The sequence below is a fragment of the Schistocerca americana genome, chromosome X (genome assembly GCF_021461395.2).
Source record: "Schistocerca americana isolate TAMUIC-IGC-003095 chromosome X, iqSchAmer2.1, whole genome shotgun sequence".
NCBI lineage: Eukaryota > Metazoa > Arthropoda > Insecta > Orthoptera > Acrididae > Schistocerca > Schistocerca americana.
Genome location: NC_060130.1, coordinates 853,788,157 through 853,932,335, shown reverse-complemented (window position 1 = coordinate 853,932,335; position 144,179 = coordinate 853,788,157).

Genomic DNA, 144,179 nt, shown 5'->3' with positions numbered 1-144,179 from the left:
TGTGAGTTTCAAAAGTGCTATTTCTAGGGTAACCTATGCCCGATTTCAGTGAGATCAATAGACAAAACGCAGTTTGTTGTAATCATTATAGTGTAATGTTGTGTATTTATAGCTTGTCCAAATTAGTACAGAAAGGGAAAATATTAGTTCAGTAGATTTTTCTGGTTCTAGAATTTACCATATAATGCAGTATTACTACGTGTTGTTATGCTTGTACGTACATCCACTTGTACAAGGAAAAAACTTACTTAATGCCTAATTAGGCTGGCGACCGCATTATTAACAATTGGTAGCATCTGCTGTGTGTGTTTCTTGCCCGTCCTAACGTGTAGTGGCACTTTAGACTTGCTTGACGTATCATTGTTGTTACTGAGTGGGTGTAAGTCTGATTTTGCCTCCATTCAGGTACACGCGGTCAACATATTTACTAAAATCCTTTCTTATAAGGTGAAGCCCGTCAACTTATCATAGTACAGGCTTTAAAGAGTTAACGTACGCCCGAGCGGAGAACGTTACAAAGCCTGCAACTGATTGCTGTCTGATGATACTCTCGCTGTGGTGCACACAGCAGAAATGGCAAGGCTCACACAACTGGACTAGAGAGAAAAGGGGGAGGAAGAGGATGGGTGAAGTTTACTTCCCGCCATTATTCTGCCACACAATTGGCGTAGGTGAATGAGAAGAGGGTGACCTTGATTTTGGGAACAGAACCCGCACAGTGGATGAGTGATCTTCATTTTCCTGCCATTTCATGACACAATATCCCAAGAGGTGTGACATGAGTCAGTTGAATATACTACATGCAACTGACCGAGAGGTGTGTGTGGTGTATCAGGTTACACTGTGACCTTGAATTTAGTGCTTGAACATGTTGTGAACCACTGTTGTAGTCTCAGGCAGTTTCGTGAAATAAAAATGGCGGAAAAATGAAGTTTTGCCGTGTACCATGTGGGTTCTGGTCTCAAAATCAAGATCAGCCCTCCACCCCCGAAATTGAGCTAGGGCAGGGGTGGCCAAGATTTCGGCTGACGGGCTATGCCCAGGCTCGAGTAACAAACCGCTCAGCCTCGCTTCACATTCCCCCTACCGCCACGCCACGCTGTCTGAGCCCGAGGAGGCGTAAGAGGGGAAAAGAGCAAATGAACCGCATTTAAATGTCAGTACAGTTGTACCGCATATGATTTGGTTTTATGTTTCACATTTCTCAACAACATAGGTCGCAAACAAAACGAGTTCCCAATGTTAAAAAATTAGTTATTTTCGACGCACTGCAGACATATAATATAATTTTTATCTGGTACAAACTGTCAGCATACGGACAGATGCCGATGATTTCTCAGACTTTCGCACTCAAGTTGCCATGTAATAGTGCTTCATTTATTTTCATAATCGAAAAAAGGTCTTTCACATAAATATGTCGATCGAAAAGTTATTGGACTTCTGCAATCTAATAATGGAGACTTGGAAAATCTACCTGAGAAAAGAAATGTAGACATCATGGACAGTTTTCACGCAAAAAGATTTGTCATTAAAACTGGAATAACCTTGCAGGTCAATCATTTACATCTGCACAAGCACAGGGGCACTTTCAACTGAAAGGGCAAGCGGTCTTCAAAACAGCTCGAAAACAGATATAAGAATGACACTGTCCTCAAAACCTTCATAAAACTATCGTAATTCTAGCAAGGTCTTCAAGTACTTTATAGATGATTCTTTAGTAGTATATTATGTATGTCCTTGCTCCTATGACTGCATGTAATGCTCATAAAATAAATTTGAGAGGTTTTTCGTTATTTTAGGAGCAGGTTACTTTCGAGCAGTTTTTATGAGTGTGACTTCAGAAATTTTACTATTCATACCACCAGTTTCGTCAAGAGCTCCTTGCCTAGAAATTTAGCACATTGTACTTTTTGATGTACAGTACAATGAATCGCGTCTGGGGATCGTCTTAATTTTTTGCCCTTTCATTGTCATCTAAAAGTTTAAATTCTTTCTGCTTGGTACTATTATGTCGTTCCGTAGTAAATAATCAATACCTATTGCTAATGCGAATTGAAAATTCTCATGCCTCTCTTGTGTCATTCTCATTCATTTTATAGGATTGTGATGGCAGATCGCTAGATTGCCTCTTTTTGTGCAAACAGTCACTGGACATGTGAAAGCCCTTTATACCAGTAACAAATAGCGAGGTTTAAACAGCGCTGACATCATGATTCTGCCGAAGTCAGAGAGTTGTGCTGACTACGAAATGCCGCACCGCAATGCTAAATGAAATGTCACACTGTTCCAAGTACTTTCGAGGAGCTCTGACAAAGCCAAGTGACAGGCCAGGCCTTGGCTTGCACGTGGCTCACACAGGCTCCACGCATGAAGTTCGGCACTCCAGGCCAGCCCTGATCTAGGCCACTTGTACTATTAAAAAATGCTGGAAATCAAGGAACGTAGGATGACAGAGAAGATAGGAAAACATGTTTCACCTCCCTTTTCGCTGTAGTCCAGTTGTGCGATTGTAGACATTTGAGCTCTGCGCATCGTAGTGAGAGGATCAACTGCAGCTGAACTGGCAATTTTATTTAGTAGCACTGAGGTCGTTTTTTTTCGTAAATAATAACAGATATATAGAGCCTAATAAATTAATTTCTGGTTTATTAAGAATATGTACATAAAATATTTTTTCAACAACTTTCGAGAAGTACATTTATTTTTTTTATTTTTTTGGCGTTTTTATTTTTGAAGAATAGAAAACTTCTGCATATGTTGAAAGAATTTTTATACATTATAAACAGCAAATTTTTATTTTTACAGAGATACGTTGACCAGAAAAGTTGTATACATATATACTCAAAGATACTATGTTTTAAACTAATGCTGCCAAAAACATATCTCCATACCACATCTCCAATGGCAGTCTTAAAAAAAATTACAGTGATGGTTCTTGTCTGGTACAGTTTTTTACATAATTACATTATTTTTATATGATTACCATTCTTTTACACCAGTGTTTCAATACAGAAGCTTTTATTATTTACATAGGAAACGATACGTATATTAAATAATAATAATAACAGTGATGACGAGAAACAGGTGAAACACACACACAATATATATATATATATATATATATATATATATATATATATACAACTATTTACATATTGACAAGTGGGTCTTATTATCCTGCATACACTCATGCACGCATCCATTACTTATATAAAAAGGTGAATCCGCTCTCTTTCTGTCAGCTGAGTGAACAGTATGAGGACAAAGGGCATCGATTCCATTACAACAAATGAAGCGTCTGTCATTATGGCGTGTGAGACCGACTTTCAGCTGTGATACAGTGTGTGCCACATGGTACCATGATCGAATGCTTACTTGTTGCACCATAAGCAGAAGTTGAGGCTGGCTGCTGTCTACACCACTGAGCAGGGATCATTCGTGAAAGACATTGAGACTGCGATGATGGACACCACTAGCCCGCCTTTGGATGGTACCTGTGTCTGTGTGGTTGGTGTACATTTTTCATCTGAGACCCAGAAACTCCCAACACTTGTGTAAAGTCTGGTATACTCCCCTAAATTGAAGATATTGAATTCCTGAGAAACATTCACCACATGCCATACTTCACATCCATTATGGCATAGCCTCTAGGTTTACTAGTGAATGTGGGTATGTCAGGCAATGTGGCTTCATTCAGTCTCTCCATCAAATCCAGATACTGGACTGGGAAGACACCCTCCCGTCTCACAAGTTGAAGCTTCGAGATGTGCACCTTTAGTCATGTGCATACCCTCCTGATGCATTGTTTCAGCAATTTCCTGAAGTGTTGCGTCCATAAATCGGATCGAATCCAGAAAGCTGATCGTAATTCTCGGCCGACGTGATTCGCTAGTTTACAACACTTTCAGCGAGGATAATAACCATATAATTTCTCAAGCTGAAATCAGCTAAATGCTCAATAATGAAATGAACCTCATACCCATTCAAATTGTGGAAGACATTGGGTACGTGTTGTGACAGTTGCCGCTTCAAGTTGCATGCATTACGTGCTGTGCCACGGTAACTTTCCCGTTAGATGACAGTGATCTCTACATGGAGTTTCTGCTTTCCTGTCCAACGACAACCCACAAATTTGACAGTGAAAGGCTTTCTTGTATAATTCATCATTCTCTTGTGATTTAGTCATGGGAATTTTGCTGTGATAAATCTCATCAACACTCGTTGCAAGCTTTTCAGCCTCAGAGAGCAACTATCTTCCAGGATTATCCCCAATGTATGAATCAAAATCATGTAGACTGGAACCATATGAGCATATAGCCCGGTATGCACCCACATATGTTACATGTCATTCTGTGAAGATATGGAAGATAGTGGGGTCAGCTTCATAATGTGTCACATGAGCTAGGAAGCACTCGAAATCCACATATACTACAAAGGGACGATGTTCCTGGTAGTGTGCATTCTTAAACTTTAGGAACTTGTTTGCTTCAATAGGCATTTCCACAAGTATCATTACATACATAGAGCAGTCAGTCAGAGACTTTGATAAATGCTCATTCAAATTAAACAAGTTGAGACACCTATGACAAAATTTTCACACACTTTCTTTTTTTACTCAGTTGGAAGGAAAGTAGATGGGACATGTTTTTGATCCATATATAGAGTTCCTTCTCCACCTCGGAGAATAACAACAGATCTACATGTTTGGGGCAATAACTGGCAACATTGGAAAATCAGAGGGCGTCTGACGACTTTATGTTATACATCTTTTTCGTTCCGCACACTGTGCTCCTCTTTCAGGAAGTATGATGACATTCAAATTATAATTCTGCTACACCTTAGATGTATGGTATGTTCTTGTAAGCTCTATATGATTCTTGTAATTGCTCTTGGAAGCCAGACGCGACCACAAAAAGCAAAATTCATCTTCATCTGGATTCTGGAAATTAATACATATGTGTTTTTTAGCAATATCCTCTGGAAGTGGGATAAAGCAGGACCCCCATTTACTGGGTTATAAACGTGGGAGTGAATGTCGACGTGAATTTCACAGCTGTGGGAGGAGATGATGAGACCATAATCTCTCAGGTATGTGTGTGTAGGCAGTAGCCGGAAGTTGGCAAGTGTCAGCCTTGACTAGCTCCGGCCAGCAGAGCTGTTATCTCCTTGTGCATTAGCAGGAGCAAGAAAGGGCGCCCATTCTCGACCTCTCTCTCTTGCTCTCATCTATCAAATCCAAGTGACATTTCTTACCTTTGGAATGGGTCGGCATATTCTACGTGGGCGGTGGCAGCGCGTGATAGCTACAAATTTCAGCTGGTTGTCTGTAATTGAGAGTGCAGCAGCTTCTGCTGTGCGTAGCTAGATATCTCTACAGCGGTCTGTGACAAGGCAGCTACAGATCTTTATAAATCGCATGAAGGATAGGATGGTATAGGGGAAATAAAACAAATTTGCAGGATATTATTTTTATATTATATATTTATACAGAGTGATAATCATCTTAACAGTTAAAAATTTTAATTGTTTAGTGTTTTACAATATTCCGCAAATAAATTCTCTTTGTATCGTATTCAGCCTTGTAAGGGCAACAAAATACACAGGTATTCCATCTGTAAAGTCCGCTTCTGCATATGTTATGCTTATGGGGGCAACAGTTGCATAATTTGGTACCGCATAAACATAGGCACTTATACACTGTTCTAACTCACTCATAGGTACAGTATATTCATCCAGATAGCCATAGAATATGGTTCTGACATGTGGCTGTCAGCGACTCAACTGTTTGTCGCAATTACTGACACACTGTAAAAGTCGCACAAGTTCACAACACTTGAATGTTTAATGTAAACGGACATGTCTCCAGAAGATAATTCCATCACTGCTTCTCCGTACATATCGATAATGGTATCTTCCTGCCAAACATATGAACGTTGATAAGTTTATGATATGGACCATAATCAGTTGCCATCTTCCTCTCAGTGTGCTCTACCATGCTGCATTGACAATCCAACTCATACCGTATATACTGCACTTGTTGAACATTCTCAGTTTCAATTGATGCATGAAAATCTCTATTTGGTACTAAGCCTACATGGAAACATTTTGATCCAATGCCAGTCACGTCTTAAGTATTGGCAAAGAGCAGTATCCTGGAACCACTTGGCAGCAGCTCAGTGGATTGAGGAAACTGACAGCTACCGCTGCTGGGGAGTATGCGCTGACTGCATTTCCTGGCTCCATAATTCGGATATGTGCTGCTGTGGTGGTACAGACAACAGAAACTCGAACACAACTGTGTCTTGGTGCAACATTTCAACTAGTGGTGATTCCCAATCCACTGGATCGGTTGCCTGTTGCACTGCTGGAAAAATCGTAAGTAAAAACACTTAGGATATATTAATACATGGATAATGTGGAGAGAGATGGGCAGACAGTCTTCTTATTCTTTTTATACTCTCTGCAGTTGGTGGCTGATAGCTGCAGGTACTTCTTGATGATGATCCTTTCACTAAAGCGTACAGACCTTGAACAACGAGACTCATACTATTGGAAAGTAATAAAAAGGGGGAGGTGAAAAGGAAACTTCTTTCCTGCTATATATATAATATGCCTAGAGGGAAATGGGGGAAGTAGAGGAGGAGAGTGATATTGATTTTGGGTTCATAACCTGAACTGTGCATGGGTAGCCTTCATTTTCTCATCAATTTTGTGTCACACAGTTGTCTGAGAGGCGTGGGCGGAAGGTTATCTCGACATGTGACGTATCAGGCTACGTGGTGCCTTGAGTATACCACACGATATTGCCCAACAAGTGTGGGCAGAGTATCATGTTCCATCGCGACGCTGAATTTCGAGATTGAACCCGCCATGATCCACTACTGGTTTCAGCCTTTAACTGAAGAAAGCTGTTTACCGCAGTGTTGAAAAGAAAGATAATTTCTACTCTTTTAGTAAGTAGAGTGTGTTAAAATACGCTGTAATGAGCTGATATACCATACGCTATCAACTAAGTGACTGGATATTTCCTCGCAACAATACGACGATACACTTTTTTTGGTGTCCTACATTCGGCAAAGACGTAAGCTTCCACATTCACGCGAGAATAAAGAGGACGAAGAGCGTGAAGAAGTGGAGGACGAATATGACGATAAAGATGATGCATCGCCAGTGAGGAAACGCCCCAGATCACAAAAGCCGGCACCAGCACCTACTGCAAGGATGGTCTATACTAGATATTTACCTGAAATGTCGTCTCAGATGTTGGTTGTCCGGATATAAGGATTTCGCATTTGTGGAGTGTGTTAAATGCAAAATACATTCTTCTATCACAGAAAAAATTATTGTTTTTTGCAGTTGCATAAAAGAATAGCAGAATGTACCATGTACGTTAGGACTTTGCAAAGTAATTTACGGATATAGTCCCACTAAGATGATTACGCAACAAGAGTGACGCATTTTCAGAAGAGTGTACATGTACTGGGTAAAATATTTTTTACTCCAGCCTTTGATCACAAAATCACTTCTTTTGACGATGACCGGTTTCAGTCCGTAATCGCCATCCTCAGATCTTTTCTACGCCATGTCCTAAAGTGATAAGGCCATAATAGGACACGGTGCAGAAAAGATCTGAGGATGGTCATTACGGACTGAAACCGGTCATCATCAAAAGAGTTGATTTTGTGATCAAAGACTAGAATAAAAAACGTCTGACAGTATTGGATCACTGCTCGTATACGCGACTGTGTCGCAGCTGGTGAAACATGTACTGGGTGTTGTGCAGACAGCTCTGCTGCGGTATGAGCTACAGGTGCATCACAGTACGAGAGTGAGATGCGGGTGGCAACTGGAAATGTACTCAAAAGTGGAAGTACGTCGACAGTACGATTGTTGCGGAGAAAACATCTAAATTGCACACAGATTCCCGTAAAATTCTGGCACTATGTAGACCAGGTGCAATATCGTATTCAGCCATAATGAAATGGTGGCAATAATTTGACCGAGACCAAACAAACGTGGGAGATGCTGATCGGGAAGGAAGGCCACCACAATGTACACTGACCACACATGACGATATACAGGCAACCCAAGAACTGATTCGCAGAAATCGCACATTTTTTGACGACGAAGATATTCACACAGCTTTCCTGTAACAGCCAAGGAACGGATTTCTCTCATCGAAGAATTTAAAAATAATGAAGCGATATTTGGCATTATTGACCAAGAGACCCCCATATGGGATTGTTCGGCCGCCTGATGCAAGTCTTTCTATCTGACGCCATTTCTGTGACTTGAGTGTCGATGAAGATTACATGAAATTATTATAACAGAGACACTCAGTCCACGAGTTAGGAAAATCTTCGGCCGATCTAGGAATCGAATCCAGGACCCCGTTGTCTAGACGCGGCTACACCTACCACTAGAGAATGAGTTGTGGACTTGAACGATTGGTGGAACGTTCCAACTTTGTTTACGGAGACTCGGTGAATGTATTGGAAAATAGTTATGTATCTGTATCACTTCGAAGAGTAGTGCAGCATTCAATAGAAGTTATTTGGCACCCCATTACAAAGTGTAAATTGCATTTTGAAGTTCCCTCGTATGAAAAATTTTCTGATTGTATTTTCAGGTACAGTAATAAAATAACCTTTTGTATAAATTACATAAATGTATTTATGTATTTCAGTTGTTTGTTTATAAATAAAATCCATCGAAGGAATCCTTGAGAACACGTCGTTACTAGTACAAAAAACGTATTTCAGTCCTGATGTAGCGTATGTGCTACTTGAATTAATACTTCGCTGAATCATAAGAATTTTTTAAATTTAATATTTTATTCTCATTTTGTCCCAGCACAATGCAATGAGAATCAATATAAAGTTCTCATTCACAAAACCTACGCTCAGGACTGTGAAGATCGAAGTTTGGGTCCTGCACTACACATAACTTCGTCTGGCTTTGCAGTGGGTGCTCTGCTGAAAATTAAAGCAAATTGCAGCTTAGTACCGATTTTGAACAACTCCACTTTAGTGAAAGAGGCATCAGAGACGGTATTGTCCACTGTTCTTGTAGCCCTGCCATTGCCAACAACAGAAACATGGCTCGTAATGATGAAAGAATTGATGAACCTTGCATCATATAAGGTGAGCCAGAACTCCGCCCACAAACTTTCCGACTGGTATCAATAGAAGAGATGTGTTTCACAGAAGCGAAAATGAACAAGTGCTCAAAGCTCTCAAGATATGCATAGTAGAGCCCATTTCTACTAGATATTTTTTTCTTGTTTTCATCACACTACCGCCTCTCCATGGAGAGCTGCATCAAACCAGTCTTTGGACTGAAGACCACAACAACAACCGCCTCTGAAAGTTCGTTAGTGGAGTCCTGGTTCACCCTCTATATTTTGATAGGAATAGCCTTTACAAATGGGAGACGTTACGGTATCTTCTTCTGTCCAGCGTTTTATGGCGTTCTCACAGTAAGTGGATCTTGAGTATCCGAAGACTCTTCACGATTTTCATTTAGGTTTGCCCTTATGTCCAGAAAAAATATCAGTACCATCGGATAGAAAGAAAGGTAAGAAATTATTTTCTACCTCTTATGATCAGAAAAACTATGTTATTCACAACAGAAACCTGAAACAATGTTTACAACATAAATTCTTTTTAACAGAGTTTCGTCGAATTTCTTCATTAACCAAGCTCCCTGTATGAAGCAATATACTGACATTAATGAACAAAAATGCATGAGTGCAAGCCGTGATTACTAGAAGCAGTTTCCTGAACTGGTGAATAACGGAGTGTTTGGAAAAACTGTGCAGAATTTGCAAACGATACGGGGCGTAAGACTAGCGACATTCTGGGATGTTTGATACGGATCTGCTTCATTGACTACCAAACCAAATTTTCAAAGACTTTTTATTTTTAACTAAAACTTAGTAGCACTGAATTTAGGAAGCTTAATTTAGTCTTTGATAACCCTGTTGCTGCTTTGGATATTAGAAAATCTTTCTCACTGACTTTCATTAGAGATGTACATCAAACAAACATACAACTGCGAGGAATAAAAGAATGATGTCCATAAACGTTCGATAGTTTGCCTTTCCCTATGAATGAAAGATACAGTATTCCACTGGCAAATAAAAAAGAGCTTGGATTAGCGAAAGATGAATTGAATGGTGAACTTATTATAGAATTTGTCAATCTGTGAACAAAAATGTATGTACACGAGACCGAGTCTGCACACATTTTGTGCAAACCAAAGGGTGTAAAACAATTTGCCGTTATTAGGTTAACCAACGATGATAACAGGAAATGTGTGTTGGATTCAGAAGTTAAATTGACTGTGTAGTATACAGGGTGTTACAAAAAGGTACGGCCAAACTTTCAGGAAACATTCCTCACACACAAATAAAGAAAAGATGTTATGTGGACATGTGCCCGGAAACGCTTAATTTCCATGTTAGAGCTCATTTTAGTTTCGTCAGTATGTACTGCTGAATGGAGGACGTTATCATGACTTCATACGGGATACTCTACCTGTGCTGCTAGAATATGTGCCTTTACAATTACGACACAACATGTGGTTCATGCACGATGGAGCTCCTGCACATTTCAGTCGAAGTGTTCGTACGCTTCTCAACAACAGATTCGGTGACCGATGGATTGGTAGAGGCGGACCGATTCCATGGCCTCCATGCTCTCCTGACCTCAACACTCTTGACTTTCATTTATGGGGGCATTTGAAAGCTCTTGTCTACGCAACCCCGGTACCAAATGTAGAAACTCTTCGTGCTCGTATTGTGGACGGCTGTGATACAATACGCCATTCTCCAGGGCTGCATCAGCGCATCAGGGATTCCATGCGACGGAGGGTGGATGCATGTATCCTCGCTAACGGAGGACATTTTGAACATTTCCTGTAACAAAGTGTTTGAAGTCACTCTGGTACGTTCTGTTGCTGTGTGTTTCCATTCCATGATTAATGTGATTTGAAGAGAAGTAATAAAATGAGCTCTAACATGGAAAGTAAGCGTTTCCGGACACATGTCCACATAACATATTTTCTTTCTTTGTGTGTGAGGATTGGCCGTACCTTTTTGTAACACCCTGTATAATTCAATCGAAGCACCATGTTGTTTCTACTATTAAACAACACAAAGTAGATTTGTTTGCTAGGCTGATAAACGTTTTAAACTTCGGGATTAGGTGAAGATATTTGCATGGGAACACTACCACCCGAAAAATGATATTGATTATGATGATAATGATTATCATGATGACTGAATTAATTATAAACAACGTAAATACATGTAAAATATAAAAAAAAACGTTAAATGTGTTTGTGCGTGTGTGTGTCTATGTGTGTGAAAATGTAAATTTAAATGTAAATTACAACTTGAGGTCACTACAACCTTTGTAACTGATGTGAATACACACACTCATATGGAAATACTGCTTTCTGATTGACTAGGTTTCACTTGCAGTTGTCAGGGAATTATATTATCCTTGTATTAAATTCATCTGAATGCAGGTATGAGGAAATCTTTTTGATAAATAGAAAATATACATAACTTAGTTTGTTCACACTTGTTTGTGATCTAGAAACGTCTATTGTAATTGCTCAGATAGTGACTGTGTGAAAAAATGCAAAAATATTGTGCAATTTAAAGTCTTAATATCCCTTGTCATAGATTTAGTGTATGTAAATGCGCACAGTCAACCAAGTGTGTATCTAAATTTCTTTGGAACTGTTATATATTTATATCGTTATGTCGTTTATTACAAAAAAAGACTTGGTTGACTGATCTCATTTACGTACACCACAGGGTGAGTGACTAACTATTGCCACCAAGAATAGTTCCGAAAGTATGATAGGAGCTGAAAAGTTTGTTGGACAAAAGTTGCATGGGAAAATATGGGCCATAATACGACATTGCTTTTTTGTTGCTAGGAGGGTCGCTTCAGAGGTATGAAGGTCTAATTTGTTTTTTTTAAATGGGATGCTATAGTTTGGTACTTATCTTCTGATAGCGGCTATCGAGACGAATCCAATGATGTGTAACAGTAAGGTCTTTGAAGGTCACAAAGGTGGCATGAACGTCCATTTACAGAAGGTGTTCGAAGTGATGACCATTGGAATCAATGCAGTACTGCAATCTTCTTATCATGGATCGAGTGGTATTCCTTATCACTTCAGCACTTATCGATGACATGCTCTGGCAATTCTCTCTCGCATATCTTCAGGTGTAGTTGGAACATCTTTATAAACAATGTCTTTTACGAATTCCCACAAAAAAAAATCCAGAGGCGTCAAGTCGGACGAACGAGCCGGCCACGGTTTGGGAATGGTCTCTGCAGTTCATTTGTAGCCATCAGCGAAAAATGTGCCGGACAGCCATCGTGTTGTTATCACATTCTGTTTCTTGTTCCTAAAGGTATTTATTCCAATAACAGACCTAATGTTTCTTGCAGGAATGTGATGTACTTTCTACCATTAAGATTTCCTTCGATGAAATAGGGACCTATAATCTTGTCCTCTAGTATCCCACACTATATATTCACCGACCACCGTTTTAGGTGTGCACCTTGCCGCAGCCAAAGTGGATTTTCAGTTGCCCAATAATGCATCTTATGCAAATTAACATATCTATGGTTCGTGAATGTAGACTCGTCAGTAAATAAAATCAAATTAATAAATGTGTTATCCCTCTGAATTTGAAGTTGAGCCCATCGGCAGAATTTAATGCGCCGCATACAAAACGTACCAGCTTATTCTTGGTGGAGACTGAAGTGGTAATGATGATATTTGTGGCGATGCAGAAGACGAACAACACTACTTCGGCTCATTCCAGATTCCCTTGCGATTTGAAGCGAACTAACACAAGGATCTCGAACCACAGTGGCAAGAGTACCAATTTCCGTTTCCTCGTTAGTAACTTTCCTTTGCCGGATATGTTTCCGATGCGTTAAAGATCCAGTTGTTCTCAATTTATCATACACATATTTAAACGTATGACGTGTAGGGTGAGTACGTTGAGGATATCTTTCAGCGTATAAGTCTCTAGCTCTCACTGAATTGCGTTGGCATTCTCCATAAATGAGAAGCATATCGACTTGTTCTTCGAAGGAATACGTCATTCGCATTTGCTTGATTCGACGATACTAGTCTTACCGTCCCTGTTAGTGTTGTATTCCGAAACCGTGGAATGGTGTTTACATGTCAATGGCACGTTAGACGGATACGCCGTATTCGGCGAGTAATTACTGTTTGCACGATATATGAGAAAGCATTGTCAGAGCATGTGCTTCGATAAGTACCGAAGTGATAATGAATACCACTCAATCCATGATAAGAAGATTGCAGCACTGCGTTGATACCAGTGGTCATCACTCCGAACACCTTCTGTAAATGGACGTTCATGCCACCGTTTTGACCTTCGTCGACCTTCAAAGACCTTACTGTTACACATCATTGGATTCATCTCGATAGCCGATACCAGAAAATAAGTACCAAACTATAGCATCCCATTTAAAAAAAAAAAAAAAAAAAACTTTGACCTTCATATCTCTGACGCGACCCCACCTAGCAACAAAAAACCAACGTTATATTATGGCCCCCGTTGTCCCATGCAACATTTGTCCTACAAACTTTTCAGCTGCTACCATACTTTTGGAGTTATTCTAGGTGGTAATAGTTAGTGACTCACGCTGTTTATATGGGAAAAAGTCGCAAAACCAAAAAAAGAAAAACATTAATGCAGAGTACTGAAATTCTGGAAATACATTTGTCTAGGTGACATGTTTAAGCAATAAACATTGCAAGATCGCAGCTTAATGTAAGCACGAGATAAGCCATTGCAGATGTGAAATGCTGGTACATCAATACCCGGTGTAGCTGCCAGCATATTGAATGCAACCATGCAAACATCCAAGAATTGTGTTGTACAGGTGTCAGATGCCGGGTGTAGGATGGAGTTTCATGGCTCTTGCACTTTTCCAGTCAATGGTTAATGTCGATTGTGGGAGACGCTGTAGATGTCACCCAATAATGTCCCATATGTTCTCGGTTGGAGGAAAATCTGGCGATCGAACAAGCCAAGGAAACATTTCTACACTCTGTAGAGCATGTTGGGTTACAGCAGCGGTATCTGGGCGAGCGTCATCCTGTTGGAACACACCTCCTGGAATGCTGTTCATGAATGGCGATACAAGAGGTCGAACCACCAGTTGGACATACAAATTTGGAGTCAGAGTGCGTGGGATAACATCGAGAGTGCTCCTGCTGTCATACAAATCTAACACCAGACCATAACTTCAGAACTAGGTCCAGTGTGTCTAGCATGTAGACAGGTTGGTTGCAGACTCTCAGCTGGCCTATACCTGCCATCACTGCCACAGAGGCAGAATCAGCCTCCATCAGAAAACACAATGCACCTCCAGCCCACCCTCCAATTAATTCTCGCGCGACACCACTGAAGTCACCGATGGCGATGTTTTGGGGACAGTGGAATGCATACAACATTGCGTCTGGCTTGGAACAGTCCTTGAAGTAACCGATTTGTAACAGTTCTTTGTCACTGTGGTGCCAACTGCTGCTCAAATTGCTGCAGCAGATGCAGTGCGATGCACCAGAGCCTTACATCCAACACGATAGTCTTCCCTCTTGGTGGTGCACGTGGCCGTCTGGAGCGACCGTACATTCTAGTGACCACAACTGCCATCTATCATGTACAGAGGCCACATTCCCGCCAAGTCTCTGCAGTACCGCAGAAGGAATATCCTGCTTATTGTAGCCCTATTACACACCCTCATTCAAACTCAGTGAGGTGTTGATAACGGTGTCTTTGTCGCCTTAAAGCTATTCCTGACTAACATCATCACATCACGTGATATCTCAAAGGTAACTAACGCTCTAGACTGTTAGAGCGTGTGTTTAAACAAACCTGATTTGCATCCACATAGTGGCACTACTAGCACAATTCTACGTGACTAGCACGAAATTTGAACAGATATCATCATTCAGATGTAGAAACACGCCACCAAATTCCGTTTATGTCGCACTACTCCTTCTCGGTGTCGCGATTTTTTCTCCGTCCGTGTATATATTCATACAGAGTGAATCACCTAAAACTTTCACCGCAAATAATTCGCAAATGAAAAGTGCTATTAATGTGCGGTTTTCACAGAATGGATTGGTAGTCAGGGGCTCGTATTGATAGCGAATAAACAGATTATAGTATAAAAATACTTAGAAAGTGTATTTTTGTGCAAAACATACACTTTTAAATGAAACAATATCTACTGACATTAAAAAACTAAAAGTAGGGTAAACTGGAATTGGGACGGTGGGGTGGGGAGGGGGGGGGGTTTATTGCAGTATTCTAGTACAGTCGTTTACGATATATCGTAGTTTGAAAATTTTTCGAACTGATACTCGTTTATGCCATTCAACCTGCGTAGTTGCCATGTACGGTGATTTTATGTTTGCTTACAATTTGCTTGTGTGTTCCTTGGGTGTACTGGGACTTGCTCGTCAGTTAGTGTGTGACATTCCAAGCAGTAGGTCATGGTTGGACGATGGGATTTACCGATGCAGGAAAAGCCGACATGCTCATGGTGAATGGAGAGTGTAGGAAGTATGCAGTTTGTTCATGTACGGTATGCGGCAAAATGGTTCTGAACACTACGGGACTCAACTTCTGAGGTCATTAGTCCCCTAGAACTTTTTTTTTCTTTATTCAACATTAATATTTATACAAAAGAACCCACTACCTTAGTGATTAGTGGGTCATAACTGATCTACATATTAGATGTTCAGCAGCTATTTCTGTTTATTATTATTATTATATTATGCTATGTTAATTATTGTAAGCTACAGACAGAATACTAGAAGATAATAGGCAGACTACAGCTAAATTCTACTTACTAATTGTTAATATCTTCCTACTAGTTAATTCCTAACTGCCTGCAGCGTTACAGGTGTGTCAGCATTGATATAAACCTACTGCTTTAGGCCCTGCTCATCGAGCTAATCCCGATGAGCGTGCCCCTGACACTGGGTTGGCCAAGACTGTTTGTCGCTGCAGGTTCCTAACTTAATATCTATATCTAAAGCTACAACTACTACTAACCTACGTCAATTCCGGTGCTTTGGTCTCCATTGGTGTACCCTGATCCTCCTAGTCCTGCACGTGGCGGATTGCAACTAAGAAGTCGACCTGTCCACGTACAGGCGGTATAGGATGAGGGTAATTGGTCACATTCGGTAAATGTCACTAATCGTGAACGACCCTCATGTATCTCGTAATGGGACACATTTGGTATATGTCTTAATCATGAAAGTCAGTCAGGTATGCCGCCAATACTTTTCGTGACACCTCGTCTGCCAGTTTGTTTAAAGTGTCGAAAGTTCCTTCGTGTCTTAATAGGTCATATGTGTTATTGTGTGGAAGTTGTTGTCTTAGTGTCATTGCTACATCATCGAAAAGGGGGCACTCGTAAACCACATGGTCGGGAGTGCCCTCCGAAGTACCACAGTCACACTCGGGTGTAGCCTTTTTCCCAAACCGACACAAGTATGTCGGGTAGGGCCCATGACCAGTGAGAAAGTGTATTAGACCCCGCGTTGGCTCAAAGTACTTCTTTTACATCTGGCAAGAACCCAAAGGTTCTTCTGCCAGTTTCTTCTGTTTCCCAAGACCGTTGCCATAGGTCCTCGCCCCTTCTACGTATTTCTCTCTTATCTATTACCAGTATTCCCATGATGTTCTCTGTTTTCGCGTTGTTCCCCTTCTTGACCCAGTACCAAGCTGCTTGTTCACGAATTTTGATGTCTAAAGGACAGAGCCCCATTATTATTAAGAGTGCACTTCCTGGAGAAGTTCTATACGCCTCTATGGATCTTAGAAGCATGTTTCTTTGTACTCTTCTCACTGCCATGGCAGGCACCACCCTTGTGAGCCTATGTGCCCAGACTCCCGATCCGTAACCCACTACTGATGTTAATATGCTATTATGATACAACTTGATTAGGTGTGGTGGAAGATGAAATCGTTTATGATCTATTGAGGTAAGATTGTTTAATAATTGCAATGCTTTTTGGGATACGGACTCAATGTGCCTTCCAAAGTTCCACCTTTCATCGATGATGACCCCCAGGTAGCGAGTCTCTTGTCGTCTTATTACTGGTGAGCCTCCGATTCTAACTGTAGGGTTCCTCGCCAGCTGTCCCTTCAGTAATAAGTACGTCGATTTGGTCGGTGAGATCGTCATCTTGGTATTTGTGCACCACAGTTGTAATTTGGTCATCGCTCTGTCTATTTTTGGTTCGATGTCCTCGCGGCTTCGGCCGCCGACCAGCAAGAGGAGGTCATCCGCGTAGGCTATCACCTCTAGCACTTCTTCACTCTGTTCCAAACTGTCTAAAAGCGGTTCCATATGGATGTCCCAGAACAGGGGACCTAGTACGGAGCCCTGGGTACATCCCTTAGTTATGGATTTTCCTACTCTGCCGCTAGGGGATGATAGCCAGACCTCCCGCCCTTCACAATAGCTCCTCAGGCAACCATATAGCGACCCTGGACACTCCTTCTCCCGCAAGCAGGAGAAGAGCGAAGGCCACCACAGGTTGTCAAAGGCGCCACTGATGTCAACCATGATGCCAACAACGTACTTGTATGGGGTAGAGTCGCAGACCTCAGCCGCCAGAGCGATCGCATCAGTTGCCGATCGCCCCGGCCTGAAGCCGAACTGCCTGCCACTCATCCCACACAGCACTCGGTGTGCAGTCAGTCTGTCAGCTAGCAGTTTTTCGAATAATTTCCAGAGGATATTCAATAGGCAAATCGGCCTATAAGACTTAACATCCGCTGGGTCCTTGTTGGGTCCCTTTTTGATTATGACAACGTTTGCCTCTTTCCAGATTTTCGGGAATTTTTCCTGTCTTAGGTATTCATTATATAACTGGGTTAGTGGTGCCACCAGTTGAGGTGCCAGGAACTGCACCACCTCCGCCACAATGCCGTCTGGGCCGGGGGCTTTTCCTGTTTTCAGTGCTTTAATGTGGCCAGCCACCTCCTCTTCAGAGAAGGGGTAGACTGCCCTGTTGTTAGCAACTCTATCCAGATCTTGATTTCGTAACTGGGACTGTCCCTCCGTGTCGCTGGCCTCATCGTCGTCAGGGAGCAGGGACCGGAGAAGAACCTCGGCAGTCTCCTGCCAGGACTCTGTCATCCCATCCCCGCGCCTGACCGTTGATAGCATCATTGGGGACCGGATCTTTTCCCTCACTAGTTTGTAGGGTATTCCCCATGGATCCAGGGCCAGCTGGGCCAGCACAAATCTTTCCCAACTACGTAGTCTGACTTCTTTTAGTTCTTTTTAGAATTTGTCTTTTGCCTCCCGGTATAGCTGTAACCATCGTTGTTTTTCCCACCAGACGACACTGCGCTGGTAGTGCCTCCTCAGCCTTCTGACAGACTGACGCAATTCCTGAAGTTCAGCTGACCATGGTGACGGGGAGGCTGCCATGGCTCTCCTTCTGGTTGGAACAGCTGCCTTGACCGCTCTGGTTACTGCGCCTACCAGTTCTTCGGCCCGCTTGTCTATGTCCAGGTCCTGTTGTGCATCACCTTCTGGCAATGGAGGAATGTCGCACTCTCTCGCTAGTTTCTCCCAGTCAGCTCTCTTGAAATTCAGTTGCAACTGCCACCCTGCGGCCCAGTGACAACCTCCATTTCCTAAGCTGAACATTATAAGATTATGGTCGCTTATTGTCGCGTTCTCTTTGACTTCCCAATTCTGAATGATGTTGGCAGAATTTGGTGTAACTAGCGTTACATCTATATTGGTGCCGCGCCCCCCTCCCGCTGCGTAAGTGGGGGGGGGGGGGGGGGTTGCCAGGTCTATTTGCAACCACAAGTTGTAGAGCCATAATCATTTCTTCTACTTTTTCACCATTTTCATCTCTTGTGCCACTGTACCACAGGGGGCATTTTGCATTTATATCTGCTGTTATAACCAGTTTGCGACCTCGCAACGCCGTGGCTACTCTGGTCAGGTGATCCAGATGTTGTTCGATGTTATCCCCGTATTGAAAGTACATGTTTATAAAGGTTATAATTCCCATGGGAGCCTGTACCTCCACGACGTTGTAGTGACTGGTAGAAAACTGTGCAAGTGTTGTTACTCGTAGAGACTGGTTTGTAATGACAATTGCCGCTTTGGGGGCTTCCCCACTACTAGCTATCTGCCACGTAGCGGCTGCAAATGAGAGTTTTCCAGCTTGAGAGTACGGCTCCTGCAAGCAGAGTACGTCAAGCCTCTTCTCCTCCACCTCTCTTCGGAGCTCCTGCATCACAAGTCTGCTGTTATGCGTGTTCAGCTGTCCAACAGTTAATTTTGTCATTATGGGAAGTAAGTGTGCATTCTATCGTCAGGCCAAGTCTTGCTCCAATCAAAAGCGATTCGACCATGAGCTAGGACTGATTGAGTGTAGATGTCATTTAAGTCAAATTTCTCCCCACGTCTGTCAAACACTTTCTTAAGTAAGTCTCACAGGGCCCCGAAGTCGGTGGGAAGGTTCACTGACTTTAATTGTATTCTGTCCACAGCCTCCATTACTGAGAAGGTGACCTTTCTTCCGTCCTCGTGTCCTACCCGGACCACATGTCGTAAGGCAGTGGTCAGGATAGCCGGCTGCTCCAATCTTGCCAGTTGCATTCTGAATTCTATATTGGGATACACCCTAATCGGATCTATAGGCGGTAGCCTGATTACTGGGGTATCTGCCTCAGTTGGGTTGGTGCTGGTGCTAGTAACTGTACTTTCTTGGAGAGGTTGTTTGGTTTGTACAGCTTCGTGTGTAGGGGCCAGGGAGGCCGCCACCACTACAGGATGCTTCTGCCGTTGAAGGTTGTTGTTCGGCCTTTCTCCCCGGTTTAGGGAAGGGGGAGCTGTGTTTCTGTCCGGAGAATCAGTTCGTATGCATCTGTCCACCATAAAGGGATCTGTTTGAATTTCCTTCTCGACTGTCATGATGTTTGAGGTGCCCGAAAGCGACCTTAGAAATTCCTTAAATTTATTAGCCCTCACAGCATCCCTCCTTCTTTTACTCGGGGACTTGTGTCTGAGCATCCTGTTAGCTGCACTCTGCTCAGCCATAGTCAATTCTTGAGATCAGGCGTTGTTCAAGCATCCGGTAAGTGGGGCAGTTCCGTCCCGTGGCACCACAGGATTTCTTCCCCCGATTTTTACACGGAATGCAGACCCCTGTTGTTTTACATTCCTTGCGGTTGTGACCACTCTCACCGCACCTGGAGCAAGCCGACCCCCTGGTGCAGTGCCTCAGAATGTGGTCCAGGTCGCCACAGTTATGGCAGCGAGGTACCACGATGTAGTCCCTGGTGTTAATGGCATGAAAGCCTACATATAGTCTGCCCATTGATCTTATTCTTTTCCACAATTGCGCAGAGACCTCGGCCACGCGGTGTACCACATCACGATCTCGAGGTCCTGCTTTAAATTTCAGCTTAAAAGAGTTTTTGAATTCTTGCTCATTGATATCATCGAAATTTTGTGATCTGACTGTCTCATGTAGCTCCTCATTGGTCATAACCGTGGGTACATCATATAATATTATTAAAGGGTTTCTTTTTCTGGGTGGTTCACACTTAGAACTAGTTAAACCTCACTAACCTAAGGACATCAGACACACCCATGCCCGAGGCAGGATTCGAACCTGCGACCGTAGCGGCCTCGCGGTTCCAGACTGTAGCGCCTAGAACCGCACGGCCACTTCGGCCGGCGTGTATGCGGCAAGATATCCCAATAGACATCAACCATTTCGGCAGTTATTTATCAGTCTCTTTCACGAGTTATGTGAATGTTGTAATACACCATCTAGACAATGCAACAGAAGGAAACAAGTCACGTCAGAGATAGGGATATTAATGTTTTTGCTGCTATTGTTAACGTCGCGCAATCGCACGAGGAAGTGGCATGCGACAGGCAAGAGCCCATCGACATAGGTTCCATCGCTATCACATCTCTCTCTATAAAGAGCTGCTTGGAAGCGATTATGAGAATCATGTTAACTTCTGTGCGTGGGCATTGAAACGGGATACTCCAGACGTATCATGTATCTTGTTTAGCGACGAAGCCACATTTACCAATCATGGGCCGGCCGGAGTGGACTTGCGGTTCTAGGCGCTACAGTCTGGAGCCGAGCGACCGCTACGGTCGCAGGTTCGAATCCTGCCTCGGGCATGGATGTGTGTGATGCCCTTAGGTTAGTTAGGTTTAATTAATTCTAAGTTCTAGGGGACTGATGACCTCAGAAGTTAAGTCCCATAGTGCTCAGAGCCATTTGAACCATCAGCTCATATGCCCATTTTTCATCGACGGAACACTAAACGTACACAAATTCCGCAGCCTCCTAACAGACCATCTTCCACGGATGCTAGAAGACGTTCCTCTGCAGACTAGGAGGAATCTGTGGTACCAACATAATGACTGTCCATCCCATAGTGCACTAAGTGCTACGGCATATCTTCACGAATTGTTTCCTAATCTTTGGTCTGGAGGGAAAGGACCTGTACCTTGGCCGGCCCGCTCCCCGGATTTGACTTCTGTGGAGTTTTTTCTGTGGGGAAAGCTGAAAGATGCTGTTTACAGGACATACCAATTACACCCGATGATATGCGGCGACGTATTACTGCACCGTGCTCGGATATCTCTCTGAAATGCTAGCACGTGTTCAGCAGTCGTTCCATACCGGACCAAAACCGTGTATTGCCGCTATCGGTGTTCATTTGGAACACAACCTGTGATCTCTGTAGGTCCATCATGGAGAGGGGACATCGGCTGGTTAAGTAATTGCCAATGTCAATTAAATTTTCCAACAGTTGTGGAACTTAAGATGTTATTTTATATTATTTTCAAGGCTACTAGTTTCAGTATTTCACTATGCAATCTTCAGGCCCCTGAATAATAAAAGAGTATACATGTGATGTATGTCAGGGTGTACAATGGAAGCTTACAGAAAGTGACGGGTAATCATAAAAGCGCTTAAAGGTACAAAATGAAGGTAGTGGCGTTAAACCAAATCTCTGTGTACATCCATCACAATATGTGTACATATTTGTTAGTGGCGTTAAACCAAATCTCTGTGTAGATGTTCCCACATCTATAAGAATTATATAGGATTTTATATTAAAAAAATCTTTGTTTCAACGGAGCTCCTGACGTGCCGTCCTATATGTATATACAGGGTGGTCCATTGATAGTGACCGGGCCAAATATCTCACGAAATAAGCATCAAACGAAAAAATTACAAAGAACGAAACTCGTCTAGCTTGAAGGGGGAAACCAGATGGCGCTATGATTGGCGCTCTAGATGGCACTGCCATAGGTCAAACGGATATTAACTGCGTTTTTTTTAAATAGGACCCCCATTTTACTACATATTCGTGTAGTACATAAAGAAATATGAATGTTTTAGTTGGACCACTTTTTTCGCTTTGTGACAAATGGCGCTGTAATAGTCGCAAATGTATAAGTATGTGGTATCACGCAACATTCCGCCAGTGCGGATGGTATTTGCTTCGTGATACATTTCCCGTGTTAAAATGGACCGTTTACCAATTGCGGAAAAGGTAGATATCGTGTTGATGTATGGCTCTTGTGATCAAAATGCCGAACGGGCGTGTGCTATGTATGCTGGTCGGTATCCTCGACGACATCATCCAAGTGTCCCGACCGTTCGCCGGATAGTTACGTTACTTAAGGAAACAGGAAGTGTTAAGCCACATGTGAAACGTCAACCACGACCTGCAACAATGATGATGCCCAAGTAGGTGTTTTAGCTGCTGTCGCGGCTAATCCGCACATCAGTAGCAGACAAATTGCGCGGGAATCGGGAATCTCAAAAACGTCGGTGTTGAGAATGCTACATCAACATCGATTGCACCCGTACCATATTTCTATGCACCAGGAATTGCATGGCGACGACTTTGAACGTCGTCTACAGTTCTGCTACTGGGCACAAGAGAAATTACGGGCCGATGACAGATTTTTTGCATGCGTTCTATTTAGCGACGAAGCGTCATTCACCAACAGCGGTAACGTAAACCGGCATAATATGCACTATTGGGCAACGAAAAATCCACGATGGCTGCGACAAGTGGAACATCAGCGACCTGGGCGGGTTAGTGTATGGTGCGGCATTATGGGAGGAAGGATAATTGGTCCCCATTTTGTCGATGGCAATCTAAATGGTGCAATGTATGCTGATTTCCTATGTAATGTTCTACAGATGTTACTACAAGATGTTTCACTGCATGACAGAATGGCGATGTACTTCCTACATGATGGATGTCCGGCACATAGCCCGCGTGCGATTGAAGCGGTATTGAATAGCGTATTTCATGACAGGTGGATTGGTCGTCGAAACTCCATACCGTGGCCAGCACTTTCACCGGATCTGACGTCCCCGGATTTCTTTCTGTGGAGAAAGTTGAAGGATATTTGCTATCGTGATCTACCGACAACGCCTGACAACATGCGTCAGCGCATTGTCACTGCATGTGCGAACATAACGGAAGGCGAGCTACTCGCTGTTGAGAGGAATGTCGTTACACGTATTGCCAAATGCATTGAGGTTGAAGGACATCATTTTGAGCATCTATTGCATTAATGTGGTATTTACAGGTAATCACGCTGTAACAGCATGAGTTCTCATAAATGGTAAGTTCACAAAGGTACATGTATCACATTGGAACAATCGAAATAAAATGTTAAAACGTACGTACATTCTGTATTTTAATTTAAAAAACCTACCTGTTACCAACTGCTCGTCTAAAATGTGAGCCACATGTTTGTGACTATTACAGCGAAATCTATCACAAAGCGAAAAACGTGGTCCAACTAAAACATTCATATTTCTTTGCGTACTGCACGAATATGTAATAAAAAATGGGGGTTCCTATTTTTAAAAGCGCTGTTGATATCCGTTTGACCTATGGCAGCGCCATCTAGCGGGCCAACCATAGCGCCATCTGGTTTCCCCCTTCAAGCTAGACAAGTTTCGTTCTTTGTAGTTTTTTCGTTTGACGCTTATTTCGTGAGATATTTGGCCCGGTCACGATCAATGGACCACCCTGTGTATTGGAGGATGCAGAGTCGTCATCATTTACGACCGAAGACTGAAGCCGTGCTCGGGATGCAGGAAAAAAGCCACGTCCGGTCCGAATGTCTGCAGAAGAAGTTAGCACAGCTGCCCGCTGCAGACCCGATCCCTCCCCCGATGCCGACGTCCCTACGCGTGACATGTGTGGCAGCACTCAAGAACGATGTCGGCACATTACCGCCTCTGATGGTCTCTAGCGACGCTCCGCAGGTGATTGAGGTACTATAGAGGAAAGAAGAGACTCCCACCCCCACTACAGATCCCACTCCTCCCTAGAAAGCTCTGTCGACGGACGATGAAAACGTAGATGGAGGCATAAATGTGGACGCGATGATAGTGCCCTCGGCAGCGTTCGTGCCAGACCGTCAGACCCCCTGACGTTGTCTGACACAGAAGCCGAAGAAACGCAAGAGGACACGGAGGACACCATCCGATGACTGTGTGACACTATCGCAGACAGATGATGTTTCACTTTATCCAGACGCTAATTGGCTAATAGAAGCCGTTTAAACTGCTAACACTTGATGGTGCGTCCTACCCATCCCTGTGGTCAGATGATGACTACGACTGAACTTGTGCCGGCGCCCGAGGCCTCGGTGAAATGGACGAAGACACGTGCAAGGACACTGAAGAAGATGTCGAACCACCACATCCATCTGTTGTAATGATTGGCCCTGCGCCTGCAATCCAGCAGCAGGCCCACCAGATTGGTTCTATCACTCTCAACACCATCGGTTCGACAGTGAAGCTGTAATACTCGTAGCTGCGTGATATGCTGCAACTTTTAGATGTGGACCTTGCACTCATGCAAGAAGTTCATTTGGAGACCTTTCCGGACTTCTACGATTATTCTTCGTACATTATACCTGCTGATGATTCCAGTAGCGGTAGGGCCATACTGGTGAGAGATGGCGTAGAGGTTGACTAGGTGACCTATTTGCCATCGGCCAAAAGGCTGGCGATATCCACACAAGGGACACGGATTGTAAACATCTTTGCCTCTTCTGGCATGGACAAGAGACACTCCCGTCCGTGTTTCTATTCGAAGGAGATCACGCCTCTCTTCTTGGTATGCTATGACAGCGACTTTAACAGAGCGCTCCACCCGAATGATCGGTAGCCCAATTACACTGCATGCCCTGAATTCTGTCTGTTAGTGCACGAATTACGTCTTCTGGACGCATGGGAAATGGTGCATGGCGACCGCCCAGGATATACACACACCACCGGCCACTCTACGATTAGCAGCTATCGCATTTATATCTCTTCCGGTGTAGCGGAAGCGACGATGGATTATAGCACTACATCTGCACTATCTCCCTCCGTCGTCAGAAGGTATGATGGAGTTACAGACGCTGGAAAATGAATGAAGTGCACCTTCAGGAACCGAAATATCGTCGACTCATAGCAGACAAATGGACTGCCGGTGAAGACCGACTGCTGAGATATCCCTCCACGATAAAATGGTGGCTCTAATGCGCCACCCGGCACTACGGCGCGCGATGATGCAATATGGTAGAGAACAGTCCGTTTGGTATCGCCACACGACGGAATATTACTTTACGCTCTTCCGAGAACTAATGGCAAGACCACCGTCCCTTGACCAATTGGCAGAGATTCGTTCCAGCAAGGCGGAGACCATGTCACACACGCTACGTTGTCTCTAAGGTGTTGTGTTGCGTTGTAAAGATCTGATTGGCGGTGAACCTCTGTCTATGCACCACGACAACAGGAACGGCGAGCGATGATCCACGTTCTTCACATGCCAGATTGTCGCCTTTTGACTGCACAGGCATAAATTGTGAATGTATTCGTTGACCACTACCGACAGTTTTACCGTGAGGAGAATTACTATGGCGATGCTTCTGCTGAAGTGTCGCAATCGATATCACGTATCCTCGATAGCCCAGCAGCAGAATCCCTTATAATGCCAATTACTCACGCAGCCATCGAGCACGCATTAGCAACAAGTGACCTGCTTCTGACGGTATCCTCTTGTAGTTTTAGTGGGCCATTCAAGATTTGATGATTCTTAGATGGACTTCGACGCATCACCAAGTGATAACACCTACAGTCCCATTGCCTCCGTTCTTTGTTGAAGCCCTGATTATCCCGATACCCAAGCCAGCAGGAGGACGAGGGACTGAGCATTACCACCTGCTGATCTTGCTCAACAGCGGCTTTAAGATCTTCAGAAGGCTCCTGGCAGCGTGCCTTAAGAGCATCTTGCCTCAAGTACTTTCTACAGAACAAACGTCCATGGGAAGAACTAATAATATTCAGCTGGAGCTTAGTGACAATCAGGATGTTATAGCCCTTTCAGCAGCTTGTCACCTTTGAGGTTTCCTCATCACAGTGGACTTTTACCATGCTTTTAACATGGGCGGCCATGATTTCTATGGCTTCCCACCCGCTTCAGCCTTTATCTGTCTCATCCTGCGACTTCTGCGTAGTGGATCATCCAAAATGTTGGTTAATGGACATGTTGCAGATACTTTGTCAATTTTGCGATTTGTTCGTCACGGTTACCCACTCTCGGTGATCTTACATGCCGCTCTGTAACCACTTATCTGTGGATTGAAACATTGTCTGTGGGGCACACACTTCATTGCAGGGCACATGCAAAAGACCTAGTCTTCCTGCCCCGATCGGGCAACGAAATTCGGCACTGGAATGGATCGTGCGATACAGCACAGCAATAGGAAACATGGAAAAGTCTGTGGCGATGAACATTGGTAGAGGCCTCCTGGAGGGCACTGTAGCGCACCTGCAGTCGATGATGGACGCTCTTAAATGCATTGGCGTTCTTTTCAAAACAAAAACAAAAAATGGTTCAAATGGCTCTGAACACTATGGGACTTAACATCTGAAGTCATCAGCCCCCTAGACTCAGAACTACTTAAACCTAACTAACCGAAGGACATCACACACATCCACGCCCGAAGCAGTATTCGATCCTGCTATCGTAGCAGCAGCGCGGATCCAGACTGAAGCTCCTACAACCGCTCGGCCACAACGGCCGGCCGTTCCTTTCAATTGCGATGTCCGCCTCACAGTGGCGATTAACTATCGTCGCCTTCTACAAGCAGCCCAAATGGGTGTCAGGAGGAACTTGTTACCAGCATTGGTTATGATCCAACGAGTAACCCTTATCAACACCCGCATAGCATTCACAATAGTGTCGGAAGTTCCATGCGGCTTTTCGCGGATGATGCTGTAGTATACAGAGAAGTTGAGGTATTAGAAAATTGCAGCGAAATGCAGGAAGATCTGCAGCGGATAGGCACTTGGTGCAGGGAGTGGCAACTGACCCTTAACATAGACAAATGTAATGTATTGCGAATACATAGAAAGAAGGATCCTTTATTGTATGATTATATGATAGCGGAACAAACACTTGTAGCAGTTACTTCTGTAAAATATCTGGGAGTATGCGTACGGAACGATTTGAAGTGGAATGATAATATAAAATTAATTGTTGGTAAGGCGGGTGCCAGGTTGAGATTCATTGGGAGAGTCCTTAGAAAATGTAGCCCATCAACAAAGGAGGTGGCTTATAAAACACTCGTTCGACCTATACTTGAGAATTGCTCATCAGTGTGGGATCCGTACCAGGTCGGGTTGACAGAGGAGATAGAGAAGATCAAAAGAAGAGCGGCGTATTTCGTCACAGGGTTATTTGGTAAGCGTGATAGCGTTACGGAGATGTTTAGCAAACTCAAGTGGCAGACTCTGCAAGAGAGGCGCTCTGCATCGCGGTGTAGCTTGCTGTCCAAGTTTCGAGAGGGTGCGTTTCTGGATGAGGTATCGAATATATTGCTTCCCCCTACTTATACCTCCCGAGGAGATCACGAATGTAAAATTAGAGAGATTCGAGCGCGCACGGAGGCTTTCCGTCAGTCGTTCTTCCCGCGAACCATACGCGACTGGAACAGGAAAGCGAGGTAATGACAGTGGCACACAAAGTGCCCTCCGCCACACACCGTTGGGTGGCTTGCGGAGTGTAAATGTAGATGTAGATGTAAATGTAGATGTAGATATCGCATCTGGGTTATATTTTGCCGAGGACGGCCGTGATGGCACAACGACTACTGGCAACGTTCGATTATTTCGTCAGTGGAGGACATATCCTCAAGACCCGGTACGATACTCCCACTCTCTCAATATGCGACAATGGGTTGAGGCTTGTCAGTGTCCATAAAAGGGCAGTAGCACTGTATGTCAGCGCAATGGTTAATCTGTGAACGCATCGGTGCAGTGATGTCACTAGTCTTCTGATTGAAACATTGACTCCTGCATCATGCCTTCAGCCCACTGCCACTGCATGCCAAGACTTTCTCCATTAATATAGTTACATGTACTTATGCTCACTTCCCCAGCACTAGAGCACGAACGGCGAAGGCCATTTGTCATCTAATGCTTAGGAACCATGCGCAGAATGTGATTGTGGGTCGCTGTTCCACTGCTCTATGTCCCGTCGTGTGGCACGCCATCCACCATGGCTGTCTTGGTGTAGTGGTGCGCGCTTCCTGGTACCTTAAGTTACTTGTGTTAGAAGCAATAATTGTCAATCGACATAATCGATTATATTCTTCCAGTGTACAGCATGATGCATTACCTTTGTTCCTCCTAAAATTGTACTTGGGGACAATTTAGATTTATTTATTTATTCCTCCAGTAAAGATCTGGTGACTTGTTATATAGCAGGTCGCACACTGTGTGATTTTACATGTTATATCATACACATCCAATTTTATTACTAGCACATTTTTCATTTTTGAGAATTTTAAAAAAAAGATAAAATTAACAAGTAATATATTTATAGTACAAATGTATAGACACAATTTTGTTTAAACTTGTTGGTAACTTAGATGATAATAATAAATAAGATACATAAAATGTTGGGGACGTATTTTTCATTAAAATTAAAAGTGTATTTAATGGAAGAAACAGGAGATGGCAATCTGACTAAGAGATGATGTAACAGCTCTTCCCTTTATATCTCCTCTGTGCGTGGTTACTTCTGTTACGTATGTTGTCTTCACTGCGGTAATACTTAATTCATAATGTATTGATTAATTAGGTTACAATGTGTTTCCTAACTTAAGGTAAGAGTGGAGATTGGGATCTGGTTTAAAACGTCACAGTCAACCGCATCAGGTGCCAGGACTTGGTAAAACTTCGAGCCAATCACACATGATGCAGCGATAGAAAATCGAATTTTCACTTCTTGAGATAGTGTTACATGCTATAAAATGGTATAACAATCAACCACATAGAGAGTTACATTTTCAGACTGATTCGATTTAGTGTTGGAGGACCTTCGCTCACTTTTGTTGGATTTGTACTTTTACTTCGTCTTCACTTCCTGAGTGAAATAGCATCCGATTCAGTGTATGTGTTTGTATCTGTGTCATTTTCTATGTGCTATGTGTTCAGGTGTACCATTCTCACCACAGGCACAAGTGTGGGTCTGTTTTCGGCGATGCACAGGATACGGGCCGTGACCCGTGAGAAAGTGCACTATACCGCGTGTTGGATTTATGTACTTCAAGTTCATCCACTCTCGGATACTGGGGAAGAAAGAGCAGACTCGTCTTCCCATATCAGTTGTGTCTCATTCTGTCTGCCATGTATCAATTCTCTACTTGTTTAATATCCGTTTATCAGTCATACAGTATCTTGTCCAGTTATTTCTCTTATTTTGTCGCGTCTTTTCCTCTTCAGCCAGTAGGCCGCTGCTTTGTGGTGAACTGTAGTATCTATAGGGAAAACTGCCACACACACTGCCCCAGTCGAGGTCGTGCCGTAAGCTCGCGAGATTCTGAGTGTGTGTGAAATCTTATGGGACGTAACTGCTAAGGTCATCAGTCCCTAAGCTTACACACTACTTAACCGAAATTATCCTAAGGACAAACACACACACCCATGCCCGACGGAGGAGTCAAGCCTCCGCCGGGATCAGCCGCACAGGCCATGACTGCAGCGCCGAGATTCTGAGTAGAACACTCCTTTGGCCGCGACTCACAATGGTTTTATGTGTACCTATACATAATCGTGCCCAAGCACTAGCCGCAAAACAAGTTATTGACTCAAAGAGTACTGTGTAAGATGTCCTGATTGTCTGTAGGGGCAATTCTGTATCTTATAGTGCTAGGTGTTGCAAGTTTATGTATTAGATTCGTCGCTCTGTTAATTGTTAATCTGGCATGTTCATCAAAGTGTAGATGTTTATCAATATAGATGTCGAGGTATCTTGTCATAGCTTTCCTTTTTATATACATGTTGTTTAACTTTATAACTGGCTGTCTTTTCAGTGTGCCTTTTCGAAGTAGGTAAAAAGTTTTGTTAGTTGCTACTGTGAGTTTGTTGTTTGTTCATCATTCATCGACGAACGCGAGGAGCCGCGTAGCTTAACTCTCTAATTGGGACCTGGAGTTTGCACATGCCTTGACTATAAGGTCACCTACGCACGCGACCATCCCGTTTGCAATGTCGTTGTGTTCTAATGCATCGATGGCAATGTCCCAGAAAATCGGTCCGCATGTGGATCCTTCCGTACAGTCTCTTGTTGGCCTCTTTATAACCTTTTGGCGACCAGTCTTCCATCCTGCCTTCTATCCCGCTTTTACAATAATCTCTAAGGCTATTGTATAGAGACAGCGGAATATTCATCACTCTAAGTTTTGCAAACAGCGCCAGCCACCAAAGATTGCTAAAAGCACCAATTATGTCAATTATGATTGCTACTGTGTATTTATCATGTACTGTCTGTGTCATTTCTGTGGCCCTGTTTACTGCGTCGTCGATGGATTTGCGTCATCAAAAACGAAACTGATCTAGGCAAAGCCGAAGAGCTGCCGGAGTGACTGAAGTCTGTCACACAGCAGTCCCTATATCTTTGCCAGAATGTTAGTGAGGCATATTGATCTGTAAGTCTTAGGGTCAGTTGGGTCTTTGTCCTCTGCTTTCTTGATTATAACTGCATTTGCCGTTTTCTTTGTGTTTGGTATTCGTCCTTCTAATAGTTTTGCTATTTGGGGAGCAAAATAACTGATGATGGTCGAAGTAGAGAGGATATAAAATGTAGGCTGGCAATGGCAAGGAAAGCGTTTCTGAAGAAGAGAAATTTGTTAACATCCAGTATAGATTTAAGTGTCAGGAAGTCATTTCTGAAAGTATTCGTATGGAGTGTAGCCATGTATGGAAGTGAAACATGGACGATAAATAGTTTGGACAAGAAGAGAATAGAAGCTTTCGAAATGTGGTGCTACAGAAGAATGCCGAAGATTAGATGGGTAGATCACATAACTAATGGGGAAGTATTGAATAGGATTGGGGAGAAGAGAAGTTTGTGGCACAACTTGACCAGAAGAAGGGATCGGTTGGTAGGACATGTTCTGAGGCATCAAGGGATCACCAATTTAGTATTGGAGGGCAGCGTGGAGGGTAAAAAGCATAGAGGGAGACCAAGAGATGAATACACTAAGCAGATTCAGAAGGATGTAGGCTGCAGTAGGTACTGGGAGATGAAAAAGCTTGCACAGGATAGAGTAGCATGGAGAGCTGCATCAAACCAGTCTCAGGACTGAAGACCACAACAACAACAATAGGGCATCATCCAGTAAGTCTGTCAGGTATGGTACCATAAGTGGAGCAGCTTGTTTGGTGGTTTCGGGCCAGGGCCAGGAGCCTTTTTATTCTTTATTTTCCGAATTGCCAATGCAACTTCCTCGCGAGGAAAGAGGATGGTGATACCTTCGTTTCCGCATTTGCCATAAAGTAGTCTGCGAAGGACGGTGTGAAGCTGGTTGTCCTGAATGTGGTCATCGTCGGAAGTTGGCTCAAAAATGGCTCTGAGCACTATGCGACTTAACTTCTGAGGTCATCAGTCGCCTAGAACTTAGAACTAATTAAACCTAACTAACCTAAGGGCATCACACACATCCATGCCCGAGGCAGGACTCGAACCTGCGACCGTAGCGGCCACTCGGCTCCAGACTGTAGCGCCTAGAACCGCACGGCCACTCCGGCCGGCGAAGTAGTTTATTGAGGAGATACTGTGCTGCGCTTCTCCACCTTCTTGTGGTTTTACCATCTGGTTCTTTCAATGCTGATAATACTATAGGGGTCTTGATACGTTCAGTCTGCAGTTTAAATGGCTCCCCCCTGATGTTGTCCTGTAAGTTTGTCCTAACATACGTGCCCAGGGGTCTATCCTTGTCTTTTGTAGTTCGTCTTTGTATCGTGTTTTAGCGTCGCGATAATGTCGAAGTCTAATTTCTCTATTCTGTGCTGTCTTTTAGTTTTGGTATTATCGTCGTTTATAGGGAGCGTCTTTTCTTAGTCTTGTTAATAGTGCTGACCATGGTGTTCTTTGGGTGTGTCACGTGCTGCAGATGTTGCTGTAACTTGCGCTCTCTGTAAGACGTCTGTAAGAACATGAGCAGAGTAATCTATGCTTCCTTGGACGACTCTTCAATCACGTGTCGTAGTTTTTGCAAGTTTGCTTTGCGTAGCAGCAACCTTGAGTGTTGTGATGTGTCTATGTCTGTGTCTGTGTTTGTTTTAGTGGATATAACTACTGCGTTATGATCACTGCGTATTTTTTTATCGAGCACCTGCCAGTTCGCTACCTGTATTAACGATGCGGTGTTTGCCAGAGAAATGTCTATGTTGCTGCCTACTCCTCTATTTCCATGGTAAGCTGACGGTTGACCTGATTTGTTTAAAACAAAAAGATTACATTCGTTTATACTGTAGACTATTATTTGTCCTATGGCGTCCGTTCTGTCAGAGTACCAGAGGCATGACCTGGCCTTTATGTCTTTTAATATAAGCAGTCGTCTGCCATTTGCAAATCGTGTAACTTCTTTCATAACTTCAGCAAAAGCCTCTATATCAAATGTGTACTGGGCGTAGATCGACGAGATGATCCATGTTTCCCTTCCTGAAGTTATTTCTGATGTAACCGTATGTTGTGCGCAATTTTGCGTTATTTGTTTTACTGTAATGGTAGTGTTTACAACAACGATTGCAGTCTAGTCCTTGTTAGAGCCTGTAATTTGCATGTACTGCCCCGGAAGGCCTGGAATTCTTCCACCTCGCGTGTACGGTTCTTGTAGACACAATATGTCCGCGCATTACCTCGTTCACCAGCCTGCAATGTTCTGGGTCTACCGTCGTGCTTCCCATACAGTTTAGCTGAAAGACATTCGCTATGGAAATTCAGTAAAAACAAAGAACTTCGGACCGCTCTGGGTGTAATCGAGGTCCATGCGCCTTTACCAGGTCCTTGTAGACATTGTCAAGGTTAAGGTCTTCATTACTTCGTTCACATGATTTACGTAAAAGATTACAGAGTTAGTAGGTTTTCAGTTCGTAGTACTATTCTGTCTGTTTTTTCAGTCGTGGGGCAGCATATAGTGTCGCCCAATGGATGATTTAGTCTTATTACCAGTCTCAGTGCAGTTTGAAAAACTGCTACTGCACGCTGCCACGCTTTTGTTTCGGTTGCTGGCGATTTGTGTTTGCTTGTGCGAGGTGGGATGCTGGTGTTCAAATCTGTGTTTTGTTGAGAGGACGTCTGTACTTTTCCGTTGTTGATATCTGCATTTATATCCCTACCAAGATGTCGAAGAGTGTTGTCGCACAGCATTTGCTTTGGTGTATGCTGACATTGCTGGTGACATACTCCGCTTGTTCTACTTGTCTTTTGTAGAGTTATTTGTAAGTAGGGCATTCTAAACCCCCAGCTTTGTTACATTTTCTTTTTCTGTTCTTGCAAGGAACACAGCCAACAGTTGTTTCTTCATGACATTCGAATTTTTTATGACCAGGTTTCGCACATTTACCGCAAATAGCTTCCCTGTCACATCTTTTTGATGAATAGTCAAAATCCCAACAGCTGAGGTACATTTGTACTTACACATAGTCCCTATTGCGCAAAGATTAAGGTTTTATGTACGTCCTATCCTTCTTTATTAACAGTAATTTGACCCTTGGTGTCACCTCTAGAATGTTATTTACTGCTCTTTTCCTTTTCAGGCATGTTTTGAATTGTATTTGGACTTCTTCTTGAGGTTCCTCTTTGGTGATGTAGTCGCTGGGATTGAGTTCAAACAGTTCTTCTACAAACTCTTGATCTGTGGGTGTTGTTGGAACGTTGTGTACTGCCAGTGGTAGTCTTAGTTTTTTGGGTTCTTCGCATCGAATGTCCTTTTAGTCTGATGTTTTTTCAATAATATTCCTCTTGTCTGCTTGTGTCTCAGTTTCAAGAATTACTGTGTTTTCTGTATTCCTTACTGCTTTGCGTATTACTCTATTTAGTCTTGGGTTTATTGCTTTCGTTAAGGTTTCCCTTAAGGCTTTAGCATCCTGGTTGTTCTTTGATTTTAAAAAGAGGACAGTTGCCTGTTTAAGTTTTGCTATTTCGATTTGTCCTTCAACCCTGGCTTTCGGCTTGGCGACAGACCACCTGCTGGGTCTGCAGCGGAAGTCAGAGGTGTTCGCTTCGTTTCAGTGCATAATTTTTGATTTTCTTCCTTTAGGGCTGAGATCTACATTTACAAACGTTGAATTTTGTCTGCTGTATCAGAGGCATTTGCCATCACTAATTTTCTACGCAATCTTTCGTTTTCAGTTCTCAGTTCATCATTTTGCCTACGATATCTGATTTGATCGAGTGCTAATGCCCACATTTTGTCCATAACTGGTGCAGTAACAATGGGAGACACCCTTTTCTTCTTTAGTTCTGCTTGAAATTCTGTGAGAATTTCGTCCACAGCTGCTATCATTCTTTATTCCATGGTTGTACGTCTGGGTGTTACATCCCCTGTTGAGGTTGTTCGGCTGGTTGCTCCTTGCTCCCGCATTGTGTTGTCCTTCTCCGTTTCCTACTGATGTTACTGTAATGTGTAATTTCGGCGTCTGGCCGCTTTCATCGGTGTTTGATGCAGCCGTTTCCAACTTGGTCCACGATGTATGCTCCAGCATCCGCGTGTTTGCGCGGACTTGGAGCTTAACCTAGTGGGAAGGCCCTATGAACGTGCTCAAAATCTTTCACAAAGTGAGGCAGAAGGAGCCCACACCGGACGGTACTTGGTAGCCAATACTCGGCTCCTGATATGTGTGTCTATCTAATGTAATTGAAAAACGGTTTTAGTCCTGGGAAACACTATTAACTCGGCTTTCGTGTTCATTTAGTGTGCCAAGTGTCAGAGAAGCGCGGGGAAATAGAGCCACGCGCCAGTTGAAAATACCTGCAGCCAGCTTTCCGCAGACTGCGTCCGACGCTGCGGCCGCTGCTGCCTGGGACGCATGACGCAATGAACAGCTGTAGCTCGTGCAGTCAGCCCGCCGCAAGCCGCGTTGTCAGCACCTTTCGGGTCCGAAGTCGCCGCAGCCCGTTGCACGCCGCGCCGTCAGCAGAGGGCGCCACGCGTCGCCACCGCCAGAGGACAACTGCCTCCCGCTCCGCCGGCGAAACTTGCCACAAAGCTCGCAAGAATACATTCACTATCACGGAGGAACCTCTCACGGCCAAACTACAGTCCCGAACTAGTCTCTGCTGCGTCACGTGACCGATTGTACCTTGGCCGCGGGCATGGATGTGTGTGATGTTGCGGCGGCGCGGTTCTTTCTGTCCCTTTACGACGAACCTGCACCTACCTGTGAACATTGTCTCAGCAGATCATCAGTAGGAAAGCAGAGTGAAACCTACTGTACTTCAGCGTGAACCAGGCTGCAATTTAAGTCACTAATCTGCGTTTCGGGAGAAAGTTTTCACACAAATGAAAGGTTGGAAGTTTTGTCCTCAAATAATATTGTCCGCAGATCGTGGTCATGCGGTAGCGTAACTCGCTTCCCGCGCCCGGGTTCACGGGTTCGATTCCCGGCGGGGTCAGGGATTTTCTCTGCCTCGTGATGACTGGGTGTTGTGTGCTGTCCTTAGGTTAGTTAGGTTTAAGCAGTTCTAAGTTCTAGGGGACTGATGACCATAGATGTTAAGTCCCATAGTGCTCAGAGCCAAATAATATATTCTGAAACTTAGGTGAACAAGTATCACTGCCAAGCCCGTGTTAGTCTTAACACAGTCACTCACAATCTCTTTCACTCACGTTAGCAAGTTTATGGTGTTGCATTTCCCGAAAACGTAATAGCTACAAAAATACTGATTGTTTTTGATTGAGAATGCTCGCCAAATATTAAGTCTGTCGGTACCTAAAGCAGCCATAGTTTTTAGTAACCGACCTGCTCAATACGCCAAGCGGAATATATGTCTTTTTTCGTCACAAAATTCACTTAAAATTTCCGAAATTTCTACACGCCCATCGGAATAATTATGGCGTCACTTTACCACACTTTTGATGTATGAAACACTGCTAGATCGGGCAACTTATCGTTTCCATCGGAACTACTACTACACACGTCCGATTTGTTTCATGGCTAGGCTTCGACTCTTCTCTAGAATGCTCTAAGTCTTCTCTACCAGCAGAGAAAGGCGCGCGAAGAATATTACTTTACCATTAGTCAGTTTACTCAACAGCCAATAGCAAAATAACATTCTCCCGCGTAAGTCCGCGCTTTTCATCAATAACCAATCGCAAAATAGTAAACCTAACGACTGCACTTTTTACCGACGTAATTATCTAATATGCTGAAGTTTTGTTTATGCATAAAGTTATTTACTATTTTCATTTATACCTGAATTAACTTTCCCTTTACCATAAACTTTACAAATCTGTTCTACAAAAATCCCCTTTGTTCATATCCATACTTCTTCGAAATGTTCCCACACTAAATCCTACTACATAACTCGTTAAACAATAATCTTCATAGTAACCTTAAACCACACTCACGCATCATTCATACTGCTAAAACACATTTATAAAATTTTACCTACACAAAAAAACATAATAACACTTTATGGAAATACTAGAACAGCTTATGAAAACATTCTATTACTTCAGTGCACTCTAGTGGGCACAATCGAAACTAAAATCACAGTCCCCTATCCAATATTGTCCTCCATCGGCTGATACATAAACTACGTGCGCGTCCAGTCTCGCGTCACCATCCACATTTCACCCTCCACAGGAGATAGACATCACCAAAGACCGCAGGCTAAAGGACTCATTGCGTGCCCAAGCCTAACTGAATCTGTAATAAATAAAGTGTTTTCCTTTTATCCTTACATCCCATCCTAGAAGAATAACTCATCAAGGATTATCTCTTCAGTCCACACTACACACTATATTAATATAAAAAAAAGCGTCACCATCTGTCACTATCCAGCTCTGAGACACATCTCCCACTTAACCGCCTCCAAGGCAGGATCGTTATACGGCGCTACGCCTCAATGTCCTTAGGTTAGTTAGGTTTAAGTAGTTCTAAGTTTTAGGGGACTGTTGACCTCAGATGTTAAGTCCCATAGTGCTCAGAGTCATTTGAACCATTTGATTGCACCTTTAGCTATCAGTGCAGAAGCTTGCACTGCACTCCGACCACTTCTTCTCACCACAAATGCGAAAATAAGCGGAGCGCTCAACGAAAACGTCCACTCGTCACAACACTAGAGTCCCGAGATGCGTAAATGCTTAATCTGAGGGTGCGTGTGTATATGTAAAATGACGTTGCACTACTTGATACAAATACTGCACTGTTTTTTATTGCTGACGCACAGGGTGACAATTATTGTACTATATGAAATAAAATCGTCGTAACTTCTGACCGGTTTGCGTTAGGACGTTCAAACTGCACAGTTGGCCGCGGGGCATGATGGGAATTAGTATGCTCATGCGCACGCGCCTTGTTGTCGCAGGCCATTTGCACGTGAAAATGTCACAGTACAACGTGCCTGGGCGTATGGCGTTTGTGAAGGTCTACTGTGCGAGCAATAACAGCCCAAATAGGGCTCAAAAGAAGTTTGCGACCGAGTTCGAGCGGAAAACAACTGCCCAACAATGAAAAAATTTGTTTCACAAGTTTGGGAGAAATGTTGTCTTCGTGATGACAGTGTTGGCAATGTCGGTCAACCAAAAGGGTGAAAACGACTGAAAACATCGAGAAGACACTCACAGTGTTTCAAGCCAGCCCCATTAACTGCCTGTTTAGTACGCCACGAGTGCTGAGGCATGAAAGCAGTGGTGGGACTACTCACTTGACTGTTCACAGCTCTGTTTGGGACACCAATCTGTCGTTGCACTTTTTTGCATTGTTGGTGCATTTTTACAGACTTTGAAAGAACATTGCAACATTTTACAAACAACATAGAAGTGGCAAATAATTAATGTGAGAGACAAATGTGACTAACCTATGGAGGAACAGTCGAATTCGCCGGCCGGAGTGGCCGAGCGGTTCTAGGCGCTATAGTCTGGAACCGCGCGACCACTACGGTCGCAAGTTCTAATCCTGCCTCGGGGATGGATGTGTGTGATGTCCTTAGGTTAGTTAGGTTTAAGTAGTTCTGAATTCTAGGGGACTGATGACCTCAGAAGTTAAGTCCCATAGTGCTCAGAGCCATTTGAACCATTTTTGAACAGTCGAATTCTGTACGTTCTACCAGTTCAGCCATCTGTTGACGAATACAAGCAACAGGAGCATAAAAGCAACAGTTGAATTTATTTCGCGTTTTTGAAGTTTTCAGGACAGTATTTAAGCGAAAGTCATGTTCAGCAACTATGTACTACTATCTCAGTTACAATGGATAAGCATACGTTAATTTTTAACTATTTATGGTATTAATATCATATATTCATTCTGATATTCCATAGTGAAGGAAACATAACTTCCATTAAATTTACCGATGAAACTGTTGGGCCAGTCCATAAAACATTTTTTCCAGTCAGTAATGAAAATATTGTTGACAAAATTTTCGTTATTATACGCAAGTCAGTTGCTTTTTTAAGTGTGTCACTTTTTTGATAAATAATTCAGGCCGTTCAGATACTTATGAGCACAGCTCAGATGGTGCTACGTTTTAACGGGCCCTTTCATTGTAATGGTGGCTAAAATATCATGCTCTGATTAGAGTGGTGGAGAGGGAGGTGGTATATTATGAAGTGTGAATAATTATATCTATAAATACACTTGAACATGGTACAAAAAAATCACTTAATGTTGTTCATTTTGTATGTACATCTGTGTGTTTAAATGTGTGAGTGAGCACGTGTAAGCACGTGCAGGCGCACGTTTACTCGTGCATGGTGTGTGTGTGTGTGTGTGTGTGTGTGTGTGTGTGTGTGTGTGTGTGAGAGTGTGTGTAAATTTACCAGCCACCGCCATCGTTTCCTTAGACTTTTAAGATTCCTCCACCCTGATGATGTCATCTAAAAAAAGACGTGGCTTGTGACCTCACAATGATGATGTCGTACATAAGGGGATGTGCCTCATGTCGTCATCTCAAGATCAATGACCTAGGTCAATGTCAATGATCTAGGTCAAAGTCGGTGGCCTAGTTCACGTTACGTCACAAATATAGTACCTTGCCATACTAATGTTGTAATATGTGCTTTTGCATTAAGTTTCTCATATTGGCCATAGTTCCTAGTATGCTTCGTACTTCTAACTGACTGAATTTTTATTTTGCTAATTAAGGGCTGCCCTTTTCCGGATTTCCGAGTCCGATGGACATATCCCAGAGTTACCAACAATGAATCATTTGGTGCAGTATAGCAGGGGCACGTTAATTTTAGTAGCACGCCTCGTTGAACTCTTTTAACTAATGAAGTTGGCCTTCCAAGCTACCGTCTATGACACCAAACACTCGCACCATTTCTTACCGGTGATAATAATTTAGATAGGTGGTAGGCTCTGACTGTTTTCAAGGGAAGTGGAAATTGCTTCTTCTGCCTGCCTCCTCTATACGATGTGCAAAGTTACGACGTTCGTCCAGGAATACCGCTTGATATCTCTTTACTATGCTTCTTCTAATCGTTTAATTTTAGCTTAATATTTATAGCTAGATTCCTTTTCCGCAGGAGGTACGTAGTTTTGTAAGGTGCTGGTAAGTATTTGACACTTTGACGTCATCCTTCAAGGTCATGAAGCGCTCTATTACATTTGTCTTCTATAATTTTTCTAGAATCGCCGCTTACAGCGAACAACATATCATCTGCAAATGCTTCCGGTCCGCTTACGTTACCGCTGTCAAGTAACTTCTCTAGTATGGGCTCCAAAGCTGCAAACTCTGGACCACACACTGATTTCTGCAGACAGCCTTTTGCTATTGTCTTCTTCGCTTCCTTTCCTTATCATAGTAAAGATGCATGTCTGCCACGGCAATAGTCTCTCAGGCTGTTGCGCAGGGTCTCTGGAGACTCCAGCTCTCTGAGGCGACCAAATAAAGGCGACCACCGCAGTTAACCGAAAGATCCAGTAGTATCTCTCATCATCGTTAGGACGTACGTAGAATGAGTATCTGTCACTAGCGAGATTGCCGTGTTTATTGCATCTTATGTTGATCAGTAGAATTTAGGTAACACTGGACCCTTGCCTGGGCCTTTACTTAAAACGCTAAAAAACAAATTTTAAAAATTGGCGAATATCTTAGTATCCAACACTTGTTCTAAGACAAGGGAAACATGGAAATTGAAAATACGCAAACCATTTGTCCCACTTACCAACCGTTTTTTAGATACATTTCTTCAGCCATCTGTGTATCATTACTGCAATTATTGCTACATGGAGTACTAATGAATATGGCATTAGGTAATAAAATAGTGAGATGGAGTCGCATGACATATATACTATATAGTAATACCTAGTTCAAGATACAATACACACATGAAATCCACAAACATTGGAATTACTTCCTTAATGTAAGGCGCGTTTGGTTTTAATTTCTTGGTTGTAGATTTGCATTTGGCCTGAGAATATGGCATGTCAAGCTGAAGTGTCGAGCAACAGTCGGCCAACATTGATGCACGCCATCGAACCTGAGACCGTGACCCCATCACTTAGATGTCCTGCTGGAAAAGTTCACCATGTTCGTCACTGGCTGAACATAGGTTTTCGGTCAGGATGTGAGTCGAGGATATGAATTGTGAGTGACATGTTGACACTCAGCTGTCTGCACTTCTTCACAACATTTACATAGGTTGCAAATTTATAATTTCCAGGGAAATTACATGTTTAAAGTCGGCGGTAGCCATAAAACGTCGTAGTAAATGCTGTCTCTGAAAATTAATTTGAACAATTACCTCAGGAACCCACCCGAAGTGTAAATGGTTGCGACGACATACTTTTAGTAACAAATAGTCTCGTCCAAATAGGGAGCATTATGACGGATACAGGGATAAGCAATCACAATATCGTTGTAGCGCGACTAAATACTGCAATACCCAAACCCACCAAACATAAACTAAAAATATATAAAGCTTGTTTGCGTGGCTATCCTCCGAGAAAGCACAGAAATACTTGTTTTGTAAATAAAACCGCCTTTTCTTGCTGCAACTTAATTTATTTCTCCCAGACGCGCTTCGGCTTTTTCTTGCTCTAAGGCGTCGTCAGTGGCGTCTATAACGATGCAGTTTTGTTATTTTTAGATTATCAAACAGTTCATGTCGCATTTTCTTTTTTGGGCGCTGGGTGAACTGTTTTTAATCTTTACATTGATGTATTTAATTACTAGATCGTTACACTTGCATTTGTTTTTGAGCTGGTGCTTTATGGTTTTATGGGCGTTCAGATGAAGTCTTCTGAAATTCTGGTATAGACCACATGGAAATGCACGGCTTGGCGTGAATAACAAGTTTGTTTGTGTGGCAATCCTCCGCAGCAAGCACAGAAATACTTGTTTGTAAATGAAATCAGCTTTTCTTGTTGCAACTTACCAGAAATTCAGAAGACTTCATCTGAACATCCATAAAACCACACAACACATAAAATTCAAAAACATATGCAAATGCAACGATCTTGTACCTAAATATATTAATGTTAAGATAAAAAGCAGAACGCGACGTGAACTGTTTGATAATCTAAAAATAACAAATCTGTATTGTTATAGATCCCACTAAAGATGCCTTAGAGCATGAAAAAGGAGAAACGCATCTGGAAAAAATAATGAAGCAGCTTAAATCACTAAATAAAGCAAGTCCTCCGGTCCACATTGTATAGCGATTAGATTCCTTTTACAAAATGCTGATGTAATGAAATGAAATGAGAGTATCGCATCTTTGGTCGGGAGGCCTCATTGGGGGAAGTTCGGCCGCCAAGTGCAAGCCTTATTTCAGTCGACGCCCCACTGGGCGACTTGCGCGCCGATGATGAGAATGAAATGATGATGAGGACAACACAACACCCAGTCCCCAAGCGGAGAAAATCTCCAATCCGGCCGGGAATTGAACCCGGGCCCGACCGCATGGGAGGCGAGCACGTTACCACCCAGGTATGCAGGCAGACGCTGATGTAATAATTCCGTACTTAACAATCATACACAGCCGCTTGCTCCACTAAAGATCCGTACCTAAGGACTGGAAAGTTGCACAGGTCAAACCAATATCCCGGCAAAGAAGTAAGAGCAAACCGATAAATAATAGTCCCGTACCACTTATGTCTATTTCCAGTAGGATTTTGGAACGTATATCATGTTGTGACATTATGAACTACCTCAAGGACAACGATCTGTTGACACACAGTCAAAACGGATTCAGAAATTGTACGTGGAAAGTGCAACTAGCTCTTTATTCTAACGAAGTAATGAGTGTAATCGAGAGCACATCTCAAATTGATTCCATATTTCCAGATTTCCAAAAGGCTTTTGATACGGTTCATCACAATCGGCTTCTAATAAGACTGCATGGTTTTGGAGCGTCATCTCAGTTGAGCGACTGGATTTGTAATTTCGTCGGAAAGATTACAGTTCGTAGCAAGTGAGGGAACGTCATCGAATAAAACAGAAGTGATATCTGGCGGTACCTCTACTTTTCCTAATCCACATAAACGATTGAGGAGACAATCTGATCAGCCCTCTTAGACTGATTGCGCAGGATGCTGTCATTTACCGTCTAGTAAAATCATCAAAAGATCGAAACCAATTGTGAAATGATTTGGACAAGTGGCAGTTGACTCTGAATAAGGGAAAGCGTGAGGTCATCCACATAAGTACGAAAAGAAAGCCATTAAATTTAGGTTACACGATCAATCAAATAAAAGTAAAGGCTGTCATTTCAACAAATACCTAGGAATTACAATCACGAACATCTTAAATTGGAACGATTACATTGATAATGCTGTGGGGAAGGCAAACCAAAAACTGCGTTTTATTGCCAGAACATTTAGATGATGCAACAGGTCTATTAAAGACACTGCCTACACTACGGTTGTCCGTCCCCTGCTGTGCAGTATGGGATCCTTAAGAAATTGGATTGACGGAGGACATCAAAGTTCAAAGAAGAGGAGCTCGTTTTGTATTATCGAGAAATAGGGGAGAGAGTGTAACGGATGTGATACGCGAGTTGGGGTGGCTATCATTTCTTTGCGGCAAGATGTTTTCACGAAATTTCAATTCGCATCGTTCTCCTCGGAATGCGACAATATTCTGTTGACATCCATTTACAAAGGTAGAAATGGTCACTGTCATAAAACAACAAAAAATAGAGCTCCATCGCAAAGTTAATGTTCCTTTTACCGCGCGCTGTTGTTACACAGTGAAATTGTAGAGAAATAGTGTCAAAGTGATTCGACGAACCCACTGCCACGCACTAAAGTGTGAATTGGACAACAGTCATGTAGATGTAGATGTAGAAACTGACTAAAACATTTATGAATGCCACCCATGCATTTCTTTCAGTAACACTCAGTAGCCGGCCGAAGTGGCGGTGCGGTTCTAGGCGCTGCAGTCTGGAACCGCGAGACCGCTACGGTCGCAGGTTCGAATCCTGCCTCGGGCATGGATGTGTGTGATGTCCTTAGGTTAGTTAGGTTTAACTAGTTCAAAGTTCTAGGGGACTAATGACCTCAGACGTTGAGTACCATAGTGCTCAGAGCCATTTGAACACTCAGTAAATATTGAAAGTGGGTATCTTATTTGTGGACTCACGAAGACATCTTCTTTCACTTTCGCATGAATCAACTATGGAAACTTGCTGCACAAGTACCGAAAAGCAAATGAGTCATTGTTTAGTGCTTTCACGAAATTTTTCATGGGCCCTAGCTTGATGTGAAGCAGTGACACGATAACTTTATCATGGGCGGGCGAAGGGCATTTTTATTTCCTGACTGTATTCTGTATCTGATTGGCTAATTATTCTTTATGTAGTGGTGCTTTCTATCTTTACTGTCCCACTCGCAGATAAAACCACAGCACTTGCTGTACCCTGTCTGCATTCCCATGAGAATGGCGATAACTTTTAAATTACCACAGATGCACCATTTACACTGGTCGTAGCGCAAGTAGCAACATAGTTTCATTTGTCTCTTTCAGGCGGGTAGAATATCCAGATCGTATTGATGCTTTCAAACATGTTTTAGAAGATTCGATGAATTATCGCCATGCCTCAATGTCGCTTTCCACCCCGAGGTTTGACATGAGACATTGAACGTCCGTACAGTAGCAAATATTGTACGGCAATGAATATCACAAGTTCTTCGCATCTGTGGCGAAAATATGAAGCTGATATGCACGATGCAAGAAATTTAAAATCTTTAAGCCGTGAACTGAGCAGTTCAGCTTGACATCTTGTTAGTGCCAGGTCCCGTGCAAGGTCACAAAGGTCGGTACTGATCACTAAATGAATACCTTCTCCAGACTGGTAGTCAGAGTCCGATAAGAAGATGAAAGAGAACTTTCTTCTTGCGTTTCTTCATCAGGTGTATATTCTATAGGTGCTACTCGTATTGGACAAGCGACGGGATCATATGGAACTGATTTAGAAACTGAGGGAACGTCTGGATACTATACAGAAGCACGAGCTTTGATACAAAATCCGGCGAAATTTACTAAACAGAACCACAGTCTGTGGTGTGGTTGCTTGACTCACACCATATCATAGGAACTCCAAATGCCACATGGTTGTTTTCTTTTTTATCCTGCCACGCAAACTGTATGCACATGTCAAGCAGACGAGCTGCGGTGCCCACGATTTACCAATATCCTTTTCCAGTCGAAGCACAATTAATATGATTTCTTCTAAACAGGTGTAAAAGTCTTCCGGTGGGACCAATCGGATAGATAACTGCACACAAAGCAAAACACATCTCTTGAATATGTGCAACCTCTGGACGTCATACTGTAATATCGCCTTAAACTGAAAATAAAAGAACAAAAGCAAATGAATGATTAATAATGTGATATCCAAAATATTTTGACGTAATACCTTAAATATAACTATTTTCACAGACGACGAAAATATTATATGGCCTTGCATGAGAAATAACTAAAAACATGGGGACAAAAAAAAGTGATGAACGGTGCTGCACGAAAAAAAATTTTTGAGGATACGTTCCAAATCTGACGGGGTATAGCAAAACAGTTTTCAGATTTGAAATTAGCATAAACACTACATTTGATAAAGTAAACACCACGTCAGATGTCTACAGCTTATTTATCGGTGTAATCACCACCTCAGCATTCTTCCACATTGAACGTCCGTACAGTAGCAAATATTGTCACTTTCGGCAAAGAATATCACAAGCTCTTCGTATCTGTGGCGAAAATGTGAAGTTCTTTGCAGTTCAAGGAAGTGAATATCTAATTGATCGCATAAGGGTTGTATTATTCCGGAAAGGATCCAGTCTGGACATGGAGATTTATCTCCTTCAGTCTTTAAATTAAGTACCTAATTTATTTGTGTGCGAAAGGGCACGCAAGTTTATTTTTTCTATAGTCTCCTCATAACATTTCTCGTAACCTACGCTGATCTTTCTCGTCCATTTCTTCGTTGACCAGAAGCAGTGTTTCCATTAGCAGGCTGACTGTTTCCAGCTTTCTGTTATCGTCCGATCATTCCTTTCGAGTGCTTACAAGACTGCTGTGCAAGTAAACCAATGCAGCTAGCTGCATGTTCTAATACGGAATGACGTCAGTTGCGTGTCAGCATTGTCTTCCCCGAAATGGAACACAAGACTGGGCCGGTGAGCCGAAGAATAACAATTTAACCAGACATAATCAGAGTTTCATATGTTTTGGTGGTACAGTCTGTCTCTGTGGTATTCCCATAGTTAATGTACTACATAGCGTTTTAGAAACTGAATTCTGTCATGGAAATAAAGTGTTCCTGGGCCCATATTTAAGTAAATACTTTCTCTTCTGTGTGAGGAATTTGAATTGAAAGTATAAGGGGCATTCGAAAAGAAACGAGGCGGAGGATTTAAAATGATAACCGCTGAAGGCTTTGTAATATCATTGTTTACGGAGGAAGGTGTGGCCCCTGCAAGACCGCTGCTGAAGTCCCAAACTCGCCACAACATCTACGTGTATGGTTCAGACATCAAGTCACCTTACGGTGTGTGGCGGAGGATACTTTGTGTACCGCTGTCACTCCCCTCTTTTCATGTTCCAGTCACGTAAGGTTCGCGGGAAGAACGACTGGTGGTATGCATCCGTGTCAGCTCGAATGTCTCTAATTTTATCTTGGCGGTCTTTTCACCAGGTGTACGTAGGAGGAAGCAATATATTGGTTGACTCTCCTAGGAACGTACGCTCTCGGAACTTTAACAGTAGACCATAAAATGGTTTAGAACGCCTCTCTTGCAACGTCTGCCATTGGAATTGGCTGAGCATCTCCGTGACGCTTTCGCGCTTACGAGATAAACCTGCAACGAAACGTGCTGTTCTTCTTTGGATATTCTCTATGAATCTTGATAGGCATCCTATACTGACGAGAAATATTTGACACCCGGTCGAACGAGTGTTTTGTGAGTTACATCCTTTGTTGGCGGACTACATAACCTGAGGATTATTACGAATTATTGAAAACTACCTTGAGCAGTTAAACAGAGAACCGACTCGTGGCGATAACATATTAGACCTTCTGGTGACAAACAGACCCGAACTATTTGAAACAGTTAACGCACAACAGGGAATCAGCGATCGTAAAGCAGTTACTGCATCGATGATTTCAGCCGTAAATAGAAATATTAAAAAACGTAGGAAGATTTTTCTGTTTAGGAAAAGCAGATTTCAGAGTACTTGACGGCTCAACACAAAAGTTTTTTCTCAAGTACAGATAGTGTTGAGGATCAGTGGACAGAGTTCAAAACCATTGTACAATATGCATTAGATGAGTATGTGCCAAGCAAGATCGTAAGAGATTGAAAAGAGCCACCGTGGTACAACAACCGAGTTAGAAAACTGCTACGGAAGCAAAGGGAACTTCACAGCAAACATAAACATAGCCAAAGCATTGCAGACAAACAAAAATTACGCGAAGCGAAATGTAGTGTGAGGAGGGCTATGCTAGAGGTGTTCAATGAATTCGAAAGTAAAGTTCTTTGTACGGCCTTGGCACAAAATCCTAAGAAATTTTGGCCTTTGTTAAAGCGGTAGGTGGATCAAAACAAAATGTCCAGACACTCTGTGACCAAAATGGTACTGAAGCAGAGGATGACAGACTAAAGGCCGAAATACTAAATGTCTTTTTCGAAAGCTGTTTCACAGAGGAAGATTGCACTGTAGTTCCTTCTCTAGATTGTCGCACAGATGACAAAACGATAGATATCGAAATAGATGACAGAGGGATAGAAAAACAATTAAAATCGCTCAAAAGAGGAAAGGCCGCTGGACCTGATGGGATACCAGTTCGATTTTACACAGAGTACGCGGTGTACCGTAGGTCTCTAGAAGAGCGCAGCGTTCCAAATGATTGGAAAAGTGCAGAGGTCATCCCCGTTTTCAAGAAGGGACGTCGAACAGACGTGCAGAACTATGGACCTATATCTCTAACGTCGATCAGTTGTAAAATTTTGGAACACGTATTATGTTCGTGTATAGCCTAATGACTTTTCTGGAGACTAGAAATCTACTCTGTAGGAATCAGCATGGGTTTCGAAAAAGGCGATCGTGTGAAACCCAGTTCGCGTTATTCGTCCACGAGACTCAGAGGGGCATAGACACGGGTTCCCAGGTAGATGCCGTGTTTCTTGACTTCCGCAAGGTGTTCGATACAGTTCCCCACAGTCGTTTAATGAACAAAGTAAGAGCATATGGACTATCAGACCAATTGTGTGATTGGATTGAAGAGTTCCTAGATGACAGAACGCAGCATGTCATTCTCAATGGAGAGAAGTCTTCCGAAGCAAGAGTGATTTCAGATGTGCCGCAGGGGAGTGTCGTAGGACCGTTGCTATTCACAATATACATAAACGACCTTGTGGATAACATTGGAAGTTCACTGAGGCTTTTTGCGGATGATGCTGTAGTATACCGAGAGGTTGTATCAATGGAAAATTGTACTGAAATGCAGGAGGATCTGCAACAAATTGACGCATGGTGCAGGGAATGGCAATTGAATCTCAATGTAGACAAGTGTAATGTGCTGCAAATACACAGAAAGAAAGATCCTTTATCATTTAGCTACAATATAGCAGGTCAGCAACTGGCAGCAGTTAATTCCATAAATTATCTGGGAGTAGGCATTAGGAGTGATTTAAAATGGAATGATCATATAAAGTTGATCGTCGGTAAAGCAGATGTCAGACTGAGATTCATTGGAAGAATCCTAAGGAAATGTAATCCGAAAACAAAGGAAGTAGGTTAGAATACACTTGTTCGTCCACTGCTTGAATATTGCTCAACAGTGTGGGATCCGTGCCAGATGGGGTTGATAGAAGAGATAGAGAAGATCCAACGGAGAGCAGCGCGCTTCGTTACAGGATGATTTAGTGATCGCGAAAGCGTTTCGGAGATTATAGATAAACTCCAGTGGAAGACTCTGCAGGAGAGGCGCTCAGTAGCTCGGTACGGGCTTTCGTTGAAGTTTCGAGAACATACCTCCACCGAGGAGTCCAGCAGTATATTGCTCCCTCCTACGTATATCTCGCGAAGAGACAATGAGGATAAAATCAGAGAGATTAGAGCCCACACAGAGACATACCGACAATCTTTCTTTCCACGAACAATACGAGACTGGAATAGAAGGGAGAACCGATAGAGGTACACAAGGTACCCTCCGCCACACACCGTCAGGTGGCTTGCGGAGTATGGATGTAGATGTAGATGTCGATCTCAGTGTGGCTTCTGACTCACTCGAGATTAATCTTATGTGATCATTCCACACCAAATGGAGCCGTAGGGACTAGGGCGCCTAGCCGTAGTTTGCGTGGCTCCCCCCGTCGGAAGTTCGATTCCTCCCTGGGGCATGGGGGTGTGTGTTGTCGTTAGTGTAAGTTAGTTTAAGTTAAATTAAGTAGTATGTGAGCCTATGGACCGATGACCTTAGCAGATTCGTCCCATAGTAACTTTCCACAAATTTCCACATCAAATCGCTTCCTACGTATACTCCTAGATATTTGATGGTTCAAATGGTTCAAATGGCTCTGAGCACTATGGGACTTAACATCTATGGTCAGCAGTCCCCTAGAACTTAGAACTACTTAAACCTAACTAACCTAAGGACAACACACAACACCCAGCCATCAAGAGGCAGAGAAAATCCCTGACCCCGCCGGGAATCGAACCCGGGAACCCGGGCGTGGGAAGCGAGAACGCTACCGCACGACCACGAGATGCGGGCTATTTGATGGAAGTAACTGCTTACAGTGATTGTTCTGCAATTTAGTAATCACATTGTAATGTATATTTCTTTTTATGTATTCACAGTACGTTGCATTTGTTTATGTTGAGGATCAATTGCCACTCCCTGCACCAAGCGTCGATACCCTGCAAGGTCTTAGAGCACTTCGCAAAAATTTTCTAGCTCGCTATCATTCTTTTCACAACAGCTTGCGAGCTAACATCTCAAAGATGTTCGGATCACATGCGATTCCTCTTCGTCGAAATGTCTTGGCTCAAACTCGTCTAGGGGTTGAACCGCATGTATCTCATTACACACCCTAAATTAGACACTTGTGACCCTTTGGTTAAATTGTCTGGCTGATGGCAAGTTTGCGAAATTGTATGAAACAAAGTTAATGTAACATATAATAACAATAATAATAATGTCAGGAACTAAATTAACCACCCATAAATGATGTAGGCCACACAGTTTCGATATGGTTAGAATAATGTTTATTCAGAAAGAAAACTAATAGCGAAGGTAGTCGTATTTAGAATTACTATTACACTCGAGAGCATATCCATTTGACACATTTCGATCAATCACTGTCTCATCGCGAAACACAAGTGTAGTACTCCACGTCGATATTTACACGAGAAGTTCGAGTTCCCACCAGGCGCGTGGCTGCCCACCGATCAGAGACTAAGCTCTCGAAAATACTCGCTGAACCGACTAGTGCAGTTCCCTTTCCTGAAGCCGTTCATCTCATTGGCTACAGCTTATTCTACATTATTTTACATTTTAACATACTTACATAATCAAAGCTTGACGACTTTCACGTTCTAAATAAAGTAACAATAATATCCATTATTAAATTCTTTTACATAAAACGAATACAACTTCCTTCCTAACTTTAAATGTCACGGCCAGTAGCCGTGCGCCAGTGTGCTTTCTGATAAATAAATAAAGAACAAAAGTAACTATTATGCACTAAACTTTACAACAAATATTCTATTACCTAATGATCAATAAGGTATCATGCTGTCATCGTTCAGTGTGTTTTGTGTGGAGGAAATGATGATCTGATGCTTAACTGAAAATACCGATAATTTAAATATAACTATATCTCTTAAACAAATCAAGTTACAGAGTTGATATTTACAACGTTTGTCATTTTAATGATGCGCTTCTACATTAAATGTCGATCGTTGAGATCGACTAAAACGTTCAGATTTTAGCATTCAGTTCTTTGTTACAAAAGCTGTGAATTTCACTTTCACAGTAGAGCCTAAACTATTATAGATATGATCAATATTCAAGTTTTATTGGGATCACCACGAAAATTTATGGAGGATGGTAGATTAAAATTACTGTGGCTTGATTCCTTGCGTTACTACAGAATTATATAGTTTTCATAAATGTTTCTCTTTATGGCCGATCTTACGCCTGCCGTATTTAACACTTCTACGTCTCTCTGGCCACAAACGACTTTTACGGGGTTTCCCTGGGACGTAGGTTGTCGTCTGTCTCACTCGCACACTACAGCACAATAGGCACCTGTGAATTTCCCCATATCGAGGCGAATCTGCGCTCTTAGTCGCACACGGTCCTGGATGCCAGGGTTCGTTTCACAATTCCCAAAGGCTGCCTCTTTCGGCCATATACTTAAATGAGAGCGAAATCCTCGTTAACTGGCACACCTCGACTTCATAACATGTTGGCATGCCATATATGCTATGAACTAGCTCCCAAATTTATAAGACACAAATTCATAATGCAATAACATAAATATCGTAAGCGCCAGATCATTAGTGTAATTATTTGTAGCGGAGTTGATGCAGCAGGCTTTAAATTTAAAGGAACTTACATCTAACGTAAATTATGAACTGCGGCATATTAATTAGATGCCAAATAAAACTATACATTTATCAAAATCGACTGTCTATCGAAATGCCGCAGAAATATCAGCGCCACTGCACTCACTATAACAGAACCTTTTTGTCCCATCGAAGTCTCCAGCGGCACTCCACAGGCTAGGAGCCGAGAACCAGTCCGAAATTCTGTATGGCTCTGCATTCCATCGCCAACGTTTTTCGGGAACAAATCTGTTGAAATTCGAAGCGGGTGTAGGTACCAGAAAACAAACACTTTCCAAAACCACCCAGGATCTGCACTGAACTCTTCCCCCAGTGGAATCGATACAAACAGATCTAAAATACACAGTAAACAATTGATTTACAGCGTTTGCAAGAGGCTCACAAATTCTTCAATGATTCTGACACGTTATTCATGTCCCACTAGAGACATGCATCTCGTGAAAGATTCCCAGTCGACTTCATCGGCATATTAATATTTTCTTTTAATTTAAATAACTGCCTTAGACTCAAAACTAACAAAAAGTATGAGCAAATCTTACCCCTCGTTTAATTTCGTGCAGTGAAGCTGCGTACACAAATCAAATCAAATGGCTCCGAGCACTATGGGACTTAACATCTGTGGTCATCAGTCCTCTAGAACTCAGTACTACTTAAACCTAACTAACCTAAGGACATCACAAACATCCATGCCCGTGCCAGGATTCGAACCTGTGACCGCAGCGGTCACGCGGCTCCAGACTGAAGCGCCTAGAACCGCACGGCCACACAGCCCGGCGTACACAAATCGTTACTCCATACAACAATAAATTGTTCTCCCAAATATTCTCATATAAGTAGATGAACGTACATCTGTCTTCCTAGGTAAGCATTATTAATTTTCATTTTCCAAATTTCTCCGACCTTCATGCACCCAAATTGGCGTGACCGTAACTTATAAATTGGAAATTGCAACTAACGTAAAACCAGTCTAACACATATATATACATAAATAAATCACTTATATACCCCAAAAAACCTAATTTATATGCATACTGTCCACTGATTTTTGACTTGGTACCGTTCACCAAATAATTGAGTTCTCTGGCCTTCTCGCACCCAAATGTGCGTCTAAACTATCTCTTTATAACTGCACAAACCTTGTGCCCCCAAAAATTATATGATCCTTATGCGACGAAACAACAAGCAAGCTACAATAAATCCTGAAGTAAACAGTTGTAAATTATCCCTCCAAATAATCTTATAATCTAAACACAGATACACTTATTTCTTAGCCTATTTTCCCCTCCTCAATGTACAGTCTCAATTCTGTCACATTTCTTAATCCTAGAAGTCTTCCTGAAACAGGGTATTTGAGTCGGTAGGCATTAGGGTGCGGTCATTCTGCCTCTACAAATGGCCCATAGTCCAGCTCAAACAACTTTTTTGTTTCTCCATCCACTTCGTTGGACTTTTCTTTCGTACGTACTAGGACTTCGTCCCCTATTTTGCATTTAATTGGTTTGTACCGCCCCTCATGCCGTTTCTTCCTTTCCGCTGCCAGCTTCTCCATACAGGATTTTACAGCCTGCTCCCTTTCAGCGGCCCACTCAGCTAGGCGCTGCGGGTACTCCACAATTTTTATTAGTAGAAATTTCAGTTTGACTCACGTCATCACTTCCAAGGGTGAATATCCAGTTGCGTTACTTTACACGCTGTTTACAATGTCCTCAAACGAACGTACGTATTCCACCCAGTTTGAGTGTCTATCACTCGCGTAAGTCCGACACAGTCGTCCAACTTCTCGCATATACCACTCGCAAGGATTACTCGCCGGGTGGTGCACGGATATTTTAATGTGTTTTATATTCTTTTCATTCATAAATTTGTTCCAAACTTTTGATGCAAACTGAGATCCGTTGTCAGATAACAGACTTTCTGATTTGATTATATTTTTAAAGAAATCCTTTTCTAATTTGTCTATCAGTGTCTTGCTGTTAGCTTTCCGTATCGGATAAAATTTTAAAAATTTTGAAAACAGGTCCACAACAACAAATATGTACTTCATACCGCCACTTTCTGTGGGCAGTGGGCCAAAATTGTCAACCGCCAGTATCTCTCCTGCCGGCCACGGTGGTCTAGCGGTTCTAGGCGCTCAGTCCGGAACCGCGCGACTGCTACGGTCGCAGGTTCGAATCCTGCCTCGGGCATGGATGTTTGTTGTGTCCTTAGGTTAGTTAGGTTTAAGTAGTTCTAAGTTCTAGGGGACTGATGACCACAGATGTTAAGTCCCATAGTGCTCAGAACCATTCGAATCCACTTTTTTAGTATCTCTCCTACCTTGATCGGTATTATACTGTGCATTTGCCCTTGTTGAGTTGTAGTGCAATATTTTACTCACTGACATCGATCACAGGCAGCCAGCTGTGCGCGTGCTCGTCTGGCGAGGTTATTAATGTAGATGTATTGCTGTATAAGTTCTGTGCACTTCTGGGCCCCGTAATGACCGTGACTCACATGGACGTAATCTATCAGCTGTCCCACATATCTGTCTGTGAAGCACAGTCCAGTGATCCGTCTTCTCGTCTCTTCTGCTAAACAGCACACCCTTGTGGATCTTGAAATAGTGGGGTATTTTTTCGTAGCCCTTGCTGTCAAAGTTGATTTTGATGTTCTTCAGTTCAGGGTCATCATTTTGCGCTCTCCGCATATCCCTGCAGGCTGCACGAATTTCCTTTTCCCACGATACTCCTTTCATGTGTAGCAGCTGAAATTCGTTTCTTGTCTCCTCCACTTCATCATCTTTCGCTCCAACTGGCATCCGCGACAGAGCATCGGCAATACAATTCTCGGTCCCTTTAATGTGGCGTATCTGGTAACTAAATTGCTGCAGGAACATTGCCCAGCGCATCAAACGGTCGTTTAGTATCTTACAGTCTTGCAGAAAGCTAAGGGCCTCATGGTCAGATAGCACTATTACCTCTCTACCTTCCAAATACATACGGCATTTTTTGAATCCGTACAGGATTGCAAGCAGCTCCTTCTCTGACATGCTGTATCTGCGTTTGTTTTTGTTGAGCATGCGGCTGGCGAAAGCCACACTCCCATGTTCTATGTTCCCGTCGATTTGTTTTTCTTGGAAGATTTCGCAGCCTATCCCATAATCTGAACTGTCCGACGCCAAACAGAATGGAAGTGTCATGTCGGGATAGCAGAACATCTTGCTCGCACACAGTTAATCCTTTATGTTCTGAAATTACTTTTCACATTCCTAGGTCTATTTCCATGATGCGTTTCTTCTAAGATAATTTACATAAATTCGGGTTGTTCATTTTTCCATCCCCCAAGAATTTTCGATAAAACCCATATAATACGAGGTATGATTTTAATTGCTTGTTGTTGGTTGGCCTTTTACAATCCGTGAGTGATTTTAGTTTCTCGGTACTCGGTAAAATTCCTTCAGATGTAAGAGTGTGTCCTAGAAACTGAAATTCCGCTCGGACAAATTCGCATTTGGCAATCTTTAACGTCATCCCTCCTCGTCTTAAGGCCACAAGCCCTTCCTCAAGCAATTTACAGTGTTCGTACCAGGATTCCGCCGCTATTAAAATGTCGTCCACATAGATCACCAACTTGTTCATTAAGCGTTCTCCTAAGACATGGCTTAGCGCTCTCACAAATACTGCCACTGGAATCGTGAGGCCGAACGGTAGAACCTTAAACCCGTAGCTTCATCCTTCGAATAAGAAAGCCGTGTAACGTCTGCTTTCTTCTGCCAATGGGATTTGCCAAAATCCTGAGGTCAAGTCAACACTAGACATCAATTTTATGTTCCTGAAGTTTTGCAGCAGTTCCTCCATGTTACCAGGCTGGTCGAGTTCTCTCAATTATCTTATTTATCTTACGCCCGTCAAACATGCGTCTAACCGATCTGTCATTTTTCTTTGAAATTACAATCGGATTACTATAATCGCTCATACACTGCTCTATAATATCCCATTCTAGCATTTGCCTTAACCTGGTCCTGACGGCTTCCTGATCAGCAATAGGAATTATATAAAGCTTGCACTTAATCGGCTCGTGCGGCTTCACTTTAATGGAGTATTCGAAGTCTGTTACTTTACCGGGACGATCAGAAAATATGTCCTCATAACGGCACAACAGTTCACATAACTCCTTTTCTCTGCCTCCGACTACTTCTACCGTTTCCTTTATCTTGTCACACATATTGTTCTATTCATCCTAACTGTGTGTAATTATGGTGTGCCCAATCTGGTTGTCCGCCGTCAAAAGATTCTTAAATTTTTCTTCCCTTTTTTCACCCTCAATTTCAAAATCCAAGCACCTTCCCACGCAGTGAAGCGAAGTTTTATATTTACATAAGAAATCCGTTCCTAGCACCACATATTTTACAAGTCCATTCACTACAAAGCATCCTATACTAAAATGACTCCCCTCACACTTGAATTCCAAGAGCACTTCTTGCCTTATCGGCTTAATTAAACTGCCAACTGCCGTTTTAATTTTTACACTATTTACAGGTAGTAATACTAATTTCTTCTTCTTTGCCCTATGTACAAAACCTTCCGACACATTACTTCCAGAATCGAGCAGCGCGTCTACTGTTATCGTCATTTACTTTAATTTCAATGATAGGCTGTAAATTAATCATTTATTTTTCGCTCTGAACACTGTTCCCTCAATAAATCATTCTCTATGTCTCATCCCTTCTCTTCCATCTCTTGAGTACACATATTCTGTTCGATCCACCCCTCAATTTCGTACTCGTCCCAAAATAATTCATCAAATGCTTCTTTCGCCCCAATTTCATTTTTTCTCCCTTCTAGACCTCTCGCTGTCTTAAACTTCTCTCGAGTTCACAAATGAGGCAACAACGATTGTAATGTTCTATCGTACAATCGCCAATCAGTTACAGTAAAATGACATTCCTCCTTAATCCATTCAGCCATGGTGTTCTCATATAAGGACATACAAAATAAACGCTTAGTATTTTAAAATTTGTTAATTTTTAACCATTTGCAATTGTTGTCCTCATATTGCCACAAGCAGAAAGTCTATTTGAGAACAGTGTCGACATCTCCTGTCAATCAGTGGAACCACAGAACAAACCTGATTGTGCACAGTAACATGGACGCTTCCCAGTAATATTTGTACCTCTCATCAGCTGATTAATATCTTCGGACTTCAGGTAAAAAAAAATTATTTGTGCGTGGAGAGGTGCATTCTTGAAGGTGAAAACTAAATGAATCTTTTAGAACGAAAGGTAACTGACATATTTATAACTTTATACATGTCTCCAAATGAGGACATTGTGATTGAAAGGTTGTAATAGCATAGAAATTTAGGGCATTATTTCTCTGTGTTTTTATTCATCTTACGGTGATTTCACAATGCCCCGTGTCCAAGATAAACGAAAGCCACTTACAGAAGAGGTTATAGAGCTCCTTAATTTATCTGAAATTGACATTCGATTCGATGATCCTGGCGATAATTTTGAACAACAGGACAATGACGAAGGTAATGTTAGACCTTTTATATGGTACGGTATATTGTAAGCTGAGTAGCCTAGGCGCATAGCCCGCTAACTGCATGATAAGTGACACTGAGATAATCACGGAACACTCGTCCCATCCAAACGACAATGCAGTGACAGCCAGATGTTATTGTTGCATACGAATTCGTTACAGCACAGCCAACCTAAAACTGAATAAGAAAAAATATCCATGCTAATCGTAACAGACTGAAAGGTAGCTTTGAATGTCCAGATAGTTAAGTCTGATGTCTGTTCACGTTGATTTGTATCCGGACATTGTAGGGCCACAACCACACCTATTGGGCATTTAGCAGGCTTTGCACACAAAGATAACACGCAGTTAGCTGCTTTTGAAACCGAAGAAGACTTTCGACAGCCATTTTCGATGGTTTTTAGCCAGTTTTGCAACCTGAAAGTGGACCCATGTTTGCACATGCAACTGATATTTCATGTGTATTTGTATGGATTGAGTACAAGAAAAACGCATCAGAATTGGGTGCTCCTAAAAATAAGAGCACTGATTTGCTTCACTTGAGGGCAAGTGTGACCAAAGTACTGACAAAAATAGATAAGTCAGCTGCCAGGAAATAGGGGCGATCCACTGGTGAGGTTTCAAGTACTTCAAAACGAGCCAATGCGTAAGTTCGTCCAGAAGCTGAAGTTCGTTTGAACAACGTTGGGCATCATTTGACAGGTGCAAGAAACCGGGTTGCAAAGGCAAAACCAAATTTTATTGCGTAAAATCTAACATTCACTTATGTCTGGATAGAAAAAAATTGTTTATTTATCATTCTTCACAAGTGTAAAAATCATAGTTTATGCGTATAATCATTAAGTAAGCATTGTGTAATTTATGTATTTTGGTGAAATAAAATCATATAAAGCACTTTGACTTTTCGACTTACACTGCACCAACTTAGCACAATGTCCTCCTTTGGGGACTCGTTGTATCACCCACTGGGGGGCACAGCGGTATATTTTATACATCTGAGAAATCATAATTTCTTTCGAAGAACTAGACAGCAAAGCCATGATTTTTTTTTCAGAAAAAAAAGTTCGTGACCGAAAGAATTAAGATACCATTCTGTCCAAATATCAGTTTCTCTATTAGAATCAAACTCACTTTATTCTCCCTTAAAATTATCGACATTAGGAGCCACAACATCATTATCATGAAATAAAGCATTACTTTTTACTTCTACGTCTTTACAAACACCACTTTCAACAGCCGCGGATACATCATACAACTGGCTACATAAAACCTAATGTACCTCCGTTGAAAAATCACCAATATTAGAACCGTTCATAGTATCACCATCTTCTGCCGTAGCATCACATAAATTACAGCAACAGCGTCGTACAATTTCAGAATCAACAGTACCATTAAATTCCGCTGCGTTTTGGTTTAAACCTGAGCATAATACCATTTCCTCCCCTACACGCTCCTGCGCTACATTAATTGCAGATCGCACATCAAATTCAGATCCACATTCATTCTCAAACAAACATTCAAGATCCACAGATCAATCCCGGCTTTCGGTTCACTTCCATTAGTAGAAAGATACGCACAGATTTCTTCCTCTGAAGTATCAATACCAGCAGCTTCAACTCTCGTAACGTCAACACATGAAACATCATTCCTACCTTCCTTCAATAATGATTCACCAATATCCGCCGATATACACTCAAATTCATCAACAGCTGACACGACTAATGCTACGCCGCCCTTATTAACCTCCTTAACAACTTTCGCCATCACAATATCGCCTGAAACATCGTCACCTTCATCACTATAATTGTTACCGCTGTTTAGCACCCCTTAGAATTTTCTATACCATCTAAATCCACCAAGTTCCGCTCTAGCTCAGTCTCCTTTTGGCACATAGAATATTTCATTGTATTAACATTCACACAATCTTTCGTCTCACATTCATAAAGCAAATCATTTAGCCCTAAATTGAAGTCATCGCCTTTATCGTTATCTCTCATTATCTTAGGATTACGCCTTTTATGTACGATTTGATTTGAAAATTTACGTGTTTGATTCTCATCTCTTACTAATTTCATTTCAAAATTCTGACGCCTTTCTGCCGATTTATTAACACCTAACACATTTACGTTTACTCGCGTCCTATTCATCGCCGATTTATTTTGCCATCTCCGGACCTGAGATGCAGCGAAACTTAGTTTCCCAATGTCTGATTACGCTGGTTCATTTCGCCAGGTGCCGGTCCCTCAAATCTACGTTCTTGGTGCCGGTCCCTGTCACGAAAGAATCCGTTCCCATTACCCCTTAGAAATTTATTATTGGATGTGTTCCTGTTACCGTTTCCCCTATCAAAACTGCTGTTTGAGTTCCGTTGATACCGTCTCGGATGTCTTTCTTAGTAATTACTCGGACTGTAGTCATGATTTACACTCTGAAAACTATTTTTCTGCTTACTTAGTGGTTTAAATTTCAGCGCCCGTTCTAATTTTTCTACAAAACCCAAAAATTCGTCTATTGAGTTGCTAGGACTGTGCACTAGATCCCACTGCAAGCGTTCCGGTAATCGGCTTTTCAGGGTCGCAATTTCAGTAAGCACCCCCAATGGACGTTTCACGTGCATTTATCTCACAAGTTCACGTTTACACAATTCTCGCATCGACCCGTTTCCGTATTTAAATGCTGGTCCGTTCAGTAACTCATTTTGGCGTCGTGTTTGCTTCGCTTGACTCCACAACTTGTTCAGGAAACTGTTTTCAAATATTTCGTAGGTAGTGAACGTATCACTGTGTATATTTGCCCACGATTGCGGCTCACCTTGCAAATGTCTTTTCACGAATTTTATCTTCGCCTCGTCGGACATTCCCCTTATAAAACCATCCCTGCATGCTGCTACAAAAATTACTGGATGATACTTCCCGTCGTCTCCAAAACATTTGACCGTTCCCCAGTTCATCCACGGAATACTGATCACTATAGAGGTCTGATGTGCGGCTAAAGAATTCAACTCGCTTTTTATTTCATTGATTTGCTTTTTAACTTCATCATTTTCAATTTTAATGCCAGATTCTACTTGTTCGTTTATTTTATCTACTTCTTTCTCCACTTTCCCTGTTCGAACGGATAAGTTACGAATAGCTTGAGTCGTCTCAGCCATTAGAGCATCTTGCCTACTCATACAAACTCTTACGTCGCCTCCTAGATCTGCGTGCAACTTCTCCACCTTATCACTGAAACTTTTCTCGGCTTAATCTACCTTAGAGTCAAGTATTCCAACTTCATCAGAAATATTGCCTATTTCATCCCTAATGGTTTTTAATTTTCCGTCTATCAAATCCTAGATTCCACTAGCAATTTTACCTACTTCGTCTTTCACAACCGAAGACATTTCGGATTGAACCGAATCAATCTGTAAATTTACGTCACCCATATCGGTTTTAACAGAAACAATTTTTAAATTTACGTCACCCATATTTTGGATCCCAGTCCTCTTATCATTTGCATTAATTGCGACATCATCTCTCCTCCAGATTCATCTCCCTTGCCTGATTTCGGACTATTTGCCCTACTAAATTCAACGCCGATCGCGCTCTCCCGCTCCGACTTCGGGCTAAGCGGCTCGCTAGTATTTTCGGACCCACACAAACTGGCCGACTGCTTAATATTAGCGAAGTCTATTATTGACGATTGAATTACAGAACCATACATAATCAAAAATAAGCTGAATGAGTTCCTTTAAGTCGGAATTATTTTCACTTCAGTGTCAAAACGAACATGTCATCGTAATGGAGGACATGAACATAGACCTGCTAAGAGGCACTCCCTCCGCAATAAACCTAAGAAGATTGTTAAGTTGCAATAGCATGAACATTCTTCCATTACAATCTACACACCATACGGCGCACAGTCATACTCTTATAGACGTAATCGCAACGAAAAAGGCTGACAGAGGAAGAGATGTTGGTCAAACCTCGGCCCCAGGCCTCTCAGCACATGATGTAATATTCCTGGCCCACTCTGTGCAGCCACTACACATCAAATCGCGTTACATAGCTAGTAGGAACATGAAACGTATTGATCTTGATGCTCTAACAGCCGATTGCTCAGAAATATCATGGCATCAAATAATCAGAGAACCTACAATCGATGACAAAATTGTTGAACTTGGCGATAAACTCACTGCCCTCTATGACAAACATGCATTACTACGCACAATCCGTAAGAAAATCTCCTGCTCCATGGCTGAGAACTGAATTACGTCAAATAATGAATAATAGGGATGCTGCTCACATGTGTTTCAAGGCAGATCCGATACCCGAACGTTTCGAAGAATTTAGAAAGCTGCGAAACAGAGTTAAACAATGCATTTGCAATGCTAAAATGAGGCACTCTCGCTCCCTTGTATGCAGCGATCTGACGCCCACGACTCTGTGAAAGAATCTCCGTAGATTAGAGGTCGGAAAGGCAAAATCGGAAACCGCTTTTCAAGTCTCAGCTAACGAATTAAATGAATTCTTCACTGAACCTCTGAATACCCATACTGCTGATAATTACCGTTCACAAGAATCCCCTAATTGGATAACTAACCACGGTACCTTCCATCTAAAACACGTAACAATAAATACGGCAAGAAAAGCGATAATGAGAATCTCTTCTTATGCGATAGGCAATGACAATATCAGTATAACTATGATTAAGAATTTTGCCGATATTTTAGTACCTGTCTTAACTGACATAGTTAATTTTTCCCTCGTGAACGGAGTACACCCCACTGCATGGAAAAGAAGCATAATTCGACACATCCCTAATATCGGAAACCCGTAACTGCCTAGTGATTACCGAACAATTTGCCTACTGCCTGCTGTTTCCAAAGCACTTGAATGTATTGTTCATGATCAAATCACTGAACACCTGCATTAATTCAACCTACATGACAAATTTCAATCGGACGGCTGCTGTGGCCGATCGGTTCTAGGCGCTTCAGTCTGGAACCGCGCTACTGCTACGGTCGCAGGGTCGAATCCTGCCTCGGGCATCGATGTGTGTGGTGTCCTTAGGTTAGTTAGGTTTAAGTAGTTCTAAGTTCTAGGGGACTGATGACCTCAAATGTTAAGTCCCATAGTGCTCAGAGTCATTTGAACCATTTGAACAAATTTCAATCCGATTTCTGTAAACACCACAGCACAAACACTGCTCTAATTAAAGTAACTGATAACCTGAAATATGCCATAGAAAGCCGAAAGGCAACAATATTGACGCTACTAGACTTCAGCAAAGCTTTTGACACTGTTAACTTTGACATATTGCTCAGAAAAATGCAACAGCTTAATTTCTCAGATACTGCAGTGAGATGGTTTGAAAGCTACTTAAAAGACGGAGAGCAATGTGTTGTCTGTATAAATGAAAAATCTTCCTGGACACATGTCTCCTTAGGAGTACCACAAGGATCAGTCTTAAGACCACTTTTGTTTTCCTTACATGTCAATGATATTTCGTCGGTTCTGTCCTCATATAATTTCTATGCCGACGACCTCTAGCGTACCTAAGCGTCAGACCAGAAGGTATAAACACTGCAATCGCTCAGATGAATGATGATCTGTCTTCAGTGCTGACATGGGCGCAAAACCTGCAGCTTAAACTAAAGGCAAAAAAGACACAAGTAATCTTAATAGCTTATCGGAAATTAATAAGTTCAGATTTCCGCGAACGGCTACCTTCTATTTTGCTCGACGGTATTCCAATACCCTATCGGAAAACAGTTAAAAACTTGGGTGTAACTTTGGATGAGCATCTCAACTGGGCAGAGAATACAGTCGCAGTGTGCCAGAAGACGTCAGCTTATCTCTATGCTCTCAAAAAGTTACGGAACGTATTGCCACAGGACGTGGAGCACTCGTCCTACCGAGCCTCCACTATTGTGATGAAATTCAACAAAGCATGGTAGTGAAAACAAAAGACGGTTAGAACAAACCATGGATGCCTGTGTGCGCTATACCTGCAACATTCGCCGATATGATCATTTTAGTACTTCATATTCCCAGCTAGGTTGGATGCGGCCGGATAAATTGCGTGACTACCACACTCTTTGTCTACTTCACCGGCTGCTCGTCGAGCAAGCACTCCAGTACCTCGTTTCAGAGATTAAACACATTTTATGCCATGATAATAGAAACACGAGGTCACGCTTATTTGGTATCCTAACTGTGCCCATTCACAAACCAAAAACTTTTGCAAACTCCTTCTCAGTTGCCACTGTCCGCCTCTCTGCAGTCGCAGGTTCGAATCCTGCCCCGGGCGTGGATGTGTGTGATGTCCTTAGGTTAGTTACGTTTAAGTAGTTCTAAGCTCTAGGGAACTGATGGCCTCAGAAGTTAAGTCCCATAGTGCTCAGAGTCATTTTGAACCTTGCGCAAAATTCAATCCCCTACTGCTTTTAAGAAGAAGTTGAAGCATTTCCTACTATCATCCTCATAACGTTTGCCACAAAATTATTGTACAATGCCAATCATCCCCTCTGTCAAATAACAAAGCTAGTGTCTCCAATCATGCTCCTTTATCTTCTTCCTCTTCATCTATCTCCATTAGCCACGCAATCTTCTTTTCCTTTATATTTCCTTAATTATGTTTCATCATGTCCCTATTCTTTTCCTCCCTTCACCATCAGTCTCCATCATATCCCCTACCGCTAGCACTCCTATGTAAAATCTGTCTCTATCATAATGTCTGATTATAGCACCTCTTATCATCTACGAATATAAACTGTATATATGTCTATTTTCCCAAGTGTGCCTTTGTAATTGTTTATTTCACTATTGTACATCTGTTTAACGTGCCTACTAAAACATATGAAAGCAAAATAAGTAGAATGCCTGGTTAGATGTAAGAGAGGGCCTGATGACCCAAATATTGCCAGATTAAATAAATAAATAAATAATCTCGCTATCAGTGCAGGTACTTAGCTCTGTCGTGCTGGATCCTTCTGTCATTGTATTGCTGCCGATGTTGCAGTTGAAGCCGACGCTGAAGATCTCGTAGCCTCTGCTGTGATACTGCAACCGCAGCTGCGCGATGAATGGCCGTTCCAGATGCTGCTGCTGGCTGGAGCCACGTGCTTTCGATGTCGCCTCTTCTTCCACGTCTCGTTTTATCACTCCTAACCACTGCAAAGCTCGGTGCACACAACTGCTGCAAAATTCGTAGCTCAGAGCCCCCACGCAAATTGCCACAGACCTGGGACCTAGATCACAGAATGTCGTTAACAATTACAATTGTAATTTCGCAACTATTAAAGAAACCTAATATTCAGTCCTGAACCGACCTCGTATTTCACCTTTGCGAGAGGTCCTGCCTATCGAAGTTCAGATAATATTTTTGGAAACACTTCCAGAGCTCATATTCAGCAACCAACACTTTCCAAAATCGAATCCTGTCCCAACTCTTTGCAAGATTCTTATCTCTCAACTAACACTTTCCAAATTTCTATCCTAAACGAAACTCCAACTTTAAGCTAACATCCTAAAGATGTTCGGGCTCATATGCGGTTCCTCTTCGTCGAAATGCCTTGGCTCACACTCATCTAGGGGTTGAACCGCACGTGTCGCATTACACGTCCTAAATTAGACACTTGTGACCCTTTGGTTAAATTGTCTGGCTGATGAGAAATTTGCGAAACTGTATGAAACAAAGTTAATGTAACATATAATAACAATAATAATAATATCGGGAACTAAGTTAACCACCCATAAATGTTGTAGGCCACACACTTGCGATTTGGTTAGAATAATGTTTATTCAGAAAGAAAACTAATAGCGAAAGTGGTCGTATTTAAATTACTATTATACTCGAGCGCATATCCCTTTGACAGAGTTAGATCAATCACAATCTCGTCGTGAAACACAAGTCCAATACTCCACCTAGATATTTACACGAAAAGTTAGAGTTCCTACCAGGCGCGTGACTGCTCACCGCTCAGAGACTAAGCCCCCGAAAATACTCCGAACTGTCCGCTATCGCGCCTGCACCAGCACTGGTGGCCCTCTGCCCGTCTCTGGCCGCACTTCCCACGTTCCGAACATATTCGCTCAACCGACTAGTGCAGTTCCCTTTCCTGAAGCCGTTCATCTGATTGGCTACCGCTTATTCTACATTATTTTACATTTTAACATATTTAAATAATCAAAACTTGACCACTTTCACGTTCTAAATAAAGTAAAAATAATATCCATTGTTAAATTCTTTACATAAAACCAATACAATTTCCGTCTTAACTTTGAATGTCACGGCCAGTAGCCTTGCACCAATGTGCTTTCTGATAAATAAATAAAGAACAAAAGTAACTATTTTGCACTAAACTATACAACAAATATTCTATTACTTAATGATTCAATAAGGTGTCATACTGTCATTGTTCAGTGTGTTTTGTGTGGAGGAAATGATGATCTGATGCTTAACGGAAAATACTGATAATTTAAATTTACTGTATCTCTTAAACAAATCAAATTACAGAGTTGATATTCACAACATTAGTCATTTTAATGATGCGCTTCTATATGAAATGTCGATCGTTAAGATCGACGAAAGCGTTCAGATTTTAGCATTCAGGTTTTTGTTGCAAAACTTGTGAATTTCACTTTAACAGTAGATCCTAAACCATTATTCATATGATCATTACTCACGTTTTATTGGGATCACCACGAAAATTTATGAAGTATGGTAGATTAAATTTACTGTGGCTTCATTCCCTGCATTACTACAGAATTAAATAGTTTTCATAAATGTTTCTCTTTATGGTTAATCTTACGTCCGCCATACTTAACGCTACTACGTCTCTCTGGCCACAAACGGCTTCTACGGGGTTTCACTATTACGTAGGTTCTTGTCTGCCTCACTCGTACAGTACAGCACAATAGACGCCTGTGAATTTCCCCATCTCGTGGCGAATCTGCACTCTTTTTGGCGCACGGTCCTGGACGACAGGGTTCGTTTCACAATTCCTGAAGGCTGACTCTTTCGGTCATACACTTAAATGAGAGCGAAATGCTCGTTAATTCACAAGCTTCATCCGCGAAAAACCTCATGGAAATTCTGACATTATCTGCCAGTTCATTTATATACAGGGTGAGTCAGGACGAAAAGTACGTGTTTTGACGGCTGATTGTGAACAAAAAACTTGATGTGGGCATATGCCCTATTCCGAATGGTTGCCGAGACTGAACACTTTTCATGTACATTTCTATTTATTTTCTGTATTATTCATTTTCATTCCTTACAACGTGCCACAGTAACGTAGAGGAAGATGAGACGAACATTTTGATACAGGACGCTTGTGGTCTATCAAGTCGGAAAACTACCACGTACTGGCGTACAAAAAGTGCCTAAGCTAAAGCGCACGAGCGTCGCACAAGAGTTTCAATATTCTCGCGATCTCTCCGCGCAAACTGTTAGTCCTAAAAAAAAATTACTTTTTTGTAGCAAATTAAATTGTGTACTTAGACACGTTTTCGTTGGAGTGTGCTGTTATCGGGTTATTAAAGAAAAACGTACAAAAGTATATTATAAGTCTTCTTTCTCGGAAACCATTCGCAAATGGGGCGTATGTCCACATGCAGTTCTTTGTTCAAAATCACTAATAATATCGCGTTTCAAAGCATGTACCTTTCCTCCTGACTCACCCTGTATATACTGTGCAAAGTAATGGTCTTATAACACTCCATTGGGGCACGCCCGAGGTTACTTTTACGCCTGAAGACTTCTCTCCGTTCAGAATGGCATGCTACCTTCTGTCTGCTAGAAACTCTTCAAGTCAGTCATACAGTAAGCTGATATTCCATACGCCCGTTTTTTGGTAGTTACACGGCAGCGCGGAACTGTATTAAATGCCTCCCGAAGCCAACGAACATGGCATCTAATTCGTCGTCTGCATCGTGCCTCGTGGACTAGTGGATCGAGCTGGGTTTCCCACGATCGATGTTTTCGGAACCCATGTTGGTTCCTACAGAGGAGATTTTCGGTCCCCATATCATAATATGCGAGCATAAACCACCACGAACCGTGGACCTTGCCGTTGGTGGAGAGGCTTGCGTGCTTCAGCGATACAGGTAGCCGTACCGTAGGTGCAACCACAACGGAGGGGCATCTGTTGAGAGCCCAGACAAACGTGTGGTTCTTGAAGAGGGGCAGCAGCCTTTTCAGTAGTTGCAGGGGCAACAGTCTGGATGATTGACTGATCTGGCCTTGTAACACTAACCAAAACGGCCTTGCTTTGCTGGTACTGAGAACGGCTGAAAGCAAGGGGAAACTACAGCCGTAATTTTTCCCGAAGGCATGCAGTCTTACTGTATCATGGAGAGCTGCATCAAACCAGTCTCCGGACTGAAGACCACAACAACAACAACAAACCATGTTCCAAAATTCTACAACTGACTGAAGTCAGAGATACCCGCCTATAGTTTTCTGCATCTGTTCGACGACTCTTCTTGAAAACGGGAATGACCTACGCTTTTTTCGAATAATTAGGAACTCTGCATCCCTCCAGAGACCAACAGTACATAGCTGCAAGAAGAGGCAATTTTTCGAATACTTCTTGTAAAATCGAATTGGTATCCCGTCAGATCCCGCGGCCTTTCCTCTGTTGAGCGATTAATGTTGTTGATCTATCCCTCGGTCACGTTTCGCCGGCCGAAGTGGCCGTGCGGTTAAAGGCACTGCAGTCTGGAACCGCAAGACCGCTACGGTCGCAGGTTCGAATCCTGCCTCGGGCATGGATGTTTGTGATGTCCTTAGGTTAGTTATGTTTAACTAGTTCTAAGTTCTACGGGACTAATGACCTCAGCAGTTGAGTCCCATAGTGCTCAGAGCCATTTTTGAACCTCGGTCACTTTCTATTGTGTCTGTCATTTTATCGTTCGTAAGACGACTTAAAGGAGAAACTACAGCGTGGTCTTCCTCTGTGAAACAGTTTTGTAAAAATACGTTTAGTATTTCGACACTTTTGTGTCAGTCTCTGTTTCATTGCCATTACAGTCACAGAGTGTCTGGACAGATGACTTCGATCAGTTTACTGATTTAAAGTAAGACTAAAGCTTTTTAGGATTTTCTGCCAAGTTGGTAGATAGAATTTTACTTTCCTATTGGTTGAACGATTGACACACAGCCTTCCTTACGCTAATTTTGGTATTGTTAAGTTTTGAGGTTTCAAAAGAAGCGCAAAGAGATGTAGTGCGTTTCTTTATAGCGGAAAGGGTGGGAGGAACGGATTTCATCGAAGAATGGCGTAAGTGTACGGAAAGCACCGCATACCCATTGGTAGGATCAAGGCGCTGCACATGCGATTCTACGAATAACGGATGTCACTGACCGATGATGTACTATCTGGAACGCCACACCGCGTTATCTATACCGCCGTCCAATAGATGGATTCCCTCACTGTTGCAGACCGGCAAGTTATGGTGGCAGTTTTTGCCCCACAGGTCGGATTGTGCATCGCTATTGCAACTGATATGCGCTGCTCGTCCTACACTTGGGCCATTCTTCGATGTATTTCCTTTACCCGCACTCCTTACGCCGGAGGAAACACACTACATCCCCTTCTTCTTCTTTTCAAATCTCAGTTTATCTGTTTTCTCCACTACTAAGTGCAGTGCACGGTCGACGCGTACACATACTTTCGCTTTCGCCACTAGGCTGCGCACCCACGTTTCCCTAAGGGCGGGTTTGGGGCCTCCACTCTCTCTTAGGGACCACACCTTCTTATATTGGCAATGGCGTTACGATCTCTTCAGCAGTTTTTGTGTTGTAGACTTGTTTCTCTTGAATGCCCCTAAAACAAAAGTAATTACAAAGTCGAGAGTGAGTTGTGCGACATAAACGACTGTTAGTAGGCCTGTCTCTGCATCTGAAAGGAGATGTCTAGTCAGATTTCGCGCCAGTCGGATAAGGATGCATATTAGATTTGGTTGAAACACACGCTGTTATGATTGCGAGCGTTAGTTACATTTAAGATTGGATATGGTGAGTTGATATTAGTCAAAAAAACCTCTGAGGCTATTATCAACACCTCACTGAGTTTGAAAGAGGTACATGATTGCTGGCAGCGGTAGTGACGAGAACATACGGCAGCAAGAAGACTGGGCTCTGGACGGCCACGTAGCACTACGGAGAGGGAAGACCACCGTGTTCGGCGTATGGCTCTGGCGCATCGTACTGCATCTGCAGCAGCAATTTGAGCAGCAGTTGGCACCACAGTGACACAACGAACTGTTACACAAGTTGGTTACGTCAAGGACATGTCCGAGCCACACGTTCTGTGGCGTGGATTCCACTGACCTCATATCATAGCCATTTCCCACTTCAGTGGTGTCAAGCGAGAGCTTACTGGAGGGAAGGATGAAGGTGTGATGTGTTTTCTGGTGAAAGCTGGTTCTGCCTCGGTGCCAGTAATGGTCGCGTATTGATAATGTGGAGGCCAGTTGAGGGCCTGTAACCAACATGTCTGCATGCTAGACACACTGGACTTAAAATTGGAGCTATGGTCTGGGATGCGATTCCGTATGACAGCAGCAGGACTCTCGTAGTTATCCCACGCAATCGAACTGCTAATATGTTCGTCAGTCTGGTGATTCGACCTGTTGTACTGCCATTCATGAACAGCATTCCAGGTAGTCTCTTCCAACAGCATAACGCTCGTCCACAAAAAGCTGTTGTCACCCAACATGCTCTACAGAGTGCCGATGTGTTGCCTTGGCCTGCTCGATCACCAGATCTGTCTCCAATCGAGCACATATGGGATATCATAGGACGACAACTAAGGCATCATCCAATAAGAGTACTAACCGTCGCTCTATTGACCGACCAAGTGCAGCAGGCATGGAACTGTATCCCACAAACTGACATACGGGCAGCTGTACAATACAATTCACGTACGTTTGCATGATTGCATTCAACATTCTGGCGATTACATCTGTTATTAATTTACCAGCATTTCTCATTTGCAATGGCTTATTTTGCGCTTACGTTAACCAGTGATCTCACAATGTTAATTAAGAACGTATGTTACCTAGACAGACGTATTCCAGAGTTTTCATTACTCTACATTAGTTGTTTTTTGGTGTTGCGTTTTTTGTGAATTAATGCTGAAAAATAGTTTACTTTCAATTGTTACTCTATATAGATCCCCACTGGGAAATTTTGAACTATTTATGAGGAATCTGGATTGTTTACTGTGCTATCTGTCAGACAGCAGCAAGCAGTTAATATTCTGTGGTGACTTCAGAGATTCTAAAGGATTATGATACGAAAAATGATATGGAAACCTTATTTGGATCCTACAATTTGGTCTCAGTAATTAACTTTCCAATACGCGTAGATAAAGACAGTAGGGCCCTAAGTGATAACGTTTTGTTTGATGGAACTCAGAGTAAGAAAATAGCTGTTTACTAAGTAACAAATGCACTGTCTGATCATGATGCACAGTTAGCTAGGATAAATAACACAGCACCTTACAGCATCGATACTCCTCAGTGTAAAACAGCTATAATAATTAAGGCCGACAGGATGAATGTTGTTAAAAATAGCTTACAGCAGATGACATGGGATGAATTTATAATGAACCAAATGCTAACTTAAAATTTAATCTGTTCCGTGATAGACTGATATCATTATCTGAAAATAGCTTTGCGCATAAGCTAGTCACAAAGGACACTAAACAGCAAAGTAAATACCATGGATCACTAGAGACGTTAAGTATCTTATGAAAGAAAAAAGAAAATATATCTCTTGGCAAGAAGAAGTAGGAATCTTGCAGTAGTTGCACACTACAAAAAATACTCAAAATTACGAAGAAAGGTTATTAAAAAATCAAAGAATATGCACATAATGTTAGAAATCAGTGCTTCTTATAACAGACTTAAGGCAGTATGGAATGTAGTGAAACAAGCGACAGGACAACCAGCCACAGAACAACGCAACAGCACTATATAACTGAATGGAAGCGCTATAAATGATGAGTCACAGGTAGCAAATGCATTTAATAATCATCTCTTAAATATAGCAGAAAGCATAGGGATAAACAGTTCAAGTGCAAAATCACAGCAGTGTGTTGAAAATCCAACTTTAATAAAATTCAGTGATATGAATGTGTCACCAATTTATCCTTCTGAAATTAAGAAAACTATATATTCTCTCAAAAATAAAAGCCTATCTACACTCCTGGAAATTGAAATAAGAACACCGTGAACTCATTGTCCCAGGAAGGGGAAACTTTATTGACACATTCCTGGGGTCAGATACATCTCATGATCACACTGACAGAACCACAGGCACATAGACACAGGCAACAGAGCATGCACAATGTCGGCACTAGTACAGTGTATATCCACTTTTCGCAGCAATGCAGGCTGCTATTCTCCCATGGAGACGATCGTAGAGATGCTGGATGTAGTCCTGTGGAACGGCTTGCCATGCCATTTCCACCTGGCGCCTCAGTTGGACCAGCGTTCGTGCTGGACGTGCAGACCGCGTGAGACGACGCTTCATCCAGTCCCAAACATGCTCAATGGGGGACAGATCCGGAGATCTTGCTGGCCAGGGTAGTTGACTTACACCTTCTAGAGCACGTTGGGTGGCACGGGATATATGCGGACGTGCATTGTCCTGTTGGAACAGCAAGTTCCCTTGCCGGTCTAGGAATGGTAGAACGATGGGTTCGATGACGGTTTGGATGTACCGTGCAGTATTCAGTGTCCCCTCGACGATCACCAGTGGTGTACGGCCAGTGTAGGAGATCGCTCCCCACACCATGATGCCGGGTGTTGGCCCTGTGTGCCTCGGTGGTATGCAGTCCTGATTGTGGCGCTCACCTGCACGGCGCCAAACACGCATACGACCATCATTGGCACCAAGGCAGAAGCGACTCTCATCGCTGAAGACGACACGTCTCCATTCGTCCCTCCATTCACGCCTGTCGCGACACCACTGGAGGCGGGCTGCACGATGTTGGGGCGTGAGCGGAAGACGGCCTAACGGTGTGCGGGACCGTAGTCCAGCTTCATGGAGACGGTTGCGAATGGTCCTCGCCGATACCCCAGGAGCAACAGTGTCCCTAATTTGCTGGGAAGTGGTGGTGCGGTCCCCTACGGCACTGCGTAGGATCCTACGGTCTTGGCGTGCATCCGTGCGTCGCTGCGGTCCGGTCCCAGGTCGACGGGCACGTGCACCTTCCGCCGACCACTGGCGACAACATCGATGTACTGTGGAGACCTCACGCCCCACGTGTTGAGCAATTCGGCGGTACGTCCACCCGGCCTCCCGCATGCCCACTATACGCCCTCGCTCAAAGTCCGTCAGCTGCACATACGGTTCACGTCCACGCTGTCGCGGCATGCTACCAGTGTTAAAGACTGCGATGGAACTCCGTATGCCACGGCAAACTGGCTGACACTGACGGCGGCGGTGCACAAATGCTGCGCAGCTAGCGCCATTCGACGGCCAACACCGCGGTTCCTGGTGTGTCCGCTGTGCCGTGCGTCTGATCATTGCTTGTACAGCCCTCTCGCAGTGTCCGGAGCAAGTATGGTGGGTCTGACACACCGGTGTCAATGTGTTCTTTTTTCCATTTCCAGGAGTGTAATTTTGATGGTGTTTCCAATAGAGTACTAAAAATTTGTTCCCATGTAATAAGCTCAGTCTTATCTGAAATATGTTCTGCATCACTAACTCAAGGCAATTTTCCAGAGAGACTGAAATATGCCGTTGTTAAAATCCTCTTTAAGAAAGGTGAATAGAGAGATGTCAATAATTACTGATCTGTTTCACTACTGACATCATCTCCAAAATTTTTGAGAAGGTGATATATTCTGTAATATTATCTCATCTTAGCAACAATAGTATCCTTAGAAAATCACATTTTGGGTTTCAAAGGGCTGCTCTTCTGAGAATGCCATTTACATGTTCACTCACCAGTTTTTACAAACATTAAATAATGAAATAACACCAGTTGGTATTTTCTGTGACCTCTCTAAGGTATTTGACTGTGTGCATCACAGTATTGTTCTAGATGAATTAGCACTTCGTAGGATTGATGGTATAGCCAACCAATGGATGCCATATCTAATCAAAAGAATGCAGAAGTCAAGCAATATAGTCCAGGGAGAAATAACGTATGGAGTTCCCCAAGGTTCAATCTTGGTCCACTACTGTGCCTCATACATGTAAATGATCTTACATCTAGTATACAAGAAGGAGAATTAGTTCTTTTCGCAGATACACTAGTATTGTAATCAATCCAAGCATACATACAGAAACAGAAGAAATGGTATACAAATTTCTTAAAAGTATGATTGACTGGCTTCCTGCGAATGGTCTCACTCTCAGTTTTAAAAAGACCCAACAAATTCAGTTGTGTACATCTAGAGGTACTACACCAATGATAAGGGTAACACATGTTGAGGAAATAATAAATACGGTGGAAACTTCAAAGTTCTTATGGCTCCATAGTGACAAGTATTAAAATTAGAAAAAGCGCATTGTGGAACTCCTGAAACAATTTAGTTCACCCGTATTTGCGCTTATAACCATTGCATATCTTTTGGAGGGGGGAGGGAGAGAAATCAGTAATTTAATATGTTTTGTGCATTTTTAGTCAATAATATCACGTGGAGTAATGTTCTGGGGTAACTCATCTTTAAGAAAGAAAGTCTTCATTGCATTAAAACACAGTGTGAGAATAAATGTGGTGCTCACCCACAATCATCTTGTAGACATCTGTTTAACGAGTTGGGTATTCTGACTACTGCTTCACAGTATATTTATTCCCTCATCACGTTTATTGTAAATAATCCACTACAGTTCAAGAATTGGTATAATTATTTATATTAGAATAATAGAAATTCTTCTATGGAATAGGAAGACTTGTCAATAAGAAACTTTCTTAGTTTCTTATAAAATTACAGTTTTCTGTCTGTCAGACATTTTATATCACTGGGTAAAAAATCTGGGTAAAAGATCAAAAATTTTAGTTGCATCATTGTGCACCCCTTTTTGTGCTAAGGACAAACATAATATGGAGTAATGTGTGTAATTTTTTTCTGCTATTGTAATTATTTAAAGGTGGTAGGTAGGAATTACCCTCATCTGTATATCTTTTTTTCTTTTTGTAAAAACTGGAAATGTTCAGTATATAACCGTATGTACAAATTAATTTGCGATGTAAATGTATAATGACCCGTTCCACATCATTACAATATATCGTGCAAAATGATCCATGGAGCATATTGCCAACTAATTAAATAACCAGCAGTGAACCACCGTACCTCTTTGTTACACTAACTGAATCAGTACATATAGTTATCCGGATAAAAATATCTGTTAGAGCACGGAAATGGGCCCTGTGACTATGTCTGGTACAGGTTCTGGTCAAAACAGATATCAGTTTGTTTTTAAGACATAACCATAAATCTAAAGATAAATTAGACTAACACTGGAAACGGGACCAGCAAAACAAATTCTCTCCTCTGCAGAAAATAATGCTATGTGAAATGGTGCTTACTTATGCTTGTATCTGCACGCCGGTATCTTTGCAGCCATTAATTGCAGAATATAGGTGCCCTTTAAGAAGCGTTGGCCCGATCTCATAAATGAGTAGCCACACCGCTCCCCTAGGCGGAAGTTTAATCTCTTCATAAACTTGGAAAAGTGCTCTCGTATCTTCAGAGTAATGGAGCAACAGAGCATGTACACCGTATATTGATTTTGTTACTGTAGATAAAAGACTCTCTCTTGCGGCTCCACTCCTTTAGACCACAAGCCATTTAGTTTGCAGAATATTGGTCTCCTCCATCGAAACCTACAATTGTTCGTCGTCCATGAAATTTCCACCTTATATTTGTGTTGCTTACCTCGTAGTCACCTTTTGCTGCATGTACTCTGCTTAAATTCCATGCTTCTATTAATAGTTTCATTGTTGTATTTCTGGTTGAGTGTTTCACAAGCTTCGTACATTGTGTATCGCTTCACAATTGACGTTTTAATATAGAGTGCAGCGTCGATGGTCGTCTCTCTGTTGATCTACCATTCTTAGCATCATGTTCTAAAACACTACATTCTCGGTGTTCGTTTCAGTGAAAAGATTAATTCCAACCCTCTTAAGCGAAAAGATGTCTCATCTGTACTTTCCCATTGGTGTTTTTAAAATTGCAGCATAGGTTAGCATAAAAAATGTATTTTCCGTTTATATACTACTCCATCTCCAGTGTTTCATTACTTAATATTCGATATAGTGCCAACCATCATCAACACGAATCGATAAGTTTTAGCGAATCAGTTAAATGATATGAGTCAGCTCGCGAGGTATGTGGAAAATGTGATCGTTGCTTAACTATTGGGTGGATCGTTGCTTAACTATTGGGTAGCTTAACTGGTAATTTCACAGCCATCCTTTTTAGCAAATTGCTATAAGTTTCACACTTTATTTATTTATTGGTATTAGAATAGGGTCTCATACAGGCCTCAACATGCAGGTAGTGAAATTAATATTCACTGCCTGAAAAAAAAAGTGAAGCGTTCCTAAGGCTTGGTCGGATGCCTAGTGAATTTCTGTCGCGTTGTCGACCTCCTTTAACGCCATAAGACAATCAGGTGCGTTTGCTGTGGTATCGCGTATGGGAACAACTGCTGATGAATGGCATCACACTGTATTCAGTGGTGAATCACGGTTTTCTGCTATCTCGGATGTGTATCATCGGTAGCGACCTGGGCAGAGACCCCATTATTCAAATATTTCGGAGAGGCTCAGCGTTGTTACTCCTGGCGCCATGTTGTGTGTATGACTTCAGGTCAGGGCTGGCAGTAACCGAGGGAACTCTGACGGCACAACGGCACTTTACGAACATCCTGCGTTGTCATGTGTCAGCTCTCATGCGACAATGTCATAGCGATATTGTCCAGCAGAAAAATGTTAGTCCGCACATGGTTTGCATCACTATGAACCATCCGCGTGGTGTTGACGTACTCCTGTTACCAGCAAGATACCCAGATGTGCCCCTGATACATCATGTGTGAGACCAGCACAGACATCAAATCCATTCCGCTGCCAGCATCCAGGATATCTAGAACTACTTACAACTGTTGTGGGCCAGCTTTCCTCCGCAGAAGTTACAACGGCTTTGACACCCTTCACAGCCGAATCTTTGCACGTACCCAGGTCAGAGCAGTAAGCAGTATACCGGTTAAGTTGTCTCATACTGCCAAATTCATTGAAATAAAAAAAAGGTTCAAATGGCTCTGAGCACTATGAGACGTAACATCGGAGGTCATCAGTCCTCTAGAACTTAGAACTACAGTAGAGCGTCGATTATCCGAAGTAATTGAGGGACATGGGTGTTCGGAAAACTGGTTTGTTCGGATAATCGAACTGTACATGTTTATTTGCCAAAAGAAGTACTGTACAGTAAATTTATTCATAAAAACAGGCATCTCTTTTAGTATTACAAAGTAACAGACAAAGACAACTTCAGTAGGAATATATAGTAATAATCTCGTACTTGTCTGCGGTAGCGTTCTCGCTTCCCACGCCCGGGTTCCCGGGTTCGATTCCCGGCGGGGTCAGGGATTTTCTCTCCCTCGTAATGACTGGGTGTTGTGTGACGTCCTTAGGTTAGTTAGGTTTAAGTAGTTCTAAGTTCTAGGGGACTGATGACCATAGATGTTAAGTCCCATAGTGCTCAGAGCCATTTGAACCATTTCGTACTTGTCCCTCATAGAAAGGACAACACGTTGACGTTTAAGCATTTTGTATCGTCAAGTTCACTTCTTCACGCAGCAGCACACAAGTGGTCGTAACAGAGAACTGAAGGTGACTGTTTGCACCGTGAGAAGCTCTTCTTGGGGGCGCGCAATCCTTCAAACTGCGGGGAGCGGCACGCCTCAACTCTAAGCTGGCGCAGCTGTTGCTGTGAACAGCTTTGATACTGCCGCTATTTCTGCTGCCAGTACCAAGCCAACAGAAGTGTGCTGATTGTTGAAACACAGCGACTGGCGGCTTGGCCGGTCAGCAGCGCCTTGTGAAGGCCCCATTAGAAGCAATGTTCCGCCAGTGGTGGCTCAGTGCGGCGACTACTGTTGGAGACTTGGTTTGGGAGTGAGGGGGATGATGGACGGTAGGGTGGGAGAGTAACAGGTGCGAGCGAGTACACAGTTCGGTTAAGCGGTCGTTCGGTTGACCGACGTTCGGATAATCGACGCTCTACTGTAGTTAAACCTAATTAACCTAAGGACATCACACACATCCATGCCCGAGGCAGGATACGAACCTGCGACCGTAGCGGTCGCGCGGTTCCAGATTGAAGCACCTAGAACCGCTCGGCCACTCTGGCCGGCAATTCATTGAAAATTTGACTCAATTTTGTAATCACTTAATAACAGCACATACACTATCAAAAGTGAAATTGCATTACTTTTCCTCCTCCCCTTTGTGTGCTTCACCTTTTATGTCTGGCAGAACTATGAACCATCCGCGTGGTGTTGACGTACTCCTGTTACCAGCAAGATACCCAGATGTGCCCCTGATACATCATGTGTGAGACCAGCACAAACATCAAATCCATTCCGCTGCCAGCGTCCAGGATATCTAGAACTACTTACAACTGTTGTGTGTTTGGTGCTATTTTGGCCAGCTTTTGAACGCAATTTTTTATGAAGCTCTTTTCATTAATGTTTGCGGATTCATGCAATAGTTGTATTAAATTGTAATGTAATGAACGTCGATAGGATGGAGTGGCATGGTATGGAAAAGACGATAACGGCAGCCAGTAGCGAACAAAATGAAGGTAATGTATAGTAAGCTGGTGTTGGGTATCGAGAAGAGAGAGTCATGTTTTCTAGACTCGAAAGGGTGGGGAGCTGTGTCTCCAAGACGCGACTTTATAAGTTCGTGTCTTTTAATTTCTGGACGGCAAATAACCACGTAGTGCAAGTATTGGGACTTTGATTACTTCGCTGATCCACTTAACTTCGTGACTTATTATTTTTCCGGAAGTGAGATCATGGAGAAACTTGAATGTTTTCATTAGAAAGTGTGTCGATATGTAAGGTGTCCATAGCTAAAGTTACAGTTCCAAATTGCTGTAGAACGAGAACAATTGTTCAGAATGACGTCAAATTTGAACAGCATATGATTGTCGAAGAGACCACCATAGCGGAACAGAAAAGAATTTAGATGTCGTTGTACGCATCTTAACGTAAATGGGGTCGGCTATAAATTACAGATGAATCACAATACGACGGCTGTGGCTTCAATTGCACATTATACCATCTGTACTCTTCAATGTTCACGACAGCACAAATTCGGCAATCAACAGCTGTGGCACTCTTACTCTGGTAAGCCCGTAAACCACGGCAAGATATCTGTGTGGTGTGAAAATTAACAATTAACCCCAAATAACGAAAAGTGTGAGATCGTCCTCCTGACTGCTAATAGGAATCCGTTAAACTTTCGATACAGGATAAATCAATCGAATTCAAAGGCTGTTAATTCAAGTAAATACCTAGGAATTACAATTACTGACAACTAAATTGGAACACACAGAAAATGTTTTGGGGAAGATGAACCAATGAATGTGTTTTATTCGCAGAACACTTAGAAGCTGCAACAGATCTATAAAGGAGACTGTAACACTACACATGCCCGTGCTCTTTTGGTGTACTACTGCACAGTGTGAGATCCTTGACAGATAGGGTTAACGCACTACATCGAGAAAGGTTACAGAAGGGCAGCACGTCTCACGTCATAGAGAATTAGGGGAGAGAGTGTCACTGACATTGTACAAGATTTCGGGTGAACATCATTAAAACAAGCGCGTTTCTCGATGCAGTCGTATCTCCTCACGAATTTAAATGACTAACTTTCTCCTTTGCATGCGGAAACGATCACCCTAATAAAATAATGGAAATCAGAGTTTTCACGGAAAGATGCAGGTGTTCGTTTTCTTCCACGCGTTTTTCGAGAGTAGGATAATAGAGAATTATTGTGAAGGTGTTTGATGAACCCTCTGCTAGGCACTTAAGTGTCATTTGCAGAGTATCCGTGAAGTTGCAGATGAATCTAGTGTTCACAGTGGCAACGTTAGTCATGCAATTTCACCACTATTGACGCTAGACGTCAACCTTCATTCTTATTTCATTAAGAATATTAAAAAATTTCGGGGTGGAATATCTATGGCAAGTATAGGTTAGATGCCAGTGATGGCGGCGTATTTCTTGCTATAAAGAAGTCGACAATATCTAGTGAGAACATCACGCCGTCAGAATGTGAATTAATATGGGTGAAGTTAATGATAAAAGATGGATCTAAAATGGTAATCGGATGCTTTTAGAGACCACCTAGGTCAGGAGCTGTAGTGATAGAGCGTTTCAGGGAGAAGAAGTAGAATTTTGTGTATAGGTTTCCTGACCATGCTATTAAAATGGGGGAGACTTTAGCTTCCCAGTTGTACCATGGCAGCGCCATGCGATCAAATCTGAGGTCAGAGACAGAGATTCGTGTGACATTATGCTGTCTGTGTTGCCCAAAAATTCCTTCGAGCAGATAGTTAGAGAACCTGCTCATGGAGGTAACATTTTAGACCTCCTGCCAACGAAGAGACCTGAACTTTCAGAATCATTTAACGTAGATGAGGGTATCAGTGATCATAAAGCAGTGATAGCATCAGTGACTACAGGTGCTATAAGGCCTGTTAAGAAAGGTAGGAAAATATTTTTACTTAGTGAGACAGGATGCAAATTGCTGAGTATTTGAGTAGTGACCATCACATACTCCGTGCTGAGTACGAAAATGTGAGGCAAAAATTGAAATAGTTAGAAAGCATCGTTCAGTATGCCTCAGACAAGTATGTTCCGAGCAACGTTTTGAGGTAAGCAGTGATCCACCGTGTTTTAGTAACCGTGTTAAAAACATGCTACATAAACAGAGAGAACTTCATCAAAGACTGAAGAGGTGTCAAAACCTTGCTGACAAGCGATAGTTGAACGGAGAGAAAATGAGTTTAAGGAGAACAGTGAGAGAATCGTTCATTGACTTCGTAAGTTAAATTTTGCAAACCGATCTGACTAAAAATCGTGACGTTTTGCTCTTACGTAAAATCAGTAAGTGGTTGGAAATCATCTACTCAGTCACTCAGTGCACATACATCAGTCTGTTGTAGAGTTATGAAACATGTTTTATGCTCATGTAATATGACGTTTTTGGAGAACGAAAATCTCCTCTATAAAAATCGACATGGATTTCGCAAACAGAGATCTTGCGAAACTCAGCTTGGACTGCTGCTCCGTCAGATCCACACCGCTGCAGACGACAGCGCTCAGGTTGACGTTGTGTACATTCACTTAACGACAGCGTTTATCAGAGTCCCGTACTGCCGTTTAGTGAAAAAAAATACGAGCCTACCGAGTATCGCGCGAGATTTGCGACTGGAATCACGAATTCCTTGGAGATAAAACTCGGCACGTCGTTCTTCATAGATGAAAGTGACATATGTAAAGGTAATTTTTAGAGTACCTGAAGGAAGTGCGACAGGTCCGGTACTGTATAAAATATGTAAGTCGTCTAATAAAAACCGTGGGAAGCTCCGTAAGGCTGTTCGCAAATGATGCGTTGTCTATAAGAAAGTAGCGATGGCAGAAGGATGCAGCGACGTACAGGAGGACATGCAGAGGATTGAAGAATGGTACAGGATCTAACAATACCACCACTTGCAAAGTAGGTTAGAAATCAGATTAATAATGTTACTCATGCAGCATATGTTAGCTTTATCGGGCAACAACAAAGTTATTGACTGTGGATGGTATCGTCAGAATGGAAATAATGAAGCCACTGTAAAAAAGTCACTAATTTTGGCACTTATCTTGAATGGATTCCCACGTAGATTTCGTCTAAGGTGTTATGGCTCATCTTGTTGATTCTAGGGTGATTCCATTTTGACTGCTGGAAGGTCCAGATCTGTATTTTAGCAATATTTGAAGACCTAACATATGCGTTTTTCAGGAAATTCTTAATGATCAAACAATCCCAGATCAGAACAATGGTATAGTAGAAATAATTTTTGACTTAGTGTTCACGATCCACATTTTTATTAAACTTCTTGTAAATTCACATATACTTCTTGTTAATTGTCACATCATCAAGAAAAGAGCTTTGTATCAATCTTCATATATTTAATTCCCACTTTAACCAATCACAAGACTTGACTGTTCTTTTACAAAAAAATAACAACTTAACTTCTGGAAAGTGGAAACAAAGACTGCTCAGTGCGCATTCGCGCCAGAACGGTTACAAGTAAGTCAAAGATTATGACAGTCTCTCAGAAATGAATACACACAAGAACCATACCACTGTAACATATCGATACATCGGAGTACCTATACATTAATAAAAACAAATGTGAATATTGTCACAAAAATATGTCTGTTACTTCGCAGAAACGTAGTACGATATTACTGGTATCGAGAACTGGGGTTGGAGTGCCGTAATGGTCACGTAAATAAAGAACCATTATAAGGAACTGGCAGCTGATTTTGAACATAAATAAATGTAACATACTGTGCGTACGTAGGAGAAGAGATCCACTACTGTACAGCTTCGCCATTGATGACAAATTACTGGAAACAGTATATCTAAGAGTAACCATCCGGGGCGACATTAAATGGAACGACCACAGAAAACAAACAGCAGGAAAAGCAGATGCCAGATTGGGATTCATAGGAAGAATCTTAAGGAAATGTAATTCATCCACGGAAGAAGTCTCTTAAAAAGGCGCTAAGGCGCTTATTCGACCGAGCCCTGAGTAGCCTACTGATCATCAGTCTGGGAGCATTACCAGGTAGGATTAATAAAAGATAGAAACAGAAAAACCAACGAAGAGTGACGCGTTTCGTCACGGGGTTGTTTAGATAACGTGAAATCGTTACAGAGATGCTCAACAAACTCCAATGGCAGACACGTAGAGGTTTACTATTGTAATTTCGAAAGTGTACGTCCCGGGAAGAGTCGGACAACATTCTAGTTCCTCCCACATGCTTCTTGCGAAATGACCACAACGAAAAAATTTGAGAAAATTGAACTAATACAGATGTTTTTACCCACGCTCCATTCGCGAATAGAACAGGGAAAGAGTGATCAGTTACTGCTAACAGAAACACCCTACGCCTCATACCTTCAGATGGCTCGTGGCGTACTGGTGTGATGATGTGAAAGAGTGTTTTCGCCTGCCGAGCTAACAGTTTTCATTTACATTTTGAACAGATTTTGATGCACCGCAGGCGATTACTGGGCCGCATACTTAAACTAGGGCTGATGCCAATCTGGTACGACTCCGCGGCGGCGCCCCATTCGAGCGCTCACCCTTTAAATAAGTCCGGGCATTGTACGATAGCGTTTCTCAAGGACAAGCTTGTGAATCGTGCACGGAAATTTTTCTTTCACAGCAGCGACCTGGCAATAAAAAGTAGTCGGCCTTCAGGTCAGTGGCCGGCGCAGCGTAGGGAAATTTCACGGCACGACACAAAATTTCTTGGGCGTCTTCTTGCCACACGCTAAGCGTGAATTTATTTTCTGCTGTGCGCTATTTATAGCAGACATTTCACACGTAACAGATCAACGTTCCAGTTTTCAAAGGAAAACAGTGCATTAAACAAAGTTTCTTACAGCTGATAGTACACCTATAATGTTTAGATGAATTCGAATTTAATTTGGAGTGCTGCCTTTTTAACTTTTTTGGAAACATTCTACCTATAGACGTATGAACCATACACGGACAATTTGCTGGTCAGCGACTGCTGTTCAGTAGTCGATATAAAACTGCACTATTCAACATTATCCAATTAAATCTTCGTGTTTTCCTGCGTAGTGGCACAGTTCATTAATACTACACCTAAACGTTGCGGATTAATATTATTCTTACTGTTTTCCTTCATATAACAATGAGGCTACTGGTCTGCGGAAAATCCATGTTCTCAGACTCATATCGATAAGACTCTGCGAATAATGTAGCAGCCAGCGCTCATGTTCATGATCTCTACGAGAGATTTCTAAGATATTTGTTAGGTCTCGCCCTAGCAAATTGTGTCAGTCCATTCCGTTAATCTCTGTTCTTAGTGCTATAGTACTGTATGTCATTAGCCATCATATAATTTATAAACTGTCTTAATTATATTAGTATCAAAAATAAAAGTAAAACGATGACTTAGTGCTTGAATAAGAGTCTCAGAGCAAACATAATATATCTAGGCAGCCACTCAGTTAGTTAAAATTTTCTCCGGTGGCTCCTGATTCATTTCAGACAATATCTTGAGTTCTCATTTAGGCCTACAGGTGCAGAATATCCTGCCCTTTACGTATCGTCACGCTCACACTATAATGCTACCAACTATCCAGGCTTTCATCTGTATCAGATTTTTGTGGCAATGCTATGCGCTACGCTTTCTACAAGCACAGGTCTTTGAAAATTTTCCTGAAGATTACCCTTACAAACTTGATAAGGTTATCAATGAAATTCGTAAAAGTTTGCTTTCTTTTGCGTGATGATTACCTCTACTGTCCTTCCGTTATCAGCAAAGCATCGCAAATAGTTCAGAGTATAGTTGTTGCTAAAACTTAAAGTTATATGCGATCTCTTTGACAAACTTAACATATTTTCCGTATTCCTATCACCGTAATAAATAAAATAGCCTTATTGACAGATAAGATTTTGTACTGCCCCTCAACCACGAGTATTGGATAATAATTATCATATATCGAAGATGATACAAGAACGGTGTGCAAGGTAGAATTGAGAATACTAACAGGAAATGCATAAGATAAATTATATATTTGTGGTATGAGGAATTACCTACATACAGTGGAGTATATGAAGCGCGTAGAGCATTTCAATCAAATAATTAATAGAGGTAAAAGTGGGAGGTATAGACTCGAAAGACAACATGAGAAGATCTGGCGAAATGTGGGACCTAAGTGAATTTTAGGAGAGTGTTATTATTGAGCTGTGTTTCGTCATTTAAGATTAAATGTGTACTAGATGCCAGCAGTTCTGAGGGAATATCGTCTACTCCCAGGGTTTTGTTTGTCTTAGGTCTTTCAATGTTCTGTCATATTCTTCTCACAGTGTCATTTCTCCCTTCTCATCTTCATTTACTTCCTCTTCTCTTTCGCTGTAATACTGTATGAAAGTTTATTTCACTTGTACAGACCTTCTATATATTCGTTCCACCTTTCTGATCTCTAGATTTTCCTCAGTATTGGCTTGCGATCTGAGTTCCTGGTATGCATACAGCTTCTTCTTTCTTCAGATCTCTTTAATTTTCCTACAGGTGGTATTTATCTTTCCCGTGTCCTCGCATGTTTCCACAGTGTTGCATTTGTTGTCCAGCAGTACCTGCTTTGCAAATCTGCACTTCTGTCTTCTCATTTTTGAGACATCTGTATTCCATTTTCCCTGCTTCATTTGTCGCATTTTTATATTTTCGGCTTTCGGCAATTAGAGTAAATATCTCACACTTTACCCAGAGATTTCTACTCGGGTTTTTGTTTTTGCCTATTTGTTTATCTGCTACCTTCACTAATTCATCTCTCAAGGGTGCTATTGTGCTTGTTACCCCTATTTTAGTCAATCATTGACTAATGCTCCCTTTGAGATTCTCAACAATTTCTCGTTCTTTCAACTTATCCAGGTCCCATCTCCTTAAACTCCTACCGTACTGCACTTTCTGCAGTTTGTATCCACAGTTCATAATAGTTATGCTCAGTCCGCATCTGTCCCTGGAAATATTTTGAAATTTAAATAATTCTAAGTCTGTGCCTTACCATTACGTAATATGTTTGAAAATTTATGGTGCCTCCAGGTCTGTTTCATTTACACTAACTTCTTTCATTATTTCTAAACCAGTTAGCAATGATTAAATATTGCTGTGTGCAAAATTCTGCCAGGCAAGTTCCCCTTCCATTCCTCTCTCCCAATCCATGTTTTCCTAACTACTTTTCCTTCTCTTCCTTTTCCAACTATCGAATTCCAGCCCCTCCCCTCCCCCCAACCCCAATCTTTACTAACTTTTCATTTTCCTTAACTGTCTGAGTAATCTTATTTCATTCTCTACAGACCTACTAGGTATATAAAAGCGAAACAATGTGGTGGAATTGTAATCACGTCTGTCTCGGCCACAATAATGCGTTCACTATGCTGTTTATAATAACTTACCCTTATTCATATTTTCTTACCCATTATTAGACCTATATCTGCATTACCCCTGTGTGATTTTGTATTGATAACCTGTACTGACCTAACCAGAAGTCGTGTTTTTCCTGCCAGTGGACCCCACTAATTCCCACTACATCTAACTTCAACCTACCCATCCCCCTTTTTAAATTCTCTAACCTACCTACCAATTAAGGGATTTAACATTCAATGCCTCAACTTGTAGAACCCCAGTTTTCATTCTCTTGATGACAATTTATTGTATATAGTAATGGCTTTCCTATCTACTTTTCGCTTAAGTCAGTGACAAACATTAATGACAAAAATTTTATCTTATCAACCAGTAATTAGAATGTTGTGGAACGAACGAATGACTTTAAGACTATAAATATAGTTCAGTGGTTCCAGCATTACAGGTTGACATCGGTAAAATTGATGAAATCTCCTTTACCCTTAAAAATCCTTATAACAGAGAAAATGCACTCTAGAATTTTGTAAAATTAATACTATTTATATTTACTATAAGCTGAAATGCTCACATAGACAGCTCACATAACTAATTAGCAAGGGTGTTACACTTCATGAAAAGAACTATATGCTAGTTTTTGTTCTTGATAGTAAGTGTGGAAAATAGTTTAAGAACCTTATCAGAAGTACCTTTACGACTATTTTAATGAAATTGCTAACTCTTTTGTTAACATTGATGTTAATTCCAATTTCTCATTGTATAATTTTCGTTTCCCATGTCTTCCCTATCTATGGACAGCGAACAGTAATCAATTTCGTTGCATTTAGATATTTAGAATTACGTAGCCCTGTATATGTAGTTACTGTCTTTGTGGTATCTTCTTATATGAGACAGAAATATTTCCAATATCATCAACAATCTTTTGGAGTAAAATACAATCAAATAATGTTCCTGGTGACGTTTAAGACGTCAATGAGTCTCCAAAATGTTGTTAACGATGAGGTAAAAAACATTCACTTTTTTTTCCACTCAGCTCTCTTCCCATTATCACCCAAACGTTCAGTCTCTTATTTAACTTATTCACTTACTTCAGTCATAGGATGATCTCTCTAATTTGTTTCAAATACTCGATCCTAAGCTATTTTTAGTGTGTCTGAAATCTCATGTCTACAGTCTTCTTTAACCCTTTCATTCCCCTTTGCCTTCTTACAGTCTCAGGATCATGCCCGTTTATCACAGAAGACAATAAAATTTATGTTAGCATTAATATATGTTTGCACTGAAATTCAGGTTCATTTTCATGTTTGTTAAAGTTTTCTGAAAGAATTATTCAATCTCATACAAAGAAAATCGCAAATCATACCCAAAAGATTTGAAAACATTGATATTGCTTACAACTTATACGATGACAGTTTTTACAAAAACGGTAGGTGATCATTTTCATTTGAAGATAAACAAACAGGTAAAAACAAGTTTTTCACCACCAGCCTTTCAATGAAAGTGTGTGGGGTAACATTCATGGGAAGCAAAGAATGAAAGAATAAGAAATAAAAACATACCTCGAAGGTGTAATACAAACAAAACAAGAAAGAGGTAGCTCTTTATGAAGTACACATCTCGGAAATCAGTGTCTACCCCGGTAACATGCAATATGCATACATTGTAACCTTCTTGGAAGATCTATTGCATGCTGTCCACAACGCGGTCGATACTTTATTACCTTGTCGTCATTCACCGTGAGAGGTGGGTTCCTGCAACGACACACCGCACGTTCCAATTGGACCGATGGATGCTCAGTTGAGTTCATATCAGCATTCATTCAAGCAGATACTGTAGCCCATACGATTCAGATTGATTTCTACCTCCTGAAGGAGAGTTTTCCGATGTGGGAGCAGTGTACCCGTGATTATCAGCTTGAAAGACGAATTCACTGCCGAAATGTTGATTATAAAATTGCGCAAAAGATTTTATGACCCTGTTTCGATACTGCACAGTCCTAAAATTACCCTCGATAGTTATGTGAGATGTCTGGCGAACCTACAAGATATTCACCCAGAACATAACATCCCACATCCCTGATTAACCTGCAGAGCAGTATGCTACGGACGTGAATTGATACGTAGCAGCTTCCATACTGTTCTAAGACTCTCATCAAGCATCCGATAAACACTGCACGCGTCAGTGAAGGTTACTTAACACCAGTGATTCAGGTTACATTCCAGGCTTTCTAGAACCCACCTTCTTCGCGCGCAACAGTGTTGAGGGTTTCTAAAGCTGTTCGTAACAGACATATAGAGTCCAAAGTGATCGTATGGAGTTGGTTATGTACTTCCTTGACTAACACAGCACTGGAAGTTGAATCCAGAACGGCAACGCGCAGTTTTATTGTATACTCCTTGAACTACCTACGAGACGTAATCCATATACAGGGCGAGCGTTAATAAAACAAACTGCTGGACATATTCATGACTGGAAATGGAGGAGAAAAGATCCAATGAACATGTGCCCGGAAATGCACTGTTGCCACTGTAGATGGAGCTGATGTATGAAAGTTCTTCTGACCACATGCTGTGTGGTCCTTGTGTGTTGCCGGTTGTGTGATTGACGCAGCTTACTCTAAGCAGCAGAATGGTCTGGTATTCACGTCGGGAACAAGCCGAAATGGTGTTTGTGCACTGCTAAGCAGATGGAAACGCTCGAGAGCTACACCAAAAAAAAGGACCCTGACAGACACCAACCAAATCACTCAACATTCCAAACCAGTTTTTGGGAGTTTATTTGATCATGGATCCTTTCAGACAGACGAATGCGCAGGGAGGCGGCGGACTGTGCGTACACCGTTTGGAGGACGAGGCTCTACAGGATATTGAGATTAACCCTAGCACAAGCTCCAGGCTAGTGGCCCGCCAACATCGTGTAAGCCAAAGTACGATTACTGTGCGTGTATCCGGCATGACAATCGCTACTATCCCTATCACCTGAAATGATTGCAAGGATTGACAGCAACAGATTTCTCTCTACGGGAAGGGTTTTGTCGATGATTTCTGCACCAGACCATCACAGTTACAGGATTTCTGTCATCAGTCCTCTTTACCGACGAAGCAGCCTTTACCGGAACTGAGTCATCAGTTTGCATAATTGTCATCTGTGGGCTGAGGCGTCTCATCAGCACCAGCCGAGCATCAGTTTGAGGGTAGGGTTCTTGGCGACCATATACTTAGAACGATAATTCCATAACGCCTCGACAGATGAACATACCTGGACTTCCTGCGGAATACTCTGGCTGGGCTGCTTGAGAATGTGCCTTTGGCAATACGACAGGTTATGTGGTTTCTGAATGACGGAGCACACTCCACTTCCGCATTATACTTCGTCGACACATCAACAACATATAGCCCAGACGTTGGATAGGACGCGGAAGCTCTGTAACATGGTCTGCTATATCACCGGTATTGAACACCTTGATTTTTACGTCTGGCAGCATCTGAAAAGCGTTGAGTATGCTGAATCAGTTCCTGATGTGCAGATCCTTCAACAGCGTGTTCACGACGCCTGTGACGCTTTTCGGAGAGAGGCCGGAATGTGCGAAAGAGTGGGGCAATCCATCATGCGACGTGTGCATTGCATCGGATGGAGACCACTTGAAACATCTGTTGTGATGTGGATGCGATGCAGCTGTGTACTGTGTTAGGCGTCGATTTGTTGTCGTTGCAGGCACAACATCCATTTCCGAACACATGTTCGTAGACCCTAAAACTGCATATGAAACTTTTTGCCGCACTAGGACCAGAAACCAGATTTCCCGCTTACCTCGAGCGGTCACCTTACAACTTAGGCTACCCGAGCACTCTCTCCGGACCGACCCAAACTTCCATGTGTCACACATCTATCTATTTCTTCTCATCGATTATAAATTCATTTTTCCATTCTTACACATATCGCGACAAGCGGAAAGTCCGGGTTCGAGTACGTCGCTTTAGATAGTACATCTACACCTATTATAGTTAAGTAGAATTTTAGTGATAAATTTCAATATTTTAAACTGAAGTTCGTCATTAAATATACAAAAAATGCACAATGAGTCTTTTAGATATGGTCAGTACCCTGAAAGATTGATACACTCGGTATTGAAACCACTTTTTAAAAACGACGAAAGAGATAATGCAGACAATTACTGGTCAATTTCTTCGCTACCAGTATTTTCAAAACTTTTGGAAAGTGTTTTTAGGAAAACAGTGTCAGATCTCAGAACACATGATTTGCTGTCAGACTCCCAGGCTGCTTAGTCAAGGGAGTATTCACAGAAAAGGTTGTTTATTTTTTGTGTGTGAGCCACTAGCAGTACTAGACGATAGGTTGAGGACAGCAGGTGTTTTCTTTGATTTAACAAAAACATCTCATTAATTTCATTGTGTATACCATACAATACTTTTCAACAAGTTAGAACAGAATGGGATGAGGAGAAAAAATATTTAAAATTGTTTACTTCTTATCTGGAGAGTAGAAAGGAGAAGGTCCAGCGTCAACGAACAGGGAAGAGATATGAATGTGACTGCGGTCACGTAAATTTGGAGGTGCTACACGCTTCTATTCAGATTCAATAGCTTTCCTTGATATTTATCAATGATCTACCACTATATTTGACAGATGAGAACAATTGTTCTCTTTTTATATGCCACAATTGTGATTGTGAAAGGTATGAAATGTAATAGAATGGAGGCTGAGTGGGTTTTGGTGCAATGACTTATGATGTGTCATCCTTATCTCCTCCTTCAATTACTTATGACACCCCTTCACCTTCCCCCTCCACCTCCCTCCTCTAGACTAATTGCCTTACTCATAAATGGCGGTCTGTAATTTTATCCATTGGTGGTTAATAAGATGGTTTATTTGTGATCCTTATACTTATTGCTATAATTTATTACCAACCTAGAATAATTGTGACTGTTGTCCATATCACTGTCTTAATTGGGATAATTTATGACCCAATATGGCGGTCCCAGGTGGCTGCTGTGATCCTTATCGCAGGTAATTTAAGACCCAGTATGGTGGATACACGATGGCTCCATTTGTGACGTCAAATTAGACATGACGGTCCAAGGATTTCCTCTCTCACACCACCACCTACATGATGTCCCAGTGGACATAGACCAATGTAAAACGGCGGTAAATTAAGAAAATTGGAGCGAAACATACTGTTCTAGTGAACTAGGGAAATATATGTATCAATGTGCGGTATGTTAAATCCATTTTGATTCACGTAGTAACTGTGATCTTATTGCATGGCGTGAGATCTTAGCTTCCAGTGTCGACTATAATTAAAATCATTCTCCATCTGCTGGCTGCGTTACGCATAGCGGTGTGAAGTGAAGTCTTGGAAGAACGTGAGTACTGGTTTCCGTGTGTTTTCTAGGGAGGTACACAAATGTCAGTTGCCGTTTTTGGACGCTGTATTCAACCAAGCACACACAATGCGACATCTTAATGCAGTGCAAGTTCCAAGGGCAACCTGTTTGGTCCAAGAAGGATGGACTTCCGGTCGTGTTGCTGCAGATGCCAAAACCTCTCCACGTGTCATCCACAGGTTGTGGATACACTACAGAGAGACATCTCAAGAGACGAGGCTGGTTGGACTAAGTCGCTGACGCTTTACAACCCCACTTGAAAGACGCTACCTGGTCATCTCTGCGTTGGAGCGTCGTGCTGATACCGCCACAGCACTGCAAGACAAGCTCAGAATTGTCACTGGAGCTGCTGTTTCCGATCAGACTGTAATGAACACACTACGAGGAAGGACCTTACGACTCAAATGTCCTGTTCGAGTACTCTACTTGACACGATAACATCTTGCAGCTCACCTCCAGTTCTTCTGTTCCCGTATCAACTGACAACTATGCCACTGGCGAAACGTGTTATTCGTAGACGAGTACCGATGTCCTCTGACGCAGGGTGCTGGTCGTGTTCGTGAGCAGAGGCCCGATGTGAGTGGTATCTGCCAAACTTTATCCAGGAAATCGAGAGGTTTCCAAGGGTTATTGGGAAGCTTCTGTGTTGACAACCATATGGACCTTGGGGCATGGTCCATGGTCGCATTACCACCAGGCAGTACATCGAACACATCCTGATGCAGCATGTGGTGGCTGCTGCATACGGTGATGACCCTGAATTCCTTCTATTGCTGGGTCCCATGTGGTGGGCGTCGTCAGGGATCTTCCGCAGAGCCTGAACACTGCGGTAATGGAATGGCCGACGGAGAGTCCCGGTCTAAACCTCACCATGCCTTTGTGAGACATGTTTGACAGACGTGTTCGTTGGCCTTCCTGTTCCACCACAGACTCTACAAGAACTCTCATGGGCTCTTATTGAAGAATGGGAATGGATACCATAGGGTGACGCCTGTAGACTTACATGTAGCATGCCACGTAGATGTCAGGCAGTGCTAAACGCTCACAGAAGACATACACATTACTGAAGCTGTTAAAGTCCAATGTAAAGCATCCAGGATGAATGTTTGTTTCCACTTGGTTTTGGACATCTGTAAGACATTTCTGTTATTTTTGTGTAAACGATCGAGGATGTAATGATGCTTCGTTATGCACTTAATTTTTGAAAGGTAAAGGCATAATTTTGTAACATACACAGTCCTCAATTATTGCACAATGGAGTATGGCATATGCCCAAATTCATGTTCCCCTAATTGTTTTGAGTAATGAAGCTTCTTTTCACAGCTGTATATTGCTTGGGCTCTTTATTTGAACTTTAAGAAACGCTTCTGATTCTCTCACAGACGTGTTGCACTATCATGTTTTAGACATGCTGCACGCCGTACGAGAGGTCGCTAGTACTGTGCAGTGTATGTCTAGCACACCTGTGTGGTGTCCAGGACAATTTAATGTTATAATTACAGGCGATTTTGCTCAACAAGGATAAAAAAGATCGCAGATCTAGTCCACTTAAATGTGTGAGTGACATTTTTTAAATCAAGTGCACTCTTGCTACATAATAACTTCACTATTGAGGTATAGGGATCCAATTTATAAATATAGTTCATTGTTGCTACATAACAATTACGCTGTGGAAGGTTTGGTGTTCATTTTTAAACCAGAAAATACCCTTCTATGGAACTATTACGCTGCGGAAAACACACGTACACACACACACACACACACACATATATATTGATATTCCCTAGTTCGGTGCTTAACAATTATCGCATAGGCTTTTTAAGCTGGTGCACTTTATCGCCCTGCGTAGCACGAAGGAAGGGAAGAATTGCGACGTTTTTATTATAAATATTCACAGCGTCCTGCATGTCACTCGCCACCAGCCAGCGCAATTGTTAGCAGTGCTGTCCTCGGTTGTACTCCATCCGCTATGCGTGATGCTACTCGTCTGTGGTGCAAGGGCTGTACAAGAGCCAAGCCCGGCACACCGTCTTGGCGGCAGGCCATAACTCCCATCCCACACAGCTTCCCACCCTGACAGGTCTACATTTTTGCCGCCATTTCATTGGCCCTGGACCACAAGTTTTTCCCACATGGCCCAGAGATGTCGAATATTATTTCATACATTGCCCGCCAAAAATTGTTTCTGAAAATTTAATTTTCACTTTCGCCATTATGGATAGGGCTCAGTTACATTTAACGAATTTTAATTTTTTAGGTCATTCGCTGATGTGTGTGGAATGAAAGAAGCCATCACGCCATCAGCCTGCGGAGCTATGAGATGGTGGGCCGATCACAGACAATCACGTGCTGCACTGAGTATGCCTGCGCGTTGTTTTGGTAATCGTTTCGTCTTGTCGTGCACTTGCAAGTAAAGGGGGTGGTCCTAATGGTTACACCTTATTTAAACTAAGTACGGTCTACAGCAGTTTCCACACGAGCTTAGATATTGTAATTAGTGGATGCATCATATCCATCTCACCTCGTTTCGCATGCACAGATGCAGACAGATTCTCCAGCTGTAATACACTGAAGAGCCAAAGAAACTTGTACGCCTGCCTAATATCGTGTAGGGCCCCCGCGAAGTGACGCAACACGACGTGGCATGGACTCGACTAATGTCTGAAGTAGTGATGCAGGGAACTTAACACCATGAAGAAAGGGTGGAGGTCTCTTCTGAGCAGCGCGTTGCAAGGCATCCCAGATATGCTCAATAATGTTCATGTCCGGGAAGTCTGGCGGCCAGCGGATGTGTTTAAACTCGGAAGAGTGTTCTTGGAGCCACTCTGCAGCAATTCTGGACGTGCGGGGTGTCGCATTGTCCTGCTGGAGTTGCCCAAGTCCGTCGGAATGCATAATGAATATGAATGGATTCAGGTGATCAGACGGGATATTTATGTACGAGCCAGCTGTTAGAGTCGTAACCAGACGTATCAGGGCTCCCATACCACTCCAACTGCACATTCCCCACACCATTACAGAGCCTCCACCAGCTTGAACAGTCCCCTACTGACACGCAGGGTCCATAGATTAATGAGGTTGTCTCCATACCTGTACACGTCACATCCACTCGGTAAAATTTGAAACGAAACTCGTCCGGCTAGGCAACATGTTTCCAGCCATCAGCAGTCCAATGTCGGTATCGACGGGCCCAGGCTAAGCGTAAAGCTTTGCGTCGTGCAGTCATCAATGGTACACGAGTGGGCCTTTCGGCTCCGAATACCAGATCGAAGATGTTTCTTTGAATGCTTCGCACGTTGACACTTGTTGATGGTCCAGCATTGAAATTTGCAGCAATCTGCGGAAGGGTTGCACTTCTGTCACGTTGAACGATTCTCTTCAGTCGTCGTTGGTCCCGTTCTTGCAGGATCTTTTTCCGCCACATCAGTATCGGAGATTTATCGGATTCCTGATATTCACGGCAAACTCGTAAAATGGTAGTACGGGAAAATCCCCACTTCATCGCTACCTCGGAGATGCTGTGTCCCATCGCTCGTGCGCCGATTATAACACCACATTCAAGATCACTTAAATGTTGATAACATGCCACTGTAGCAGCAGTGTGCCGCTCTGCAGCCTACAGAAGAGTTAAAACTATAATGAGCCTATAGAAAAACAATAAAAACAGTTGATAAAATGATGACTGTTTAAACTGTAACATGGTGAAAAGTTGCGAAGTGAGAAGATAGAAACAAAGGTTTGATTATGCTGATTAAAACACATAGTAATTGGACAGGTACAGCTAAAAAACAAAGCGACAGTCTGTTTCCGTTCGCACCACTTAAAAAGGGGACGCACAACACTGAACACTCATGTAAACACTGCACGATGGAGTAGACACGAAGGCCGATTGGGGTGGGGGGTGGGGGGGGGACGGACAGATGAGGGGGAAAAAGGGGGGGGGGGGAGAATACCTGCTTGTTTACATATCTCCTTATTTGAATACGCATGGCTATACCAGTTCCTTTTCTTTTTTTTCTTTTTTTATTTCAATGCCCAATAAGAGGCGGACTCGCAGCAGCATAGGCGCCGCTCTACAGCTGAGAGACAGACTGTAAGTACAGAACATAGAATCATTTAAAAAACAACAGAGCCGGCCGCGGTGGTCTAGCGGTTCTAGGCGCTCAGTCCGGAACCGCACGACTGCTACGGTCGCAGGTTCGAATCCTGCCTCGGGCATGGATGTGTGTGATGTCCTTAGGTTAGTTAGGTTTAAGTAGTTCTAAGTTCTAGGGGACTGATGACCACAGATGTTAAGTCCCATAGTGCTGAGAGCCATTTTGAACCAAAAAACAACAGAAAGGAGGAAATACGGCGAAACAGACATATAAAAGAGGAAACGTAATAGAAGATAGCGTAAAAAAAGGGGGTGACTGGAAAATGGTGATAAGAAACTAAAAACTATACACAAAAAACCACGCACTGTGACGATTAAAAAAACACAAGGGGAAGTATGGCCGTAGCATAAAAGTAGCGATGAGCGACGTAGCACATAACAATGACTGACAGTACACTATGCACAAGTCCTGCACACAATTAAAATCACAGCTCTTGACGTCACGGGAGAACAGCACCAAATACAACACCGACGTAGCACACCGATGACGATGAACAAACTAAGAGGATCTGCCAGAGGGATGGAGAGGAAGGAGAAGGGAAGAAATGGAGGCAGGGGGGGAAACAGACCGTGGGCGCGCCGAAGGGGTCTGGGGAGGGAAGGACGTGCCAGTGTCTTTGGTGCTTCAATGTAGTATTATAATTTTTATTCCAGCTACCGGCCGAGATTGGCGGCGAGATACCAAATGGGATCAGATGCCTAACACAAATTTCTTCTGTTCCATTAAATGTATGTCCTGTCGTCAGCTGTGAATTGTACAGTAACTTCCCTCGCGTGAGTTAGTAACAGCAACATGTTGCTTAGTATCACATCCACAGGCCAGCACAATATCGTGTAACACCCTCCCACGAGGTGGCAGTACAGTGCAGAACTACTTCAAGAGTGCGGAAATATTTAGGTGTTTAATACGTGCATTGTTCATTTCCACCACATACTGTTCAAAGAGTGGAGTGTTCGACATGGTTGATTTTAAAATCGGGTTTCAGCTAGGAACAGCGTATAACTGCTGTCTCTAGGACAGTGGACACGTCTGAATATGCTCCACTCTCAGTTGTTTTAGTGCACACTCTGATCTACATTTAGCATAAAATATATGACCGAAAGTAGACATCTAGAGGGTTGGATCCCCTCCTTCGAAAGCGTCAGATTGCAAAGCCTGGGCTACTCTCAGGGTGGAATCTCCGTCTTCGAAGATTGTGTGTGTTTGTTTGTCTGTCTGTCTGTCTGCCCGCTGCTGTCGCTGTTCGTTCGTCCGTCCGTCCGTCCGCCTGCTGGCTGTCCATCGCCGTCGTCGTAACCGCTGCCGCCGCCGCCGCCGCCTGCTGTTCGTCCGTCTGTTCGCCGCCGACGCCGACGCCGCCTGCTGTTCGTCCGTCTGTTCGCCGCTGCCCATCGCCGACGCCGCCTGCTGCACGTCCGTCTGTCCGTCGCCGTTCGTCTGCAATGAGTACTCCCACCTCCACAGTCATCTACACCTCCCCATCCCCCTCTCCCACAGTCACTTCCTGGAGTGCCGCCTCTGGCCTCCCTCCTTCCACCTCCCCTTCCCTTCCCCCACTTACCCACCCCCCTATCTCCTCCCCTGCTGTATACCCACACCTCTACACCCTTCCTCCAGCCTCCACACCCTCACCGGCTCCCACTAGTACCCCCGCCCTCACGTACGCCTCTGTTGCCGCCTCTGCTGCCGCCCCTCAAGTGGTTGGCTTCCCCTCTCTCACCGACCCCGTCGCTTCGTCTTCTGCATCTCCCGCACGCATCACGTCGCGCCGAGCCACCATCGCCACCACTGAACCAGCTGCTTCTCCCGGTGCCTCCACTACGCCACAGGGATCTGCCACCCGCCACCTCCCTCTCCTCCCCGTCCCTCTCCCCTCCTCCCAGCCTCCAGTCTCCAAAAAAGCCCAAAAGCGCGTCCTTACCGACTCTGCTCCCGCCACTTCCCACAAAAAATCAACACCACCTCTCCCTCCCCCTGCCGTCACCATGGACACCACCCCTCCTTCTGCCACCCCTACCTTGGCCCCCACCCTCCACACCTTTGTCCTGTCAACTCCCGATCCTAAGTTCCTCAACGCTCGTACCATCACCAAGGAAATACGAAAGTACTTACCTGGTGCTCCCATCTCCCAACTCATTCCCCGCAGGGACTCAGTCCTTATCAAGTCCCCGTCCCCATCCTTTCACACAGACCTCCTGCGAAAACTCCCACGAGTTATGTTTGGCCCCCACGCCTCTCTGACACCCTTCCTTTCCGCTTCCACTCCTCGTCAGCCCCAGCCTCCTCGTCGCCCCCCCACCTACACCGCTGTGATCACCAAGCTCAGTCCAGTGATCACAGAGGATGAAGTGTTGGTAGAACTGAACTCCCACCCGGACTTGGAAATCCGCTCTGCCTGCCGTATCCACAATGCCTCTGGTCCCACCTACCTCATGCGCGTATTCTCAGAGTCCGCCCCGTCCATAGACCATCTCCTCACCCAGGGTGCCCTGATATACCACCGTCGCCACCCTGTTGAATCTTCCAAATCCCCTCCCCAATCCTACCGTTGCCAGCGGTGCCTGATGTACAATGACCACCTGACTCCCAACTGCAAAAATCCCCCACCTGTCCCCATTGCAAGGCCTCCCACTTTCTCAAGAACTGCCCCAACCTCGCTGCTCCTCCTTCCTGTAATACCTGCAATGGCCCCCATCCCACATACTCCCACAAGTGTAAAGCTAAACCCCCTCCAGCCACCCCCGAACTTACAGTCCCAGTTCGTCCCGTCGATCCTCCTGTCCATCCTAACAATTCCCTCCGTCCACCCCCCACGGCCGAGGACATCATCCGGTTCATTACCGTTTTACTCCAAAACATTCACCCTTTTCAGCGCCTGCACACCTTCCAACAAATATCCCTTGCTGCTCGCTCTGTTTTCCACCTGAACACCTTCGCCACTTACTCCCACAACCAAGCCCACTTCACTTTCACCCGCCTCGACACCCTAGTTTAAGTCTCTTCCCTTCCCTCTCTTCCCCCCCTCCTTCCCGTCATGGCGCGGCACGAGTCTCGCATCCTCTTCCAGAACATTCGCTCCTTCCGCTCCAACAAATACCTCCTCATGCACACCCTCTCCCACCACCAGGTCGACACCTTCCTCTTGAACGAAACCTTTCTCCAGCCCCACCATTCTATCCGCACCTCCCCCTATATCCTCCACCGCACTGATGCTCCTGGTCCTCGTGCGCAGGGTGGAGTCGCGATTGGCCACCTTAAGCATATCCCCGTCCTGCCACAACCTCTCCTCAATGACCCCACTGAACACCTTATCCTTAGCGTCTTCTTCCCCTCCCTCACCATTACCTGTGCCACCATCTATGTCCGCTCCACTGCTCCTCTTCTTTATGACTTCATCTCACACATTGACCACACCTTCTCCACCTATGTGATTGCCGCCGACCTCAACATCCATAGCCGCACCCCTGCTGCCCTTCGGCGGTGGCATCAGTTCCTCTCCACAATCCAGGGTGACCTTGTTCCCATTCCCCAGCACACCCGACCCGAAAGTAACACCACCCCCGATGTTGTCATTGCCTCCGCCAACCTCCTTGGGCGTATCACTGTCGCCGTCCTTGACCCCACAGGTAGCGATCACCTCCCTGTCCTTCTCACCATAACGTCTGCAAACCGCCCCCCTCCGGCTCCGCAACCTGCACCCCCTCCCAAGGTCGTCCATGACTATCGCCGTGCCAACTGGGATGCCTACCGGGACTCCATCTCCACCCAGGTCGAAAGCCACCCTCTTACCTATCGCCATCCTGGCGACATCATCCGCGCCTTGTCCTTCCTTCAGACGGTAATTACTGACGCCGTGGAGGCCCATGTTCCTACTAAAACCATCCACCCACACCGTCCCACTCTCCCTCCGCGGGCTGTCCTCCTCCTCCGTGAATCCCGCCGCCTCTATCGCTCCTTCCTCCGCACTCGTGACAGGGATACACTCCAACGCCACCGGCAAATACAGCGACACGTACGGAACCTTATTACAGCGACGAAACGCCGGGACTGGCGCCAGACCTGCACACGACTCAATGCCACCCTCCCTATCAACTCCTCCAAGTACTGGTCCGCCTTCCATCGTCTTACTGGTTCCCTTTCCGCTCCCCACTACCCCCTTCTCCATAACGATCGCCCCCTTCCAGACAACCTCAGTAAGGCCAACCACTTCGCTTCCCACCTTTCCGAGGTCTTCTCCATCCCCGATGATCCCCACTTTGATTATTCTCTTTTCCCCACCGTCATGGAACGTGCTGATACCTCAGTCGCTCCACTTGCTCCTAGTCTCCAGTACTTGGGGCAGTTGCCCCCCTCCGACGTCAACACTCCCATCACAGCACAAGACATTAAACTTCTCCTCCAGTCCAAACGCAACACGGCCCCTGGTCACGACTGTGTCACCTACCGTCACCTTCGAGAAAGCCCCTATTCCTTCCTAACTGTCCTCGCCCATCTCTATAATGTCATCCTCTCTACTGGCTTCTACCCTGACCTGTGGAAGACCTCCCGCGTCCTCCTATTCCTCAAACCCAACAAACCCCCTTCTGCCGCCTCTTCCTATCGTCCCATCAGCCTCACCTCCGTCTTCAGTAAGGTCTTTGAATCCATCCTCTCCCACCGTATCCATCGGCACCTTGCTCAACACCACCTCCTCCCCCTTACCCAGTGTGGCTTCCGACCCTCCTTCTCTGCTGACGACCAACTCCTCAACCTTGTTCACCTTCTGTCCCTCCAGCTCAACTCCCGTCACTCCGCCATTTTTGTTTCCCTTGACCTCCAAAATGCCTATGACCGTGTATGGCATCCCGGTCTCCTCTTTAAACTCCAAACCTACGCCCTGCCTATCAATTTTGTCCGTCTGGTCGCTTCCTTCCTCTCGCACCGTCCTTCCTATGTCACCCTCCACAACACCAACTCCCGTATCTTTTATCCCACGGCTGGCGTCCCCCAGGGTTCTGTCCTCTCCCCTCTCCTTTATCTCTTGTATACAGCTGATATGCCCAAGCCACCCCCACCAGTCCACCTTCTCCAATATGCTGATGACACCGCCTTCCTGGCTCTCTATCCTACCCTTCAACGGTCTCAACGTACCCTCCAAACCCACCTTAACCAGTTCACCACTTGGTGTAACCAGTGGCTCCTCCGTCTCAACCCCTCCAAAACCCAGGCAATCATCATAGGCCGCACCACTCGCTCCTTTCGCCTCCATGATTTCTACCTCACCCTTTATGGTCATCCTATCCAACTCACCCCCACCCTGAAATACCTTGGCCTCACCCTTGACCGACACCTCACCTGGACACCTCATCTCCTGACCATCCAGCAGAAAGCCCATTCCCGCCTCCGCCTGCTGAAACTCCTGTCCGGCCGGACATGGGGATTGCATCCTTCTACCATCCTCCACACCTACAAATCCCTCATCCGTCCTATCCTCTGTTATGCCAGCGTCGCCTGGATCTCCGCCCCCACCCACTTTTACAAGGCCCTCCAAATCCTTGAACGCCATGCGCTCCGCCTTGCCTTCCGTATCCGCCTTCCTTCCCCCACACGGCTCCTGTATGAACTGATCCCCTTCCCCCACCTCCTCTTGTTCCTCCAACATCTCCGCATCCTTTACATTGTTCGCAGGGTTGATCCCCCCCACCCTCTGGTTTCCTCCTTCCTCTCCACCCCCCGCCCGCTGCCGCGCCTCTATCGCTGTATCCCTCCGTCTCTCCACCTCCACACCCTCCATCTCCTTCATCAGGGCAATTTCCAACGCCTCCCCCTCCCGGATGACGAACTTCGCCGTGACATATACCCTTCCTTCCAACTATAACCCGGCCTTGTTCCCCCCCCCCCCCTCCCCAGGGCCCCCTTCTCCTCTTTCCTCCTTCTCCCAGAGCGGATTTTCCTCCATCCCCCCCTCCCCTGAGACCCTGCACCCCATACTTGCCTCTCTCCTTCCCACATCCCTCCCTACCTGGCCCTCTTCCGCGCGCCCCCCATTCCCCTCCCCCATCTCTTCCCCTCCCTCCCTTCTTCAGGTCTCCCTCATCTCCTTGAACCTGGCAGATCCTCTGTATTGATCCTCATCAGTGTGCCACATCAGTGTTGTGTTTAGTGCTGTTTCTCGTGTGCGTCAGGAGGTGTGATTTTAATTGTGTACTGCCTTGAGGTTCGCCGTCAGTGTTACGTTGTGTGCTATGCCATCCGTCAACACCTTTATGCTCCAGTCATACTGTGCCTTGTGTTCTTTTAATCATCGCAGTGTGTGGCTTTTTGTGTGTGCTACTTTTAAACAGTTTTTTATCTCCATTTTACAGTCACCCCGTTTTTTTTTCTTTGTCTATTGCCTTCCATGATGTTCTCACTTATTATATCTATGTTCGCCTTCTTCTCTCCTTTGCTGTTTTTAAATGTCTTCTATTGTTTTGTTCTATGTCTTTCGGCTGAAGAGCAGCGCATATGCTGCTGCCAGCCCGCCCCGTTGGGGAATTGAAATACAATAAAGAAAAAAAAAATGACCGAAAGTATCACACTAATATGTGGTTTGTATCCCATTCGAAATGCACAACTTATTAAAATAGGAAATAGCGACTGGTAGTAGTAAAAGAAAAGTTATTTTATAAAGATACCCATGACTTACATTTCGTTCTGAAGATGAAACAGTGTTGCTGGTTAAGGAATTGTGGGTTAGACACTCTAGGATGCATCCAAGGTATGATTAAACCAATGTATTATTACAATCGAATATTCTGTCTGTAACTGTGCATGAAATACCAGGCGAGGTGGATGGCATGCGGCTGATAGTTGTAATATCTAAGTTTGTACAGCAGTTGCTATAGACCGTACTGTGTTTAAATAAGGTGTAAACATGAGACCCATCCTCTTAATCGACAAGTGCCCTAAAACAATACACGGCGACTCGGAGAACAGCGCTGTGATGCACACAGCGCAGCTCACGACTGCCCACCATCGGTCCACCGCCTCATAGCTTCTGCAGCCTGACTGTTCCTGCAGGTTTCGCACCTTCCACGCGTACCAGTGTATGACCTAAAAAAAGTTCGTCAAACGTGACTTGAGCTCCAGCCTTAATAACGAATCTGAATACAGAATTTTCGCAAGGAATTTTTGGGGGGTACTGGGAAATATATGTAATGATATTTGGTTTCTCTGGGCCATATGAGAGAAGCTTGTGGTCCAGGGCCTGTGATGGAGGCAAACATGCAGCGCTGGCGGTGGGTGCTGGGTGGGATGGCGGTCATAGTCTACAACCGAGGCTGTGTGGTGGGAATGCTTATGATAAAAACGTTGCGATTGTTCCCTTCCTTCCTTAAAACACCGAGTCATACGGTGTGACTGCTTAAAAAACCATCTGCTATAACTGTTGAGCTTAAAAGGATATCATGCAACTCCAAAGAGAAATTGTCGCATAGAAAAAATATACTTCGTTTGAAAGTTTCTGACATATCAAAGAGGGCCAGTTTCATCTCCTTGTTTATCTTTGCTCTAAAAACCTGCCTGTAGCAATGATGATAGTAATAATAATAATAATAAATCGCCCTGCACATCCCACAGGAGTGCATTTTTGCTTCTGTCACAGGCCCTGGACCACAGGCTTCTCCCACATGGCCTAGAGACACCAAATATCATTACATATATTTCCCGTTGCCCGCCGAAAATTGCTTCCAAAAATTCAGCTTTCAGATTGGTTATGAAGGCTGGATCTCAATTCACTGCATCCCTTGCACAGTGGTGGTGATGTCTTGTATGATGTTTATAATGTAATACTACTACAAACTTGTCTTTGAGGATACAAAAACGTTCCTAAATATTTAAATAATAGTACGTGCAGTTTACAGCTGTCAAACAATCTATGTAACTCTTTTTTTTTAATGTACAGCCATTCTACACTGTAACGTCATAGGGGTGATACGTGTGTGTGTGTGGGGGGGGGGGGGGGGGGGGGGAAATCTTTCGACTACCATATTTGATTATGACATTATAGAGGCAGTCATCCTAGATCCACCGTATTTGGTCATAAATTATTCTTATTTATTTCGTTATATAACCTGATCTCATTAGAGGCATCAGGCCCTCTCTTACATTGGGCCAAGGTTTCACACTTGCAGTACCTTTTTTACACCATCGTAATCTAAGAAATAACTATTTTAATGTGAAAGTAACTGGATGGGACAAATAAATGTGGCCCAGAGAAAAGAGTTCTAAGGTGCAAAGAAACACTGAAGAGGAAGGAAAATACAGTACTAACCTGACTATAGCAGATGCTGAAAGTGAACACCATTCATCTCTCGGCACTTTTGGTCCGTGGGCAGCAAGTTGCTGAAGGCAGAACGAAGCCGGACTCATGGAAATGCTGCACCCTCAAAATGGTTCAAATGGCTCTGAGCACTATGGGACTTAACATCTGAGGTCATCAGTCCCCTAGACTTAGAACTACTTAAACCTAACTAACCTAAGGACAGCACACACATCCCTGCCCGAAGCAGGATTCGAACCTGCGACCGTAGCAGCAGCGTGGTTCGGGACTGAAGCGCTAGAACCGTTCGGCCACAAATGCCGGCTTGCTGCACCCTTATCCGAAACATTTTGCTACAGTTCTTGAAGACTATGAAGTTGTTGTGATACATCTTAGACTTGAGTGCTCCTCACACAAAGTAATCACACACAGTTAGACCAGGTGACCTGGGTGGACAGCTAGGACTCCAACCAGACTGACCTCTGCTAATAACTCTGTCAGGCGTGAAGATTGTGTAAATATGCCACAAGGTTCGGCTGTCTGTATGGGCAGTTGCTCCATCCTGTTAGGGATGGTTACATGCATATATTCACGCCCATCCATATACACTCGTCCGGGCCACTTTTATTTGCCCCACCCTCTAGTGTGAAACGTCCGGGCCGCCGTGAGCTGTTGCCATTTTTCGGGGTGCACTTAGCCTCGTGATGTCAATTGAGGAGCTACTCGACCGAATAGTAGCGGCTCCGGTCAAAGAAAACCATCATAATGACCGGGAGAGTGGTGTGCTGACCACACGCCCCTCCTATCTGCATCCTCAGCTGAGGATGACACGGCGGTTGGATGGTCCCGATTGGCCACTTGTGGCCTGAAGACGAAGTGCTGCTGCTGCTGCTAGTGTGAAAACGATCTGAGTGCCTATATAGACCATGTGAGTAAATAATACTGACTATGAACTAATAAAGTTAATACCGGCAGCACTTCCACTACTGCTGTTGCTGCCACTAATTATAATAATAATAATAATGGCAATAAGAACTTTAATGATAGTGGCAGATATGAAAAGAATTTGTAGGTCTACAAAACAGATGTTTTCTGATATAGCATATTCTCGGGAAAGGAATTTTAAGGAGACTGCATCAGCTAAGAATACTGGGAAATGAGATCTGGTTGGAAAGAAGGGTGTATAGGGGCAACCAGTGTCTGCAGGGAAAATGATAATCATTATTGTTGCTTTAGTAGATGTGTATTTAACTGCCTTCTGAAGCTGAATTTGTTATTAAGTTGTCTAATATACGAGGTTATTCCAGAGTTGGATTCCTGCTATTGACAAGGACTTCAAGAAATTGGCTGATAAAAATAAAAATCATGGCACCCATCTTGGACTATCATATCGGGTTATACATTAACCTAATGAAACAAGCAATGGCTAGAGGTCATGCAACCAAACTTCGGTGCCCATACTGCATCATAAATTGTCCTAATTATACCAGCAATAAGGTAAATTTATAGTGATAAGGAGAATAGTAATGACAGCCATCTTTGACATCTATATTTGCTCATAAATTACGATAATTAAGCCAACAACAGTAATAGTGATAAATTATCCTAATTGTGAAATAAATTATAACCATAAAAATAATGGTCATAAATAAATCCTCTTATCTGTCCCTCAAACAATAGTATAGTCCACTATTTACATATAAGACAACAGGCCTAGCTGGCTGGGGGACTGAAAGGTGGATCAGGAGAGGAGCCATAAACTATTAATAAGGGAAAGATTAGACTGACAGGACATAAATCTCTGCACCAGAAACGGCTTAGCCACCATACTTATAATATAAATGCTGTAGCTAATAGGGTAGATCAGCAACAAAAAATTTAAAGTGTCATTTACAAAAACCATACGAATTTCTCACTAAGTATTAGTACTGCAGCACAAAATTTTCATTGTACTAGTCGGATTTTCATTGTACTATGTAGTGATGATTCTTTCTAATTTTAGTATATACAGTATACATATGTGAGGGCTTGTTTTACATAAAATGCGAGCGATATGTAGAAAGCCGATGATCACCAAACCCATCTACAGAAACATTAAATCACCAACCTGGAAAGCTGGTTTTTTAATAAGCAACAGTGCACTGTACATTACATGTGTGTGTGTGTGTGTGTGTGTGAGAGAGAGAGAGAGAGAGACAGAGAGAGAGAGAGAGAGAGAGAGTAGCGAAGAAGAAAACGTTTATGCAAATGAATAAGACAACAATTCTACGTAAATATAGGATGCAGCTATCAAGCAGCCAATTATATTGGAATAGCTATGAAATTCGATATATAGAGGCTCCACACTTCCTGGGCTGATGTTAATTCGGCGTAGTTCCGCTAATTAAAGTTAATGAGGCCCTTGCGGAAGGATATCGGTTTCCGTTGGAAGCGAGTAGCTCTCCACCAGATGATTAGCGACTGGGCAAATCCCTCATGATTATATTCAAGATTGAAATTCGTGAATTTTTGCACCTGGCAGGCTGTTCACTGAAGTGTGAAACGCAGCCCTAAACTCTTGCAAGGAATTACATTCACGCAAAGCTGGCTGTGTTTTCCATTATACAGTAGCTCGCGTTATGGTTTCTGTGAACCTTTCAAACCTAGGTCGCTGGTTTCTAAACAGAACGTGTTAAGCAATACTTCGAATCTTGTTTTCGGTGCAGGCGACAGTTGTCTGTCACGCCTTATCGATTATATTAATCTGTAAGTGTGAGATTGAGATTACCAGAAGATATAAAAGACATAATTACCTATTGCTACACCACAAAGACAGCACATGCTTTGTATTTACTGCAGAAGCGCCTTGCGACTGTCATTTAAATCTTGGTTTCAGAGCTCCAACCAGTCTGGATACTGAACCCAAAACATAACTGCCACAGGAAAAGAATACATATAAGTTAGTCAACGTATGTATACGATGTAAGGAACTGCATAGGAAAAGAAACACCTGGTTAATATGAAAGCCTGCGATTACATTCAATTTTAACCCGTGACTTAATAATATGCTATGACTTTTCATTTAAAACTCCCGGCCGATAGGCCGTGGTCGATATGTAAAACCACTACCTGACGTTTCAGCTCCGAATGTGGGAGACATTCACACGGCAGCTGCAGCCATTGCTCGAGGGCCCCTGCATTTATAGATCAACATGGCAGGCACCCACTGTTCTTCATGTTATGCCGATCGTGCTATTATTTTTTGCTGGTGTCATCGTTCTCGGTAAAAAAGTAACCGTTTGTCGTTCTATTGACGCAAAGTCGACATCCATATTTTATCTACCTCAACACCTTCTTCTTTTCTATAAAAATTTATTACGGTGTTTGTGATCCTCTTTGGGATCTCTATACATGCGCGTCTGATAGTGCATTATTTATTATGGTGTTTGTGATTCTCTATGGTCTCTCTATACATGTGCGTATTATAATGCAGTGTCTTCACTAAAATGCTCTTCTCACTGAATTTTATTTTATAGTTTCTATCTCCGAAAACATATTCTGCTACTACCGATTTGTCAGTATGTCACAGATGGGAGTTCCTTTTGTGTTCAGCTAAGAGGGTATTAACACTTTTGTTGGTGGTTCCAGTGCATACCTCTCCATAACTACGTAGGACTGTATACACGCGAGCAGTGGCTAGTGTATGCCTTAGACCTTTTGCCGTTCTTATAGACCTTTTGCCGTTCTTACACATTCTGTTATCTTCTTGGTGGGTCTAAAGATGACTTCAGCCCCATACATGGCCAACACTTTCCCAATGCGATCCATAATTTTGTTAATAAACGGTAGTAATACTTTTCCAGCTGGCGGCAGTTGTTCCTTGTTACTCCTGGCCTTCCTTCTTCTTGGACAGGTTACTCGATCCACCTTGTAACTAGAATGACCATTTTTCCTAAAAGCCAACAGTAAGTGGTCCAGTTCATATTGTAAATAAATCGGATGGCAATTTTTGTTAGTTCTGTCCATCAAGGTTTTAATGACATCTCTTTTTTGTCTTGGGTGATGGTCAGTATCCTTAAAAAGGTATCGAACAGTGTGCGTAGCTTTCCTATACACCTTACGGCTCAAAGTCCCATCCAGTCGTTTTCTCACAGATACATCCAGGAATTTATTAGTAAGCCGGCAGAACTGATAGCACTCAGATAAACACATTTATGTAAGAGCGCGACGGCTCTTTCACGTTTGTTTCATTGCGGATGCACTAGTATCGTCCGAACTCTTGCGGGAGTCGATAATTTGCGAATAGTGGGTTAATGGGCGAGGGACGCTGCATTGCAGCGTGGGATAAATTGAGAATTTGGGTGGGGTGGACAGCGTGTCCTGTTCGCCGAGGTGGTTAACGCAACCGATCTAGAAAAGCTGAGCATCCGGGTTCGCGTCTCGGTCCGACGACAATTTTCAACTTTCGCAGTTGCATTACCACAATGTCCTAAGCGGCTGGAAACCACGAGTTACCCACCCATCCTTTCCCTCTCGTTCCCCATCCGCTGTTTTATATAAATCGATTAATGCACCACAAATACAGAGTGAGTCAAGAGAAAAGGTACATGCTTTGAGTGGTGGTAGTATTGGTGATTCCGAACAAAAAACTTCAAATGAACATATACCCTTTTCTTAACCATATCCTACACACAGCTGCTTGAAAACCACGAGCATCAGTCGCATGTGCTTCTTCACCGAAACTCACATGCGAATTCAACCAAAGCGACATTACGCTATTGCAATGCACAGTATCTTTCTGAAACGTATTCTGGGCCTTGAATCGGTCACTGTGGAATCATTTCTTGGCCACCATGTTCACCCAGTCTTAATCCATCAGATGACTGTTTGTCAGATTGGCCTAACAGCGAAGTCTACAAGGGCAGAGTGGACACAAAGGAGGAACTTCTCGTATTTTCTTTCTGTGCGTGTGCTCAAGTAAAAGACCGAAAGATTGAACTCAGATTAGCAACACAATAACTGTCTAACAGAGCTTCAGAATGCACTGCAGTTGACGGTAGACTTTTTGAAAAGCTTTTGCGGGGAAATGTGCACATTTAAACAAATCACTACAGCTCAATGTTTCATTTACTATCACCTGCATTTATCCTTTCCCCTTTGTTTTCATTAGTTTCCTCAGAAACTGTTATGTACAGGACATGCGCTCATACGATTTCCGTTCAGATTCAGTAATACTATCACTCCTCAAAGCATGCGCCTTTCCTCCCAACTCACCCTGTGTATTAGAAAAGATCGCTCGCGAGATGAAGCTACATAAAAACTGAATACAAGGAAGATGACCGATTATAATAGACGCCTTTTATGTATCAATAGTATCATGAAAGTGTCTATCGCAAATGGATTTTAAACAAGAAGAAAGATGAACTGGAATAAATCGAGAAACTCTATTGTTTAATACATTGTCCGTCCAAAATTTTCCGAAACTGATTTTATTACCCGCGTACATGCGACATCAGTACTGTGTGTACGGCAGGAGCTTGAACTCACAACAGTAAATTATTAATGTACATTCGACCAGTCAGTTGTCGGCAGGCGGTGGTAAGTGATGAACGTGTGGTCGTAATGTGTCAAAGTTGTTGTTTCACAAATCACAAAGCAATAACATCTCTAAATCAAGTGTTCGCGACATTCTTGAGAATGTTCTGAAGGAGAGAAAAGTGTGTGAAAATTATGTCATGGGACTTCATATTCCAGAGTAGACTGCGTGAAGTTGTTTTGTGCCTTCAGACATTGTCGAGTTGACCCGCCAGGTTAGCCGAGAGCAGTCTGCTTTCCGCAGCGCTGCGGCGAGGACGTCTTGTTTACGTCCCGTCCGCGCGGTCGCGAGTGCCCGTAGTTGTTTACTACTGCATTGTCGCTAGTTTAGAGTCCATCACTACCAACGCAACATGGCACATTCATACAGACAAACCACCATCAAGATCAGTTTTCAACCCGATCATGCACGACCGCGAGCTTTTGAAGTGGAACATTTTCTACGTGACGACGTTAAAATTGAACCGCGAGACATAATTGGTATCCATCTCTCTATCACGAGCAGTGTTGTTTACGTCAAGCTAGTAAGTGACGAGGTGTGCAACAGAATCGTGCGCGCACATGCGAACGATCTTAAATTCAAACATTCTGATGGCCATATTGGGGCGGTCTCTATCGATCACGCGGGGCTTGGCCTCCGTACGATACGCGTCTTCGAACTCCCGTTCGAAGTACCACCGGACGTAGTCACCGCGGCTTTCCAGCCCTACGGCAGAGTGATCAGCCATATGGCCGAAAAATGGACCACCTTTACAATGTACCCCGTTCTTAACGGGGCGCGACAGATTAAAATTGAACTGACCAAACATGTTCCGTGATATCTTGTCATTGGCGGATGTAGGGCGATCATTATGTATGACGGTCAGCCACGCAATTGCTCTGGTTGTGGCCAAGAAGGGCACGTCCGGTCGGATTGTCTCCGACGACGGCTTACTCAAATCCCGACAGGTGAATCTATGACACCTTCTACGGTGACGACCCTTCCTCTCAATTACGCCGAAATTACACGGGCAGCAACCCTTTCCGATGCTGACCACAGTAGTCCGATAGCCGCCCCCGATAGCGAAACCGTGATGGCTTCTGCAGTACAGGATCCGGCCTCTACAACGGCGCCCCCACCTGAAGATAATCACCGACCGACCTTGCAAGAAGGCGTGGATGCCAGGATGGACATTGACCCACGAGTTGTGCCGACAGCGGCTTTTCTTCCAGACACCGGAGCAGCTGAAGAAATTCACCCACATTCAGATACTGAAACACACGTCCCTAAACAGCGTTCCCCGCGAAAACACAAGAGACGGCGGCGTGCTCCATCGGACGATTGTTTGCAGCGATCGTCTGACATGGAATGTGGAAATTCCGACGACGGTACCGGCGGTACAGAGGCCGCTGTAACATCAAACTCAACAGATCGCCGTGGTGACGGCTTCAGCCCCTCCGACCCCACAGAACAGCAGGATCACAAGCAGACAGCCGCTGCCGATTCCCAGCCAGCAGAGCCGATGGGGTCAGCGCCGAGTGCCGCAGCAGCCACTAACAGCCACCAACAGCCGATGGTATTTCATGGCGACTGGGCGGACGACTGTGAGGAACACTCCTTGCCCATCGTGTCGGACGACACGGGGGGAACTTTACCCCACCAGTGTTGATCCTTTCCCGCCATCAGTTACAGTGACGAGACAGCCTTACAAGGGTATTGATGGCCAACACGGATGCTATGGATAGACCTCAAACTTATCGCGTTGCAACTATAAACATCAACACTATACGGACGCGCGCTAAGTTATCCTTGCTTCAGGATATGTTGAACTCTGCTTCCATCGACATAGCCCTTCTCCAGGAAGTGTACGTCGACGACTTCCCAGGCATGTACGGTTACGATGCTTGCGTCTTTCCAGCTTCCCCAACAGGCAGCGGTGTCGCTGTACTTCTTCGGGAAGGGATAGTGGCGGACGATATCCTGTTTCTGCCTGGGGCAAGAGGAATGGCACTCACAGTACTGGGTGTCCGCCTTATCAATATCTACGCACCTTCCGGGACGGACAAACGTCGCGAACGTTCACGATTCTTTGCGGAAGACGTCGCCCCGCTCTTCCAAGGCCGCCACGACCATAGGTGTTTGGAGGTGACTACAATTGCGTACTGGCGCCCAGAGACCAACTCCCACGACATAATCCGTGCCCGGAACTCGAGACGCTAATTCGAGACCTGCAGATGGTGGACACTTGGGAACATCTTCACGGCCACCGACCGGGATTCACGCACTTCACGAGTCACTCTTCCAGTCGTATCGATCGGATTTATGTCTCACGCTCTCTCGCCGCTGGAACACAGGATGCGGAACTGTGGCCTGCAGCATTCTCGGACCACACAGCTTACATTTGTGCCGTCACCCTGCGGCGGCAACAAGTGTGGAGAAGCCGCAGCCCGTGGAAATTAAACATCGCTCACCTGTTTACCCGGATTGCCGCCAAGCCGTTGAAGATACGTGGCATTCATGTGAAACTCGCCTCCGTGCATATCACACAACGATCCGCTGGTGGTTGGACTGCGCCAAACCGGCACTGAGGCGAACGTTGATAACCTACGGTCGCGACCACGCTACTTGGCGAAGACATACACTCGACTTTTACTTCCGGGTCCTGCGCGACTGTGATGCTATGGCGCCGTCTCCGGAACGACAAACGGCGGTCCATCGTGCTAAGGTTCAGATCCTCGCTCATATGCGACGCCACCTAGAGGGGGTAGTCATCCGCTCGAGGACGCAGGATCGGATACCGAGCGAACGCCCGTCAATGTTCCACGTCCTTTGTGAACGTAAACGACGCCAACGAGCGCTGATAAGCTTCATCGACACGGAGGACAGTCGTCGCCTCACCACGCAACAAGACATAAACACAGCGTTCTACAATCATTATTCCCAACTCTATTCCGCTCAGACCCCTGATCCGACAGCACTGGAGGACGTCTCTCAGACGATTTATGGCACCGTCACCCCGGCAATGGAAGCGGCCTTGGTGGACGAAATTACAGAAGAAGAAGTGATCGACGCCATTAGAAAAGGAGCTGTCAACAAGTCTCCGGGTCCTGATGGCCTCCCCTTGGAATTTTACCGGACTTTTCAATATTTATTAGCCTCCCGATGGACGGACATCCGTCGCGAACTACTATCCCCGGACGTGCCGCTCCCTGCGGCCCTTGTGGAAGGGCCTTCCTATTCACAAACCGTCCGGTGGCTCACGACTGCAGGATTACCGCCCGTTGACGCTATTGAACTGCGACTTAAAGATCTTTTCTCGACTGTTGGCGGCGCGGATACGCCAGACCTTACGAAATGTTATCTCACCCGATCAAACGTCATTAGGAGGCGACAATAATATTCAAACAGCACTCAGTGAATATCGTGACTTGATCTCACTGGCGAGGGCATGTCGTCTGAAGGGTGCACTGGCGGCAATCGATTTTAGTCAAGCTTTCGACCGAGTGGACCACGACTATTTGGAAGCGGTCCTTCAACATATGCGGTACCCACAGCCATTCGTCACTGTCGTCATGCGACTACTCCGTGGCGCGACGTCCAAGGTGATCGTCAACGGCCGACCTTCGCAGCCCCTCACCATTTCTCGATCGATACGCCAAGGCTGCCCTCTGTCCACTTTACTTTACGCTGTGGCCATGAAACCTCTCCTCTGCGGCCTGCGCCAACGACTAATGGGTATGACGTTACGAGGCAACACTTTCCGATGTAAAGCGTACGCTGACGACCTGGTGATTGTCATCCGCAACGGTGACGACACCGCTAGCGCACTGAATTGGATAGCGAAATATGGCATGGCCACTGGTAGTCGTGTCAACGTCGCAAAATCGGTGGCGATGAACATCGGGGTCGGATTGTCTGAGAACAGTGTCACCCCTTTACAGCTCAGAGATAGTTTGAAATGTCTCGGCATTGATTTTACAGACGATATACGACGGACCGCTGCTCACAACTTTCGACGGCTTTTACGAAATGTTCGGACTGGAATTGCCAACAACCGCCTACGAGCCCTGGACATCGTCCAAAGGACCCAGTATGTTAACACACATTTAGCGTCACGCATTCCGCACATCGGCCAGATATTACCAATACCGGTGATGTTAGCTCGCCGTATACTTGCGGCTTTTGGGTCCTTCGTGAGTTCAGAAATGCTTTTCAAGATCAAATATGAGACTCTCACCCTTCCCCCGGATCGGGGAGGGCTTGGCCTTTATCACGTTCATGACAGAGCGGTCGCCCTATTTGTGAGCACATTAGTCAAACTATGGCACCGCCGTCCGGACAGTTTGACCAGTTTGTTAATAGAAGAACTAGCACCGCCCTCCCTGTTGCCGCCTGTGCCGATACACCACGTCCCCTCCTCGCTCTTCTACATCGGTGTCTTTTACCTCGAACTCAGTTACGTTCGACTTGCCTTACCAGCGACTCACCTGGCGGAGGCAAAGGCGGTTTATAGGGTCCTGCAACGTGGATGACCCGATAACGTCGTGGAGAGGAAGCACCCGAACGTCAACTGGCGTGTAGTGTGGAGGACAATTCACCACGTAACACTGGACACTGACGTCACGGCGATGTGGTATATCACCGTCAACGGTAAGCAGGTGACCAGATCCAGGCTACATGCGATCCACATGGTAGACTCACCCACGTGCACGAGCTGTGGCGTTCAAGACAACGATGAACACCGTCTTAGCTGTGGCGAGTCTACGGCAGTGTGGCACTTAGTGAGGCAAATGTCAGCATACTTCCTTCGGGTAACGCCGAATCATATCGACCCCAAGACTATCCTATTCCCGGATGAGACGTATTACCCACGCACTAAAACTAATGCAATGACGTGGCTTCGTGGACATGCAGTGCATTATTTGTTTCAAGACGGCACTAAGGACACTTTAGACTTTTGGAACTATTTGCAGGAACGACATTGCAAGATCCTCCGTAACCCAAAGTATCGACAGTATTTTTCCAATTTTTTGTGGAGTGTGTTCCACGACCCTCCACGTAGCTGGAACATCACGGGTAAGAGAAGCTAAGATTACAAGACGATGATAGAACACTACACGATACAACGTGGGATCTACTTTCATCATTACGAGAAGTCATACCTGGATGATACAGCAGATGGAGAGTTTCGTTGTGAACCCTCACACTCTGTAGTAGTATTTGCCCCATTTCCTCTTTTTGTCCCCGGTGCGAAAAGGTCTTCGCAGTTTTTGTCTTCCCATCCAATGCAAGATGTAGCACTGGTTAATGGTGGTATGGATTCCACCCTTCAGTTTGGTTTCATGGTTTCCTTCGCCCCGCACTTTGCTCTCTTTCTTTATGCCTTTTTCTACAACTATTAGCATGGTTTTAGTTATGTGCGTCCCCAACTCGACCCAACGAATGCACTTACTAGTTTTCAGTTCCTTACTGTTAAAAAAATGCAAAAAAATTAAAAAATTAAAAAAAATAAAAAAATAAAAAAATTAAAAATAAATAAATGAATAAATAAAATATTAAAAAAAATCACAATAATACACCAACTGCATCCTTTGTACCACATCCCATCCCCAGGATGGGAGGGAGGAGACATCGTGGCCAGGCCTCGGGTCGCGACCCCTGCTCACCTTGCCCTCGCCAGCCCAATCCACCTGGCGGATTAACGGTGTGGGCCGGTGTGTCAGCCAGCCTGGATGTGGTTTTTAAACAGTTTTCCACATCCCACTAGGTTAATACCGGGCTGGTCCCCTCCTCCCGCCTCAGTTACACGACGCACAGACCTTTCTTTTTAAATTCTTTATTTGAGGCGGTACGGGATCGGAGTGCTGGACGCGATTGGTGATTAGCAACTAGTCATGAAAGTCTCTGAAGAATATTGTTAGTACTTTTCGTGATACCTCGTTGGCTAATGTATTCAGTGTTTGAAAGGTCTCTTCTTGTCTCAGTAGGTCGTAAGTACTGTTACTCGGCAGTTGTTGTCGTAGTGCGGCTGCTACATGATCGAAAAGGGGGCACTCGTAAACCACATGGTCAGGAGTACCCTCCGATGCGCCACAGTCACACGCGGCCGTCGCCCTTTTCCCAAACCGACATAGATATAACGGATAGGGGCCATGACCAGTGAGGAAGTGGAGCAATCCCCGAGTCGGCTCAAAATATTTCATTCCCATTCTTTCCCTTACATTTGGTAGGAACTGAAAAGTCCTTCTGCCAGTTTCGTCCATCTCCCATAACTCTTGGCATAAATCTTCACCCCTCCTCCTTATCTCACCCTTATCCCTAACAGGTGCTCCCATAATTTCTTCTATTTTTGTAATGTTGTCTTTCATAGCCCAGTACCATGCGGCCTGCTCTCCTATTTTTATGGCCAGAGGACAGAGCCCCATTATGACTAACAGGGCTCCCCCTGGGGATGTTCTATAAGCCCCCACAGATCTTAGTAGCATGTTCCTTTGTACCCTTCTCACTGTCACGGCGGGCACCAACCTCGTGAGCCTGTGAGCCCAGACTCCCGAGCCGTAGCCCACTATTGACGTTAATATACTATTGTGATATAATTTTATCAAATGAGGCGCAAGGTGAAATCTTTTATGTCCAATGGAAATGAAATTATTTAATAGTTGTAATGCTTTCTGGGTTACAGTTTCAATGTGCCTTGCGAATTTCCACCTTTCGTCGATGATGATTCCCAAGTAACGTATCTCCCGTCTCCGAAGAACCGGCGTGCCCTCGATTCTCACTGTTGGATTTCTAACCAGCTGTCCTTTAAGTAAGAGGTAAGTTGATTTAGTAGGTGAGATGGTCATCTTAGTATTACGGCACCACAGTTGTAATTTTTCCATTTCTCTCTCTATCTTAGGTTCTATATCCTCGCGACTTCGGCCGCCGACCAATAGGAGGAGGTCATCAGCGTAGGCTATCACCTCTAGCACCTCTCCGCTCTGTTGCAATCTGTCCAGAAGAGACTCCATGTGGATGTCCCAGAAAAGGGGACCCAACACCCGATCCTCAGAATAGCTCCTCAGACAGCCATATAGCAGCCCTGGGCACTCTTTCTCCCGGAGGCAGGAGAAGAGCGAAGACCACCACAGGTTATCAAAGGCGCCACTGATGTCCACCAAGATGCCAACAACATACTTACACGGGGCTGAGCCGCAGACTTCGGCCGCCAAGGCGATTGGATCAGATGCCGATCGCCCAGGCCTGAAACCGAATTGCCTGTTGCTCATCCCATGCAGCATGCGGTGAGCGGTCAGTCTGTCAGCTAGTAGTTTCTCCAGAAGTTTGCCAAAGCCATCCAACAGACAAATGGGTCTGTAGGATTTGGCCTCGGCAGGGTCTTTCTCAGGGCCTTTCTTAATGATAACTACATTAGCAACTTTCCAGATCTTCGGAAATCTGCCCTTCCTGAGGCATTCATTGAAAAGGTGTGTAAGTGGCGCAACTAGCTGTGGGGCTAAGAACTGCACCACCTCAGCCACAATGCCGTCTGGCCTAGGGGCTTTCCCTCTTTTTAGTGACTTGATGAGAGCGGAACCTCCTCCTCAGACAAGGGGAGGACAGCTCCATCATTTTCGTATCTGGCAAGGTCTTCATTTCGTAGCTGTTGCTGTCCTTCAGTATCATCATTCCTATCATCATCAGGCAGCAGGGACCGGAGGAGGACCTTAGCAGTTTCCTGCCAGGATTCCGTCATCCCGCCCCCGCGCCTGATCATTGATAACATCATTGGGGAACGGATCTTCTCCCTTACTAATTTATAGGGCACTCCCCAAGGGTCAAGGGCCAGCTGATTCGTTACGAACGTTTCCCAGCTTTTCATTCTAGTCTTTTGTAGCTCTTTCTGAAAGTTTTCTTTTGCCTCCCGGTATAGCAACAGCCATATTTGCTTCTCCCACCAGACGACACTGCGCTGGTAGTGCTTCCTCAGTCTTCTGACAGACTGACGCAATTCCTGTAGTTCGGCTGACCATGGTGACGGTGAGGCCGCCATGGCCCTCCTCCTGGTTGGTACGGCCGCTTTAACCGCCCTTGTTACTGCACACACCAGCTCCTCGGCCCTGTCGTCTACGTTAAAGTCTTGTTGTGCGTCACCTTCTGGTAACGAAGGAATGTCGCACTCTCTATCTAGGCGCTCCCAATCTGTTTTTCAGAAGTTCATTTGCACCTCCCACCCCATGGCTTAGTGGCACTCTCTGTCTCCTAGGATGAAAGTGATTAGATTATGATCGCTTGTGGTGGCATTGTCTACGCCCAGACATTTGTAACACTTCCGCAGACATTTGTAACACTTCCGCACTATTTCATGGTTTACACTCGACGCAGACGGCTGGGGTATACTTATTCCGTCCTGGTGGAGGGGGTGGGTGGTATGGGGTGGCGGCAGAAAGGGCATCCGGCCACACCTTTAAATTAACCTTGCCAAATCCGTTGTAACCACGCCGACCCTGCGAACATTGCGGGACGAAGGCGCAAGTGAAAGAAAGAAAAACATAGTCGAGTTGAATTAGGTTGTTATGTGTAACTGACATTCATCCACTGCAGTCATCATCTACAAATCGCAGAGTACACTGTGACCTATCTCTGTCACCATCATTTCCTCTCGGCGCAAGGATTCATAGCCGACTTTAATACCTGTGCCTGTCTCGCATGATGCGTATAGAACGATTTTGATGTATAGAACGTACTGGTCCCCTATAGATGACGGTAACACATGTCGAGAATGGAAAATATCTGATGAACCTACAGATATTCCAATAATAGAAAAGTGTAGATTGCTACACCCCACATAGAGGAGGCGTTGACTCACAGACAGGCCTAATGAAAAAGAATGCTAGATACATTCAGATATCGGACTAAGTCCTTCATCAGACGTAGAAAAGCCACACAAATTTACACAAGTACAACTCACACGCGCATGGCCACTACTCGTATTGTCTCCAGGCACTAGGGCGCGACTGTAAAGTCCAGCTTTAGGTCCAGGAGACCACAGCTGTCATGTATGTGTGAGCTGTGCTTGTGTGAATCTACATGACTTTTCTACGCTTGATGAATAATTTAGTACGACATACAAATTATTCACTTCTGGGTCCTACTGGAGCACATGACTCACAACGGGCACGTTGAGCGCCTTGTTTTATCTTTTCTTCTTGCTCATGTTTTTATTTTCTCAGAACGGGCTCTTCTCTGCTTATCAGACAAAGTTGTTCCGGTTTTCTAAGCCAGCTGTCATGTCGTGAATTTTCCGCCTAATACTTTTCTTTAATGTATATCAGGCTATGCTATTCCCACTCCGTTTACTGCAACGATCCATTTTGTCAGTTGGGCAGCAGCTCCCATCACGGTAGCAGCACATCAGAGCTCAGCATTTCGTCTGTGACTTGTAACGAGCTTCTAAGATCTAGAGGCGACTTATCCCAGATGTGGAATGGGTGCTTCCGGATGCCATGAAGAGTGCAAGGTGCCGCCAGCTATAGGTGGTTGCTCATGTTGGAGCTAAAGATGTGTGTCGCTTTGGATTGGAAGAGATTTTCCTGATTTTCTGCTGCTAGCTGAAGTGGTAAAGACTGCCGGTCTTACTTGCGAAATGAAGGCAGAACTCACCATATGTAGCACTGTTGACAGAACCGACTGCGGACATTTGGTACAGGGCAGAGTGCAGGGTCTGAATCAGAGGCTCAGACGGTTCTGCTACCGCGTAGGTTGCAGATCTCTCGACTTGCGCCATTAGGGGTGCGGTTTCGGGTTCTGCCTACTAGGTCAGGGGTCCACTACACACAGGAGGCGGCTAAACGTGTGACGGAGGTTGTGTGGGGAGGCTGGCGGTTATTATTATGTTAGAGTGCCTCAGTAAAGTGTAGAAAGGGGTTCAGTCTCAAAGGCAGGACAAACACAGGAATAGAGCAGACATAACAACAATCAATATTTTAATGACGAACTGTTGTAGCTGTGTGGGTAAAGAACCAGATCTCAAGGCGCTAATAGAAAGCACCAAAGCTCAAGTCGTTAGAGGTACCGTCAACTGGCTAAAGCCGGATAAGTTAAGGTGCAGTTTTTACGAAGTACCTAATTCTGTTCAGATTGGGTACATAAAATACAGTTGTTGTTAGAAGTAGTTTATCTTTTGTCAAAACTGAAGTAGATAGTTCCTCTGAGTTAGTGTTGGTAGAGATTATAATTGACAATCGAAATAAATTAATAATTTGTTCGTTTCACCCCCGCGCCTTCCACCACTCAGGTGGTTTATTTGATCAACAGTTCAAAGAAAAAACGAGTCGCATATCGGATAGGTACCAGCTATAGTTGGTCGTGACTTCAAATTAACCTCGATATGTTGGTAAAAGTACATGTTCCAAGTCGGTGGTAAGTACAAAACGACGTCATAAATTACACTAAGTGCTTTCTCAGAGAATTATTTTGAGCAATAAGATCAGGAGTCCAATTGAAGTGTAAATGGTACCGAAAGCTTTCTTGACCTCTTATCAACAAATAATCCTGAGCAAATACGGAGAATTATGATGGAGACTGGGATTAGTGACTACAAGGGCACTATAGAGAGAATGGTCACCGCCACATCCAAATCCAAAGGTAAAAGCAAATACACTGAAGTGACAAACGTCATGGGATGCCTCCTAACATCGTGTCGCACCTCCTTTTGCCCACAGTAGTGCAGCAATTGGACGTGACATAGATTCAACTAGGCGCTGGAGAATCCCTGCAGATATATTGAGCCATGCTGCCTCTATAGCCGTCAATAACTGCGACAGTGTTGTCAGTGCAAGAGTTTGTGCACAAACTGACCTTTCGATAATGTCCCATAAACGTTCCATGGCACGAAAATGAAATGACCGTATGGCATTTATTGGCCCGGATATCCCCTTCGTGGTTCGGGCGCCGTATTGCAAGTCTTTTTTAACTGACGCCACTTCGGCGACTTGCTTTTCAAATCATGGTGAAAATGATGATGAAGGGCACACAGCACCCAGTCCTCTGCCGGGAATCGAACCCGGTCCCCTTGCGTGGTAGGCGGTATCGCTACCGCTGCGCTACGGGGACGGACACCACGGCATTTATGTCGGGCGCTCTGGCTGGCCAAATCATTCGATCGAATAGTCCATAACGTTCCTCAAACCAATCGCGAACAGTTGTGTATGATGCATCGTAGTTTGGGAAAATGAAGTCCATCAATGGTACAAATGACCTCCAAGTAGCCGAACATAACCAGTTGCAGTCAATGGTCGGTTCAGTTGGATCAGAAGAACGAGTTCATTCCATGTAAACACGGCCCACACAATTATGGACCCACCACCAGCTTGCCCAGTGTCTTGTTGACAATCGGTGGTTATGTGGGGTGTGCGCCACACTCAAACCCTACAATCAGCTCTTACCAACTGAAATCGGGACTCATCTGACGAGACCACGGTTTTCAAGTCGTCTAGGACCCAACCGATATGGTTACTAGCCCAGGAGAGGCACTGCAGGCGATGTCGTGCTGTTCGTAAAGGTGCTCGCCTTGATCGTCAGCTTTGCGGTTATTTCACGCAGTTTTGCTTGTCTTTTAGCACTAACAACTCTACGAAAACACCGCCCCTCTCGGTCATTAAGTGAGGGCCGTCGGCCACTGCGTTGTTCGTGTTGTGAGATAATGCCTGAAATTTGGTATTCTCAGTACACTCTTAACACTGTGGATCACGGAAAATTGAATTCTCTAACGATTTCCGGAGTGGAACGTCCTAAGCGTGTAGCTCCAACTACCATTCCGCATTCATAGTCTGTTAATTCCCGTCGTGCGGCCAAAATCATATTGGAAACCTTTTCACAGAAATAACCTGAGTACAAATGACAAATCCGCCGATACACAGTCCTTTTGTACCTTGCGAGCGCGGTGCTACCGCTATCTGTTTACCGAGCAAGGTGGCGCAATGCTTGAAACACTGGAATCGCATTCGGAAGGACGACGGTTCAAACCCGCGTCCGGCTATCCTGATTTAGGTTTTCCGTTATTTCCCTAAATCGCTTCAGGCAAATGCCGGGATGGTTCCTTTGGAAGGGCACGGCCGACTTCCTTCCCCATACTTCCCTAATCCGATGGGGCCGATGACGTCGTTGTTTGGTCCCCTCACCCCTAAATCAACCGACCAATCAACCATCTGTGGATATCCATATCGCTACACCATGACTTTCGTCACCTCAGTGTATACCTATTTAAAGAGGCAGATAAAAATTCGCTTGACACTTTCCTAAGAGACAGTCTCCCCGTCTTCCCAGCTAACTATGCAAGTGCAGACCTAATGTGGCTTCGAAGAGTAGTATCTGGCAGTTGAGAGATTTGTAGCGAGTAAATCAACGGAAGTTAGTACTTATAATCCATGGCACACAAAATAGGTTGGAACACTGTTACATAAACAACAACAAATGCATGATAAAAAAAATTAAATGTTCGTGTGGCATTGATGACCGGGATGCCCCATCCAGGGAAGTTCGGCCGGCGGGTTGCAAGTAATATCTCAGGTGACGCCACATTGGGAGACTTGCGTGTCGGTGATGATGAAATAATGATGAGGTCAACACAACACCCAGCCGACGAGCGGAGAAAATCTCCAACGTGGCTGGAAATCGAACCCGGACCCTCTGCTCGGTAGGCAAACACATTGCCACTAAGCTAAGTAGACAGACAATGCATGATAAATTACAAAAAATAACACAAAATCTCCAAGACTGACTACTCGAAACTTCGTGTGAACTTCAATGTAAGATGTTTCGAATAGCTTCCATTACGAGACTGTTTCGAAATCCGACAGAAAATCCAAGGAGATTCTGGTCTTGTGTAAAGCACACAAGCGGCAGAACACAATCAATGCCTTCACAGTGTGATACAAACGGCAGTATTACCAATAATAGCGCTACTAAACAGGAGTTATTAAGTATAATCATCTAAAATTCTTTCACGATGGAAGACGACGTAGCCCGCATCTCGTGGTCGTGCGGTAGCGTTCTCGCTTCCCACGCCCGGGTTCCCGGGTTCGATTCCCGGCGGGGTCAGGGATTTTCTCTGCCTCGTGATGGCTGGGTGTTGTGTGCTGTCCTTAGGTTAGTTAGGTTTAAGTAGTTCTAAGTTCTAGGGGACTGATGACCACAGCAGTTGAGTCCCATAGTGCTCAGAGCCATTTGAACCATTTTTTTTGAAGACGACGTAAATATTCCAGAATTCTAATAAAGAACAGCTGGAAACCTGAGTAATTCAGAAGTAGGTATCCTCGGGGCCATACTTAGCAATCATATAAAACCGCTAGCTTCACGAATGACCCGTAACAAACGACTGGAAAGTTGCATAGGTCACTCCAATACTTAAGAATGGAAATAAGAATAGTCCGATGAATTACAGACCCTTATCACTGACGTCGATTTCCAGTAGGATTTTGGAATATATACTATATTCAACTATTACGAATTACCTCGAAGGTAACGGTCTATCACAACTAGCTCTTTATTCGCACGGAATAATGAGCACTGTCGACAAGGGACCTCAGATTTATTCCATATATCGATATTTCCAGAAGGCTTTTGACACCATTCCTCAGAACCGGCCTCTAATCAAATTCCGTGCCTATGGAATATCGCGTCAGTTATGCGACTGGATTCTTGTTTTCCTGTCAGAAAGATCACAGTACGTAGTAACTGACGGAAAACACCGAGTAAAATAGAATGATATCTGATGTTCCAAAAGGAATTGTTATAGGCCCTCTGCTATTTTTAATCTACTTATTTTCGTCTGGCATATGGCTGGTTGAAATGGCTCTATGGGACTTAACATCTGAGGTCATCAGTCCCCTAGAACTTAGAACTACTTAAACCTAACTAACCTAAGAACTTCACATACATTCATGCCCGAGGCAGGATTCGAACCTGCAACCGTAGCGGTCTCGCGGTTCCAGACTGTAGCGCCTAGAACCGCTCGGCCACTTCGGCCGGACGTCTGGCATAAACGCTTACTCATATGATAGACTGCAGACTTATATTACTTGAGATGAGGAGCCAAGAAGACAAGATAATCAACCTTAAGTACATTAGTTGCAAAACAGATGTAAAATATCCAGTAAAATGAACAGCACAATGAGTGATGCAATAGACTCTACAACGACCAGCAAAATGGCCTGTAAGAAGAGCTAATAAAAGGAGCAATAAATTGTACATTAAGATGACCAGTTGCAGGCACATTAAATTCATCAATAAAATGAACAAAAAGGTAAATAACGTAAAGACCAATGTAATGCACAATAAATTACACTTGTACAATTAGCTTAATTAAGAGAGAAGGGCAGCAAGCATAAACCTAATATATTAATGTCTTAGCCATCCAGTCAAGAAATTGCAGCATCCTTCAGTTTATATATATCTGGTTTTGGTCTTGGGTACGCTCTAATGTTGCACTCATTCGCAATATGGTCAACTGACTGACGTAGAGCACCCCAGTCACACTGAGGGTCTGATGATTTTTCGCATTTGTACAGAAAGTCCTGACAGGCTCCATGTCATGTCGTCCGCCACTGAGCGATGATGTTGAAGTCTGTGTCTTGTTGTCGCTCCACTAATACTAATGTCGGTTTCCTGGACCACAGCCTTCTCAGTGATGTATGAGGAATATTCTTAGGCAATGGCAATTCTGGGTCACTTCGATTCCTCTTCAACTGACGGACCAAGAAGCCCTACATGCATAATGGAGGTGGAGCGATGTGGCTCATCGTGGGTAATCATTACGGGGCTGTACGTTTGGTGCATCCACTGATGACACGCATAATTTTGTGGTAGCTTGGCATCTAGTTTCCTTAAATGCATTTACAACACAGGGAGCAGTATTCTGGAAAATAGTATCCAAGTCCTAAGGTAGACTCTCTCAGTTTGGAAGCATATGCTCCCGCCCTGCTGCCGCACAATTTATGCAGGACATTGTTTCGTGTGTTGAGTTTAGCTGCCGCTGCCTCTAGGTGTTTCGTAAAGGACAGGGTGCGATCCAGTACGACGCCATGGTATCTAGGAAACTGATTGTGGGGTGGCACTTTATTGTTGAAGTGTACTTTGGGGGATATTGAGGCTTCTCTGTTATTCCGATGGAAACAGGTCGTTTCCGGTTTTATTGAGCTGACATCAGTCTACATCAGTAAAAAATTAAAAAAAAGGCTCTGAGCACTATGGGACTTAACATCTGAGGTCATCAGTCCCCTAGAACTTAGAACTACTTAAACCTTACTAACCTAGGGGCATCACACACATCCATGCCCGAGGCAGTATTCGAACCTGCGACCGTAGCGGTAGCGCGGTTCCAGACCGTAGCGCCTAGAACCGCTCGGCCACTCCGACCGGCAGTAATGAATTCCCCAACAACTTTAAGATATTGCGACAGAAGACAGTCAGCATCTCCCATCCGCTAACATCGTACAGCTAGGCCAGGACATCAGAATAACCAGATTTACGTTCTTTTGTTTCTGGCATGTCAGATGTGTGCAGCTTGGAAAGAACAGGCTCCAGCACTGATTCATGAAAGAGTCCTTAGTTTATTGTTTAGTATACTATTTATGTTGCCATCCATTATTATTTGGAAGGTACTCTCACACAGCATTATGAAATAACTTACAAGGTAACATTCCCAAGTGTAAATAAACAACCTTGATGAAAGTTGGAGGGTTTACACAGGGAGAAAAATAGTCCAACACGGATTATTTTGTTTTTGCCCAGTTTCAGCAGCCCGAAACGTAATTTACCATATTAGGTTTAGAGAGAATTTCTTCGAAACGATGATACATAAAAATTGTTTTCATATAAAAGCTGATACGTAATTAACGATCTTGAAAACATTATAATCAACTTTTGTAATAATTTGAAATTTTCCACACTATTTCACTACCATTAATTAATTCTGAAAAACGAAAGCTCTTATTACAGCACGAATTAAAGAAGTTTTCAGTCCCCATACATGTATTTTTAATAAAGCTGATTTCTGAAACACCACTTTTGGAAAATCAGCTGTACACAATGCTCAGTCGGAATGTCTTCAACGTACCTAATTGAAATATCCAAACACTCATTATTTTTCTAATAATTATTTATTTTATTTATATTTGTCTTATGTTTTAAATCGTCATTTTTAAGTTTTACATATACATTTTTTTGTTTTTGAGTTTACCGTTTCACATACATAGATTTTGTAAAATGAAAATAAAAAGTAACTCATTACGGAATAAAACCATTACAATTATGGTAATCTGTAAAGAAATGCTTAAAAAAGAACGATTTTTTTACACCATGCGCATAAAATATGATATACACGACGGAGAACAAGTTTCTTGTGCTTGGGTACGACACTAAAAACTGTTTTTTCACACTGATTACCCTCCTTTTCATAGTTTTAAAAGGAACTAATGGTGCATTTGGAGCGAGAACTTGACAATCCCTTTTTGAAGCCCCAAATGTCGTTATGGCAGCGTGGAAATTTGGCAAACGTCTGGCAAGGTCAAAAGGTATTTGAAAGCTTAATGAAATTTTCAATCTGCAGCGAACTGTGCGCTGATATGAAACTTCATGGCAGACTAAAACTGCGTGCCGGATCGAGGTACGAACTCGAGACCTTTGTCTTTCGCGGGCGAGTGTTGCTACTGACTGGGCTATCCAAACAACTCACAAGCCGTCCTCACAACTGTGCTTGCGCCAACACTTCGTCTGCTACCTTCCAGACTTCACAGAAACTCTCCTTAGGAGACGAGGTACTGCTGGATGTAAAGCTGTGTGGACGAGTAGTGTGTCGTGATTGGGCAATATAGTCTGCAGACACTTACCCGCCAAGGGCAATGGTCCAGAGTTTGAATCTCGATCCGGCACACAGTTTTAATCTTCCAGGAAGTTTCGTATTTGAAAGATATTTTCTTTCCCACTGAAGTAGAAATACCTGTATTATTGTTCTCTTCTTGAGGTGGTGAATGTGAAAGAACCATTTGCAGCGTAGTACCCGAGGACGAGAAACCTTTACATCTGGTGATCCCAAAGGGCTGGACGGCACAGATGCAGCTGTGGGACGGATACAACTTTCAATGTTGAAAGAAATTTGCGACAGGATTTTCAGATCTACATCTGTTGAATCATTATGAGTCTCCACTTGAGAAATAATATAATCAAGTTGCTGTCACTGAAACCGCTCTCTATTAAGATTTTGCGCCTATTGAACACGTTCTCATACTTACTGAAGCAAAACTTTGCTACGGTAAAAGCTTTCATTCGTTGGTACTCAAAAGATATACACTGATGCAACCTCAGCTCAATTAATCAGTAAATACATTATTCTTTAAAAATCGGAACACACAGGACCAAGTTCCAGCAGAAATAACATTAACAGAAAACAGAACGATACAGTCAAACGGGAACTATTAACCTACAGCTATATTTAAAAAGAGAGCAGTTTCGTTCAACTCCTTCTACACCAAACCGTACAAGTCAGCATCACACTGAAACAATTCTCGACGGGTCCTTGCCCATAATATGAAGTTATTTAAGGAAATTCTGATGTATTCACCAGAAATTTTTATCGATCACAAAGAGCAATAAGTTACCGCGTAAGGTCAGCTTTAACCACCTTTTTAGTAGTACATTACAGGCGATAACAATATCACATAATTTGCAATCTAAGAACAATACGCCGTCGTCAACAAAGGACTACTGCTTATTGACAACTGATTACAATAACACAAAGTAAGAGCAAACCAGTAAAACATCATTGGAAACTTAAGCCCGGAAAATTCGTGTACCATCATACGAGGACATTCAGCTCAATTAAACATTACATGACCAGAGCCAGAATATGTGCCACCCCCGGTGGATGGCCACTAGATAACAAACCCACCTCAAGCGGTTTGCGATTACAAAACAATCCCGTGGTAGCACGGAAAACTAATTCACAGAGCATTATCAGGCTTCTGAAATAAACAGAGAAGTGAAATTAGTTAACTCAAATAACATACACTTCAACACGTGCACCTAATTACCAGTCGCAACGTGCACAATCTACATAACACAACAACCCAAAATGGTTCTTTCACAAATGTCATACGTGGCGGCGAGGTATGTAAATCGGCCAAAACAGCTGATTTCGCAATTTCAACCTCTAGCGAAGAAATACGCAGTCAGCTACTTGAACAGAGTGCGAGGTGGCAAATCCTTGAAATGCCCACAAGGACATAAATTCAAAATCCACGATTGCAGCGTAGGCACTATATAACATGTCTAATGAGCTGCAACGCCAGCACAGTCTCCCAAACTTCAAAGTTCTAGAGCACCATAGAAACAACCGTTCAACTTTGCCACCGAACGCCTTAAACCTCACAGGGTGTCCGCGCATTGCATCTTATCAAAACAAGGCGTCTGATCCACACCGCGGTGCTTGATCACTCCTGTCGTCTGCTCCGGTCTCCCTTGACTGCCACACACAGAGCTACTGCCAGCGAGTCTTACGCGCTGCCTCGCTGCCCGCTCGCCAACCTCCTGCTCTGTTCAACCCCCACCTTCCGTCCACCACGCTGCTTAGTAGTCTTTCCATAGCCACGGGGCATGCTCCTTCCAGTATCCCGTCAGCGATGTCGCTAGAGTCAACTGCGCTCTCGGCAAAATCGATAGGAACACATCATTCAGTAGTACATAATCAAAAGCAGTTCTCTTCGCCAACGTTTACCAATAAACTGAAATATGCCTCATAGAAATCAGGATATTCAAAGGATTACCCAGGACAATTTGCAAATCCTGCCGAATTTTGTTTTATATTGTATTCTCCGACGTGTACATTATGTGAACAAATTTCGTTCATGTTATGTGCATGGTTAAAAAACGTTATGTTTTAACCATTTCATTACAAAATATCATTATTGTAATGATTCTGCAACATAGTAATAAGTTACTTATTATCTTCAACACACAAAATACACGTATGTGAAACGACAAAAAAATGTGAATGTAAAAATAAAATAACACTTTAAAAGATGAAATAAATAATGAATGTTTGGATAATTTAATGATGTATGTTGAAAATACTCCGACTGGACAGTGTATACAGCTTATTTTCTAAAAACGGCACTTCAGAAACCAGCTTTGTTACACATGTATGTATGCATGTATGTGGCTTGAAACGTACTTTAATTTATGTTGTAATAAAAGTTTCCATTTTCAGAGTTCATTAATGGTGGTGGGGTATTCTGAAAAATTGCAAATTATTACAAAAGCTGCTTGTACAGTTTTCAAGAACGTTCATTACATATCAAATTTTATATGAAAAATACGAGGATATTCCTTCTAAACCTAATAACCCAAATTCCCTTTTTGGGTGTGTTTTACCCCTTACAAGTAAAATTGGACACAAATAAAAAATAGTGTCGCGTTAATATTGCATGTTTTCGGGTACGGATATATCGTCGAGCGAGTTGTTGTGTGTGACTGGTAAGCATGGAGCTATTGCTACGCTATTCCTGTAAATTAAAGGGCGCCCGTTAGCGTCCCCGAAAGATTCCATCGTGCTCAGATCAGGCTAATTTGATGGCCAAGGCATCAACGTGAGTTTCCTATCACGTCACTCAAACAGTTACAGCGCATTTCGGGCCTTTAAAAACAGACAGTTATCCAGCTGGAAGGTGGAAAAGTCGTCGGGGAAGGCATTAAGCACAAAGGGATGCAGGGAGTCCGCAATAATCTTCACGGACTTCACAGTTGTCATGCTTCCTTCGATTACTACTGCAGGTTTCATGGACGTCCAGGTGAACGTCCCTCATAGCGTGACACTGGCGCCTACCGGCCGGTGTGTGTGGTGCGCTGTACGCTTCGAGCAGCTGTTCACTAGGATGAAGATATAATCGGACACAACCAAGGACCTGGTGTACGCAGAAACATAATTCGTCCGACGGGGAACGCATTTTCGTTGGTCCACGATCCACTCTCGATATCCTATTCCAACTGTAATCGTAACTGACGATGTACACTACTGGCCAATAAAATTGCTACACCAAGAAGAAATGCAGATGATAAACGGGTATTCATTGGACAAATATATTATACTAGTACTGACATATGATTACATTTTCACGCAATTTGGGTGCATGGATCCTGAGAAATCAGTACCCAGAACATCCACCTCTGGCCGTAATAACGGCCTTTATACACCTGGGCATTGAGTCGAACAGAGCTTGGATGGCGTGTGCAGGTACAGCTGCCCATGCAGCTTCAACACGATACCACAGTTCATGAAGAATAGTGACTGGCGTATTGTGACGAGCCAGTTGCTCGACCACCAATGACCAGACGTTTTCAGTTACTGAGAGATCTGGAGAATGTGGTGGCAGATGAACATTTTCTGTATCCAGAAAGGCCCGTACAGGACCTGCAACATGCGGTCGTGCATTATCCTGCTGAAATGTAGTGTTTCGCAGGCACCGAATGAAGGGTAGAGTCACGGGTCGTAACACATATGAAATGTAACGTCCACTGTTCTAAGTGCCGTCAATGCGAACAAGAGGTGACCGAGACGTGTAACTAATGGCACCCCATACCATCACGCCGGGTGCTACGCCAGTGTGGCGATGACGAATACGCGCTTCCAATGTACGTTCAGCGCGTTGTCGCCAAACACGGATGCGACCATCATGATGCTGTAAACAGAACCTGGATTCATCCGAAAAAATTTCGTTTTGCCATTCGTGCACCCAGGTTCGTCGTTGAGTACACCATCGTGGGCGCTCCCGTCTGTGATGCAGCGTCAAGGGCAAGCGCAGCCATGGTCTACGAGCTGATAGTCCAGGCTGCTACAAACATCGTCGAACTGTTGGTGCAGATGGTTGTTGTCTTGCAAACGTCCCCATCTGTTGACTCAGGGATCGAGACGTGGCTACACGATCCGTTACAGTCATACGGATATGATGCCTGTCATCTCGACTGCCAGTGACACGAGGCCGTTGGGATCCAGCACGGCGTTCCGCATTACCCTCCTGAACCGACCGATTCCATATTATGCTTACAGTCATTGGATATCGACCAACGCGAGCAGCAATGTCGCGATACGATAAACTGCAATTGCGATAGGCTACAATCCGACCTTTATCAAAATCGGAAACGTGATGGTACGCCTTTCTCCTCCTTACACGAGGTATCACAACAATGTTTCACCAGGCAACGCCTTTCAACTGCTGTTTGTGTATGAGAAATCGGTTGGAAACTTTCCTCATGTCAGCACGTTGTAGGTGTCACCACCGGCGCCAACCTTGTGTGAATTCTCTGAAAAGCTAATCATTTGCATATCACAGCATCTTCTTCCTATCGGTTAAATTTCGCGTCTGTAGCACGTCATCTTCGTGGTGTAGCAATTTTAATGGCCAGTAGTGTAATTAGTGTTACGGCCTGAAGAACTACAATCGTCGGGTCGTAAATGTGGTTCATTTGATTGCTCTGGGAGATGAGTGATTTGAAGAACAACAGCTGAAACATTGAGTCACTTTAGTACAAGAATGATAAAACGATTCACTCAATTCCATGCAACTATTGTCACAGGACTGAAAATTTAGAACTGTCTGAACAGTAAAGTATCACTTGATGCACACAATTACAAACTCTTCTCTTGGAGTACAAGTTCAATATTTACAAAAGTACAGTTCCATCTGAAAGTTGAATAGCCCTGGTGACCTAACTAGATGATACTGATTGCTTCATGGGGGATTACATACTGAGGCAGAGCGACTCCATACTCGGCTGTATCTCGACCTCCGGGCAATTAGTATCAATGCGCGTTGCTATCTTTGATGTGGCACAGCCATCTTTGGACGCTACCGCACTTAGGTCAACATGGGAACGCGTAAGGCCGTCTGCGGTATTCAACAATGTATCCTAAACGGTGTGCTCCGAAATACTTGTACCTACACCTGCATTTTACTGTATCGTCACATCTGCCACAGGGTGCCATCTTTCCAGCTTTACAGAACGGCCAAGAGTCTCTGGCTTCCACTTTCAGTGATGAAGCATAGACGTCCGGTACCTTTTCGATGCTTGTGGTTTGACTGTCCTTCAGCAATTTCTCATAGACGTTTACAACGGTAGCACACGGACAGCCGACCAGCTTCGCCGTTTTATAGATTCTGATTTCCAGGCCGTAACAATCTGCCAAAGTAATCTGCGATAACAATCTTAAATACCGATCTGCCCTTTGCCGAAGTCGCTTATGTTAATGGAATTCCCCATTTTCAGCTTGTATCGCTGCTAGATGATTCCCCATTCATTTCTGCTCCCCCTATACAGAGTGGTCAGTAACAGTCTGAAAAGCTTGTAAAAGTGTTGCAGGGTACGTTGTGCCGAGAAATAATTGTTAAGAAAAAAGTCGATATTTTGCGCCGTTGCCGAGTTAATTAGCATTGAAGTTAGCCAATCAAGCCGTTGTTCACGCAAATTCAAGCACCCGGAGCAAGAGAGCGATAAAAAGTGGGACATGAGACGGTAGTAAGAATCAGACCTGAGCCAAAGTCTGAGCAGTCTCGTGTGCTTTCGTTTACGCTATGAGGATACCTAACTGTAGGCCTGTACGTGAATAATAATCTCTCTTCCTTTCGATTGCTTTTATGGCTAATTGACCATACAGTACAAGACTATTTAATGCATTTTTATGCTATGCGAAGGTCCTATAGCAGTAGCTAGTTGCTAATCTCTGTCAAGTTGTTACGGGTATTACTATATATTTTTTAAAAATGGTTCAAATGGCTCTAAGCACTATGGGACTTAACGTCTGAAGTCATCAGTCCCCTAGACTTAGAACTACTTAAACCTAACTAACCTAAGGACATCACACACACCCATGCCCGAGGCAGGATTCGAACCTACGACCGTAGCACCAGCGCGGTTCTGGACTAAAGCGCCTACAACCGCTCGTTCACAGCGGCCGGCATATGTTTTTTAGATAACACTTCTTTTTCATATATAACTGCGTCATTTTTTGTTATTTTGAGATCATAGGTTATACTTAAAGTGGCATAAAAATGCATTTGACATCACGTGAATAAGACTTGATCCTCTCAGCAGGATGCACTGTGTTGTCATGGTAGATGTTTGGATCAACACTAAAGAACCAAAGGAACTGGTACAAGGGCCTATTATTCTGTAGGGCCCCCGCGAACGCGCAGAAGTGCCACAACACGACTTGGCATGGACTCGACTAGTGTCTGACGTAGTGCTGGAGAAAACTGACACTATGAATTTTGCTGGGCTGTCCATAAATCCCTAAGAGAACTGAGGGGTGGAGATAGATCTCCGCTGAACAGCACGTTGCAAGGCATCTCAGATATGCTCAATGATGTTCATGTTTATGAAGTTTGGTGGCCAGCGGAAGTGTTTAAACTCTGAACAGTATTCCTGGAGCCTCTCTATAGCAATTTTGGTCGTGTGATGTGCCGCATTGTCCTGCTGGAATTGCCCAAGTCCATCGGAACGCAAAATGGACATGAAGGGATACAGGTCATCAGACACGATGATTACGCACGTGTCACCTGTCAGAGTCGTTTGCAGACGTATCACGGGTTCCATCTCACTCCAACTGCACACGCCATACACCATTACAGAGCCTCCACCAGCTTGAAAAGTCCCTTGCTGACATGCAGGGTCCATGAATTTATGAGGTTGTCTCCACACCCGCTCAAGTCCGTCCGCTCCATACAATTTGAAACGAGACTCGCCATGTTTCCAGTCACCAACAGTCCAATGTCAGTTCGCTGGGTCCAGGCGAGCTTTGTGTCATGCAGTCATCAAGGGTACACGAGTGGCCTTCGCCTCCGAAAGCCCATATCGACCATGTTTCGTGAATGGTTCGCACGCTTGCACTTGTTGGTGGCCCAGCACTGAAATCTGCAGTAATCTGCGGAAGGCTTGCAGTTCTGACACGTTGAATGATTCTCTTCAGTCGCCGTTGGTTCCGTCATTGCAGGATCTTTTTCCGGCAGCAGCGATGTCGGAGATTTGATGTTTTACAGGATTCATGATATTCACGGTACACTCGTGAAATGGTCGTACTGGAAAATCCCCACTGCATCGCTATCTCGGAAATTCTGTCTCCCATTGCTCGTGCGCCGACTATAACACCACGTTCAGACTCACTTAAATCTTGATAACCTGCATTGTAGCAGCAGTAACCGATCTAACAACTGCACCAAACACTTGTCGTATGTAGGTGTCACCGACAGCAGCGCCGTACTTTGCTTGTTTATACGAGGCGTGCTTTGAAATTAAAAAAAATATGTGCTAAGATATCTCAATAATTTTATTTTTACATGAAAGCCTGTACCTTCATCTACTTTTCTACATAATTTCCGTCAATATTGAGGCACTTGTCATAACGTAGTACCAGTTTTTGAAAACCCTCCTCACAGAAGTCTGCCGCCTGACTAGTTAACCACTGCATCACCACTGTTTTGACTTCGTCATCGTCTTGAAGACGCTGACCGCCCAGGTGTTTCTTCAAGTGCAGGAACAGATGGTAGTCACTGAGCGCAAGATCGGGGCTGTACGGAGGATGATCTATAGCTTCCCATTGAAAAGATGTGGTGAGATCTTTGGTCTGATTCGCCACATGCGGACGGGCATTGTCTTGCAGCAAAACGATGCTCTTGCTCAACTTCCATGGACTGTTGCTTTGATTCTAGTGTGACGTGGGCCACCCATGTTTCATCGCCCGTAACGATTTGGCTTAAGAAATGATCACCGTCGTTGTGGTACCGTTCAACGAAAGGCAATGCACTGCCTAAACGTTTGGTTTTGTACACATCCCTCAACATTTTTGGTACCCAACGTGCGCACAATTTTCGGTAATTCAAGTGGTCGGTCACAATGCCATACAAAACACTACGAGAAACATTAGGAAAGTCATCCCGCAAGGAGGAAATCGTAAAGCGTCTGTTTTCTCTCACCTTATTGTCCATTTCCTGCACCAAACTTTCATTAACGACCGAAGGACGTTCACTCCGTTGTTCATCATGCGCATTTGTGCGGCCATATTTAAATGCTCTCATCCAGTTTCTTACCATTCCATCACTCATAATGTTTTCTCCGTAAACTGCACAGATCTCACTATGAATATCGATCGCTTTTAGGTCTTTAGCACTAAGAAATCTTATAACAGCCCGTACTTCACAGTCGGCGGGACTCAACAATTATCGGAGGCATCTGACGTAAACAAGGAAGAATCAGACTGTAATGGCGTCAGTGCGTAGATTAAGGTACAGGCTTTCATGTAAAAATAAAATTATTGAGATATCTTAGCACGTCTCTTTTTTAAATTTCCAAACGGTACTTGCTTAAAAAATACGTCTCGTATATCTCTGTGTTTGAATACGCATGTCTATACCAGTTTCTTTGGCGCTTCAGTGCATATGACCAATGGGTGGAGGAATGTGAAACCTCGAGTATGAGACAAGGTGTTGGACGTCTTCGACTCAGTACGTAACGTATAGGTCGGAAGCCTTCCCGATCTGTAAAGCGGATTAGGTGGCGATCTGTGTCAGATCTGAGCACAGACGATAATGATGTAGGCACAAGTGTTCCGGAGCTCACGGTTCAGCGCATATTGTCAAACACAGGAGTCCACAGCAGACGACCCGTACGTGTTCCCATGTTGATCCAACGGCTGCAGAGGGCAAGAGATAACCAAGACTGGATCGTGGATTAACGGGAACGTGAAACCTGGTTGTATGAATCACGTTACTTGTTACAGCAGGTAGATGTTGGCGTCCGGAGACGCCGTCATACAGACGAATGACTGCTCTGAACGTGCGCCGCGTCAGGGACGTAGACAAGTGGTGGCTGTATTATGCTACGGGGAACATACCACTGGCAAACTACTCTTCGCTTGTATTTAGTCCGAAAATTGACACTATTTGCGTCTACTTTTCGTCTGCAGCTCTTTGATTCCTACAGAGTCGTACTCACGAATCCACTGTATCACTGTGGTACAATGAGTGTTTGCGATTACAGTTTCACAGAACCATGACAACATAGAGACAAAGAAAGTGCAAATGAGAGACTTTATCGAAATACAGTCAAATTACTGCTAGCAGTCGTCTTCAGTTTTTATTACCAGTTTCGAATCGCCTAGGTATTCCTCAACACATGGAACATATTTGTTGATATATATTAAATGAATTCGCAATAGCGAAGAAGGAGAGCCATCATCTGTAGAATGGAATGACGACAGTGAAAATTTGTGCCTGACCGGGACTCGAACACGGATTTCCTGATGATCGCAAGCGGTCGCCTTACAATTTGGCTATCCGTGCACAACTCAAGGCCAGACTAAAACTTCCATATGTCGTCATTCCATAGTACAGCTGAAGGTTCTCCTTATTCACAGTTGCGAAATCATTTCTTGTATTTCATAACGGCTTTAGTCACAGCAGTGTCTGTTCCTTTAGACATGCATGCATGGCCAAGGAACTTTTCATCAGAATAACACAGGAACTGCAATATCGCATATTTATTGATTGTCTGCAGCTCTGTGGGAGTCGTATATCTGTGGCAAGCTGTATAAACGGAACATCAAAGCACTGAGTGTGGCGAGAATTTTTCATATTATGTGATCGATTTTGTTGCGTTACTTATAGTTATTAGCATCCGTTGGGTGTTTGTCGGTGTGCACTGTATTCTGGAAAACATAATGAATGTTTTCCAATTACGTTTCTGAATTTTTGTTAATGTACTCCAAGTCATACTTGATTACTGATGTATTGCTTTTGTCTGCCTTAACAACAAAGTCTTTACTGTCACCTAGTTTTTGATTATTATGTGTGTTCCTGTGCAGTTTTTGTGCTTTTAATTTTTTCTTTATTATTTTATTTGCTTCATGTGCTAAGCATTTTGCTCATATTTATTTAATTTTTCTGATAGGCAGGCTATTTTAGTGTTAGTAATTACAGCCTGAACAGCGTTTCCACCACGTTTGGTGGCAATATTGCGTTTGAGTACTTTATTTAGCAAATTAACTATTGTGTTGTTCAAGTGAGTGTTAGTTCTGTTCACTACCCTGTTACAATTTACATTGTTCAGCATGTGATTTATATTGAGAGCTGGTGGATCTTTTAGCTACGAAGACAGAAAGATTTTTCTTTGTTTTCGATGAGATTGTTAGCATTCCTTCATCCACAGATTGTTGAACTACATCTAAGAATTTCACAAGTTTGTAAACCATAACATAGATGCTTGTCTCTAGGTGAAGCCTGTGGATTTCTTTGTTGAATAAGTGTTTTGTTTATAATGAGACCCAATTACATTTTTTATCCATATGATTTCACACTTGCTTTAGTCTGCTTGTGCTGATTTGCTTTGGTCTTTGATTACAACTTTAACATAATTGGGAATGGCAGTCTTTTACATACACTGCTTATTGAATTTAATGGCGTGAATTGTTTTCACTAACTTCAGTTTACACCTTCTGTACTTGTTCATTGTTCTTTTTATCTGGTTAGGTATCGAAATAACAAACAGAATTAGCAAACATCCTATTTTTCCAAAACGTCAAAGAATCATTAAACTTGATTTACTAAATAACTCACAAAGAAAGACTTCCCCTCCAGCAACCCTGCCTTTTCCACATTGGCACATCTACTTAACACTCTCTTTCTTCTACTGCACAAACCCAATCTCTCTCTCTCTCTCTCTCTCTCTCTCTCTCTCTTGCTCTCTCTCTCTCTCTCTCTCTCTCTCTCTCTCACACACACACACACACAAAGTATTGACACGATGTTTACTGAAACTTCCTGGCAGATTAAAACTGTGTGCCCGACCGAGACTCGAACTCGGGACCCGGTCCCGAGTTCGAGTCTCGGTCGGGCACACAGTTTTAATCTGCCAGGAAGTTTCATATCAGCGCACACTCCGCTGCAGAGTGAAAATCTCATTCTGGAAACGATGTTTACTGTTTGTTTCGTAAGTGTTGATCAATGTCAGTAAAAAAAAAGTAAATGAAATGTCAAACAAAATTTCAGTGCTAAACATGGAGATGTAATATCTTCCAACCTCATTCTTTAATTGATTTTGTAAATAGAACGTGTCAATTTTGTAGTATAACAACATGTTATTTTTGAAATAGAGAAATAGAAACATACTGTCGCCAGTGTGTACTACAAGAGCTGAACAACGAGACTCCTTGTCCTAACATAAGCTCTTTGGCATAACTTTACCTATACTCCTTGGTCTATTTACGTTTTGTAAAGCATGTGGAAAGCGTTACCTGTGACCAGAATACTGTGCACACTACCAACCATCCCACGGACGCGAATGACTGTAAGTAACGCAACAAAATCGATCTCATAATGTGAACAATTCTCGGCACACGCAGTGCTTACATGTTCCGTTTATAAATCTTGCCACAGCTAGACGACTCCCACAGTGTTGCAGACAATCAACAAATATGGGTCATCTGATGATGAATCGCTATACGATTGGAAACCGGCAAAGGGATAATAAAAATTTAAGAACAGAATCAAAGGCTTCTTCTCGGTGAAGTGGGTGGGGGGCGGTGGCCTGGATGGTGTGTCGTGACTCATCTCTTCGTGTTCTACTGCCTTTCGTGAACCATTCTGCACACAGCCGTTGCATTGCCGAAACACATCGTCCTGCACGAGCAGCAATTTCTCGGATGGATGCATCACATTCTCTCATGTCAAATCTGCGCCCTCTTTCAAATTCACTGATTTGACGGTACGGTTCGCGCATACGTCTGCGAGCCATCCTGCACGTCTGGTCAAGTCACACTGATCCATTGCCTTCGGTTCATAGCGACAACGAGAGCAACAGACCCAGGTTACTGGTCGGTTTATAGCACTAACTTGCCATGAAACAACCTAATGTTACTCTCTCGAAGGATTCTTAAGATTGATCGCTCGTGTGTCTAATGGACAAAGGTATCGGGCAATAATTCTGAATTTGATGAAATTAATATAGAAAAACCAAACGGACTTTAATCTTGGGAGTTAATGGAAGTGATAAAATCATTAGTGAATGAAAAAAGAGAAACAAACTGTCGCGAGCCCAGTTAGGCACATTAATTTGGAAATATATGATTAAGAAAATTGAATGTTGGTTATTGAAGTTACTTTCGTTGAGATTTCCCATTGAACAGCAAACAGGATACAAACTGACACAGTGCACTCTGAACTAAGTGTAGCAGCAGTTACCAATAACGCACACATCAGTAAATTATAAGAAGTAATTTTGCATACTAATGACAGCTGCACTCAAGAGCATTACTTAAACAAATACTGAAATGTTAATGCATGAAGTGCAGAACTAAATTTGGACATGAGGAGCTTTTATCTTAACTGACATAAAAAAATCAATAAAGACGAATAATCTCATAAATACACTGTTTAAGCTCCTCTACATACATCAATTTTCCTTAGCAACAGTAATAGTTCAATTTTTTCTAATAAGTGAAGAATATGATGGGGGCCCATAAACTATTATAGTTTCTTTGGTCAACTCTCTCTCTCTGATTACTACAGTAAAAAAGACTAATTCAAAAGAGAATCATTCATTTCACTTGGAGTAATTCATAATTTGCTTTGTAAGACAATAAAACACAACACTGGGCTTAATTAAATTCAAAAAAGGGACCAATCAAAATGGCTCTGAGCACTATGCGACTTAACTTCTGAAGTCATCAGTCGCCTAGAAATTAGAACTAATTAAGCCTAACTAACCTAAGGACATCACACACATCCATGCTCGAGGCAAGATTCGAACCTGCGAGCGTAGCGGTCGCTCGGCTCCAGACTGTAGAGCCTAGAACCACTCGGCCACTCCGGCCGGCTGGGAACCAATCACAATAGAAATGAAAACCACACTATTCTTGAAAATGAGCTTAACTTATTTGCCACAATTTTGCACTGTATTCCTACAAAACTATACTTCGTAATAAATAAAGGATACTATAGTAAAATCATATCTAACTTCACTTTTGCGGTTTTAACTAACTTTTACCACTCCTTTTACTGTTGTGTCTAGACAAGACACCCTAGACACAATGAGAGGAAGCCGAAAGGCACGCGCTAAGCTAAAGCAGGACGGCGTGAGGTCTGAAACAGGATACGTAATGAATGCTATAAAGAAAAGTACGTAGCTTCTGGAATACTTAACTTTAATCCATCCTTTTGGTACATCTGGAGATTGTGGCGATACAAGTGAGACTCTTTAGATACATGCAATGTTACTAATGGCGCCTTGCTAGGTCGTAGCCATGGACTTAGCTGAAGGCTATTCTAACTATCTGCTCTGCAAATGAGCGAGGCTTCGACAGTGTGCATCGCTAGCTACGTCGTCCGTACAACTGGGGCGAGTGCTATTCCGTACCTCGAGACCTGCCTTGTGGTGGCGCTCGGTCTGCGATCACACACTAGCGACACGCGGGTCCTATATGTACTAATGGACCGCGGCCGATTTAAAACTACCACCTAGCAAGTGTGGTGTCTGGCGGTGACACCACATTCCTCCCCCGCAAATCGGCGAACGGTCGTGTTATAACTCTTCCGCCCGCCGTGGGGAGGACCCCATGTTGACGTATGCGATGAGGTGGGGAGTCTAACAACAGGCGAGGCTGTGCCACCCGCACCCGGCCATTCGGTCCGAGGGGAGCTAGGAAACGTCTGAAAACCTAGTCCAGGGTGCACGTCAACATGCGGTGTATGCGCCCGTAAAGAGACAGGAGCGGCCGAAGGATCGACCTCCATTGCGGTCGCGCGAAGACGCCATGTGGTCCGGAGCGGGCAAGAGTTTCATGGCGGAGGACAGCTGGTCACGGGAAGCGATCGGCGGCGCGTGACACAGGGAGGCGCGTGGCGGCTGCAGCGAAGCGTCCACTGCGGGCGGCGCCGGCTGGAGGACAGGCGGCGGCGGCGGAGGCGGCAGCGGCGCGTCGCCATGGGGCAAAATGGATGGCATCGTCGGTAACACCTGGGGATGAGGCGAGCCAGTAGATGGGTCCCCTGGGCGCTGACCGGACGGCACCGTCGCTGAAAGCAGACGGGGAGCGGCAGAACCCGTGCGACGACAGAGGCGCAGCTGATTGAGATGCCGACGCACCTCTCACTAGAGGCCCCCAAAACCAAATACATCGCGCGGCCGAGGTAGCGAAGAATGCGCCCTGCGAGCCAACGCCGTGAACCTCGATAGTTGCTATAGAATACAACGTCGCCTGGAGCAAAAGCAGAAGTCTGCCGCTGCACAGGAATCTGATGCAGCGGGTGCAGCAAAGACATCAAGGTTCGATGAGGACGACCGTGGAGTAACTCAGCCGGCGAGCGACCATCTCGGGGCTGAGAGCGATACGATGACAAAAAGAGCAACAACGCGTCCTCCCGAGAATGCGACTCTTTCAACTCCAACATCTGTGACTTGAAAGTCCGGACCAATCGTTCAGCGGCACCGTTTGACTGAGTCGAAAACGGTGCGGATGTCAGATGTTGAATACCATTGGCCTGGCAGAATGACTGAAATTCTGCGGACATGAATTGTGGGCCATTGTCGGAAACAATAGTCTGCGGAAGACCTTCAATGCAAAAGATAGCAGACAACGCTTGGATGGTGGCAGCTGACGTCGTGGAAGACATCCGGACAACAAAAGGAAAATTACTGAAGGCATCTACCAGAACCAACCATCGAGCATTCCAGAATGGACCAGCAAAATCGATGTGCAAGCGTTGCCAAGGGGAAGTGGCTTTTGGCCATGCAAAGACTTTCCGCGGCGGCGCGGATTGTTGTTCGGCACACGCCATGCAAGAAGAACACATATTCGTAATCGCAGCACAGTGCTGACGAGCAAGTTGTTTCGTTCGCACTATACTCCAATGTCCTTGGTGAAGAAGCCGTAAAACAGAGGACTGTAACGAACGTGGGACCACGACTCTGGACTGATCATTATCAGAACGCAACAGCAAAACACCACGTCGAACAAAAAGTCTCTCCTTGTGAGCAAAAAATCGGCGAACCAGCGGATCCTCAATCCGCGACTTCGACAAGGGCCATTGAGTAGCAACAAAACGCAAAACGGTAGCAAGGACCTGGTCAGCAGCTGTGGCTGTAGCTACACGACGAAAATCAATCAGAAACGATTCGACCACTTCATCGGTTTCCGAATCAATGAACACGCAAGCAAGTTTGGAAGAATCGAATGCTCTATCCTCAGCAACAGGCAAACAGGACAATGCATCGGCGTTGCCTTGCTTAGCAGTGGACCGATACAAGATATCGTAGCGGTACTGTGAGAGGAAAATAGACAAGCGAATGAATTTCTGTGCTGTACGCGGAGGTACAGGCTTGTTCGGATGAAAAAGCGACGTCAAAGGTTTGTGGTCTGTGATGATGGTAAAGTGACGACCATACAAGAAATCATGGAACTTAGTAACACCAAACACGAGAGCCAAAGCTTCTTTCTCTATCTGTGAATAATATCTTTGCGCAGACGAGAGCAATTTGGACGCAAAGGCAATAGGGCGATCATGCGATCCATCTTTGTGCGCAGGCACAGCACCGATCCCGAAATCCGATGCATCTACCATCAACAAAAGGGGTTTCTGGGGATCGAATAGCGTAAGGCAAGTATTGGAAAGCAACGCCGATTTCAACTGGCGAAAGGCGCGTTCGCATTCCGTCGTCCAGACGAACGGAACACCTGTACGGCGTAAGCGATGAAGCGGAGCTGAAAGGGAAGAGTCATTGCGCACATTCACCCACACCTTGTGATTCGAAATCGTTGAATGTTCTTGCGACCTCATCACGCAATGCGTGGGGAACATTGCGCGCTCTGAAAAATTGCGGTTGCGCGTTTACTTTCAGTTCAAAAAAAAAATGGTTCAAATGGCTCTGAGCACTATGGGACTCAACTGCTGAGGTCATTAGTCCCCTAGAACTTAGAACTAGTTAAACCTAACTAACCTAAGGACACCACAAACATCCATGCCCGAGGCAGGATTCGAACCTGCGACCGTAGCGGTCTTGCGGTTCCAGACTGCAGCGCCTTTAACCGCACGGCCACTTCGGCCGGCGCTTGCAGTTCCAAATGTACTTCATAGTTCTTAGCGCAACCAAGGCCCGGTGCAAAAATGTCTGCAAATTCGTCACATAGACGAGAAACACTGTCTGAAGGCACAGTCTGAGTCACTGATAGGACCTGATTTACTATAGACATGTTAAACAACTGAAATAAATCTAAACCAAACAAGTTCACTGCAGTAGAAGAACGAAGAACGTAAAATGACACAAGTTTTGTTTGTCCCTTGTATGTTGCAAGAAGGCTGCACTGTCCTAACACAGGGATATGCTGTCCTGAATAACTAGTGAGCTGAACATTTGCGGCACGCAACGGAGGTGTGGCCAGTTGTTTGTACGTGTCGTGATTGATCAATGAAGCTGCAGCTCCGGTATCGAGCTGGAATGGTATGACCTTGCCATTAAAGTCCAAATCTACAAAAAGTTTATTGTCCTGCGACGACAAGAGCGACTGTCTCGTGCAATTTGAACTGATACAGGTACAGCATCACTTGCTAATTGACGTGATTTCCAGCGACGTCGACGCACACTTGTTGTGGGACGAACACTGTCACTGTTTGAGAAAGTGGCACTGGACGAAGTGGAATTAACTACATGAATGTCCATGGGTGAAGGTCCACGAGCCTGAGTAGTCTTGGTTCGATTCCGGCGTGAAGCAAAGGGCCTGGAATGATTGTGATTGTCTGATCTGAGCTTTTTCTGGCAAACACTTTGAACATGTCCTTTCTTATTACAGAAAAAGCAAATAGCTTGGCGTGACGGGCAATTGTCACGCGAATGTCTAGTTGCACACCGCGAGCATGATTTCACTGCATTTGTATGCTTGCGCGGCACACCTGGTTTAGAGCGTGGCGGCAGCTGCGCGGACGTGTGCGAGGGCAGTTTACCGGGCCGTGCAGCGCGCCCGGCAGGCCGGTTAATGTTACACACGGCTGGCGAAGTTGCAAATGATTCCTGAGCAAAGTCAAGCATGTCCTGTCTATCCAATATGTCTTGTTGAAGGGAGGGATTGACGAGTTTCAAAATCTGTTCCCGTATGCGAACATCAGAAACGTTCTGTGCTATTGCATCACGTACCATAATATCTGAATAAGGGAGTCCACATTCACACTCAAAAGCACAATCCCTAGTAAGGCCTTGCAATGTTGCAACCCACTCCCTATTAGTCTGACCGGCCGTACGTTTTGTATGAAAGAACGTATACCTTTTTGCAACGACATTGACTGTTTCCTTGAAATAGGCATCTAAAGCAGAAAAAATGTCGTCGTAGGACAGAGTTGCTACGTCGCATCGGGGAAATAATTTCACTATCACACGGTACGTTTGCACCCCTACACACGCCAATAAATGAGGCTGCCGCTCGTTACCTTGAATTCTGTAGGCGGCGAGATGAAATCCAAACTGGCGTGACCACTCCGTCCATGTTTCCACGTCTGCTTGAAAATTACGGAATGGTGGTGCAACTGCATGTTGTGGCTGCGGTAGCGGTGAAGCGGCGGCTGCCGCATCGTTTTGCAGTGCACGTTGACCCTGGACGAGCTGTCCAAGGACATCCAATAACGACTGCGTCTGCTGATTCTGCAAGCGATAAAATTCGGACAGTACATCTGGCGAAGCCATGACACAAGTAAATGTAAGCAATTAGAAAGAACAAGACCCTTTCCATTGACTCGTCGCCAAAAATGTTGTGTCTAGACAAGACAGCCTAGACACAATGAGAGGAAGCCGAGAGGCACGCGCTAAGCTAAAGCAGGATGGCGTGAGGTCTGAAACAGGATACGTAATGAATGCTATAAAGAAAAGTGCGTAGCTTCTGGAATACTTAACTTTAATCCATCCTTTTGGTACATCTGGAGATTGTGGCGATACAAGTGAGACTCTTTAGATACATGCAATGTTACTAATGGCGCCTTGCTAGGTCTTAGCCATGGACTTAGCTGAAGGCTATTCTAACTATCTGCTCTGCAAATGAGCGAGGCTTCGACAGTGTGCATCGCTAGCTACGTCGTCCGTACAACTGGGGCGAGTGCTATTCCGTATCTCGAGACCTGCCTTGTGGTGGTGCTCGGTCTGCGATCACACAGTGGCGACACGAGGGTCCTACATGTACTAATGGACCGTGGCCTATTTAAAACTACCACCTAGCAAGTGTGGTGTCTGGCGGTGACACCACATTTACATTAAGCAAATATCACTTTAAAACACTTGAATGCAAGAACTGT